The 144,179-nt window shown below is 35.4% G+C and overlaps 2 protein-coding genes, 1 long non-coding RNA gene and 1 pseudogene across 4 annotated transcripts; 1 reads left to right on the top strand and 3 right to left on the bottom strand.

Moving 5' to 3' along the window:
- Window positions 1–2,755, bottom strand: part of LOC125651227 (uncharacterized) — a 4,503-nt pseudogene extending 1,748 nt beyond the window's left edge.
- Window positions 2,756–24,881: 22,126 nt separating this feature from the next.
- Window positions 24,882–130,371, bottom strand: LOC130047887 (uncharacterized). Of its 2 annotated transcripts, none has more exons than XM_056143586.1 (6): window positions 130,237–130,357; window positions 59,057–59,382; window positions 50,238–50,402; window positions 34,540–34,638; window positions 31,563–31,661; window positions 24,882–25,133 (listed from the first exon to the last, which is right to left on the bottom strand). In XM_056143586.1, the coding sequence occupies exons 1-6, from the start codon at window positions 130,296–130,298 to the stop codon at window positions 24,919–24,921; spliced, it is 966 nt and encodes a 321-aa protein (XP_055999561.1). In that variant the 5' UTR covers window positions 130,299–130,357; the 3' UTR covers window positions 24,882–24,918. The 2 variants fall into 2 exon arrangements, with proteins under 2 accessions (XP_055999561.1, XP_055999562.1); XM_056143587.1 differs by lacking the exons at window positions 24,882–25,133; window positions 31,563–31,661; window positions 34,540–34,638; window positions 50,238–50,402; window positions 59,057–59,382 and adding exons at window positions 73,316–74,441; window positions 87,369–87,467; window positions 94,801–94,899; window positions 107,959–108,114; window positions 114,511–114,836 and having other exon boundaries at window positions 130,237–130,371.
- A 2,251-nt stretch (window positions 130,372–132,622) lies between these two features.
- On the bottom strand, window positions 132,623–134,338 carry LOC125657374 (uncharacterized). The gene is made up of 2 exons (XR_008796706.1): window positions 133,984–134,338; window positions 132,623–133,873 (listed from the first exon to the last, which is right to left on the bottom strand). It is a non-coding gene; the product is annotated as an uncharacterized LOC125657374 (long non-coding RNA).
- A 3,216-nt stretch (window positions 134,339–137,554) lies between these two features.
- LOC125653881 (uncharacterized) lies at window positions 137,555–141,547 on the top strand. The gene is made up of 3 exons (XM_048883563.2): window positions 137,555–137,823; window positions 140,373–140,556; window positions 140,901–141,547. Exons 1-3 carry the CDS (start codon window positions 137,708–137,710, stop codon window positions 141,423–141,425), a joined length of 825 nt encoding a protein of 274 aa, XP_048739520.2. The 5' UTR covers window positions 137,555–137,707; the 3' UTR covers window positions 141,426–141,547.
- The last annotated feature ends 2,632 nt before the right edge of the window (window positions 141,548–144,179 follow it).

Here is a 144,179-nt window from a genome sequence, read left to right as displayed (position 1 = left end):
GAATAGGTAGCTTTGGATCAATCCATAGAATATCTTTGTATTCTTTATCAATTGGAAGTATAAATCAAATGAGTAGAATATTTTACCTGCTTTCAACCACTTCTTCTTCTGCTCATTGCCTTCAAGGGTGCTGTGGGCACATGTTGGAAATAAAGTGTTGTGGCCGGTGTGGACATTGTGGATGTGGTTTTGGACTGACTCCCATTTGGCCCATATCACCTCTCCATTCCCATCTGGTGTGGAGGCCGCAACCCAGTACATGTGGTTGGTCAGACTCTTGCACCACTTGACCAGCTCTGCACAGTCCTTAAGCTTGGATGCTGTAACAATTTTCTTCTTAAGGCCTGAAATATTTTAATTAAAATGTGAAAAGATGTCTTGAATTTTTTATATAAATGAACAAACAATAAAGCAGAGAATTTTAATTCCATCTAAACCCCATTAAAAAAAAAAAACTTCAGTTGCTATTTCAAATGTAGTTTGTTATCATACTTATGTCCTTTCTGTGTAATTTATTATTCCTAAGGGTTGTTTAAAATTGTTTTATACATTATTAGGGCAATTATATCATTAATTATATCATTACAGTAGGCGATATATATTAATAATAATATGCATTTTAATTCTGACACTATGCATATTTTATTCACATGTATGTACACATCGTAAAGCACTTTAGAGAACTAAATAAATGATGATAGGGCGCTATACAAATCTTTTGATTACAATTACAATCTTTATCTCCAACACAGGACAATTGAACAATACAAGTAAAACTGAATAAGTGAAAAACAATGCCAAAATCAAATCAAATTCAATATGTTCCCAAACTTTGTTTGGGGAACATAATTATATCAAATTCATTATCATAATAAAAACTGTAGTATACCTTTAGCTACATGCCAGACATCATAATAATGCACAATGTCGGGCAAGTTCTCTCTGATCCATTTCTGGATTTGGAGATATCTGTCTGTGACGATGGTCCCAACTTGTAACTCATGGACTTGTAGCCATTGAATAGCCCGTTCCAGTCCCTTTTTTCCATGCCATTGCTGTTCTTCACTCCATTGCTCTGTAAATCAAGATCAACTTTATGAATCAAATAACTTTATGAATCAAATATCAATAAAAGAAGTGTGTTAAATTTGTAATAAGTACATTTTAACAAACTATTAAGAACTGAACTGCACAAAATATATGATACATAAACTTGAATTATAGGAATGTGATGCACTATTTCACTCTTACTTGAACTAGCTGTATGTCGATGACAATACCTTCCTCTAAGTCAATGGTGCTGTATGAGCCATCCTTGGCAGAGTGACCAGGAGAATCAGCTCTACCATTCCCACCAATGACAAGGGGCTGTCCCTTCTGCTGACATCGTTTAACATACTCCATCTGTTAGCTGTTCCATACACGGGCAATGGAAGGGAACAAAATGGAGGACTGATGGGTGGCGAAGGTTCTCCGTGAAATGGTGGCAACCCCCATACACTGCAGTACACGTAAAACCTTTGCTGCCAGGGCTCCAGAAAACAGGATGCTGGCAGACAGGGCAAGGTTCCCAGCTGGTATGGTTCCAATGGATGGCTGACTGCACCACTGCTAGGTGTATCCACAAAACATACACTCCGTAACAATCCGGACCATGGTCCCAACTACCTGCTGCACATCTGCTCTGGCAAACCGATGGTACATCTTGCAGCAGTTGAACAGATCAAGTAGCTGAGATTCGCTCACAATGAACTTCCTTTCTTCTAAAGGGTTGTGTGGTACTTCACCCCTAAGATAAATAAAACACACGAGATATTCAATAATTTCATAGATAGTCCATTCAAACCAATTTCTAGCTTCGTTTTCTAAAATTATATGCATATTATTTAACAAACTTAGAATATTTTAGAATATCAAATACTCTCATTGAAAATTTGAATTTGAAAGAATTAGACTAAACGTGTTCATGAGGAGAGGATATTGACCACAAAATTTAAAGCAAAAATTTAACTACCAAAATTTTGCCCTAAATGTAATGGTAATTACCCTGTCTCTATCAATAAATAACTAAACTCACTCCATATCAAGCCGTGATTCATCTGAACTGGAGCCTGATGGTTCATACATGGAGGCAGCTTCACTGTCACAAGGAGTAGCCATAGATTGGTCACTACTAGAGGAGTCATGTATCAAAGCAGGTTCTTGTGCTGATTGCGAGTCTGGGATATCATCTCTCCCATTAAACTGCACTCCGATACTCCTCATTCTTGGTTGTAGCTCTGCTTGAACACCTTGATAAAAGACAGAGAGAATGAGTTTACTGTCTGTGACCTACAAATTCTCTAACATTTTAATTGGTTTATAATCATAGATTTGCATGCATCTTTTAATTAAATAATCACCTTTTATTAATCATATTCATTTTTTTTTTAATGTACTGTATTATATTTGACAATATATTTATGAAAATTGCTGCTAAAAATTTAAACATAAAGATCCAGTTTAATAACTGGAAAACAAACGCTATCAAAACAGAAACATACCTTTCTCTTTCAAATTTGCAGATACTTGCACTCTGCCACTTCTTGTACGAGGGCCTGTTGTCTGGCATGATGTGGTGTTTTTTTTCTTCATGTTGATTCTGATAAAAGAAAATATATTTCATGAGACGAGTGATAAGGCAGATGAATGACAATGTCTAATTGTCAACGCACGCAAATAAACCTTAGTAAATACACTTCAACACAAACATCTTGCTTTGTCTGGGTTGTGTATTCATGGTGTCGAGATTGTAAGATCCCGAACCCGATCATAAATGTACATAATACCTAATCGAGTAATGGTACCAAATGTACATGAACTGATATGGGAAATATCAATTTAGTAAATAGTAGTGTTGTTCATTAAATCATATAGAGATCAACACATACTCATTTTAAAATACTGACTTTAACCCCTCTCCCCATCCCTTTAGTTATTACTTACACATGTAGCTGGATCTGGACCAGATGGACCCAGAGTGTCTGCGGCTACCATCATACATCCTGTATCCATGCCCTCATTTTCTCTTTCCTCAGTGGCTTGATCAGGACCAAGTAATTCAGCTAGAACCTAAAATATACAATACAAATGTTAGGAATCAATAGTAAATATACCATTAATTTGACAGGAATATTACATGTATATATACTGAACATTTGCCAGAATGTACTTCATATTCCTAATTTTCCCATGATGTGTTGCAAGTCTAACTCTAATTATGGTTTTCAATTGTAATCATAATATACTAGTATATACTGCTTTAATGCTATATAGCAAAAAGGATGCCCCTAGTTTCTATTGGTGTGTATTTCAAGATTAATCATGGTAAAGATTCTCTTGTAATGATATATTTGATAGTTTGAAAATTGTATCAGTAAAGACAAACCCTGTTTCTTTCCCGTTTGGCTACAACCGAGCGCTCTGGGGTTGGGGACGACAAGAATGCCTCGTTGAGGTTGTCCCGTTTTCTTTTGGGGTAGATGGACGGTACCGATCCTGCACACAAACGTCTCTTGACCGTCATACCAAACTCCCTCATCAAGGAATACTGGGGTTCAAAGCAATCGGGGTTGAAATGTGCGGAACAAATCACGGTGTAATTGGACGGATCACTCCATTCAGCACGTGTAAGTTTTACGAAACGAGTCCACGCAGCACGCTGTCGCTCTTCCTTCGGGAAAACGTGCACGGAAACACTGTCTGATGGTTTATTGATGCAGCCTGCAACAACACACATACGTCCAGATACTTTAGCAGTCATTCTTCCACGATTACCTCCACGATATAAACAAACTCAGAATTGCGCCAAACATGTGTTGTGACGTCACGTCCGGAATACCAGCAACAGCCTCGTTATAGATGTCGTAAAGGTGTGCATTCGAGCGAAGATCACTTTTTGACCTATATCTCGCTTACTAAACAGAAAATCAACGTAATTTTTCGACATATCGTTTTTATTTATTAAACTGCGTCAAAAAACATACACTTGTATTTTGACTTCATAGACACTTTAATAGCTATGCCGACTTGTTACCTCTAGGAACTTCCAGTCAGCAACCCCGTACATTACCAAACACGTGTTGATTCGCAATGAAAAAACAAATGTCCAAAATCTCAGCCAAATTCGCCCGAATGCGGAGAATCCTGGTCGAATCTCGTTTCTGACACCAGTTGTAGTACTTTTGGTAGCAGCACTACAACTATCGGCCAATATGACCGAAAAACAACAACTAGACGCGAGCTGGCTATCAAGAAGTGTATTCTATGAAACAGCCCACGAAAACTCTGCACGGGTTAACAAAAAAACAGGGTAAAAATAGAATATAAGCGTTAAGTAAAACTAGTCCAATGCATCACAGTATAATACCGGTAAAATTGATATACCAGAACACACTTTGAACGAAGGTGTAATACACAACAACGTCCACAGGCCTCATCACTGTTTTCATTTTTGGGAGTTGATTTTATCAACTCCTCTATGCAGTCACTCGGCTCAAAGTGGTGTGGACCTGAGCACTTCTTTACAAACAGATGCAATGTTAGCGCTAGCAATAAATAGTTCGTAAACCATTCACGTATAACATGTTTAAATGCATAATTTCTGTAAAATTGACTTTTCTTCCGTCGGTCAGTTGAGTATGTAAATTGAAAAACGACCAAAATATAGCTAGAAATACCATTTAATGACAACATCGATATTTCACACTATTCAAAAATTCCTACACGCAGACAAATATCACCGATCATAATATACAGTAGAGGTCAAAAACACGGGCCCCGCGGACTGAAAGTCCATGCTTTAGCGTGGGCCTAGGAAAAAAGTCCGTGTTTTTTAAATTGCGGTTTCGATGTATTTTATAACAATTGCGTGGACCTTTCAAAGTAAATTCAAAGATACACGTACACATGTGTCCACAATCGGGAAATCAAACGATCGACAATGATAGTAGCGTCAACTGATTTGTGTCAGCGTCAAATTGAAGCGAACCAAAATATCATGAATCGTCACATTCAATGTTAGAGTGGCTGCAATCATTGTCCACTTTCATGATAAAACTTCTGAGCTCGACAGTAAATTCATTTTAATAATTTTAGTATGGAAACAGCTAGTCATGCAGTTTAAACGTTTTCAAACTTAGTTGCATATTAAATCAAATATCGATGGCAAAAAAACCAAACAAATATTTTGTTGTTTTTAAGACAATTTGTCATAAGTTTGAAAATCAAACCACACGCCCTAGAATTTCAGGTTTTTTAATAAGCGTCAGCTGATTGACAGATGGGGTACGTGTATACCTCGTGTAAAATAATAGAAATTAGATCAAAGTACTGAAAGTACTGAGAAGCGCTAGACTTGTAATGATGATGTATGTATATACAAGTTACAATAGTACTATTAACATATCAGAACAAAATTGTCAATAATTTGCTGCAATTGCTAAGTATTAAAGGAAAGAATAAAATATTGGAAGTTCGCAACACTTTTCTAAGCAATTATAAATACATGTTATACTAGTATTTATAAATACATGTTATACTAGTATTTATAAATACATGTTATACTAGTATTTAAGACGGGGATTTCCTTATGAAATATTTTTCATGAAATGGAAGAATGAAAATATTTTATAGCAATTCACATCTTTGTTCAATCTAGTTCGATTCTTATTGTATGAATGATTAATAACGTAATGGGACTGTTAAATTAATGAAATCGCCACATTTTGTAGTGAATATACATATTATGCGCAAAAGTTTACTGGAATAAATTACAAACTCGTTTTGATATGTAGAAAATACACCTTTATATTAAATGACATCTAAAAAGAATAATATTTGGTTTTTCCTCAACACATTGTTACCACATTTGAATTTCCCGATCCGTTTTTCGTTGTATTCCGTTTTCCTTTCCGCGTTTCATTGTTGTTTATATATATATAATTGATCTTAAAACAAGTGAAAGTAAACATAGCAGAAAGATTTTGTCTTTATACATACATTGATACATTAATAAATATCAATGCACATTAATTCATATCAATGAAGATATGATACATTATTCAATCATTTTACACAATGTATTAAAATTTCCTGAGCTACAACACTAATAAATATAGAGTGCATACATTCAGCAATTGAGGCCAAAGCAAAAGATTTTTTTCTTCTCACGTAGAAGTTTATTAATAAATTATGCTTCATAGGAATGTAAAAACAGGTCATATATATGAAAAGCCTAATATGCATTTTCATAAAAACTTAAAGTACCTATGTTACTCTTTATACTAAATCAATTCATTAATTCATCAGCAAATGTGAATCATTACTACGGCTGTGCTCTGCAATGCATGCAAGCAGGTAGTTATAATTATACAGTATTAAAGTTGATTAAGAAGTACCATGTACAAGTTACTGCTCATAAATGGAAATTGAATGGTTGAAAGTTTCCCACATATATTGAAATATACATAGTTTTCTTATCTATATCTATACATTGATCTGAAATAGACAATGCTATACCACTGTCTCTGCATAATAGTTTCTTTTTTCTTATCCTGGAATATAAAAGAAAATAAACACACACACGCGCGCGCGCGCGCGCGCGCGCGCGCGCATTTTATTCCGTATCAGTATACATGCATCCATTTAAAAGTTGAACGAGTTCTTAAAAATTATTGGAAGTTATAGAGGATGTCTATATTGCGTGTTTTGATATTTGGTTTATCCAACGAGTTGATATGGTGTATTTATTCGCGAGGCTTGCCGAGCGAATAAATACACCATATCAACGAGTTGGATAAACCAAATATCAAAATACGCAATTATAGATGTTCTATTTATCTCATGCGTCTTCTTTTCACTTAATTTTGAGATGATCCCCAGTATGGTAGAAACAGCTGATTGGATTTGTTTTGAATCCGTGGCTCAGACGTCGTGCTTAATCTGTCTACCTTACGCGGGAAACATAGTGCGCTTATAAACCATTAATATACAGTACAAAAGGGCATTTTTATAAAAGAAACCATGGATGAAAATTGTTTTAGAAGGGATTATAGTTTATAATTAATAATGGTTTTGCCATTCCAACAAAGTAACAACTATTGACCGAGTATTTATTTTTTGACGTAGGCCTGACCTTCTGATAAAAGTTTGATGTCGTCGTCGTTTTGAAATAAACAATTGTAATAACGAATTAACGATCAATGAAAGTAATATTTTAATGCAGTGTTATTAGAATGTTCAACAGTTTACAATGAAAAGTAGCAGTGTTTGTGCATTTGGATTTTATTTACGTAGTTTCGAGCGAGAGGAAATCCTGAGGCACTTTAAATAGGCCTAGCCTAGTAAGTAAAGCTGTTGAGATTTGTTACATTTAATATGCTCCAGAAAAAAGAGACTGTGCCTGTGAATACTTGGTACCGCAGCATGTCGAGGTACTTTCGATTAGGCTGGTCCAGTAGGCGGTCGATTCCTTGTCGATGAAAATAGTGTGCACATATTTTTGTTTTCTGATCGTAATTTTTGAGTAGTTACAGACCGAGTTGGCATTTTGGTGGCCGGTAACTTGCATTATATATGTCAGTGGGGGCAACATTTTAATTTTGCTATAAAATAAATTCTAAATAAATACAGAATAATAAGTTTTACCCTTTATTTCATGCATGGATATGCATAAAAAGATTAAAAACAAAAATATGTCATCCAAGCGGGGACAGTGTCAAAAGTAGTTCGGACCGGAAGTGCTTTATCAAACGGGCGTGTGATAAAGCTAATGCTTTATCTCACTTTCAATATACACCACACGTATTAGATACATATTTATAACTTTAATCTGTGACATGCATTTTATAGTAGTACAGGCTTTGAAGGTAGATCCTTAATGTAAACTGATGAATTCATTTAGGATTGTGCGCTGCATGCATACCAGCTATTTCCCCAAAATGAATCTCGGAAAGAAAAAAATCACAATGATTATTATTCTAAGCTATCTAAATATAAAAACTGATTGATGGATTGTTTTTACGTCCCGTCGAGAACATTTCACTCATATTGAGACGTCACCAACTGTAGGTCAAGTACCACAAAATTAGACCTACATGTATGATTAGCGCTCAGGGCCGTAGCAGTGAGAGTTCTTTATCTTGCCAACATAAAAAACTTTACATGATATAATATAGGTACATTGTACCATTAACACAACATGATGATTTACAATTTCGGAAGAGGCTTTCTGCTCTACATCATTAATATATATTTAGGTTTTCTTACAGATGATAGGTTATAGAGAAGATATTTGAAAATTGGTCAATTTCTGGTCGTTTTAGCCCCGCTTCTATGGCACCAGGGGTGAAGGAATCCGAACTTATGTCCCCCTATCCCAATGATGTTTCATACCAAATTTTAAAAAATGGAATGATAATCATGAAAAATTAAAAATGTTCAATTCTTAATTAATGTATGTATAATCATTGACCATTTTGGCCCCATCCCGATACTAATACCACTGCACTTGGGCTAATGAAATTTACAATTTTGATAAAAGACTAAGTGTTCTTTCTAAATAATCTATTTTAGTTTTGATTTATTTTAGTTTTTATTTAGTATCAATAACACTAAAGATGGTGTTATTTAAATGTTTTACATATAAAGACTTTATACCAAGTTTAGCTCCGCCCCCAGGAGTCAAAACCACGATGAGCATGAAATTTACAATTTTGGTAGAGGCCGTCCTGCTATACATCACTATGCATTTAGTTTTTCTTACAGATGTTCGGTTATAGAAAAGATTTTTTTTTCAAAATTGATAAATTTTTACAGTATTTATCGGCTACTAAGGCCCCAGGGGTGCAGAAGTCCTGAATTTTACAATTCATGTCCCATTTGTCCAAAATATGTTTCATACCATATTTGAAAAGAATTGGAATGGCAGTTATGAAGAAGTTAAAAATGTTCAATTGTTAACACACGGCAGACGACGCACCACGGCGGACGCTGACCAATTGTAAAATTGCCCAACTTTTTATTTTGTATTGTTTATAGTAGTTATGAGATTGATCACTGTTCGTTATCTTCCCCCTTTCACACGGCTGTTCAGTAAAGAAGCACAAAATGAAACATATAGAATAATTAACAATTCGCACACAGCTTTTCAGAAAAGAGAGCTTAAAAGATTCTGTACTGTAGGTTGGAGAATACTCGGTGCATACAATGAGTCCTAACTTGGCAAAACGTGAATAAAATCCATGGATGATCATACAAAATAAATTCTCCTAATTTCTTGAATTGTTTCCGGCTCAATTTTAAGATGTAATCCTAATTGTGAATTTATTTGATTCAGATTTTAATTTTTGTACAGTCATTCTCTAATATACAGATATATGACTATTCAAATATGAAAAAGAAACTTAACTTGATATATTACATGTGTGTATCTGTAATTATAAGTTTGTAATTGGAGTAGTAAGCCTAACTTTTAAAAAAGATAGATTAGGTATTTCATTTATAAAAGTGGAACAATTCTAAGAAATGACTTAATGAAAATATTTACTACGTGATGTACCAGTATATGTCAGATTAATGTAATGTGTTAATGATTACTTGAAACGGGACCATACGTTTTCTAGTAATGTGACAGATTTTTGTTTGTTCTAGTCGGGTTCATACCCCTCTGAACATTTTTATGGTTCGTGCGTGTGTGGTTATAGTTGACTACTTGAAATGGGACCATACGGTTCAAGTACTGTTACATCATTTTCTTTCTTTAGGGCAGGTTCATATTTCTATGTTCAATACACATATTTTTGATTCAATATCATATGTTCCAGCACAGTAAACTTCTCACTAGGTTCACAATAGGACCTAGCCTCCCTGTAATATTATCTACTAAGATATACTTGTATAGATTATGCACTTGTCAATGATACCCATTTACAATGTATTTTAGGGGTATTCTGCCTTTTAAACTATGTTTTAAATATAGTGTTTTTTAGTTTGTGTATTATTTGTTAATCAAAGATCCTTGTTGTTCGGTTAGTACCTGTGGACAATTCCTCCAAAGAAGAGAGGTTCTGTACCTCGGGTCACCCACTCAAAACGGACTCGCAGATCCACACCTGTTACAAGCGCAAATGTAGCAGACCCAGCCCACCCCCCAACCTACGGAAATATATTACAACAATTAGCCAGGGCTCTACTAGAACAAGGGTCCCTGAACAGCATAATCATCTCTAGTCAGGAGCAGGCCAGCGTAGCTGATGTTGAACCACAAGTTCCACTGCAACAAGCTACTAGTACAACTACCGGGGACCTTTGTAATGTGATGGGGTACCTTTTCACAATGAAATATTCCCCTAGTACTATTGCATTACATATGTCTGTTATTAGTTTTCTGCATAAGGTCTTGAGCATCAGTGACCCAACACAAGATTTTGTTACAAAAAAGATTTTAAAGGGTTGCCATGTTATGGGTCCTTCAAAGGATGCAAGGCTTCCTATTACAGCCAATATTCTACATAAACTGTTATCAGCACTAAACCATACAGTGCCTCAATATATTCAAGTCGCATTTTGATAACGCCAATATCTCTGTTGGCATCCCATGCCTCTTTACGACTTGGAGAAATCCCTGTAAAATCACCTAAGACAAAATCCCAAATTCTGCAGCGTTCAGACATTTCTTTCGAATATGAAAATGCACAACTTTCTGTAGTACAAATAGTAATGAGGCATTTCAAGACAAACAAACAGCATGAGCCTTTAATCATTTGCCTTACAATATAAAACAAGTAAAACTAGGGATGTCTGTCCTGTATGGGCTATGTGGGAGTACTTGCAAGTTTCGAAACACACATCCGGTCCTCTTATCCAACTTCCGGATGGTTCTCCTGTTCCTTATTCTAAAATAGCGCTTTATTTAAAGCAAGCAATACAGTTCAGTGGTTTTGATCCAAACAGTTTTAAGGGACAGAGTTTAAGAATCGGTGCTGTAACACACGTGGCTTCCCTGGGCTATTCCGACAATTTAATACAAAAATTAGGCAGGTGGCATTCAGAGGCATTTCCCAGATATATTAGCAATGAGTCGTTTCGGATTTAAGACCCTTCCCTCATGGGTAGTCCAGATATGTCTGCTGCCCTTTATCCGTTAAGTTGAAATTCATGTGCAATAACCAAATTTTCTTTGACCCTGGTGCAATTTATTGATTTGTGGTATATTATTGTACATATCATTTTGGGGTTTTATGGTATTTCATATCACTTCCTTATGTATGCAATAATTCTAATCCACAGTGTATAAAAATCTATATAATATATGCATCAGTGTCAGTTCAGAGATGTCTGCTGTCACTTAGTCTGTGTATATGTTGGTGTTGCAGTTCAGATATGTCTGCTGTGTGAGACTGTGTTCATGTAAAACTTATACGGTACCAATTTTGATGCACAGCTGTGCATTTCGACAACTAATGTCTCTTCAGTGATGCTCAACCGCAATGTTTGACATCCGAAATAACAATGTAGGTTTAGAGCTATTATAGGGGAAAACAGTGTGCCAAAAAAGTGGAGTCAAATTCGTATAAGGATCAGTTCAGATATGTCTGCTGTCCAATTTTTCTGCATGTATACATTCTTTTTGTTGGGTGTAATTACATATGCCCAGAGGTTTCAATAGTTCTCGGTCACTTCCTTTTATATAGATAGTATTTGTAGAGTTCATTTCTGCTTTGCTGATAATTTTGTTCATCTGCCTTGCCAGTTGCCTTTGGGTGGGCGGATCCAATTTGCAATTGGATTATGGCCTGTTTTATTTGCAAAACCCACCTTATTTGATTGCAGGCGGCTCTATTTCAATATTTCATTATGTGTTGTATGGAGTCTGATTGCATAATCATACCTATGTGATACATATGTTCTTGTATTTTTGTTTTCGACTCATTCTGACCCCCACTAGCTTATTCTGTTATATAACTTCGTCATTTTCAAAATAAATGACATATTTGCAATTCTCATCACTGTCCTGTTTTCACTGCTTTTATCAAATAACAAGCAAAGGCTACTTGGCAAGTCATATTAACTAAGGAACATAAATATCATGAATGCATGTATGAATAAACATTAGTAATACATGTATGTGGTTACAGGAACTCGGAGCTATAGACTGTCAATCTGCAAATGAGTATGAGATCATCACTCGTGAATTTTAAATGTTTTCTACTATGATTTTCTATCAACACTGCAATTGTTTGCTACACATAAAGACAATCCATGGTCCCTGCATGATCTTATAGGATTCTTTTAATTAAAGCACCGTCCTGTGGTGTTTTATGCACATTTGTTACCAGATTTAATATACATGTTATATTTACAATTACAATCCTGCATAATGAATACAGGGAAAATCCTGTTCAATACAATATTAAGACATTCTTCAGCACCGTCCCCTGGTGTCCTTTGCAGCTTTGTGATTAACTTTTAAAATTATTACATACATGTATGTATACTATGCTATGATAATGGTATACATGTATTGTACTACATCTAGTCATGTTCTAATACCCTTTTATTGTTGCTTTCCCTCCACTTACAATCCATAATTGCTCAATTAATCATATCATCTACAGAAAAGTTTGAATTTTTCATTACCATTATCATACAAATACATGTCATGTATTTTTCATCCATAATGATTTTCGTAGGTGTGCTGTATGCATCATTGACATTTATTGTGAAAATCTTTATATTTCAACAAAATATGAATGGGTTGTATGTACCCCCATCCCAATAGATCCACTCAATAAAACTTATTTTCTTCAAAAACATAAATTCCCTTAATCCATACTGCTAAATCAGGAAAAAAGACTATAGATTATATTTTCACCAAAGAAATTTTAAATTTAGAAGTTTTAAGACACTAGCAAAGGTGTTTTGCTTACATGCAAACTCGCATACATTTATCTGTGAAACAAAGCACAATATTAAACAACGTGAAAATGGTAAATTGTATGCAATACTTCAGTATTTTATCAATTCAACACAATCCCCTATGCAAAATTAAAATTTGAATTTACGATAGTCGGAATTCGTTTAAATTTAAATCTAAGACGATAACTCTTTCTTACCATTTCCTATTTGAGCTTTATTTATAGATGCAAGGTAAAGAGAACGAACAGTGATCAATCTCATAACTCCTACAAGCAATACAAAATAGATAGTTAAGCAAACACGGACCCCTGGACACACCAGAGGTGGGATCAGGTGCCTAAGAGAAGTAAACATCCCCTGTTGACCGGTCACACCCGCCGTGAGCCCCATATCCTGATCAGGTAAACGGAGTTATCCGCAGTCAAATCAGTGTGCCAAGAACGGCTTAACAATCGGTATGAAACACGTCAGACAGCATTTGACCCAATGCGAGATTGTATTGACGAACTAGATCGTTATAACGACCATAGAATTTGCGAAATGCTGACTTCAATCGAGACTGTTGAAATCCCTGTACCATCAACTTGTTTGTCAGTAGCTTACCTCGATTTAAAAACTGACTATACCCAGAACAAGCTCTTGCATATCGAATCAGTTGAGATATATAAACACCATATGGAGGTGATAATGGAATATTGCTACATAAATGTGGGAAGTTGACGATGGAGAAGCTGAAATCATCCCGTTTGTCATACAGTTGAGTTGTCAGTTTGCCGTTAATGTCTACTTTCAATAAAATATCTAAGTATGAAGCAGAAGTGGACGACTCTGTGGTGTCCTTTATTTCGAGCTCACAGGGATATATCAAATCAACATATGAATGAAAGCTATCATTCTTAATAGACAAATTAGAAAAGCAATGCATTGATACGTAGATTTATATATTGCAAAAAGAAATAAAGCACAATATACCACAATTTCTGATCAATACTTACATTAACACTGGAATTCCTTAAAACACATCCTTTATTATTCCATATCTGGAAGAAATTTCACCAGGTCTCAGGTAACTCGCGTTGGAGTCTCGGGAACAGCGAGATTAAATTTCATCCGGTAGTCCCTGATTTTATTCTCTATTTACACCGATAAAGGTTATGTTCCGAACACGTTAGTAGGGATTGATAGAATACAAAATTGCTTGTCACATTTGAGTGGACACAGTCCAGATATGTATCAGATGGTTATCTGGGAAATTAAATTACATAGAGATAATAACTCTGAACCCACAGTATACCTGGACTTGTGAAATCACACATCCATCTTGGTCATCAGAGATGCACGTGACCAAACAGTTCCAGCTGGAATATTTCAAAGGTGAATAATTTCCCAGAAGAAACAGATTAAATTGGTTCAACCTCTCATAAAGCAATAGAAATAACAAATGTAATATTACCTGTCAGATTCTTGGTCACACCTAGTGCTTCCTACCTGTGTAAGATAAGAAATAAATGTGTTTTTCAGGTTAGGGTATATCCTTTATAATCCGTGTAGGCAATACGTTGTCGTCAATGAAAAACACAAATTTAAACCCCCAACTGTAATTGTACACACTTTTACGCTATTTTTTCTTCAAGGCACTTACCAGCCAGACGTGTATGCAGGTAGCCAACATAATTTTATTTTGCTTAAGTAACACGTGATATTGATTATATATTTCAAGGACACAGTTAGTCTGCACATATAACAAAGGAGAAATTTCAGACCCTCAGACTGTCGCATAGCTTTTATAAGTCATCAACAAAGGATACGATCGACTCAGACTCACAAATGTCATATATCAATCTATATACATATATCACATTTGACATTTAGATATACCCAAATATCATTCTATCATAAAACCACAATAAAATGCTCAGAAGGTCAGCATTAAACCTATCTACACGTAAGTTCATAATCGATACACATACAACAGATGTACATACCATATAGTCAGCTGTCGGATTGTATTAAGATAATCCCCCATAGGATACTGCCACCACGTAACACAGGTAATGTAGAATATCGAAGACCTCTCCCCTTTGTTGAAAAAATACCTTTCGTATAATGCAGATATGAATAATCTCCGACTTATATGATCTCATCAAGTTACTAATTCTGTACACTGATAAATTCCTACTCTCACAACCTCCCCCATAAGACCGGGGAACAAGAACAATGAGACTTTGTGAAATGTTTGTAGAAGAGCTATAGCGACCAGCAGAGGACATTCCCGCAGTTCATACATTCTTGATTAATACAGTGCAGGGACAAACGACACCATTAAAAAGGAGTCAACAACGACAGGTATCATCTCATTATCCTGTTGGTTTTTTTATTTTCCACACGTATGTTATGTGAATTAAAGGTTGCTGATATCTGATGACTTTTGCATGACTAATCAAGGAATATTATACATGATCACCTGTTTCCATTAGCCAATCCAGACATTCTGACGAGATATTTCACTAACTTACATATCAAGTGTACCAGAATGGAAGGTAAGTGAACCTGATATCGTGTGAAATAATTGCCTAGTACATGTGTATATCTTAGTAAACAGGTATGTCTAAAATTTGATTATTAGTATCGTGGATAATTTCTTACCAATTTTGCAGGTCAAAAGTATTTACTGCCAAAAATATTCCTAGAAATTTACTAATGATGTCAATTAGCTACGTATATAATAAATTTGTCATCTTTTGATGTAAAACTTATACGGTACCAATGTTGATGCACCAGATGCGCATTTCGACAAATAATGTGTGTTCAGTGGTGCTCAACCGAAATGTTTGACATCCGAAATAATATTGAAGTTTTAGAGTTATTATAGGGAAAAACAGTGTGCCAAAAAAGTGGAGTCAAATTCGTCTAAGGATATGAGCTATGTGTGAGGGAGCAAAATACAACTCCATGTACTACCCAATCCCTAAATTTCCCTACATCAAATTGATGCAAAAATACAGATTTATGGTTTGACGTCAACAAAGTTGTCCTCAGTCAGAAAGTTTTAGAATCTTAATTTCAAACATATTTAGCAGAAAGTCTATAATTAGAACAGCCTGTGATCAAAACATGAATGCAGGAATCAGAAGATAAAGGCAGGAATCAGAAGATGAAGGCAGGAATCAGATGTTCACAGCAAGCATTAGAATATCAAAGAAGGACCTCAAATTTAGTTTTAAAATACGTTCAAGACGTTTTCTTGAGTAAAGTCGCAATGTCTCCATGTTGTACTTTATTCCGATTCCAGTTTCACCTGACTGGGTAGAATTTTCATAACTCTTCTGACTGACTTTTATCGTTACAATTAAGCACGCCTTATTAGTGAGTAGGCTATGATAATTCAAAAATAACATTCTACTTTGATATTTTCCCTGATTTAAAACAGCTGATTGGCACAGGCTAAGTGTATCACAGTGTGTATAATGGTATGACTATGTGATTGCTACAAATGAAGTTTTATTATCATTTAGAATTGTATTTGATAATAAACGGAGTAAAGCGAATATTTTACGACGTATAGAGCACATCATATCTCCGTTACTGCAAGTCCAGATGAAAGGTGAAGATAAGAACACTGATCATTCTAATAACTTCAATAAGGAATGCAATATAAAGAGTTGGGCGAACCCAAGGCCTGGGCATACATGTACCAGAGGTGGGGTCAAGTGCCTAGGAGTAGTAAGCATTCCTGCCGAACGGTCACACATGCTGTATGCTTTATCTCTTGATCAGGTAAACAGCATTTGATCCAAAGATCTGTTGTATTGGCAAACTAGATCATTACAACAACCATATAATTTGCGAGATGTTGACGTTAAATGAAACTGATGAAACTCCAGTAGCATCAACTTGTTTGTCAGTAGCCTGCCTAAATTTAAAAACTAAACATAAGAAACACCATATTTAGGTAATGGTAGAATATTGCTACATACACATGGGAAGTTGACGATGGGGAAGCTTAACTCATCCCATTTGTCATAAAGATGAGTTCTTAGTTTGACCTTGTTATCCATTTTCAATAAAATATCTACGTACAAAGCAGATGTGGAGGACTCCGTGGTGTCTTTTATATTGAATTCACATTGATATATCGAATCGACATAGGAATGAAAATTAATATTGTTAATAGATTGAAGGCAACAGCTAGATGCAAAGTGAAGATAACGAACAGTGATCAATCTCAAAACTCCTACAATCAATACAAAATAGATAGTTGGGCAAACACGGACCCCTGGATACACCAGAGGTGGGATCAGGTGCCTAGGAGGAGCAAGCATCCCCTGTTCACCGGATATATTTTCTTCTCATGTAGAAACGTTTGAATAAATTCTGCATCATATAAATATAAAAACAGGTCAACTAACAAGGGGGCACAATCGTGCCCATAGGAACATATTGTCAGGGGAACTTATCACTAAAGACTACGAAGATATTAGCAATGAGGAACTCCAGTATATTTTTTCAATCAACCTCAGAGTACTTGTGCGAGGAATCCGAGCGGTGTTTAACAAAGTAAATTTTGGATGACTGATCACTAGATGCAAATATTTCTTTTCTTCATCTTTGTTAAAGAAGCAGCTGTCTATGATATCAAAATGTCTAGTCTTTAATTTATCGTGAGGAATTGTCGTGTAAAGTGTTGAAAAGTCATTCAATTTGATGTTGTTGATTTGAGAAAAGTTCTGGGATTTCAAATTTACTAAAAGTTCTTTAGAATCCACATTTACTTTACATCACTTGTTTCGTATGTTGTGGCACAGCACGCTTAAAGTGTCTCCTTCACAGCTGTTGATATTTTAATAAGGAACAATAACGGGGGTTTAATATAATTTTTACCCGATCCAGCAATGTATCTTTGTAAGGGTTTTATGGCATTTAGGAATCCAACAAAGGTACAGTAACTCATATTCATCTATCCCATTGACCGAGATATTAAATGTGTCTAAAACTGAAGCATGATTTTGAAGAAATTCATCTTTTGAAATGGCACTTGCAGTATAGTACGATTACCAAATGTGGATTTAATGGCAAGTTCGTTTAAAAATACTTGTACAGCAATAATGCGTCTTACAAAGAGGATGTTGTTATTACAAGCTTTTCTCAACTGAAACCAAAACATTCCCAAGGTAACGAATTCTTTAATCACGTCTGTTTTACTAAAACACAGAAGGATATATGGTATGTACTTTTGTTTTAATAAATCTAATGCGGGATTTTGATATTCCTCTTTTACTTTTAATCCATTCTGACAAAGTATCCAGTTCTTCCATTTCATAGTTAGCCCATCGTCTTACATAATCTTCGACATAATTCATAACAGAGATGAGGTTCTGTCGCCAATTGAAAGACCGGGGTTCTCTGAATTTAGGACCTTTTAAAAAGGTTATTCCAGATCCTAATTTTCAACTATGTCAACAGCACCAGTAATGACATATACAACTGAACTTTAGCTGAAAGAAGACGAAGAACAACAACACGTAGGTGGATTAAGTATGAGATGGTCTAGGCACTGCAAAGTTTGTTTCAGATTAAAAGGTTTGGATGCAAGGTGAAGATAACGAACAGTGATCAATCTCATAACTCCTAAAAGCAATACAAAATAGATAGTTGGGCAAACACGGACCCTGGACACACCAGAGGTGGGATCAGGTGCCTAGGAGGAGTAAGCATCCCCTGTTGACCGGTCACACCCGCCGTGAGCCCCATATCCTGATCAGGTAAACGGAGTTATCCGCAGTCAAAATCAGTGTGCCAAGAACGGCTTAACAATCGGTATGAAACACGTCAGACAGCATTTGACCCAATGCGAGATTGTATTGACGAACTAGATCGTTATAACGACCATAGAATTTGCGAAATGCTGACTTCAATCGAGACTGTTGAAATCCCTGTACCATCAACTTGTTTGTCAGTAGTTTACCTCGATTTAAAAACTGACTATACCCAGAACAAGCTCTTGCATATCGAATCAGTTGAGATATATAAACACCATATGGAGGTGATAATGGAATATTGCAACATAAATGTGGGAAGTTGACGATGGAGAAGCTGAAATCATCCCGTTTGTCATACAGTTGAGTTGTCAGTTTGTCGTTAATGTCTACTTTCAATAAAATATCTAAGTATGAAGCAGAAGTGGACGACTCTGTGCAATAGTAAAAACACCTCATTTCCATGCCATTTTCTATGTATTCATTGTTCTTTGTTTTAGTTAGTGTTTATTGTTTTACATGTAAATCGTTTAAGGGTAAGGCCATTTCTTTTTTTCTGTTTTGCGTCAGTTCAAAATTGTGAAACCTACCAGCCAGCCAGGGAAAAAAACAAACAAGCTTAAAAAAAAAAAAAAAAGAGCCTTTACACGTTGTATGCACATGAAACATAACAAATATTTGATTAATTTCGTTTATAAACAAAACAAATACTCAACAAAGTGTAAAAATAGGAAATAATGACTAGATTCAATGCGATCATTGCACGTCTAAGTCTGTCGTGAACGTCTTTACTCCCTTTGGATGACATAACAGTCTCATCGCCTGTAAGAAACTGGTATAATTCTGTCGTTATCTCCGGGGAACCTTTAGCAACAAAGGGAAAACGACTAACACAGTTTGTTCGCATATCTCTAGTGTGAAAAATAAGCAGGTCACTACTTAGATTCTATTCTATATAAATGCATATACATGTGTTGGTCTGATCTTGGTCTGTCCAAGAGATTTTCCAACAAAACCAAAGACTAAAATTTCTCGAACCTGGATGTGTGAAGGAACCAAATAAACGACAACCGTCTGCACATTTAATTCTAAATTAACTTTCACTGAATTTTGTCTGTCTGCCGATTGTGCAACGTAACATTTTATTAACGTTTTATCTGACATTGGTATCGGACACGTACCCACACAGTCATTCGAACCCTTTAAGTACAGCCCCGCAAGTATTTGAGAGCAAGTATCGACACTTTCCGCCGTAAATGCAAAGGGGAATAACAAGCTAATCAAATAATGAGACAGGGAAACACAAACCACATTCCATTTGGGAAGCTAAAAACTTACACACACACCCTTACTCACTCACGCCGCCAAATAATCGATTATGTTGTACAGACGCTGAAACATGATAATATAAACAGCAAACTATGTGTATTTCAAACCACAGGGGCTAAGCTAGTTTTGGGCCCCAACTGTGTGTTACCCAAAATATAAATACTGATACAATGTCAACAACGTACTTGCAGCTCTGAAACCGAACCTCTTACTCCGGGTACAGGCTTATCAGATGAATTGCGACTCGTTCATGAAAGTTTATCAGACATCATGAAGATATAAAAAGCGCAGTCACAACAATTCTGTCAGAAATAAAGGGGAAAATAAAGAATGAAATTATTACAGACGTTAAAGAGGCTTTGTGAAAAAAGAAATCGTAGAAAGTGTTAAAGCCCAGGTAAAAAAAACAAATTAGAAAACAAAATTGACCTAAAAGTTAAATTGTTTGCATTTGAAACTAAACAGATCGCAAATGGTGCAAACAAGGACTTAACAAACAATAGAAAAAAATTCCAAGAACACATGAAAGAATTAAGATCATTGTAAAACACAATGAAAAGATACCAAACATTGCCAGAATCTACATCATTCTTGGCGAATCATAATCAGCAATACTACAAGAAAAACATCAAATTTCTAGGGCGGAAGGAGAAGGCGCAGGAGAGACCTCGTGAAGATTTGTGCGCCATAATGAAAGACACGGTGGGCCTGACCATCGACCCTTCAGATGCACTAACCATCCATAGGATTTCCGGGGCAGATGGAAAAACCAGGCCAGTTATTGCCAAATTCAAACACTGAAACAAAAGTAAAGTTATCCGAAACTGGCCGAAGGAGGAAGTGATGTGTATGAAGTGATATATATGAATTGATACGCTTCATGATATTTGACCATCCAACGCAAATGAACTCACAACTTCTAAGAGACCTTAACAACGACTCAAGGATCCAGGGTGCCTGGCACTTCAACGGGAAAATATTTGTGTTAGATCAGAAAGGACTTCGTCACAAGTTTGACATCATGGATACAGACGACAAAAAGCTTGATAAAATTTAGATCATTGTGCGGAAGCAACAATTCAATCGGAATCGGAATACTATAAATTCTGACAATCTATAGGATCGAGGTCGCCATACTAAATGAACGAATATTTGCATATGTATTTGTTTTGTACGTGTGTGTGCTTGTTGAAATGATTGAATAGTGGTTACGTGCTAAAATTGTGTGCATGTTTTGTTTTCTTACAAATTGTCAATTTCAAGGGGTAAATAAGGAATTGGAATATCATCCATTTATTTACAATTTTAAGGGATTAAACATTTTTATGTTTTAAGCATCGGGATCGGGAGGCCCTAGTTGCATATTCGTTTCAGATTCCTCCTCATCGTCATATTCGATTCATGTTCAGAAACATCTCTATTACAAAACTTACTTCTTCGTCAATATTTTCCATGACTTCCTATAATCTAATTTCATATTCGTTTCAGATTCATGTTCATCTTCAGAAACATCTGTATTAGAAAAATTATTTCTTCGTCAATAATGTCCATGCACTAGATGCGCATTTCGACAAATAATGTCTCTTCAGTGATGCTCAAACGAAATGTTTGAAATTCGAAATAACTATGAAGTTTTAGAGCTAAATATAGCCAAAAACAGCGTGCCAAAAAAGTGGAGCCAAATTCGTCCAAGGATAATAGCTATGCATGAGGGAGATAATCCTTAATTTTGAAATGAATTTCTAAATTTTATAACAGCAATTAAATATACATCCGTATTTTCAAGTTAGTAACGAAGTACTTAGCTACTGGGCTGTAGAGACCCTCGGGGACTAACAGTCCACCAGCAGAGGCCTAGACCCAGGGGTCATAATGTAAAACTTATACGGTACCAATTTTGATGCACCAGATGCGCATTTCGACAAATAATGTCTCTTCAGTGATGTTCAACCGAAATGTTTGAAATTCGAAATAACTATGAAGTTTTAGAGCTAAATATAGCCAAAAACAGCGTGCCAAAAAAGTGGAGCCAAATTCGTCCATGGATAAGAGCTATGCATGAGGGAGAATGTGAAAGTAAATGTGAATTAGCAAAATATGATCTTTTAAGTAGAACGACAATCGTTTGAACGTTACACAAATATTTAAAAAACAAACAGGCTATGATTTTACGAATGGGTTGATTTAGATTATCCCACCGCTGCCACCAAAAATTTTGTAACGTGTAATGTGGGTTAAAACCACGGATAATAAATTTTTTTAAACGTTTCCTACGTTTCTAAATGATTGCATTAAACTATAGTTCTAAACAATGATAAATCAATTTGAATCAAACTCTGTGATTATTTCCTTATTGATTTATTATATGATTTTCCTCTAACTATTCCTTGCTAGTCTAATCACTCGTGTTTCAGCCTCTAGCAGATGTTCTTGAAAGTTTTGCTAAAGAGTATTTTATTGATGCTCTCACAAGCGCAGATATTTTAGATTAGCTTTAATGTGTGATTTTTTTTACATACTTAGTGCTCTTACATTACAGCTCTTACAGTGCTGTTACAATTTTTTTTAACAAAAAACCCAACAAAACAAAAACAAACAAAAAAAAAAAAACAGACTGTAGTTTGTTATTATACTTGTGTCCTTTCTATGCATTTAATTATTCCTAAGGGCTGTTTTAAATTATTTGATGTGTGTAACAGATATTTTCTACACAAGTACGTTGGTAATTAGCGAAACTGGAATTACTCACGTAATTACTCTGTTAATTTGCGAGAGTAACCCGTAAATATCACCTACTTAATTAATACAAGAATTACCTGTGTTTGGACTCGTAAAAATAAATTACGGTGAAATTCAAAAATAAATCTTATTCAAAGTTAAATAAATTTATTCAACAATTAAATTTAACAAGGTATGCTACTAGCGTAGATTTACAGAATAATTTCACTGGAATTCAGGAATCACCCAAAATCACAGCGGAAAATAACACAATCTTCGTGTTGCAATAATTACGATAAAAGGGGAGGGGGTTGCACTAAACAAGAATGACCCGATTAGTGAATATTAAATAAAATCTAGAAATACCTTAGAATGCCCAAAGTATTTTTTACTTAAAATCTATACAATCTAGTATCTATAGAATTGTTTAAGTAATAGATTTAGCTCTCTATGTTAAGATATCTGAATATTCCTACTGTAGAACAATTATCGATTTAGATTGATTAAATTTCAAAAGAACTATCAACGATTAGAAATTATTTACACGGAAACACTTCAAGAATAACTTGAACCGTAACAGAATCATTTAAACGTTATAAACGTTCTACGCTATAATAATAATAATTCTTTCATTTAGACAGGATAGCACAATTAGTACAAATGACTAGTTTACATTGTGGTCCTGTATAAAACATATTCACAGACAGATAAATGAGAGAATAGAAAAATAGATAACATAATATAAAATATATACATAAAATACACACACGATATCACTGGGGGGAAAATAAACACACACACACACACACACACACACACACATATATATATATATATATATATATATATATATATATATATATATATATATATATATATATACATACATACTCATACACACACATCATATCTATACATCACTTATTTGAGAAATAATGCTGCAAATATCCTGATTTAAAAGATGTAATAGAACCACTGCTTCTGACAGACTTGGACAACTGATTCCATAAAATTGTGGGGGATACCTTAAAAGACCGTTTATAATATTCAGTTCGAACTTCTGGTAAATATAAAATGCCGCTAAATGCTATTCTATAATGAACTTACTCGTGATACGAGATTAACCCGTATAAATCACGATTAAAAAATGGATTACATCAACTTTTTTGTCATTAGCTGCCTTTATTCATATCAAAAACTTATAATAAGTTCTTAATATTAGGTAATGAAAACATATACAATTTCAATACTGCAATATTGAGATAAGAAATTAGTAATAGCACATTGTGAAATAAACAAGAAGTCCACGGACCACATCGCTCATCTAGTCCACGGACCACATCGCTCATCTTTAAAGATTGTCCCTACATATTCGCATGTAAAAATTTGATCCCTATTGTGACCTCAGCCTACACCGGGGAATATGTTTTTTACAAACTTGAATCAGTACTATGTAAGAAAAATTTCAAGAAAGTATAAACTCTTCTGACGCAATGGTTCTTGAGAAGAAGAGTTTAAAGATTTTCCCAATATATTTCTATGTAAAACTTTGATACCTTATTGTGGCCCCACCCACCCCCGGGCCCATGATGTTTACAAACCTGAATCTGTACTATGTCAGGAAGTTTTCATGTACATAATAAGTAAATGTAAACTTTCCTGGCTCAGGGGTTCTTGAGAAGAAGATTTTGTAAAGATTTTCCCTATATATTTGCATGTAAATCTTGTATCTCCTATTGTGGTCCCATCCTACCACTGGGGGTCATGATTTTATACTGCACTATACCAGGAAGTTTGTATATGAATTTCAGCTCTTCTAATCCAGTGGTTCTAGAGAAAAAGGTTTTTAAATTACCCTCCCTATTTTTGCATTTTTGTGACCATCTTCCATTTAAAGGGGGATGACCCTCCGTCTGAACGAAATTGAATTCCCTTTACCCAAGGATGTTTTGTACCAAGTTTGGTTGATTAAGGCCCAGTGGTCCTGGAGAAGAAGGTGAAAATGTGTTTACGACGACGACAACGACGGACAATGAACAAATTTCGATTAGAAAAGTTCCCTTACTAACTACGATGTCATCAATAGTCGAATAGAGAGGTAGGTTGTTAGGAAATCACAAGTCAGATCATTGCACTTTTATTGCTGCTGTTTTGCAAGCTAAGTGTTATCTGTTCGCTGTCGTTTGTTATTCTGCTTTTCTGTGAAATGATTTGAACGCTTTTCGCTCACAGGAGTGGGAAATGATATGATATCATAATCTTTCGCAATTAGGCCATTAACCAAACCAAATTGCAACAGATATGTTGCAGCGTCAATCGCCTTTTCAGTGAGATGTCCAGTTCTGTGGGTTTCCAATCCCAGAAAGCACAAGTCTACAAAATACAAACTCCATTATTATTCAAATCAATTACAGAAATCATTGAAAGATTATTATGTGCTGGCACGAGCTGATCCATTATATGAAATAAGATTTGAGCTGTCGCATGTGTTTCTGCTGGACAGATGTATGTTACTGCTGAGTATTTTAGTAAAGTATAAGGTCTTTTATCTATTTATTTTATTGACAAAAGTTTATATAATTATATTTTTATGTAAAATTTTAAATGTCAAAAAATCGATAAGAAACTTTCGCATAACGATGCATTCTATAAATAGAAGACAAGGAAATAAATAAACTGTTTGACAAGCGAAGGTCGCGCCATACAGCACGGTAACCACGTGAACTGGATATAAGTAAAACTTATACAGTACCAATTTTGATGCACCATATGCGCATTTCGAAAAATAATGTCTCTTCAGTGATGCTCAAGCCGAAATATTGGAAATCCGAAACACAGTCAACTTGTAACATGTCAAACGTCATAGGCAGTAAATAAATGTTTTATTATACCAAAGTAGATTTTACATGTGTCAGACAAGTGAAGTTTGCCTGTCTCCATTGTCGTTTGGTAAACTAATTAGAGTTATCGGACTTTGACGTCACAGATTTGATAACACTAGAGTTATTCCGGGAAAAAAATAACGCGGGGAAAATATAGTATCCGGTAAATAGCTTCGAGACTATTTCCCTAGCGCATATACATGTAGTTCAGAAACTATTTCACGGCTAGCGTTATCCAAAAGAAATGACAAAATTCACCTACCATCAATATATCAAAAACATTCTGAGGTAATATGTTTTACGGCGTGACCGTGTTTATGGGCGACACAAAAAATATTGGCATTAGTATCTAGATCCATAACAGGACAAAAATATCTCGAAATATTAGCACCTATCGTGTGAGGACAGAGCTCAATCAAAGTATTCTAACTTTAGACATTTTTGATCCGCCTATTAAACGCTATGCAACTGATGTACACAGTGCATTGTGACGTCATATTCAGCGTCGCAGTTTAGCAAATTCACAAACATAAGAGACATTGCATTGTACAATCGCGTTTTAAATCGAGGAGTGATTTTATATATGATTCAGAAAATAAGATTTACATGCTTTACGGATTTCATGTAACAACTCAGAACAACGTTAACTTGGATACATGAGATTCAAAATGGGGAAATACATGTCCACGCGCTAATATTCGAATCGACGTCATTGGAACCAAAATTTTCAAGTTCCATAGGTATGGTTTAATTTTTCATTGGTTTTCTATATTTTCCTTTTAAACATGTATATACGTGTTACATGTAGCTTTAGGGAGAGTTCGGGCCGTGAGAGGGCTTCACCCTCTATAATTACAAGCTAGCTGATCGTGTATAAGTTAGAAAATATATGGCTCCCATCAATCAGGTACCTCAACAATCGCTTGATTTTACACTAATTAAGTTTCGGCGGTATGATATACGATGTGTACCAGTATGACTGCTAAATATGATGGCCTTTGTTTACGTCAAGCGCTGAATACTTTGCGGCATCATATAGAATTAATGTCTTATCAATTTACATCAGTACAGTATGTTCCTTTTCATATTCATTAATTTCGTTTTCAATTTCATAATTATGTTTTTTATATAATAATTTCGTTTTTTATTTAGTTTTGGTTTTTATTTAGCTATTTCGTTTTTTTATTGAACAATTTGATGGTTTCTTTATTTAGTAATTCTGTTTTTTATTTAGTTTTGGATTTTTATATAATATTTTCATTTAATATTTTCGTTTTTTATTTAATAATTTCGAATTTTATACCATAATTTTGTTTTTTATTTAGTGTTGATTTGCACTAATGGGCTTCCGTACAAAATGGCATCAAACCGCAATCAATCAATATTTACAGACTTTGTTGCATCATGACCCAACATTGCCTGCTAAAATATCATACGATGGACAAATGAATAAAATCAGTGACTAAAATTATTTTTCAGTCAAATTATTTTCCATTCATTACAGGAAAATCCCTTAACTGATACTTTTAAAATTACAATCAGAATATTGACGCTATGAATTGGGGACCGCAATCCGAACATCACTAGGTCTTTTACGTGTGGAATAAACGGAAAAAGCCGAATGATGTTCCGATTATTGAGGACCTAAATGTGTTTACGCCATCCCACCCTCTGTATTCAGGGGAAATAACTCGCAATGCATTGTGAAAAATATATCCCATTTACAGGTCTCTAAATTCAAATATAAGAATTTCTACCATGCGACTTTATGGAAATTGCCAAGAACAGAAATGTTCATGTGCAACGTCACAGAAACGAAATTTAATTACTTGAGGCGAAGTATATCGATTGATCTGACAAACGTGTATTTGCGTGAATCGTATAGATATATATGTTGACTTTGGTATTGCGAATTCAGGTTAAAATCTTGTACAAGAATAGCTGCATTATTAATATGATCCCGTGGGGATCTGGGTTGGAATAGGTCCTCAGTACTCCTTGCTTGTCGTAGAAGGCGATTAAATGGGGCGGTCCTTCGGATGAGACCGCAAAAACCGAGGTCCCGTGTCACAGCAGGTGTGACGATAAAGATCCCTCCGTGATCAAAAGGAATAAGCGCCGAGCATAGGCCTAAATTTTGCATCCCTTCACCGGCAGTGGTGACTTCTCCATATGAGTGAAATATTCTCGAGAGGAACGTTAAACAATATTCAATCAACCAATCAATCACTAATAGTTCGCCATTGCTAACATCTCCGGATGTCATCAAAATTTCTCTAATTTTTTATCAGCCTCCCCGTTGTAATTTTCGCGCGCTTTTAAACAAAAGAATTCTTCGGAACATTTTTACTTAAAATATGTATTTCTTATATTTCCCAAAATCTTTCCGGCCCATAAATTTGGTACTTGTACCAATGTTTCTTGTTGTTTGTTTAATGAATGTATGCAGTATAAACTTCATGTGCAGTGTAATAATGTTTTCGAACAACTTCATCATTACGACCAAATAAAAACCCCATACAAACATAAATTAGCAAACACTCAGTGTAAATATTTACCAATATTTCTGGAAGGTACACCTGTTGTGTAGTACATGTTTATTGACAAATAAAACCTCATTTGAACTTATGATTAGGTCACCCGAGTAACTTGCATGTAGGTGAGCTATTGAGTCCGTTGTGCCTACAGCATAAACTTTTCACATTTTCAACTTTTTTAGTACAACTGGGCCAATTTCAACAACTTATCTTTGAGTGAAGAGGATTCAAGTTTGCTCCAGTGAAGCACAATGCCCTCTTCCAAGGGGAGGTAATCAAAGAAAGACAAAACCATGGTTGGAAAATTTTAAAAAAATCTCTCTCGGGCACCACTGAGCCACAAAAATTGAAATTTATACGAAAGTATCCTGATTTAATGTAGTTTCAAGTTAATACACGTGCAAATCATGGCAGCTGGGGGAAGGATAGGGCCGCAATATGGGATTAAATTTTCATAGAGCGGAAAAATTTGAAAATTCTCTAAAGAACAGCAACTGACAGTGAGAATTCAAGATTATTCAAATTAAGTCCACCGGGGGTAGGGTGGTGCAACACTAGGGGATCAAAGTTTTTTTATGAGGATACATGTATATGGAAATAGTCTTTATAAATCTTCGAACTTTGCAGTTTCGAAGAACACTGTTCTAGTTCTTCGCATCTAGAACAGAGCAATGCTGGGTCTTATTAATATGCAAGCATTTCCAGGAAAGTGTAACTTCAAGTATGTTGAAATTGTGAATCCTTGGGGTTATATGGTTACATTTAAAAAAAAAAAGTCTTTTAAAATCTTCTTAAGAACTGAAGGGTCTTGAATGCTCAAGTATCCACAGACCTGTAGTACATATTAACATTTGCTCAAATCATAACTACCAGGGGTAGGGTAGGGTAGGGCCACAATAGGAGATAGAAATTTTACATGGTGAAAGAGAAAATTTTCAAAACTCTTCTTCAGAACAGCAGGACATTATTTACTTATATTAGTACAAGCATCCATAAACAGTCGCTTCTTCAATCATAATGTAAAAAGATCTGTCATTCGGAGATTTACTTCGTTAAACAGTCTTCATAGTCAATATATTCGCAGTCTTTGGTGATCATGTCTTCTAACAATCTGTTGGAATTCCCATGGACACGAGCTGTGCTCCTTTATAAGGTGACCTCATTTTATATTACATTATAGATAAGAGCTAGAATTTATTTAAAACCTTGAAAATGACAAAAGAAAATTTCTTGCTATGACCTTCAACTCGATATTTAGATATATCAACGAATTTTTATCTATCAACAAACATCATTTTCCTTCATTTTTCGATTTAAAATATCCCATTGAAATTGAAATAAAAGACATTACAAAGTGTTCCATATCTTCTACGTACTTATATATTTTATTGAATAACTAAAAAAACTCAAGTTTATGACAAATTTGATCACTTCAGCTTCTCTATCGTGACCTTTCCATATTTATGTACAGTAAAATGACAATCGAGAAGATGAAGTCATCCCATTTGTCATAAAGTTGGGTTCTATATTCTAAGTACGAAGCAGATGTGAAGGCATTTCACAAATTCTATGATCGTAATAACGAATTAAATTGCGAATACAACCTGACATTCGGTCAAATGAAAGGTGAAGATAACGAACAGTGATCAATCTCATAACTCTTATAAGCAATACAAGTATGTTGGACAAACACCGACACCTGGACACACCAGAGGTGGGATCAGGTGCCTAGGAGGAGTAAACATCCCCTATCGACCGGTCACACCGGCTATGAGCCCTATATCCTTATCAGGTAAACGGAGTTATCTGTAGTCAAATCCAGTGTGCAAAGAACGGCCTAACAATCGGTATGAAAAACGTCAGACAGCATTTGACCCAATGATAAGTTGTATTGACGAACTAGATCGTTATAACGACCATAGAATTTACGAAGTTCTGACTTCAATTGAGACTGTTAAAACTCCTGTACCATCAACTTGTTTGTCTGTAGCTTGCCTTGATTTAAAAACTGATCATACGCAGAACAAGCTCTTGCGTATCGAATCAGTTGAGAGGCATAAACACCATATGCAGGTGATAATGGAATATTGCTACATAAATATGGTAAGTTGATGATGGAGAAGCTGAAATCATCCCGTTTGTCATACACTTGAGTTGTCAGTTTGCCGTTAATGTCTACTTTCAATAAAATATCTAAGCATGAAGCAGAAGTGGACGACTCTGTGGTGTCTTTTATTTCGAGCTCACAGGGATATATCGAATCGACCTATGAATGAAAGTTATTATTGTTATTGTTATATTGTTAATATACAAAACGTCGTCGATATATCTAGATGTCGAATTGAAGGCCACAGCAAGAGATTTTTTTTCTTCTCACGTAGAAGTTATGGTATCTGATATGTTTCACACTAATTGTTAGACCGCTCTTTACACACTGATTTCAACTACAGGATAATCCGTTTACCAGATCATCATATAGGGGTCATGGCGGGTGTGACTTATCAGCAGGGAATATGCTATGCCTCCTAGGCACCTGCTCCCAATTCTGTTATGTGCAGGGATCCATGTTTGCTCTACTGTTGAATCTTTATTTTCATAGGAATTATGAAATGTTTGTAATCTTCACCTCGTTCAGTAAAAAGTCAAGTTATAAAGAAAGGAAACTTTGTCACAAGCTACTTATTCTTGTCTAATTCCTTCATTCTTCATTATTTCTTATCCCGTGAGGATCTAGATTAGAATAGGTCCTCAGTTCCCCTTGCTTGTTGTAAGAGGCGACTAAATGGGGCTGTGTTTCGGATGAGACCAAAAAATCCGAGGCCCTGTGTCACAGCAGGTGTTGCACGATAAAGAATCCTCCCTGCTCAATGGCCGTAAACGTTGATCATAGGCCTAAATTTTGCAGCCCTTGACCGGCACTGGTGACGTCTCCATATGAGTGAAAAATTCTCGAGAGGGACGTTAAACAGTACAAAACTAAACCTTTATACTTTCTGACTTAACATAGAAGTATAGATGGTTCGCAATTCAATCTGTTTAATACTATAATTTAGGTTTGACGAGGCAGTTTTTATCCATTGTAAGATGGTTTCAAAGTCTTTCTCCCCATATACAGCTCATCGTCTGACATAGTATACAAAAATGTGTGATAGAGTAAAACTTCTGTCGTCATTTGAAAGATCAAGTCTTCCTGAATTCAAAATGAATGATTTGAAGTTGTAATTTTTAAAGTGTATATGCACACCAGATAATATCTCGTCGAGAGAAGAATACAACAATATGCGGGATTATATATCGAGGTACTGTAAAATGTGTTTAGTACTGCATATATTTTGCTTACTCTGTGTGTATGTGTTAAACAATGCAGAAAATGTGGTGCTTACTTAGTCCATTTTCAGATTCTCGGACTTTCTCCCATCCCCGACCTTTAATGATACTGCCATTTTCACTGATAAAGAAATTCTGCTCTGTGTCCTGATTTCCTGAAAAGTAAATTGTTTAGCAATTAATAAAGAGCTTAAAATACACTGGCCATTCCATTCTGAGGATATTTCATTATCATCTTCCTATGGTGTTTATATCTCTCAACTGATTCGATGCGCAAGCGTTTGTTCTGCATATGATCAGGGTTCTTTTTTTAATTTGATGGTGCATGGGTTTCAACAGTCTTATTTAAATTCAGCATTTTGCAGATGATATGGTCGTTATAACGATCTAGTTCGCCAAAACGACATATCATTGGGTCGAATGCTATTAAACTTGTTTCATACAGATTGTCAGCCCGTTATTGGCACACTGATTTTCTGTACAGATAACTACGTTTACCTGATCAAGATATGGGGCTCACAGCGGGTGTGACCGGTCGACAGGGATGCTTACTCCACCTAGACATCTGATTCCACCTCTTGTATATCCAGGAGCCAGTATTTTCCCTACTCTCTATTTTGTATTGTTTATAGAAAGGTGAATATAACGAATAGTGATCAATCTCATAACTCCCATAAGCAATTCAAAATAAAGAATTGGGCAAACACGGATCCCTGTATATACCAGAGGTGGAATCAGGTGCCTATGAGGAGTAGGCATTCCTAAGAAAGGTGAAGATAACGAACAGTGATCAATCTCACAACTCCTATAAGGGTTTGTGCAAATGTGATGTGGACCTACTTATCTGTTGACATAAGGTAAAAGTGAATCAAACGTGACATCATTTATACTTAGTCTTTTATATGAACGATGTCCATGACTGCGTTTCCGTCATTGAGTATTTGCAAAGATCACATTCACGTTATTTCCTTGTGGATTAGTCGAATTCTCTACATCATATACATTTTCATTGCATCCATATTGAAATACAGTACCTAGAGTACTGATCCTGTGATCTTCTCTTTGTCTTCGAAAAGGGGTACTTAATGTTGGATTGTTTGTGATGGTCATTCTTATTCCAAACTCCTGACCTTCATGGACAAGATGGAGTGGTTCGGTTAATTGAAATGCTTGTAAAGAAGTTGGTTAAAACCATTATTTATTTATTTGAAATATGTACCGCGATATTGTTTTATTAAGTGAACCCTTAGTTTCTCCCACATACATTAAACCACATATGTTACATTCAATAGCGTAGACAATGTTAGAAGATGTAGTTTTGGTACAGCAACTACGTCCGATGACATGTAAGCAATATCAAAAATGATACGCAAATTCTTCCATATACAATTCAATAATAAGTAAGTATTGATTATACGCGTGGAAGCTGTGTTAGTGCTTTTCTTTCAAAATTGCATAATTTGGCAAAACATGTAAACATCCGAGACGTCGATTTGAAAAATTCCGTTCGATCAATCTCATAGATTCTATAAGGAATAGAAAATTAAGAGTCTTATCCTTAGATATATCAGAGGTGGGAGTAGGTGCCTAGGAGGAGTAAGCATCCCCTGTACACAGGTCACATCCACCGTATATCTTGATCAGATAAATGACGTAATCTGTTGTTAAAATCAGTGTGTAATGAAAGCCCGAACAACTAGTATGAAACGGGTCAGATTGCATTCCAGTCAATAACAGGCAAATTAGAACGTCACAACGACCCTATAATTTCCGAAATGCTGATTTTAAACTATATTGTTGAAACCCTTGTATTAATAACTTGTTTGTCAGTAGCTTGCCTCGATTTAAAAATTGATCATACAGAACAGGTTATTGCGTTTCATATCAGAAGAAAGAAATAAATGTCATATATATAACGTGAGATTCATTTTACTATATAGATATGGGAAGTTATCAAAGGAGAAGGCGAAGTCATGCCGTTTGCATAAAGTTGAGCTGCTAGTTTGCCGTTAACATGCTCAATAAAGTATCTAAGTAGGAAGCAGATGTAAAAGACTCTATGATGTCTTTTATTGCTAGTTTACTGGGATATATCAAATCGACATATTAATGAAAATGATTATTGTTTATAGAGTAAATGTCGTCGAAGAGACTAGGGACTTAGTAGAACATTTATTTGATCAAGCAATGTACCTCTGTAATGTTTTTGTGAAGTGGTGGGATAGCTTATATGTACAATTCATTCGTTCTATTGACTGGGATATTGAAAGGGAACTTTACATATAATTTATAGCTTGTCACATACAAATTGTTGATAGTTTTGCAACTTTGTACTTTATACTGCATGTACATGCAATTTCATTTATAGTACGTCTATATAAGGATTTAAAAGATTCCTTATATCAGTTTTTCTATTGCATAAGTATTTCTTTTTCAGAGTTTAAATGAAAGAAGAAAGACAAAACAATCTTGTAAAAACCAATGAATGACCATATTGAATACATATTTTCACGCAATTTTTTAGGTGAATTGATATTGAATAATCTTTTCGGAAGCATTTCATGTTAGACTTTTTACGTGAAATTCATGTGAATTTTACGTAAGGAACATTTGCCTGTGTACCAAATGTGCAATTAAAGCCATGTTCTTCTAAAATGCAGTTTTAATACACTGTACTGAGTCTTGGAAGCAAAAAACATTGTAACAAGTGTGTCAGCTGGTAACAAAACATATTCACCATATAACCTATTCAACGCAGAAGAAAATATTGTTCATATCTTTCTTTGACGTGTCTAATGCGGCATCTTAATATCCAAACTCTCTATATCTATATTGACTAAAATGTATCTATCCTTACAGAGTATAATTAACAACAAACTCCAGCACCATTTTAATATCACTGGTGCGCACAGAATCAAGCAATGTTTTGGATAACTGATCACAAAATATGAACATTTTGGATTTTCATTAATATTGAAAATATAGCTTTTAAGATGTCTCTGGTGTCAAAAATCGTATATTTCATAACTGTACCATATATGCACTTGTTTCCATTAAAGGTCGTCCACTCTTCCTCAGAAGAACTTAAATCTATCAAAGATTGATCCATCATACTGGTAGAAGGCAAAATTGCTACAATGGAATATGTATATGTTTATCATGAAATAAAACAAATAAAACATCTTGCACCGTACGGATAGATTAAGAAAAGATAATTTATGCAACATTCATATATTATATAAAGATATTGGGAAGACGTTTATGCCTAACATGAACATATGATCGTTTCTCAAGACAAAACACCTTACTACTGATAAAGATTGTTACTAATTTGTCTCAGCATGTAGCATAGAATGCCTTGTCAAATATTCGTGATATTTTAAATTGAAGTGAAAAATTCCAAAAACTCCTATTTTCCTGTTTATTCTATATAAATAGCCCGTTACTATGGAAACGAATCACTTTTCAGAATAAGTGGAACAATATTTTTTAAACAGTTTATGTATTTCAATTGAAGGATGACATTTATAGCCGAATTTTTTTTCAGTACGTGCCGCAATACTTTGGTCGTTACAGAGAAATTGCTCTTAAACACAGAAGTAGCGTGAAACCGCATTTGTTCTGTTTTTGGAATTTGTGTTAGATTGATCACTGTTTGTTAAGTTCACGTTTTTTCATGATAACCTCTGCTTATGTTTGACGTAAATAAGGGATCTTATAGGACAATTGAAATCAACGTAAAGTTTCAAGAAACCACCTCAGTATTAGATAAAGTAGCACTAGCCCCACGAGCAATGCAATATAGAAAAAAAATCAGTTCTGAATATCCTATCAAAATTCTAATATTCAGCAGTAATATCAAAACAAAATGTATTCTTACAAAGTAAATGTACCCAAAAGTGATGTTACTGATGACAAAGTTTACAAAATTCATGTTGCATTAACCCTTTCTCTATTCTCAATTTGACCGGTGGCGCGTAAAAACAGGACAGCGCAAAAGGAGTGCCTCTAAATCTTTGAAACTAGGGTCATAAGATATATGATATATATATTTTTATTTTTTTTTTTTTTGGAAATTTTCTTTATTTTTTAACTATGTAAAGATCAGTTAAGTAAATAAGGCCATTAAATTAATAAAAGCATTTAAAGTTAAAGATGGTTTCTCCTAAATATGACGCAACGCTTTGTCGCAAAACCATTTTCCCCCTCGATACGATTTTTTTAACTTCCCGTGTGATTGTACTATTTGTTTTATATTTTTGAAAAACATATATAACATATAAAAAATATTTCTAATTTTTTGCACATGTACGCTTTCTTACGATTTTATTTCTCAATGTTTAAACAGATCGGCGTTTTATTAATATTCATATATGGAAATAGGTAAACGTAAATACAGCCTGTAAAAGTAGAGGACATTTTCTTTTTGATGGGCCCTTATTCATGTTATAATTCTTGGTAGTTTTTATATTACGATAAAATGAAATTGGGATATGCTGCGCGGTTTTCTTTAAAATTAGCGACAAAAAGTCGTCGCTGAAAGCGATCAACGCGCGTCGCACAATAAAGTAGTGAAAAGTATTTGTATTGTCCTCTATTGGTAAATTAATACTTTTTGATACACTAAAACAATATATACATATGTATGAAATATTCAGCTTTTTAAACAAAGTATAAAACCATTATTGGTAAATAACAGTTACACCACCTACTTCTAACTTCATAAAACACCTAATGAGAATGTTACATCGGTAGAATGAATTTTTAAAAAAGTGAAATACTTCAAATTCAGATATAAACGTTATGTAATATTTGTTCGGAATAGAAATATTTTTTTCTGCCAAACAAAGAAAACAAAAAGAGCAGTCTTTTTTCCGTGATCCGGATCGCGGCCGCGGGATTTTCTGAAAATGTGCACGGCAACACACGTGTTTCCGTTTCAACGAAAACAACACAGTAAACGCTTGTAATGTATTTTACATCCTGAAAACGACCTGATGTCAGATGAAGAAGATGCCCTGGATCTCCTGTTGCAGGATGGCCCAAACGATCATGCATTCAGTAAAAACATGCAAGTTGATGTAGCCACATAGAACGACTATTAATATACAAATGTATTAACCGCGATTTAATGCCATAATTTGTCGCTTCATGAAAGAAAATATTTATATTTTATGATATCTAAACCAAGTGTAAAACACCCAATTGTTATTAAGAGCTGAACATATCTGACATCAATTAATAATCTTTCCTGGCCCGGTATTAATCAGTCCGATTACCCCCCCCCCCCTTTGGTATCTCCTCACCTAACGCGCGAGTGTAAGAAGAGGGTGGATTTAGTGCACGATGAGAAAGGTTTGGTGGTTTTAATCAGACTGGGCATTCATGACCATTGGTGCAGAGGCTATTTTTCAAGATTTCTCTATGTTTTATATTTAAAAAAAACTATCTTTCTATGAAAAGAAAACACAATCTTTTAGTAAAGCATATATTACATTATTATTATCGTAATAATAGAAATTATTACCGTAATTGGAGTTTTTTCTTCATATTGTAACAGAAATAAAAACGAAATGTGTGTTTGGGACAAAAGGTGTGTGTAGGGGGGGGGGGGGGTAACATCAATCAAAGTCTGGTTATGACAGGCTATTGAAAAATCATATTATTTTCTCTTTTATCTTATATACACTTAGTAGCTTATGAATATAATTTACATATAATCCATACATGCTGATAGGCATGTGTCCACTCTTTGCCTAGATTTTTTTTAATTTCGACTAAATCCACACCCCATCAGAGTACCATGCCAGGGAATTTAGACACTGTGTACAATGAAGAACCAATTTAATTCTACTTTAAATCTGGAGCCATTCAATTTCCCTCAGAGTCACAATATTTTCGCTCGACACTGTATGTTTTAACCCGAATTTCTTCAGTATTTGCCCCCATGTGTATGTTAGGTGTAATGCTAACACCTCCATGATGCATATCTTTTTTTTTCAATACTCACTCTGCTACACTCGCAATGTATAATGAAATATTCCATTCATTTGAATTCTAACACATGTATGTAATCCCTTACCAAATGGCACTTCAAATATAGGACATCTCTATCTTTAAATAAATATGACCAGTACTTTCGTGCGAAACTGTCCCTTACTATCCGGAAGGTTATATTTTGCTTTAAAACATACACCAATAGTTCTTAATTGTATTTTCCATCTTTAAAAAGGTTATTGACATCCCAATCTTTAGTGGGAAGCTTCCAGGTATCTTCCGCTAGTGAGTCTACTGGCAAATCCAGACATGCATTGGGAGGATGTTGATGTGGTGGACACAGGGACACCTGATCCAAGAACCGTGGCATTTCATTCTGGGCGACAACCTGGCATTCAGTTTGTATTACTCTTTGAGGTTGAATATAGGGTTAAAACAGTATACATTTGGTTAACATTGAAATGAATCCAAATAATACATTCACAAATGGAATCAATGCTTTATGGTACACTGATATGTGTGTACCATTTTACTGTTTGTCGTTGCATTACTAGATATAACATGCATACAAAAAGAGACAAAACACGGAAAATCTGTTTCTAATTATAAGGTATGATAAGTGTTTTAAATGCTGACAAATAAGATACGATGACCAATACTGATTTTTTTGCAATTTTCTTTCAGATATGGGACCTGAGTATTGAGAGAATTGCAGATTTTATGAAGCTGTTTTTGACAAAAGATTTGGTTTTCTCCATCTGTGTTGCCACCAACCATTATACTGAGATACAAATCTAGGGGAAGGATTGTCATATGCTTCCCAAGGAAGTTCGCAGCCTCTCACTGAAGAGGAACTGTACAGGTATTACTAGTTTTAAAGGACCGATAATGTAACAGTGATTTCCAGTTTAAAACGAATAATAGAATGCATTTTAATAAGTTTACCTTTACAAAAATTAATCTGGCTGTGCATCTAACACATTTATTAAATGTGTATTACAATTAGCCCTGATAAAATTTTACAAGTAATTAAACGCATAATTTTCAGAGGGCCTTGATTATAGAAAACATTTACAGAGCCACTTGAGTATTCAAAAGTTCTGAGAATACATCAGTATTTGGGACTAAGTATAAACAAATCTTTTTTTCTTCTTCAGATTTTTGGGCATTATCTTATACATGTCTGCTGAGAAGTTCCAGTCGATAGACAGATATTGGTCAACGCATGCCACGTACGGAACAACTCAGTATCAAGAATTATGTCTAGAAATAGGTTTTAAGAGGTTAAATATAAGAAGAAAATTTCTGTTAAATATAATGCAAGTACATTTAAATTTAGTGATTGAAAGTTAGTACTTGAACATTCGTATACAATGAACTTGGGGAGGAAAAACGGGCATTACTTTCTCATAACATTTGATATCATAATGGTGTTGTTGCTTAACAACCAAATATATTTGAATACAAAAAATATATTATTTTAGATTTCAACAGTAAAGATCTTTGTTTTAATGTTCCAAAATTTATACTATTTAGTGGAACATAATGGCAAAATGTCATATTATTAGAAAATGATGAATATGTATATAAAGTACGAAATTTCCATTTTATGACCTTTGACCTTAATTCTCTTCATTATATGTTTTGTTAAAAGAAAAATAAAATGATTAAGATCTAGTCAAAGATTATATTTTTAAAATAATGTGACATTTACTAATCATCATGCAATGTTATTATGTTTAAATTGTGTCGAATGGATGCAGAAAGGCAAATTATGGTCAAAATTATACCATGAGTGTTGTTACTTTGCAACCAAAAAATTTTGTTTGTCAATAAAATTCATTAATTTGACTGTGATGTTTTGTAGTATTTTAAAAGACACATCAGCACATACATTTAGAATTTTCTATTTTTGACTCGAATCAAGTGAGAGGGGTCATAATATATATATTCCAGAGAAAAAAGATTGCAAAAATGTGCACTTAAATGCCCTTTGACCCCGTAGAACTCTTTGGGGTCATGGGATAACATGACAAACTTTATAAAAAAAAATGTTCCCTGTCCAATTCGTAACAAAATTATATGTCCTACCTAAAATCGTGATACATGCAGATGTAACTCGATTTAAAAAATATCGTCATTTAGTCTTTAAAATCTTCTAAAATGTGCCGGTAGAGAAAGGGTTAATATATTACTATTTTGGACCCTCCCTAGAGACAAAATCTAGGTGGTTCCTTCACAATTTTGGTACATCCTTTCCTCATATTTTTAAATAAATTATCCATTTAATCTTTATACAGTATCGACAAAATTACATCTTCGATAGTCCAGGGTCGAAGCTCTGCGATGTTTCTCTTTTGAAAAGAAAACCACCATGAAGTATCTAAAATGTCAAAGACATTAATTGCTATAATAATTATGGCTCCACCCTAGATCCAGAACCCCTCAGGGATCATGAAATTTACCATTTTTGGTGGAGGCCTTCCGGCTCTACCTGACCTTCCATGTGGTTTTTCAGATTAGCAATTTTAGAGAGGACGATATTGAATATTCATAAATTTTAGCAGCTTTTGTCCTGCCCCTAACGCTCCGGGATCCGGAGTCTTTGATGCACAGGTAAAATTGCAACATATTAGCAATGCCAATTTCAATTCATATGTCGATTCGATATATCGCTGTGAGCTCGAAATAAAACACACCACTGAGTCGCCCACTTTTGCTTTATTCTTAGATATTTTATTGAAAGTAGATATTAACGCCAAATTAGTATCTCCACTTTATGATAAACATGATGATTTCAGCTTCTCCATTGCAAACTTATCATATTTATGTAGTAATATTCCATTATCACATGCATATGGTATATATATATTTCAACTGACTCAATACGCAAGAGCTTCTTCTGCGATGATCGGTTTTTAAATCGAGGCAGGCTACTGACAAACAAGTTGATAGTGCAAGGGCTTCAACAGTCTCGTTTAAGTCAGCATTTCGCAAATTTTATGGTCGTTATAACAAACTAGTTTGCCAATAGAGTCGGAAAGTCTCGTTTACTTCCACTTTCAATTTACTACCTACCTCCGGACAGCAGTTGAAAAATGCCGCTTTGTTTTGCTTTGGTTTTGCTCAGATGACAACTTTAAATGAAAGTCGATGACGAACAGTGATCAATCTCATAACTCCTATAAGCAATACAAAACGGAGGGTTAGGCAAACATTAATTTCTGTGGAAACGAGGGGGTTATTTATATTCGGTCTTTCAAAATCATTCATGAATTGATTTATGTAAGTTTTCGAACGATTCAGAGCAAATGAAGCTGAAATAAATTCAAACTGAAGCGCGACTGATTTCCCACATACTTTATGAAGGCTTGGACAGAAACGAGGGGGATAGGAAAGACCGAATATAAATAACCCCCTCGTTTCCACAGAAACTAGGCAAACGTGGACCCCTGGATACACAATAGGTATTATCAGGTGCCTAGAAGGATTAAGCATCCCCTGTCGACCGGTCACATCCGCCGTGAGCCCTTTATCTTGATCAGATAAACAGAGTTATCCGTGGTCAAAATCAGTGTGTCAAGAACGGCCTAAGAATCGGCGTGAAACACGTCACACAGCATTTGAAACAATGACAGGTTGTACTGGCAAACTAGATCGTTATCACGACCATAGAATTTGTGAAATGCTGACTTTAAACAAGACTGTTGTAACCCCATCACCATCAACTTGTTAGGCAGTAGCCTGCTTCGATTTAAAAACTGACCATACGCAGAACAAGCTCTTGCGTATCGAATCAGTTGAGAGATGTAAACCCCATATGCAGGTGATAATGGAATGTTGCTGCATAAAATTGATCACTGTTCTTTATCTTCACTTTCATAAATATGGGAAGTTGAACTCATACCGTTTGTCATACAGTTGAGTTGTTATTTTGCCATTAATATCTACTTTCAATAAAATATCTAAGTATGAACCAACAGCCTATATAGATTCCGTACTTATGCAGAAATAGGGAGAAGTGGATCTATAAACAAGTTATAATACTTATATTTTTATAGTTAAATCGCCGATTGAGAACTGAGAAGCAGTGAGCTCTACCCATTACCGTGTTATGCATCTAAAACATATTTTACTGAATGTTTCCGATAATATACAGATGTCAAGTTGCATGGTTTAGTTTTCTATGAGTTAGAACTAACAATACATTACTCAGTTATGCAGTATGTTACTTTTGATAAAGAAGATAGCCTGAATGCAAGGGGGGGGGGGGTCAGGAATGAATAAAATAATATGGGTGAATATATGCAAGTATCTATTTGTGTCATGATTGGTCAATCTCCATGATTAATAGTTGATCATATACACTGGTAATTACACGTTTTATGGAATACTGATAGCTAGGTTAAGAGATGCCACGCATTGACAAGGCAATGTAATTTCACATTTTCATTATGTTTTGATAATGATATTGCTTATGTTAAAGTGACCCTCATAGAAAATGCTACCAATTTGGAAACAAAAATTTTAAAAAAAATCTGCAAAGACACTTGTCGTACGAGGCGACTGAATGGGACGGTCTTTCGGGTGAGATCGCAAAAACTGAGGTCCCATGTCACAGCAGTTGTGGCACGATAAAGATCTCTTCCTGCTCGATGGCCATAAGCGACGAGCATAGGCCTAAATTTTGCAACCTTTCACCGGCAATTTTGACGTCTCCATATGTGTGAAAGATTCTCGAGAGAGAGAGAGAGAGAGAGAGACGTTACACAATGTACAATTAATCAATTGTGCTGTTTGAATTATTTCTAATTTTGATACAGGATGTTTATTTACTGCTATAATGCAGCAATGGGTCAAGATGGGGGACATCCCCCTTTTGGTTGTACATTTATAACAAATATGTTGATTTGGGTTGCAATTTTAATGGTTTTACACACACACAACTCTTTAAGGTGGATAGTATACATTACACTTTCTATAAACAATACAATATAGATAGTTGGGCAAACACGGACCCTTGGACATACCAGAGGTGGGATCAGGTGCCTAGGAGGAGTAAGCATCCCCTGTCGACCGGTCAAACCCGCCGTAAGCCCTATATCCTGATCAGGTATATGATTCTTGCTGATAAACGATGTAATATATTTGATAAACTTTACTCAGGAGGGACAATGAATATACCACCTTTTCTTTCATCAAAATCTCAGATCAGTAAGGATGAAGCACAGCTTTGTTACAAGACCAGGAAAAATCAAATTCATATGGAGTGTGTAATTGAAAGAATTAAAAACATCCATATTCTAAATAATGCACCTTCACAATACAGACATATATATCTGTCCGTTAAGATTTTTCAACCCTGCATGGCTCTTATACATTAGCAATTCTCTACTGAAGGAAATAGCCGATATAATATCCACAATTTATTAAAGTTAACCTTAAGAGGATTTAGCTACTAAAAATGTGCAACTTCTAACTCGCATTATTCTGCAATAGATGTATTCATTTATTAATTCCACTTTCGGTAATCGTACCTATACTCCAACTGCCCTTTCAAAAGATGAAATTCTTCAAAATCATGCTTCAGTTTTAGACACATTTAACATCCCAGTCTATGGGTCCAATGGATATGAGTTACCGTACTTATACTAGATTCCTAAACTACATAAAAACCCTTACAAAGATACATTGCTAGATCCAGTAAGTGCTCTACCAAGCCCCTATCTTTGGTTCCTCATGAAAATATTAACAGTTGTAAAGGATAAACTTCAAACTTGCTGTGCGACTACATATGCCATAAGAAATGTTAATCAATATGGATTCTAAAAAATTCTAAAGAACTTTTAGTAAACTTGAAATCGCAAAACTTTTCCCAAATCAATAACATCAAAACCTATGACTTTTCAACACTTTACACGACCATTCCTCACGATGAATTAAAGACTAGACTTTTTGACATCATAGACAGTTGCTTCTTCAACAAAAATGAAAAACGGAAACATTAATCTCTAGTGATCAGTCATCCAAAAAACTACTTTGTTAAACACCACTCTGATTCCACGCACAAGTACGCTCGAGCTGAAGTTGAAATTAAAAAAAAAACATGTTAGAGTTCTTCATTGACAATATATTCGTGGTCGTTGGTGATCAAGTTTTCCAAAAGTCTGTTGGAATTCCCATGGGCACGAATTGTGTTCCTTTGTTAACTGACCTGTTTCTATTTTTATATAAAGCAAAATTTATTTTAAACCTTCTATGTGCGAAGAAAAAATATCTTGCTGTGGCCTTCAATTCGACATTTAGATACATCGACGACGTTTGTCTATTAACAATAATAACTTTCATTCATATGTCGATTCGATATATCCCTGTGATCTCGAAATAAAAGACAACACAAAATCGTTCACGTCTGCTTCATACTTAGATATTTTATTGAAAGTAGACATTAAAGGCAAACTAACAACTCAACTGTATGACAAACGGGATGATTTCAGCTTCTCCATTGTCAACTTCCCATACTTCTGTGCAGTACCCGCAACGTTATTCTTGACATGATAAACGATAGAACACCATACACGCACGATAGGATACACGCACGATACGATAAGACACGATACAATAGGATACACGGGGAAACCTGATAAACGATCTTCACGATAGACCTGATAAACGCAAAACATGATAATCGATCTTCACGATAAACGGAAAACCTGAAAGAAATGTTGTAAATTTAGAAACAATTTAGGCAGAACAAAATTTTGATACCTACAACATAATTACATTATGTTGATAATGATATTGAAGGATTTCAATTTTCATTATATACCTAAAACGTATAATTTCTTTAATACACGGTCGTACTGGGTTTTTTTTTTTTAATATGTTTGATTCTATTGATTTATCTTTTACGCCATCAAGCTAAAATCAGAAAACTAAACTATATACGGTTTTTAATTCATTATTTGATATCTATGTGAATTGTCTCAGTCAATGATCCTAAAACTTATATTGTTAATATATAAATTATACAGGGAATTAACTAAGTGTAATATAATGTAGTGATATCATGTTTCAGTTGCTCCCTTATTCTAATGCCTATTATCTTGAATGTAAAATAAAATCAAGTAATATTTTGTGTGTAGCGAGGAGGGGGGTATTTTGCATCAAGCTATAAGTTCACCGCTCAATCAACAATTACAATTATTTTCATATTAACCGCTTTAAAAAAAAAACTCCATTGCATTACACCGTATCTTCATACGTTAGATATTTCTACACTATGAGTGATAATTCATAGTCATAAGTAATTGGAACATATTTATCTGAATTGATATCTTAATAACAAAAAATAAACTATCTAAAAAACGGGTGTTTTTAATTCGCAATTTTGAAACGCTTTAAAGTGTTTGTGTTCAGTATGTACAAAATTCAAATAATCATCAAAACCGACATAAATTTTCAGTATCTACCCGTACGACTATTGGTACATGATACTAGTGTGCATGTACAAGAACAATAAAAACGATGACAGCCGAGTCGTGCTCACTTGAGCAAATTTTTGGGAGATGTAACACCCTTCCACTCTTTTAAAACTTAATCTTCTAAATGTGTGAAATACAATGATGTCCCTGATAATATTTGCTGTCAAAACACGGGTGATACACAAAATTAGATATAAGGACGCACACACGTTCAGTAGTTGTTATATAAGTAGAATACAGGTGGGAAAATATCGGAAGAAAAAGAGCCTTTATCCAATTATATGTAATAAACAATGTAATTTACTGATTTTTCCTTTCAAATCGGAACATCCTATTTATCTGTTAATGGTAATTACAAATAATCATTTCTAGACAATCAAATGTTTTTGAACTTTAGTAGTAGCTTTCAAATTCACTGTCCTCGGTTTGCTCGGCAAGCCACTACCTACTTTTCAGAGTAATTAGAATGAAATTATGATTTTTCACCCTCTCTTGACAGACAAATAGTTCTTCTGCTGCCTTAAAATCGACAACTTTATGTTCTCCTTCAAATAACTGTCTTTCCTCGATTTCTAAAAATAGCTTCTATAACAAAACTTTAAAAAAAGCTTTCGGAAAGGATCGTACTTTTTTATTAGATTTTATATACGATGCCGATAGTTTCCGAAGCTACGCGATAAACGATTTTCACCTGCAATGAAAACCTGATACACGCAAAACATGATACACGATGGACCTGATAAACGCAAAACACCTTAGAAAACGGAAAACCTGATAAACGCAAAACACGATACGATAGAATACACGCAAGATACGATAGGATACACGCACGATAGAACACGATAGGAATGTCAAGAATAACGTTGCGGGTACTGTGGCAATATTCCATTATCACCTATAGTGGTTATATCTCTTAACTGATTCGATATGCAAGAGCTTGTTCTGCGTATAGTCAGTTTTTAAATCGAGACAAGCTACTGACAAACAGGTTGATGATACAGGGGTTTCAACAGTCTCAATTGAAGTCAGCATTTCGCAAATTCTATGGTCGTTATAACGATCTAGTTCGTCAATACAGTACAACCTATCATTGGGTCAAATACTGTCTGACATGTTTCATACCGATTATTAGGCCGTTATTGGCACACTGACTTTGACTACGGATAACTTCGTTTACCTGATCAGGATATAGGGCTTACGGCGGGTGTGACCGGTCGACAGGGGATGCTTACTAGTCCTAGGCACCTGATCCCCCCTCTGGTGTGTCCGGGGGTCCGTGTTTGCCAACTATCTATTTTGTATTGCTTATGGGAGTTATGAGATTGATCATTGTTCGTTATCTTCACCTTTCATGTAGAAAAAAAATTCCTGTTCAGAATATCTAAGCTAAATTCTAATATTCAGCATTAGTATAAAACAAGATGTGTTCTTAAAATATTCAATGCCCTAAAGCATGTATACATCGATGAAAGCCTTTACATAATATAATATATCCATTAACATTAAGCGCTATATCTATCTTGGAAGTATATCCTGTCAAAACGCTGGGATTGTTGAATTCACAATTTTTGTACATCCTTTTCTGCTATTCCTAAATGTGCATCTAGATTTTATACGGTACCAGCAAATTAAAAAGATGTCCTTCAAATCATTATAATTATTTGACACCACCCTGAAACCAAATCCTTACCCCTAGGACCATGAAATTTACAATTTTGGTAAAGGACTACCTGCTCTGTCTAAATATCTACTTAGTTTCAATTTAGTATCAATAGCACTAAAGATGTTATTTAAGTGTTTTACACATAAACACTATATACCAAATTTGGCCCCACTCTAGGGTCAGAACCCCTACCCCGGGGATCATGTCATTTACAATTGTTGTAAAGGCCTTTCTGCTCTACATCACTATGCATTTAGTTTCTCTTACACATTTTGGATTGTAGAGAATGTTTTTGAAAAATTGTCATTTTGACAGTTTTTGTCCCACCCATAAGGCCCCAGAGATGCAAGAGTCCTGAAATTTACAATTGATGCCCTCTTGTCCTATTGATTCATGCTTCATACCAAATTTGAAAAGGATTGAAATATCAGTTTTCAACAAGAAGTTAAAATGTTCATTTGTTAACGCACGTTGCAAAACGCATGACGACGGACGCCAACCAATTGCAATAGGTCACCTGAGTTTATTCAGGTGACTTAATAAAAGTTAAGATCACACGCCAATTTTATCATATGTAATTTAAATGTCGCATAAAGCATTGTTCATCGCGAAAACGTAGCCTACATGTAATTCATTAATCCGAGGATTCTATATAATATATAGAAAACGATGATTTTGGAAAATTAAATAATATCCAATGCAATAAAATTTGTCCAGAAAGTATAGACAATATTTGAAGGAAATCCCTCAATAATTAAGATAAAACAATAAAATTGCTTGGAAACCATGCTATTGTTGAGCATTTACTGACAAAAGTAGCTAAAGAGTCAGTAATTTGAGTTACCTCCCTTGGCGTAAGAAATATAAAATTACCCAAAACTTACATAAATTGCAATTTTTATTTAGAACGTATTTCACTTATCTCGGTTTGTTTTTATCAAGTGTAAACGTGGACTTTTTTTAATTTGATGGTGAAAAATAGATATTGAGCCCGGACCTTATCAAAGTTTCGTGAGTAAACAGATATGGCTGACAAGTGGTGGAAACGTGAATGTTTTCTATGATTGGTCTTTGTTTTAGGGACTTGTCAACGCTTAATAATTGTTCAAAAGACATAAGTGGATATTTAAGATATCTTAAAGTTGGAACTGTGTGCAATATTCAACCGAGATTGACCTCCTGCTGTACAAATCGGGGTACTTTGACGTAGAACTATCGCGCAGATGAATGTTACTACTTAGCCTACTAGTATGCCGAGGTAATCGCGATTGCTTGGGGATTTACTGGAGACAATCCACCACCAAATGTTATCTACTACGCAAAGGAAAGTGTAAAGCAGAGGGAGCAGTAAGCTTAAACGTTTCAAGGGATATATTTTTCCCTATTTCTAGTTTATGTCAGTGGTTGTTCCCGTTGGAAGTGGTAAGTATCATTGTCGAATTTTTTCAGTGATTTTTCTTTGAAAACTCTGTTTTAATTGCTAGACAATTTTGATGTAAGTTCTCATGATGTGTCAATGCCAACAATTCATATAATAAGATTAATCCTTTTAAAATAACAATGATTAAAGGGGCATGGACACGGTTGAGCTGAACATTTTATGTTTCCATTGTTATTGTTTACAATGCTTAACTAAAGTATTTCTTATGGTCAACCAAAATTTGAATATCAGTTTTTGAGTTACAAGTGAGATACAGCACTCACAATTCTTTCTTATGTAAACAAGGCTCGTGCCATGTTTTTGTTTACATATAGGTTGCATAATAGAAAATAACATGTTTAAATCAAAATGATTTGTGCTAAACACAAGAAAATATTTCATTGGGTTCAGAATTAACTTGTAAATTGAAAAATCTGCTTTAAACGAACTTTTGCGTGTATACTAGCGGGAAAAAGAAACGGCATTATTTAATATATGAAAAAAAAATAACAATGAACAAATTTTATTTTTTGTAATATTGTTAACAAATGTATTCGTTACAACATTCCATCATCCATTAATGTTAACCTCGAATAATGTCAATTTCAGCACACTCTAAAGATACTGGTATTCGAACTTGAAGTAACAAAGTTAATAACGCGTGTGACCACCATTTGCATTCACACATGCTTGACAACGGCGCCTCATTGATGCCACTAAAGTGTTAAGAAATGCTTGAGGAATGTTGTTCCAGATGTTGGTTAAAGCCTGGCCTAAATCAGCCAATGTCACTGGCTGATTTGGTAAACGGCGTAGACGTCGTTCCATTTCATCCCAGACGTGCTAGATCGGCGATAAATCGGGGGAAACAGCTGGCCAAGGCAAGACATCGACATTCTGTTGAACAAAAAAGTCCCTGACTACACGTGCAACATGTGGTCTTGTGTTGTTTTGCTGCAGAGTGATGTGATTTTGCTGTCTCTGTATGAAGGGTATCACATGGCACTGAATAATTTCGTCTCGATAGCGTACGCCGGTGATATTTCCATTTACAATTTGTAGAGGGGTCCTTCCATGTGCTGTTATTCCACCCCACACCATAACGCTACCTCCACCGAATTGTCGACGTTGCACAACACAAGCGTCCCGGCACCGCTCCCCAACGCGACGATACACTCTACAACGGCCGTCACTGCTATCCAAATGAAATCTGGATTCATCAGTGAACAGAATATTGGCCCAGTCCTGTATTCTGAATCGCAGATGTCGTCTGCACCACGCTAGTCTAGCGATACGATGACGTTGAAGCAGTATTGGGCGCACCGCTGGACGTCTTGGTCTGATGTTGTGCTCGCGTTACTATCCGATATTGTTAAAAAAACATCACCTTTATCGATTGTTTAGATTTTATAAATATAAACAATAAATATAGAAGCATTGTACTAAATTTTATAATGCACAGTATTTTTCCGCTAGTATATATTTAACCTGTGCAAACAAAAACATGATACGAGCCTTGTTTACATTACGAAGAATGGTGAGCTTTATATCCCCCATATACCTCGACAACAGACATTCAGATATTCGCTAATCTGCTGTTGCTGGGTTTTTTTTAGGGATTTGTAAAACCAGTAGAACACAAATCATTGAATTAAGAAACAATGGAATCACACAAGAACGAGATGAAGGAGGTAAAAAACAATAAAGGGTCATGCCCTCTTCAATGGGAGATAATCATGAAAAGGCAAATATAGGGTGGTTCATGTAAAAATATTCTTCTCTAGAACCACTGAGCCAGAAAAATTGAAATTTACATGAATTTAAGCTTATTGATAATGTGTATATTAAAATTTGTTCAAATTATTGTACCGGGGGTAGGGTGCGACCACAATTTAAGTTCCTATTCTTATGTTATGTTCCCAATATGGTAAAGACGGATGAAACTTAGTTAATTTATTTCATTTTTTATAGACATGATATAAATAATGCTTTAATAAATCAAAATCTAATGAAGCAGAGCTAACACATTCACGGAAGTAAACATTGTAAAAATATATCGCACATGTACTCTAGTTAATGCGAGCATTTTTTTTTCCAAAACGTAAGAAAAATATGTCTGTTACCTTATGTTTAATAACGATAAAATCAGATTAAATGTATGCCTTACGTTCCGGTATGGGGGCACCGAACATGACTCCATCTTCCAAAATTCTCCTTGAATTCGAGTAATTAAACTTTATAAGGCTGTATATAGGCGGATGACGAACCAGGATTTTGGGTATTTTGGATATTTCGTATTCTGCGTTCCAGTATGGCATAAATATTGGTATACCTGTAAAATAGTTCATTCAAGAAAAATGACATCTGATAAAATCTTTTGCTGTGGCCCTCAATTCGACAGAAAGATATATCCGCGATGTTTCATTTATTAACAATGCTCATTTTCATTTCCAGTCAACTCTCAATGACACAAAAACAGAGTTTCCCGTATCTGCTTCATATTGGATAATTATTGAACACTGATGTCAAGGGGGAAACTACAAACACAGCTTCATGACAAACAATATTACTTCAGTTTCCCCATCATCAGATACCCATATTTGTGTAGCAATATTCCATTTCACCTAGACATATTGCTTATGTCTCTCGCCTGATTCGATATGATAGTGATAAGATCTTCCAATAGTCTGTTGGAATTCCCATGGCCGCGAATTATGCTCATTTGCTAGCTAACCTACCTCTATATTCTTATGAGACAGAATTTATTCAAAAGCTTCAACATGAGAAGAAAAAGTATCTTCCCGTGTCCTTCAACTCGCCATTAAACTATATCGAAATTCTATCTATTAATAATGATCATTTTATACATAAACCTGTATGTCGATTCGATATATCCAAGTGAACTCGAAATAAAAGATACCACAGAGCCTTCGACATCTGCTTCGTACTTAAGTATTTTGTTGAAAATAGATGTTAACGGCAAACAAACAGCTCAATTCTATGACAATCGGGATAACTTCAGCTTTTCCATCGTCAACTTTCCATATTTATGAAGCAATATTCTTTTATCATCTGCAATTGGTGTTTATATCTCTCGACTGATTTGATATGCAAGAGTTAATTCTGCGTAGGACCAGTGTTTAAATCGAGGCAAGCTATTGACAAACAAGCTGATGTTACAAGGACTTCAACAGTCTTGAATAAAATCAGTATTTCGCAAATTCTATGGTCGTTATAACGATATAGTTGGGCAATATAACCTGTCATTGGGTCAAAAGCTGTCTGACATGTTTCGCGCCGATTGTTAGGCCCTTCTTTACACACTGATTTTGATTACAGATTACTCCGTTTTCCTCATCAATATAGAGGGCTCATGGTCTACAGGGGATGCTTAGTCCTCCAAGGCACCCGTCCCCACCTCTGGTATATCCAGGGGTCCGGTGTTTGTCCAACTCTTAATTTTGTATTCTTTATAGGAGTTTTGAGAATGATTACTCTTCGTTATTTTTCACATTTTAATATGGAAAAGCATAGTCTGTGTATGGTTTTAACTGGAGGCAGACAACTGCCAAATAATTTGTTGATAGAAGATTTCAATTGTCTCGTTTAAGTAAAGGCATTTGCAATTGTGAGGTCGTTATGATGGTCTTATTAGTAAATACAAGCTAACATTTGGTAGAATGTTGTCTGATGTTTCAAATGGCATATTAGGTCTTTCTATTACGACCAAATAATGTACATCATGCCAAACAATGCGAACAAATTGTCCTTGCAATTAAAAGAAGAAAGATTAAAATTGCGGACTTGGAGTCCGCTGTAATACAGAAAACACTTCATTGGCCTACCACAAATCTGACCGAATAGAGCGAATTATTAGCTGCCCAAACGACGTTCAACAGCTTGCAAGCAATTATAGAAACAAATACTTAGACATATCATTGTGAGCACTGTAGGGAAAGTTTTTATTCGAGTGGTGTTATGCATGATGGCATCAAACAGGCAACAGGGAGGTCATTAGAAATGTCTGACCTATGAATTCTAGGTCAAGGGAAATCAACGAAAAGGATAAATAAACCAAATAAGCCGAACAGTATCTTGATATGTACTTAAGAGCGACCATCATCTGACCAGACGCATTGGTTGTCGTAGAAGACCCAGTGGTAATGGAAGGATTATACACTAATCCCACTTTCGAAGAAGTTTGCGGAGCCATTAATGTTATCAATCTCATAACTCCTACAAGCAATACAAAATAGATAGTTGGGCAAACACGGACCCCTGGACACACCAGAGGTGGGATCAGGTGCCTAGGAGGAGTAAGCATCCCCTGTTGACCGGTCACACCCGTCGTGAGCCCTATATCCTGATCAGGTAAACGGAGTTATCCGGAGTCAAAATCAATGCACTTGCAAGTAGGTAAAGTCATCTGGATTGAAAGGCCAGCTCTTCTGATACCATTTCATGAACTATCTTGTCTTTGTTGGAATGGTAGGGATATCATATGATATTACAAGTACATTGTATAATAGTGTTGTACAAGAATTTAGACGATCGCAGCAATTATAGAAAAAAATACTTAGACATATCATTGTGAGCACTGTAGGGAAAGTTTTTATTCGAGTGGTGTTAGTAGATTTTTGCCAACTGTACCTACACAGAAACCTTGTGTTATTTCATATCAAAGATGAAAAGTAAAATAAACAACAATCTCGTAACCCTCACACTGATTTTGACTGCAAATTATTCCGTTTACTTGATCAAGATATAGGGTTCATGGCGGGTGTGACCATTGAGAGGAGATGATTATTCCTTCTAGGCACAAGATCCCACCTCTGGTGTGTCCAGAGGTCCGTGTTTGCTTATATCAGTCATGAGATTGATCACTGCTCGTTATCTTCACCTTTCATTGTTATACATTTATATAGCGCTTTATGTAATTAAGGCAATTATCCTAAAGTGCTTTACGTGTAACACAATTAAAACAACCTAAAACAAAGAATAATAAATACATAGAAAAAGGCATAAAATAATACTAAAACTGGGATTTTTTAAATAACCGTATCCATCAATACTCAATTACAGATTAAAGGAAATAAAATTTATCACTGATATAAGTGTAAGCTTACAATGCAAGTTTAAAAAACAATGCTTTAAGTTTGTTTTTAAATACAGCTAATGACCCTTGACACGAAGATCCAAGAGGCAGTTTCACAAAGTTGATGAAGAAACATCAAACCCTCTTTCCCTATATAGTTTAGTACGAGCACGTGGCTTTAGAAGGTATAACAAATCCGCAGACCGACGTGATCGCTGTGGATGGTCAATCTGAACTAGTTCCTAGATGTATGCTGGAGCTAATCCATGTAGAGCCTTTAACATATACAGTGTTCTTGGTGTTTCATATCGATTGTTAGCCTGTTCTTGGCACACTGATTTTGACTAAGGATAAATCCATGTACCTGATCAGGATATAGGGCTCACGGCGGGTGTGACCAGTCGACAGGGGATGCTTACTCCTCCTAGGCACTTTATCCCACATCTGGTGTGTTCAGGGGTCCGTGTTAGCCCAACTTTCTATTTTGTATTGCTTATAGGAGTTATGAAATTGATCACTGTTCATTATCTTCACCTTTCATAATAGGATTTTATATTTCGTTCGATGTGTCACAGGTAACCAGTGAAGTGATATAAGAATTAGTGTAATATGCTCATGTTTCCATGAACGTGTCACTAGCTTGGCAGCAGTGTTTTGAACTTTCTGTTAATTCAGCAAGGATGATGAATTAACATTATAAAGAAGTGCATTTCCATAATCAAGACGGGATGTAATCAGTGATCTAACAAGTGTTCTGCACGCGTCCTCCGTTATAAGAGGTCTAATTCTACCGATATCACGAAGTTGGAAATAACATGATTTAGTCAATGCACTTATTTGACCCTCCATGTTAATTGTACTGTCGAAAAACATCCTAAGCGTTTTGACACATGAAGTACTTATGGCGACAGTTCCAACGAAAATCAGTTGATATCCTGAGAATTTACTAGATTTACGTTTTTATGTAAAGATAACAAGTTTTTCCCTGCTTTGGCTTGAGTATGTTGTTTTGCATCATTTGTCAATAACAGAAAGCCACCGTTGAAGTCTTTCTGCAATGCTGTCCCAACTGTCGTTTGGATTTATAATCAAGTACACCTGAGTGTCATCCACGTAGCAATCATAACACATTTTATGCCTCTGGAAAATTTCTCCGATTGGTTTGGAGAGCATGCAATATAGACGATGTCCTAATATAGAACCCTGTGGAACACCAATGTGGAGTGGGAACTCTTTGGATACTGTAGATCCAACAGCAATTTGTTGACTTTGACCAGAGAGGGAAGACTTGATCCATGACAGAGCCGATCCCGTAATACCAAAAGCATTTTCAAATGCCTGATCAGAATATAATGCTTTAAGACGTTGAATGCGACTGAAAGATCAGGCAGCACGAGTTAAAAACATTAATTCCCGTCCAATGCAGAGGTAACATCATGTTGAACCCGTAATAGAGCCGTTTCTGTGGAGTGACAATTGCGGTAGGCAGATTGCACCAGGTCGTGAACCTCGTGAGCGTTCAGATGTTTTTCAAGTCGAACTGCCACTGCTTTTTCCAATATTTTAGATAAAAAAAAGGTAAGTTTGATGCAGGTCTGTAATTTTTTAATTCATCCTTGTCAAGTCCTTGGCGCTTAATTAATGGTCGTGCTATAGCTTTTTTGAAATCCGATGGCACGTTCAAGAAAGATTGGTTAACAATTTCGGTAATGATTGGTAAAACACACTCCAATCACTGTTTCAAATGTTTCGTGAATATTTTAATTCGCATGACTTGTTGGCGCACCACTAATAATATCACGCACCTCTGAAAGCGTCAATGGCTCAAACAATGTCAAAAGAATACCATCAAACTTAATATCTGCGCAAAGAACTACTTCCATAGAAGGGTTTGATTGATTGATTGATGTTTTCCGCCACACTCAACATTTTTTTTCAGTTATCTTGTGGCGCCCAGTTTTTGTTGGTGGAAGAGAGAACCCAGATACAATATACCTGGGAAGAGACCACTGACCTTCCGAAAGTAAGTTACATGTAACTGAAACTTTCTCACTTACCGGCGCAAGCAGGATACGAACCCACGCCGACAGAGGTGAGAGGCCGTGTGATTTTGAGCGCGAAGCTCTAACCACTCGGCCATGGAGGCCCAACAGTAGACCAATTACAGTGCTTATTTTCAGTAAACTGCATCGGACTGCAATACTTTTTTTAGAAGGGGACGTGGTGGAAGAACATAGACTGTCTCTAATTTTCTGAATTTTATCATCAATAAAGTATTCATCAAATTTGGATGCAAGACCAAGTCCGTTATCATGAACAGGTAAAACTGACACATTTGTATTTCCCATGAGATTGTTTGTAAGTTTGTATAATTGTTTCGAGTCGCTGCCTGATTCATGAATTTCGTTATTGTAGTACTGTGTTGTACAGTGTAGCAAGAGTTTATTAACCTGTATACATTTCTCCTTGAATGCTTCCTTGTGGACACACAATTTTGTTCGTCTCATCATCCGTATATATGTTAGAGACAGGACCACAATGTAAACTAGTTTATATAACTAATTGAGCAATCCTGTATAAATAGAGAATATTAATTTTTTTTTATTATCCATTCAGCCCTCTTATGGTCTCTCTTTGCAGAATGAAGATCGTCTGTAAACCATGAGGTGTTTGGACGTAAAGTAATCTTTGATTTTTTTAAGTGCATGAATATCGACGTTGGCTTGGAAGACTGCATAGTAAGCTCTTCGGCGGATGTATCTTCCTTTATGAAACTTGAAAAGTTCAGATAGTTTTTTAATGTGTTGATGTCAATGTCTCGTAGTTTCCGAAAAATTACGGTTTTCCTCTCCCTTGGAGGTTTGGTGAAACGCAGCAAAGAGCGAATTGCAAGATGGTCCCCAGTATGTTGCCATTGTTGTCACATATAACAAGATATGCCACCAACGGCACTCCATGCAAAGTTGGGCTACCATCTCTGGTTATTAACACATCTAAAGTATGTCCATATAGATGTGATGCATTGGAAACATGCTGTAATAACCCCCATTCCTTTAAAAGCTCTGAAACTATTCTAGCATCTATGTCACTAGGATCATCAAGATGGAAATTGAGATCACCTGTGATTAAGTAACTCATCAGAATTCACACTAGGCTGTCTAGATATTTGGTCCATTCTTCAAAGAAAACTGAATTCCGAAGATTGTTCGATCTCGATGGCGGTGGGTGATATATGATACAATGACGAACAAAGTTGTTTTTCACACCAACAGAACACTCTAGATGTGCAAAATGTGTGAACATTTGTTCAAAGGACTCCCACTAATATGTTTTGTGTGGACAATTGCCAGACCCCCGCCTCTACGTTCTAGTCTTGGTTTGTGAATGACATCTGGTGTAAAAAAAAAAAAAAAAAAAATAAACGAAACTATCTGTATCAGATCCTAACCATGTTTCCGTTAGCACCATGCGATCGGTGTTATTTGACTGTATATAATGGTTGATGGACAATGATTTATTCCTCGTGGAACTACAATTTAAAGTACACATTGAGACAGATCCAGACTTGTTAACGTTTGGAATGTCAACTGTGGGAATTTTATGTAAATTGGTTCGTCGATTTTCTTTGCTCAGTGTTGTATCAATGCTGGAATTGGAATAACATCATATGGCTCATCAATACATGTTACAGCAGATATGAAGGAGTTGAGTGTGCAACACGAAATACAAACCAAGTTATCAAAATTGACCCCAAGTTGATGATGTTCAACATATGTAAAACTTATACGGTACCAATGTTGATGCACCAGATGCGCATTTCGAAAAATCATGTCTCTTCAGTGATGCTCAAGCCGAAATATTGGAAATCCGAAATAACAATAAACTTGTAAGAACTAAAAGGAAAAAGAGACTGCCAACGACTGGCGTCAAATTCTTCTATGGATCAGAGCTATGCATGAGGGAGATAATCCTTAATTTTGAAATGAATTTCTAAATTTTATCACAGCAATTAAATATATATTCCTATTTCCAAGCTAGTAATGAAGTACTTAGCTACTGGGCTGTAGAGACCCTCGGGAACTAACAGTCCACCAGCAGAGGCATCGACCCAGGGGTCGTAATGTATAACTTATACGGTACCAATGTTGATGCACCAGATGCGCTTTGACAAATAATGTCTCTTCAGTGATGCTCAAGCCGAAATTTTGGAAATCCGAAATAACAGTAAACTTGTAAGAACTAAAAGCAAAAACAGAGTGCCAAAGACTGGAGTCAAATTCGTCTAATGATCAGAGTTATGTATGAGGGAGATAATCCTTAATTTTGAAATGAATTTCTAAATTTTATCACAGAAATTAAATACATCCGTATTTTCAAGCTAGTAACGAAGTACTTAGCTACTGTGCTGTAGAGACCCTTAGCAAATAATAGTCCACCAGCAAAGGCCTCGACCATATGTAAATTGTCCAACACACACTGTTTGGATATGTCTTATGAACCTGCTTCCAGCTTTTCTGTCTCTTCGCACACGAAAATGTTTCGTAAGACCTGCTAGATGTAGGTTAATTGGTGTTACAAAACACATCGTACAGCTAAATATGTCATGTACGAAAATGCATGGAACGAGTCTGTAGTGAAGACAAAAGAAAGACAATTTGTACAAGTAAGAGTTTTGGGTACGAAAAATCATTGAACGAATCGTCAATAAAAGTCGACACAGAAGAAAGCCAATTTCTACAAATAAAAGTCACGGATCAGTGAACGCAATGAATAAAACAACTAACTAAAATATTTTAAATAAAAATTTTAAAAGAATAAAAATACCTCAGGTATATTTAGTAAGTTGTAATACAAGAGCTCAACAAACCTTAAAACTAGAACTTGAGTTATTAAAGAGAAACTGGGTTAAATAGTCAGAGGTGGAGCTGCCATTACATAGCGCTACATGTAACACACTCACAACACCATAAACCATAAAGGGAGTAATCCGTAATCAGCTCAGTGTGCCATGAAATTCCTAATAATCGCTATCATAAAATATTTTCCGGAGATATGGTCATCCTGGTATGCCAGTTTCAAAAGAAATTTCAAAGCAACACCTTTTTAAACTGGCTTTATAGATCATTATATCCTTCCACAACATGAAAGGCACAATAAATTTTCAAGGGAAATCGTCCGATTCATTCAGTGCAATGGAGCAGGGATACATATTTGCTCCAATATCTCTAGTCCCATTGTTTGATAACTTTACCCACTGTCTATGTCACATATTAGACATCACATGGCTACAAAAAATACCTTTCAAGAACTGGAATATCAAGTCACTCAGACATTTGAAAACAATTAAATTTCCGTATTGAGTATGTCTGGATATATCATATAATAATTTCTTAATGCAAAAGTAAAAATATTGTAGTGGTAAATATTAAACTCCTTTAAAAAAAAAAACAGAACAAAAATATGGCAAAAACGATAGAAAACGCACCATAAACATTTCACCTAACGAAAGTCTGTACATGTATTTGCAAATAAGATCGTTATAACGGCAAGTTTGACTGATTAACAAACAGTATTGTTTGGAAAGTATGCCACTTTTTTTTATAGAGATTGGTTATATATTGTTTAACGTCCCACTCAAGAATTTTTCACTTACTAGTATATGGAGTCGTAACCATTGCCGGTGAAAGACTGCAAACATTTAGGTTTATGCTAGGAGCTTACAGCCTTTGAGCAGGTATGGGCCCTTATCTTGCCCACCTGCTGTGACACGGGACATGGCGTTTGTGGCCTCATCCGAAGGACCGTCCTATTTAGTCGCCTCTTACAATAGCAAGTGGCACTGAGGACATTTTAAATCGGATCCCAAGGGAATATTTATAGAGAATTATTACCTTTGACTGACAAATACATGTCATTCACTTTCTCATCGATGAGTTCTAATGCTTTTACGTTTTTTTCGGAACTGGTGAAGAAGTCCTTTAGTGTTTCATAGTTGCCCGGAGACAGCAACCCCTTTGCTTCCAACTGTTCAAAATCTTCAAACACTTCTTTTTGTCTTAATGAAGTAAATTCACGTTTGATCTTTCCTCTACAATACCACTTCCACTTCTTCAATATATTTTCATTCCAATCAATGTACCCCACGATATCCTGGCGTAGATTGTCATGTTGTTCCTTTAATCGTGTTTTTACACGTTCCTCACCACGTCTATAACACCTAAATCAAATAGAATTTTATAAAATTATAGAAGGCATAGTTCAATTATTACATTATGATTTCGTAAATCTTCTCATTTAATACTATGATTATACTATTTTGTAGGAAAAAGACAGAAAGAGTATTACCCCAAGGTCTTTTAAAGAGTCGTGAGAATATAGTTTATGCTGAATGAAACCACTAGTTTCCGCAAAACTTAAAGCATATGGAAACCCTGTGGACACCTATCGTTGATGTATTTGTTTCCACAGTGTGTTAACCATTATCCAGTTTCCTAATTTTCAATCAAATGTTCGTCTGCAGAAATTACAGGTTGTGACCCCTAATGCTCGTTACGATACTGAAACTAAGTTGAAACAATTCAAACTTTGGTGTTTTCATAATTATATGAATATTCTAAAAGATTGCTTCGCATAGCCATATGTCCCTCGCCGCAAAAAAAGTTGAAACACAAAATTCCCTTAACTCCTGTAAAATTTGTAAAATTTAAATTGTGGTGGAATATTATCAACTACATACTGTGACTAACAATCTTGCAAAATTTGAATAAAATCCATATAGCGGTCTCTGAGGAGGTACATCTACAAAGTGTTCCTATAGTGAAACATGTACAAATTTAACAATGTTTCATAACTCCTGTAAAAATTGTCGAATCAAAATGCCTGCACAATATGATCAACTACATATGGTGACTAACAATCCCACAAAATATGAACAAAATACATTGAGCGGTTTCTAAGGAGTTGCGCCACAAAGTGTTCCTATAGTGTAGCATGTACAAATTCAACAAAGTCCCATCACTCCTGTAGAAATTGTCGAATCAAATTGGCGGCGTAATACATGTATGACCAACTACACATGGTGACTAACATTCCTACAAAATATGAACAAAATCCGTTGAGCGGTTTCTGAGGAATTGCGTCCACTAAGTGAACAGGGACAGACGGACGGAAGTCGGTATTTCTATGTCCCCTTCCGCGTTGCGGCGGGGGACAAAACTGGATAATCTTTTGCTCTGAAGTTGAGCTCGATTTTTGGAAGTATCGGCAGCGTTTTGTATGTTTCCATTGCACTGAACATAAAACATACCGCAGAGTCTTCCATATCTTATTGAACGTGAATGTTTACAGCGGACCAGCAGCTCAGTTTCGTGACAGTCGGGATTACTTCAATTTCTCCAACTTCACATATCTATATAGCAATATTCCATAATCAATCGCATGAAAGGTGAAGATAACCAACAGTGATCAATCTCATAACTCCTATACACAATACAAAATAGAGAGTCGGGCATACACGGATCCCTGGATATACCAGAGGTGGGATCATAAGCCTAGGAGGAGTAAGCATACCCTGTCGACAGGTCACACCTAGACACTCCTAGACACCTGATTCCCCCCTCTGGTGTATCCAGGGGTCCGTGTTTGCCCAACTTCCTGTTTTGTATTGCTTATAGGAGTTACGAAATTGATCACTGTTCGTTATCTTTGTCTTTCATTAAGTACAACTTTTGTAAACAACGAGAAGATCACTGGATCATGACTCTAGATACAGAATTCACATATGGATGCAATGATAATGTATATGATGAGGAAATTTGACTAGTCCACAAGGAAATAACGTGAATAAGATGGAACTCTTTTCAAATACTCAAAGACGGAAACGCAATCATGGACATCGTTCATATAAAAGACTAAGCATAAATGATGTCACTTTTGATTCACTTTTACCTTACGTCAATAGACAGTTGGGTCCACATCATATTTGCACAAGACTTTACTCTGTTCCTTTGAGATTTGTACCTGTTATTTGAAAAAGCCACAGCTAGTCTATACTTCGATTTTTCAACACCTGAATATAGACTGAACTCTATGATTATTTCTTTAACCCACCACGGGTCATGGATGATATTCCTTCCGAATCATACCGCCAGTTCCTTAAGCTCAAATTTACAAAAAAAGGAACAAATGTCATAAATATGCAACATTCTTCGTCATAAAAGAGTCCAGTCGTGTATTCCAACCTATTTCAAGTTTACATCCTGTATTTCCTACAAATATACTTCTACTATTGCATCCAATCATTTCAATTATAAGGAAACTTTGCAGTGCCTAGATATAAACCATATTATACTTAATCCACGAACATATTCTTGTTCTTGGTCTATTTTGTATTGCTTATGTGAGTTATGAGATTGGTCACTGTTCGTTATCTTCACATTTCATTGATACGCTTTTGCTAGTTACACATATATTACGGAGATTATATTTCAAGGCAAACTCTTGCGTGTGAGTATTACGGTCTTATTACAGCATCTAGTATTTATTTAGTTCAGTTTATGATCTTTTAAACTTAATATCTTAAAAAGCAACACATGTTATTTTATTATCCGACAACTCTTGTAACGTACGTATGTCACTAAATTGTTTTCATTTTTAGGAAACTTAATTCCTAAAATTACTTTAAATGTGCTTTAAATGAAATATTTTTGTGTCGTTTTCGAATTTGAAAACGACGAAATTCAAATATTTACTTTCGATGTTTTAGACCACCTCATATGCGAGCTCGATCGCGATTTTAAACCAGGTATTTCGTAGGTGTAAAGCTATATAACTAGTGTTGAACTGTGATGAAAAAAGAAGTAATATGAAAAGATTAAATAGAATAACAAATCATTACAATCTAGTATTGAAGTATATTTCTGGAGATTTAGCTTGTCTACCTGAACGAGAAGGACATGAAACAACAGCAGGGCTATTAACAGAAAGGTGACCTGTAATAATTAATAAATGTCTTTTCAAAGTAGATGTGTCATGACAAACACTAGGTTCAGAAGTAAATCTGGAATCTGATTAAACATCCTGAAAAGAAACTGGATTATGAATTGTACTGGTATATCTATACTGCATAGTGTCAGGTCCAACCCTTTGGGGATTCACGAAAATCTTAACACAATCACTCAAATAATGTACAAACATCTGATGAAAATTTGTGAGGAAATTTAATTCGAAGTGCAATGTTCCGAAAAGGGTTTTACACTTGAGTTGTGTAAAGGTTGACTGGGGAAATTGACGATGTAGAAGCTGAAAAAAAAAACACCCTGGGGTCAGAATCCCTACTTTGCGGATCATCAAATTTACAATTTTGTTACAATAACCATGAAGAAGATGCTGTTTAAGTCTTTTACACATAAACACCATAACCAATTTTGGTCCCACCCTTGGGTCAGAACCCCTACCCCTGAGTTTACTCAGGTGACTTAAAAAGCACGTGCTGTGAAAATACATGTACAGTATACGTCTAAGTCTTTAAGTTTTGGTTAATTATAATACAGGTACAATAATTAACCAAAAGATCTACATATGTTATGTAAAATCTTAATAAAGAAAGTAAAACCAACTAGTGCATTCCACTTTGCATATAATTTATACAATGGAAATATATAATTATTTGTCTCGAAAATTAGATTCAGAAATGTCAACTTATTTCTGATCATGATAACTACACGTGTATATAATTATATACAATTTATCAAAATTTGGTGTATTGGTACATAAATTACATATATACCGTATGCATCGAATACACAAATGGCTTTGAAGGCATGAAACTTGGGTAATGCATCTGTATCGTCTTTCGTATAGATCGAGCTATTCTAGGTAGGTCATTGAGTTCATACAAGTTTCTGTAAAGGAGTTCTAGTAATTTTTGCTCATCTTTTTTTAATATCATAGATATCGCAATACGAAATCAAAACATTTTTAACAATATACAAGCACGGCCTCAATCATTTAACGGTACCTATTATCCGCACATATATTTCCAGTTCTGTAAAGTAGAGGCAGGGGGAGGTGGTGGGGACAAAAGTGTATGAGAATTTCTATATATTTTTATTCCTAACAGAGAAAATAAGAAAGGATAATTCATAATTGTAATTACACCCCATTTCTTTTTCTCATTTAACACAATTTTTTTTTCTTCTATTTTTATTTTCATACAACTCTCACGCAATCACCTATATTACAAATATTATCTTTTATACTTATATGTATGTGTATGCTGATCTATAGCTCTGATTATGTGTATGTTGTTCACCTTATATTTCATTATGTATAAAATTGTATATCTGATGTGCCAGATGGCACAAAGAAATAAACTGAACTGAACTGAGAATTTCAGCTAATGAAGAAACCCCAAGCTTAGTTTCAAGAGCTTGTGGCGAATGCATGCTCCGGGTAGCATTTAAATCAGAAATATAAAAATGTTAATGAGTTGAATTCAGTAAATTTTAACAGGAAACACGAAACATTATTTATTTTTTTTATTTAATTAGGCCAAATAAAATAATACGTGTAGTTCCGGTTACACTCCCTTGAAAAATAGGGTAGGTACATGTATGTAGGTAGGGATTTTATTTTATTTTCATAATCTTTTTAACGATAGATTTTAAATGGAAACGCAATTTTCTTTTACTTTCTCTTCTTTGCATGTATCATTTATATATATGGTATGATATACACCTATCAAAATGGTAAATAAATAAGTATAGAAAAAAAATCAGTGCATTTACCAAAATCATGTTTTTGAACATGAAAGTAGGAAATGATATTTCAACCAGAGTACCAAGCCCTTCCAAGTTTTTAAATCTATCCATTTTTTTTTTAAATAAGGAGGGTGATTGCTCATTATTTTCAAACAACCTGAAAAATGGGTCATAAACCTATATGTATAGTGGTATACATTATGCATCCCTTCTCGTGAAAGAAAATCTTGAAACAAGAGGCCCAAGGGCCACATCGCTCACCTGAGTTACCTTGGCCCATATCTGAAGACTTTCCATATATATCTCCATGTAAAACCTTAGTCCGTATTGTGGCCCCAACCCAGCCCTGGAGGCCATGATTTTCATAAACTTGAATCTGCACTATGTCAGGAACCTTTCATGTAAATCTCGGCTCTTCTGGCTCATTGGCTCTTGAGAAGAAGATTTTTAAAGAGTTTCCTTATATATTTCTATGTAAAACTTTGATCCCCTATTGTGGCGCCAACCTACCCCCCGGGGCCATGGTTTGAACAAACTTGAATCTGCACTATGTCAGGAATCTTTCATATACATTTCAGTTCTTCTGGCTCATTGGTACAGAAGATTATTAAAGCTTTTCCCTATATATTACTGTGTAAAATTTGGTCCCCTATTGTAGGTCCAATCTACCCCCGTGATCCATGATTTGAACAAACCTGAATTTGCACTATGTCAGGAAGCTTTCATGAAAATTTCAGCTCCTCTGGTCCAGTGGTTCTTGAGAAGAAGATTTTTAAATGACCCCACCCAATTTTTGCATTTTTGTGATGGGTGATAATAGGTCCTCAGTACCCCTTGCTTGTCGTAAGAGGCGATTAAATGGGGCGGTCATTCGGATGAGACCGCAAAAACCGAGGCCACGTCCCAGTAGGTGTAGCACTATAAAGATCCCTCCCTGCTCAAAGGCCATAAGCGCCGAGCATTGGCCTAAATTTTGCAGCCCTTCACCGTTAATGGTTTTTAAGGTCATCTCCGAGGACCCGTGACATTCACACCTGATGCCGAGCCTTTGGCGATGGAACTGTCACTACCTGTTTTAACGACTTAGGTGTATCTCTATAAGTGAAATATTCTTGAGAGGGACGTTAAACAATATTCAATCAATCAATCTCCCCTTTGAAGGAGGCATGGCCCTTTATTTGAACAAACTTGAAAGCCCTTTATCCAAGGATGCTTTTGACCAAGTTTGGTTATAATTGGTCCAGTGGTTCTTGAGAAGAAGATGAAAATGTGAAAAGTTTACTACGACGACAACAGACAACGGACAATTTTGATCATAAAAAAGTGTGCATTATATTCGGCAAAATATGGTAACTGATCTTGGAAATAGTCAAACAAAATGTTTAGGGTCGGGTGTAAAAACTGGGGACGGTCGAGTAACCGAAACCCCACATTTTTTATTTGGCCTTATAAATATAATGGGGACCGTTAGCATATAGCCATTTCACTTCATCCTTTTCTGCCATGACGGCTTAAGTCTTCCATATATCTTTCGTACTTAGATATTGTATTGAACATAGATGCTAAGGGCTTTATAACAAACAGGATTGCTTCAGCTTCCCCATCGTAAACTTCCCATATGTATGTAGCAATATTTCATTATCACTTGTATATGGTGTTAAATGTCTTTCGACTAATTCAATACTCAAGAGCTTGTTCTGCGTATGATCGGGTTTTTAATCGAGGCAGCCTACTGACAAACAAGTCAATATTATTTTAGAGGTATCCGTTGTCGTGTTTAAAGTAAGCATTTCGCAAATTCTATGGTCGTTATAACGGTCTAGTTTGCCAATAGAGCCTATATTATATATGTGTGTGTGTGTGTGTGTGTGTGTGTGTGTGTGTGTGTGTGTGTGTGTGTGTGTGTGTGTGTGTGTGTGTGTGTGTGTGTGTGTGTGTGTGTGTGTGTGTGTGTGTGTGCGTGCGGGCGGGCGGGCGGGCGGGCGGGCGGGCGGGTGTGTGTGTGTGTGTGTGTGTGTGTGTGTGTGTGTGTGTGTGTGTGTGTGTGTGTGTGTGTGTGTGTGTGTGTGTGTGTGTGTGTGTGTGTGTCTGTGTGTGTGTGTGTCTGTCTGTGTGTCTGTCAGTGTGTGTGTCTGTGTGAGTACGTGCGTGTGTGCATGCATGCATGTGTACGTGTCTATGTGTTTGTCTGTGTGACTGACTATGTGTTTGTGTGTGTGTGTGTCTGTCTATGTGTTTGTGTGTGTGTGTCTGTCTATGTGTGTGTCTGTCTGTGTGGGTGGGTTTGTCCGTGTGTGTGTTTGTCTGTGTGTGTGTTTGTCTGTCTGTATATGTATGTGTGTGTGTGTGTCTGTCTATCTATGTTTGTCTGTGTGTACCCGTTCTATGTGTGTTTATCAGTGTGTGTCTGTCTGTCTGTGTTTGTCTATGTATGTGTTGTGTGTATCTGTCTGTGTGTCTGTCAGGTAGTCATAGAGAAACAGATGAAGCTTCAGAATATGAATTTCAATTTTATTGAATTCACTGTATATTGCATAAGGATCACTAACATAGGTGTGATACACTGTACATCTAGTGGAGTACACCGACTTTCCAGAAACTTTTTGATATGTCATCCATACGCATCCTGGCATGAAACCGCATCTGTTTGTCTATTTGAATTACAACAGTGGATCTACATAGGCTAGCTTAACTATGACATCATAATATAACACGTAATGTGATGTCATAATAGAGTAATGACATCAGCTTTTTTTTTTCTTTTTTTTTTTTTTTTGGCTAGAGTTATCTTCCTTGACAAATATTCTTCTTCATACAAAGGTCTCTTATTTTGACTTACGTTTATTAGATAAAAGCATTATATCAGGGTCATTTATTAAAGATGTGACGGTTTAGACGAACCAATTTTTAGGGCAAATTTCTCATTGAAATAAGTTTTTTTTGAACTTGAAAAAACAAAAAACAGACTCTCCAGGATTGCTCAAGTTAACATCCTTACTGGCCATTTCTGGGGTTTTTTTTCTACAATTCCTTTTATTTCACATTAAATTTCCTTAAAATACAATTCTAGTCTTTATTTGGAATCAAAATCACATGTATTTCACTCAGTTCTGGGTCTTTTATTCTATTTTCAACTTTACCAAGGGGAAGAACTCTGCTGGAAACAGTGATGTGAAAAGGGCAGTTTTTGTTCACTCATTTCAAGATATAATTAACAATAACTCCCCATGTATGATACATCATTTTATTCGGAAAATCTTAAATTTTTAAACAGTATAGGTATTTCATGATGTCGTAGAATTTCCGCAGTCTTTAATACCGATCATTTAAATAAATAAAATATAATCCTAAAGATAAAATAGATAAATAAATTAAAAAAAAAAATAAAAACTTCAAAATACAATTTAACATTATTTCTTGGATCAAGCATGCTTATATATCAACTACAACTAAATAAAACTATTTATATCAGTAGGACATGCCAATTTGTAATCTAGTTCGTCGGATTCGCCGCTTCTATTTGTAACAAATCCAAATTATAATATTATCAAAAAATAATATCCGCCCGCGTGTTCAAAAATATCCGTAAATATTTTTTTTTAGTTTTTACAACAAGCGCACAAATAACTTTGATGTATATGCTGACAAATGACAGAAGCGCGGGCTCTCGAGAAATTTCCTAACAGTGTAATACGGTTAAGTTATTCATGATGTCTATCTTAATATGTACGATACTTCATAACACTGGATTGGAAGTTGTTCGTTATGCTGGAATCGAACTGGAAGCCGATGAAACTTTTGAAGCGCTATTCGATGTCACTATTTAGAGAACATTGATAGCATATGATTGATTGTTTGATTAGCCTATATATTGACTGAAGTCTCTCTTGAGAATATTTCACTCACATGAAGACGTTACCATTGCCGGTGAAGGGCTGCAAAATTTAGGCCTATGCTCAGCGCTTATGGCACTGAGGGATCTTTATCGTGCCAAACCTGCTGTGACAAGGATCTCAATTTTTTGCAGTCCTATCTGAAGGACCGCCCCATTTATTCGCCTCTTACAACAAGCAAGGGGTACTGATCGATGACTATTTTAAACCGGACCGACAGTTAACGACAAATTCACAAAAGGTTTGGTGATGTCATATCAAAATTCAAGAAAATGCTCAAAGCGATGCAATGAATATTGCATTTGCAATGAATGTCAAAACTGGATGTGTCCCTAGCAATATGCATATCTCTAAATCGAAAGTTTGTAGAAATGAAACTTAAATAAAATGCTTCAAAAAGACCTTATCAGTTAATGTTGCAAAGTACATGTATTAGGTATAAAGAAAATAAGTCTTTGAAACCTGAAATACTTCTTATTTATTGTAAACTATATCAACAAAGTTGAAAAATATTAAGTTTATGTGGTAAACAAATGATATCTGATGATTTTAGATCTTTATTTTTAGGCGCCCGCTTTTTAAAATCACACTTAATTCAATTAAAAATATTTATATTTCTTGTATTCGCTCGCCTCATAATTTTTATCTCCAAAATTAAAAATAATATTTGTAAAATAATTTCGCCCTCTCGCCTCACTTTTTTTGTTTGAAAATCCGAAGAACTATTTTACAAATTGGTGTGGCCTTAATCAGTAATAAAAAAAAAAATGAACATGTATTCGTGCACAGTCCGAATTTCCTCGACATTGTTTACATACATACAGTACACGACACGAGTTTTATACACCCCACCGTGGAAAGACCACGGTGGAAAATCCACGAAGATACACCGTGTCCTCCGTGTTCCACGATGTGTGTTATTTGCGAATACACACAGCTGCTAAGAGCTTTGTTCTGGCCACGGGCGCCTTGCGGGAGATGGGAAAATGTGCCGCAGGCCAAATATTCATGATAAGGGTGAAATTTTAAGAAAAGGAAAAATGTCAATATTTTCCCTCCTGATACTTATATTGTTTTTCAGCGTTCTGAGCCAATTCCAACGATACCAAACACTATATATTATGTTTTTGAGAAAACCTGGTTTTGAAATTTTTTCTTTTAGTCTTTTGTTCCTCATTAAAATATTCTTAAATTCTATGTTTAAATAATGCGTACTTGCAGGCAATTCCTGTTTTGAATGCGAATTAGTATATTCAGTAAATGAAAAGCATACATGTACAACATGTAATAGGGATATTTAAAGGACACAACGCATGTTTCTAAACTTTTTCATTTTTTCACCAAAATTAACTCTTTTTATGCCTAAAACTACTTTAAATGTGTTTTAAATGAAATATTTTGCGTAGTTTTCGAGTTTGAGAGCGATGAAATTCAAATCTTGCGATATGCATATTTTCTTTCGCTAGTTTACGCGCCATTTTGTGTGACGTCATATGCGCCCTCGGGTTTGAAAACATCTATTAGCCATTTCATAAACAAATTAGATTTAATCGACAAGAAACCAATTGTCACATTAACGGCTTGTAAATAATAATGCATTAAGATGTTTTGTGCCGTGCTCGCGTGTACTAGTTGTCGGTAGAAAGGATTTAGACTGAGTATTTTTAAAAATTCTCGAAGGAAGGTACGAGAAAAAAGACGTGAATAATTTTTTTGTTGGAGCAAGAACTTTACCTTAAAAAACACACCCAGTCACCTTTTCAAACATCACTTGGACAGAGACCCTGATAAACTGCGAGAAAATGGATATATCGAAGCTATAAGCACTGGTAGGCCTATAGCATACATTCTGTTTTGCTCTTCAAATTCAATACACACTCGGATCAACTGACCTTCACCTTGTAACAACATATATCGACGATACAATGTAACTTCTACCAACTGGTAGATTTACAACAACAAAAAATAAAGATACAAAATAATTGAACTTTTAATTATACAAATAATAGAATATTGTATTTCCTAACTTTAAATTGAATTATAAAATTATTTCTTTATTAAACTCGTAGCATCTTGAGTGCGTCAGTAGGCTATAACGCCATGCTCCCACTTCGTACTTCCTAAAGACGTGCAGGTCACAATTCAAAAATAGTAATAAGATTGCTTTATTGAAATAAAATAATGTGATTACCACTTTAAATTTGAATATTTTTATTGATTTGTGTGTGTGTGTTGTCTTTTTCTTTCTTTCCGAAATGCACGCGTGACAATAGCTTGGCATAGGGCCTAGTTGTCAACAATTTAACGTATCATAATTTGTCTAATCCAAAAATAAATATGATTGCACTGTTTATTTTAGAAAAACAGCGCCAATTACAGATGTATAAAGGAATAACATCCCCAAACAGTTTGTAGACAGCGACCCATATAAACATTATTTACTCACAATTTTGCTGATTTCATACACGCTTTACTCGCTATATTTGGGTATTTACATCGTTATATGTGTGCACTGGTGGCGAACACATATAAAACTCGGACAATTTATCAACATCGATTTAAATGTTCCCCATGGTAAATTAATTAGGCCCCTAAAAGTTGAGTTTTTAATAATATCTCGTAGTACTTCACAATCCGAAGGGCGCATGTGACGTCACTGTACCACGTGACTACCTACCTAATTAACTAGACTTTTTGAAATCGGGGCTTAGATTTAAGTCTGTATTGTGGTTAATTATCGCAAAATTTCGGCGAACGAACTATTAGAATTAATTACTATAAGCATAAAGAAGACAAAATGCATGCAATATTGTATACTTTGAAAACATGAGATATGTCCTTTAATAATTACCGATCTGCTCTCTCTCTCTCTCTCTCTCTCTCTCTCTCTCTCTCTCTCTCTCTCTCTGACAAGTGCGCTGTTTAATATGATTACTTTCATCATATTGTGTTAATATGCATCTTGACAAATATAACTTGATCTAATATAGAAATTAGAGCATTGTCGATGATTAACAAATTGGAATTAATTTATTACTTAATTAATAGAAGCAAAAATACAAACCATCAAATTATTTATTTTTAAAATCCCGAGTTAATTACATTTGACGGAGACTTATGTTTAATGTATTTTCAAATTGATAGAGGTTTTCATAAAAAAAATAAATTCATCGGGAGTGTCTGGATAATGTAATGATTTTTGTATAATAAGTTTATACCATGCAAATTCCTAGGGTCTTTGCCACAGTATAACTAAATTACGGTTAGCTAGTTTGGGTTTTGACTTCTTATGAAAAGTGTGAAATATATTGGATCGGCGAGATATCAGATCTAGTCTAAGATCACGGGTATCTTGCGCCGACCCAATATATTTCACACTTTCCGCAAGAAGCCAAGCACTTCTGTTGATTTCAAATAAACGGATTAGCTGACCCCCAATTGTTCTACTAAGGCGAAAACCCCTTCGAATTTACATGGAATGTACAAGTTATACACAGGTCATTGTTATAGTCATACATCATAGTACCGCTAAACCGACAAACATTTTTTTTTCAATTTTAGATAAGTTATCGAATGACGAAGTATGACCAAACTGCAGATTGAACTTTATAGAGCCCAGTGCTAACATTATTTATATTTTTCAATGTACTAGAAGGGGTATGTTGCCGGTTAAGTTGTGTAAAATTCTTGACAGGCAATAAGATAACAACAACAAATGGTCCTTAAATTGTCCGATTATGAAAACCTTAGGGGGAGGGGGGGGGTAGTAGTCTGAAACTGTCTCAATTCCCCCTTCCGACTTCAATTTCTTAAATCGTGCAGTGGGTAGATCGCTACGAATGTAGCACGGAAAGTCACAGAACAAAAAGTTACAAGGCTAAATCCTTAACTTTCAAGTTTTTAAATTACACCCTCTCCGATTCTACGTGTTTGTAATCCTCGGTGTCAAATGCAACTAGTTCATGAAAAAAAGACTAATATTAATATAAACAGAAATGACTTAACGATTATTTGCTTTTATTCATATACGCTATCGATTATTAAAATCTTTAATTGATATATGAAATCATTTTAAAATTTAGATGCATTAGATAATGAAAGCAGCACACGCACACACAGAGAGAGAGAGAGAGAGAGAGAGAGAGAGAGAGAGAGAGAGAGAGAGAGCATTGGTAATCATTGATTATAATATTCATGAATGTATGCAGATACGGGAAGTTTAATACGTTCAGTATAAATCTTGAAAGTACAATTTCTTTCTGATTAATTATCCATCCACTTACATTCTGATATTTTTTTTTATTTCTTTACATGTTAAATTTTTCGGCTGGTTCGGGTTAGGACTAATGAATGAGTCCCCCCCCCCTTCTAAAACGATGTGACATGCTTAGCTGTCTATCTCCCTCTCAGTCAAAAATAAAATAGATACATGCTATATATATACTACAACATCATTGGATTTACTATATAATTCTTCGATTTCACCTTCATAATACATGTTAATGCAAGCGGACTATCTAGGCATTTTTTTTCCATCTTCGCTAGCCAAGATTATTCGTCCACGAAGGCACAGATGACCCAAAACCCATTACTAGCGGAGATGAGATGAATGTCACCCCCGTATGATGTTATAAACTGACCAAAACCTTGTACTTTTGTTTTACAACTTTCATTCAGAAGACGCGCAAGTTTGTGAGTCACTGAATAAACGAGAAAACATCTGCATACTCAGGTGTTTATATTTATATTAAATTTTTAAAGTCTCAGTGTATTATCGCCGAGCAGGGTAGAAAATGTATGTACCATATTCTTCGAATTTGTGATAATCTGTCACTGAATATTGTAACAAAACTTCATGTATTTGATACTTATGTTTCAAGTGTTTTGAATTATGGTAGTGAAATTTGGGGTTTTAACCCAGGTAATGATGTTGAAAAGGTACATGTGGACTTTTGTAAGCGAATTTTACATGTAAAGAAGTGCACTCCAAATTATATGGTTTACGGGGAACTTGGTCGTGTGCCAATGTATAATTTACGTATGATAAAAATTATCAAATATTGGTTGAAAGTTATCAAAACCGACAATTGTATCCTTCAATCTATATATGATGACATGTTGATTTGCAATCACAAGAACTGTAATTGGCGCTGCCAAGTTAAGCATTTATTATTATCGAAAGGATTTGGTGATGTATGGTTTAACCACTATGTTAATAATGAAGTTTTATTTCTAGAATGTCTCAAACAGCGTTTAACTGACAACTTCATGCAGTCACGAGATGAATTTTTTGATAATTCACCCAAATGTATTCTGTATAGACACCTTATTGATAATGTTACCATTCAATTTTACTTGACAAAATCTATTCCGGAAAATCTTATTAATCTTTTAGCAAAATTTAGATTGTCTGCTCACCAGCTTAGAATTGAACAAGGTAGATATAATGGCACAGCAAGACAAGATCGATTGTGTGAATTTTGTAATTTGAACGAAGTTGAGGACGAATATCATTTTATTTCAATATGTCCTTTGTACAAAAACCTCAGATCTGCATATATAAAAAAATATTATTGGTCGCATGCTTCTATGTTTAAACTGGTACAATTGATGTCAATTCATAATAGAAAACAACTCTGTAATCTGGGTAAATTTTTAAAAGGTGCTTTACTCTTACGATCTAGCCAAACTATCGTCTAATGTATATGCTGGTTTTTGTTGGTTTCTTTTTTATGTAAACTTGTCTTATAACTCTCTTCATGTATGTCCATCCTCTAATATCCACTCCACTTTTCATACTGTATACATCTTTTTTTGTTTATACTTTGTAATTGAATATGTATTATGCTGATGAGCCGTAAGGCTTAAAGCCAATAAACAATACAATACAATACAATATACAGGATGTCGAGAATTTGGGTGTTTCATAAAAAGGTGTGAACGTCTGCAGGGAAGTCTACATACGGATATGTACCCAAAATACCAACGTATCATTAAACAACAATTAAAAGAATTGAATGATTTATAGCTAATTTCTAAATAATGAATGGAGTAGGGGGGCATGCATGCTGGCCAAGAGAATAGGTTTTTTGGGTGAATCATTTCGGAAATTATTTCTTGTTTTATCACACGGAGGTACACGGTGGCATCGACAGAGGTACAGGTGACATCCACGGAGATGGGCGGTGGCATACACGGAGATCCTCCGTTGACTTCAATGTCTAGCTCGCGCGGAAGAAATAGGACTTCAAAGGTGCCGACAATTTTAAAGGTCCACCGTGTTTGGGGCAAATTTGTTCCACCGCGTTGCGTAGAACACGCATAAACTGTACTTATACTCTACCACTTGTAAGTTGTAAGGAATTCACAAGTCAGATCATTGCACTTTCATTGCTGCTGCTTTACAAGCTATTTGTTATATATTCGCTGTCGTTTGCTATTCTGCTTTTCTGTGAAATGATTTGAACGCTTTTCGCTCACAGGAGTGGGAAATGATATGATATCATAATCTTTCGCAATTAGGCCATTAGCCAAACCAAATTGCAGCAGATATGTTGCAGCATCCAGCGCCTTTTGAGTGAGATGTCCAGTTTTGTAGGTTTCCAATCCCAGAAAGCAAAAGTCTACAAAATACAAACTCCATTATTATTTAAATCAATTACAGAAATCATTGAAAGATTATTATGGGCCGGCACGAACTGGTCCATTATATGAAATAAGATTTGAGCAGTCGCATGTGTTTCTGCCGGACAGATGCATGTTACTGCTGAAGTGTTTTAGTAAAATATAAGGTATTTTATCTACTTATTTTGTTTTTGACAAAGGTTTATATATTATTATGACCCTGGTATGATATGTAAAATTTTAAATGTCAAAAAATCGATAAGAAACTTTCGCATAACGATGCATTCTATAAATAGAAGACAAGAAAATCAATAAACTGTTTGACAAGCGAAGGTCACGCCATACAGCACGGGAACCACGTGAACTGGATGTATGTAAAACTTATACGGTACCAATTTTGATGCACCAGATGCGCATTTCGACAAATAATGTCTCTTCAGTGATGCTCAACCGAAATGTTTGGAAATCCGAAATCACAATCAATTTGTAACATGTAACATGTCAAACGTCATAGGTAGTAAATAAGTGTTTTATTATACCAAAGTAGATTTTACATGTGTCAGACAAGTGAAGTTTACCTGTCTCCATTGTCGTTTGGTAAACTAATTAGAGTTATCGGACTTTGACGTCACAGATTTGATAACACTAGACAGAGTTATTTCGAAAAAAATAACGCGGGGAAAATATAGCATCCGGTAAATAGTTTCGAGACTATTTCCCTAGCGCATATAGTTAAGAAACTATTTCACGGCTAGCGTTATCCAGAAGAAATGGCAAATTTATTCACCTAACATCTATATAGCAAAAACATTCAGAGGTAATATGTTTTACGGCGTGACCGTGTTCGAGGGCGAAACAAAAAATATTGGCATTAGTATCTAGATCGATAACAGGACAAAAATATCTCGAAATTTTAGCACCTGTCGTGTGAGGACAGAGCTCAATCAAAGTATTTTAACTTTAGACATTTTTATCCGCCTATTTCTTGAACGCGGGAAACGCTATGCAACTGATGTAAACAGTGCATTGTGAGTCATATTCAACGTCGCTGTTTAACAAATTCACAAACATAGGAGACATTACATTGTACAATCGCGTTTTAAATCGAGGAGTGATTTTATATATGATTCAGAAAATAAGATTTACATGCTTTTACGTATTTCATGTAACATCTCAGAACGACGTTAAAGCTGACATGAATTAATAAATATAGTATAATTCTATATGTCCGCCATATTTCTCTGCTAATCCGCCATATTAGTTGGAATTTCTATTGTTATATGTATCGGGGTTCCCATGGTATATAAGGGGACGAGCTTTGTTACGCTTCACTTCACATCAGTGTCTTCGATTTACCTGTGCGGGTAGCTTCGACAGGTAACACGTACATCTCCGATACTAATTTATAAGACATCAAGAAGAAATGAAATCACGTTTTGAAACACCACGCAGTGCTCAAAATTATAATAAACATATCGTACAGTAGTAAATCATTCTAAATATATATATTTGGATAAATATATATAGAATGCCTTTTCTTTACGTGAACGTGCGTGCATTTGCAGTAAATATGTCAAAACTATACAAAAGTGCGGAGAAATATTTCATCTTTTATCTATTGATAAAATGGAATAAGCAAAGAGTATACAATCTATACCATTCACAATTACTTCAAGTAAAAGGCAAAGACATAAATACTACTGTACTTATAAAAATGGCATGTATGCTCGCCATGAAAACGCATAGAATGCGGACGACTATTTACCTGGGCCTACTCGTAATATCTGTAAAGAACCGCAGATGTACGTGTACACTTGTCGAAAATACTCTAAGTAGTAGTAAAAATCCCTTTATTTGCATAATCCATGAAACAAAACGATAAACTTCATTTGCATTCCAACAGTAAACAACATTGTCCATTGTACAGACTGCGACACACTTAGCCCGTGCCGATCAGCTATCTTCAATCAGGGGAAGTATCAGAGTATAATATTTACCCTGTATCGTGCATGAATCCTTATACCATATGATTTACTGGTCAGAGTATTGCAGATTTATAAATCAGGAAAACATTTAGGTACATAAATTTGCATATACAATACTGTACGAGTGTATGGGATGTGAGAGAGAGAGAGAGAGACAGACAGAGAGAGAGAGAGAGAGAGAGAGAGAGAGAGAGAGAGAGAGAGAGAGAGAGAGAGAGAGAGAGAGAACAACGAGAGAGAGAGAACAACGAGAGAGATAACGACGAGAGAGAGAGAGAGAGAACTGATGATCTTGTAATAATCGTGCTCTTATTAAGACAAATGATATCGTTAATTCGATAAAAAGAGAACAGTACCGGTACTAGTAACTCAATATTGCTCTCATTAATTGATAATACAGATTTATTTGATTCATTTAAAGCACGCATTAATTAAAAATTAAACATATTTTTAAATAATGTTATTTTCAATTACTTCATTTTATGCTAATTTGGCGCTCAATAGATCTGATATATCTATGCCATTTTGCGTTATTACATTCTGCGTCTAACTCGACGCAAATTGTACTAATGCAAAATGTAATAATCGAGTTTATCATATTATACGTCGTTATCAAACATCAAGGGGAGAGGACAATAGTGTCTGTCACCCACCTTTAATAACAATATCCATTTTTTTGTTAGTTTGAAAGTTCTGATATAATAGTAGAAGACACACACCACCACCAATTAAGAAAATGAAGATATGAGGCACTCATAGTAGAGGACTCTAACCACCCCATCCGACCCCCAAAGATTGAAGAAAATGAAGTGTAGAGGGAAAATATTGAGGTAGTCAAAGTGAAAGACTCTTTAACCCTTCACCCCACATTAGGACTTTGAACATCAGACAAAACATCTTGGTTTGTTTGGGTGTTTTGTTTTATTTTATTGCTGTTTTCGTTCATCTTTTTTAATTATTATTTTGAATGGCAAGAAATTTTGAAGAATCCAATTTTCCATTTTTTCCCCTGTTGTACCCCCCCCCCCCCCCCCCCCCATGAAAAATGACGATACATGTCTGGTTATTACATGTACATTTTGTTTTGCAACACATGCATGTATACTAATTGTATGGTGCATGTAGAATTGCACGCTTTACCAAGTTTTCCTTCATTTACACAGTATAAGGAATGGTAAACCAAAATCAGAAAACAAAATGCATAAAGACCAAGGTATTTTCAAGCCTAGGAACTTCATTCATGAATACATAAATACACTGTACATGTATTCAGAAAAATCGCATGCATGCATTGCAGGACTATAGCATTTGTGTGTTTTAACGTTTCTGTAACATGCCATAATGATTACTTTGAGGCTTGAGTGTAATTTATTCATGAATATTTTCATTTCGTAGATCTGGCGCAATGGCCATACCGCTGTACGTAGAAATTTCAAATTCAAATGTATTCGATAAGATGTTAGTATGCATAAATCAGTAAAATTCGTGTTGAGCTTTTATTTGATATGATACAATGTCAATATACTGTAATGCATTAGTAGGATATGCAGAAGGCAAGAGTATAAACATTTTCTTTTTTCATTATCAGTATCAATATCTATATGATCACGAAAAAACATTATATAATTTATATCCGGATTCATTTATACCGATTTAGATATCAATAAAAAACAAAGCTGCATAGTTTGGGAGAGGGGTTTCTAATGAGTCTGATGAAATTAAAAGAAGGAACCCAACATTTGCATTCAAACTAGATATACTTCAACATGAATTTTTAAGAAGAATAAGATATTTTATGTCAAACGATGCGATGCTGAAGATTTTTAATACATGTACTATGATTTTTTCCACATTTTACATATTGTTGTACTATATGGAGCAATCCAAGAAATGCTGAAAATGTGAATAAGCTTTTTATATTGCAAAAACGAGCTGCAAGAGTAATTCTTAACATCAGAAATTTTGAAACACCATCTAATGTCATCTTTACAGAACTTAACTGGTTGCCTCTATCAGATTACTTTGTCTATAGAAAAGTCATTTTAGTGTATAAAGTTGTACATGGTTTAATGCCAGGTTATTTAAATGTTTTTAAATATGTATCAGAAGTCAGTCAGAGGCAAACTAGAAATTTTTATTCAAATATATTGTATATACCCAGGGCAAAAACAGAATATTATAGAAGATCTTTCAGCATTTCAGGGAGCACAGTGTGGAATGCCTTGAGTCAAAATATAAGAAACTCAACGAGTGTTGCGTGTTTAAGAGAAATTATCTTAGAGATTATCACCATACTTTTTAAGCTTCATTTTGTTTCTATTTATCTTACATTCATAATTATTTCTTAAGTTTATATGTATTCTACTTCTTTTAATCTGTGTTTATTTTACTAATATCTGTCTGTATGTATGTTATATGCAGGACCATATTGAAAACTAGCGTTATCGCTAAATATGTAATCCTGGATAAATAAAGGCTTTATTATTATTATTATTATTACATGTAATTCATTTCTGCTCTGACTGAAAGCATGATTCTAAATTCGGGAACGAATCTTGCATACAAAATAATTAATAGGGGAACACATAAATTCGAACTCCTTTGGAATTTAATGAAATGTAGATATGCACCTTTCTTTCAACACGAATTGATATGTTGTTTCAGGCACGAAAACAGGGGGTTGGGGTGGGCAGGAAGGCTGGTCTGCTTTCCCCACTTTTTTTGACAATTTACTTTTTTCCCGTTATTCTATCTAACATACAAGTCAGTATTTTCTACATGCACAGTTCAAACTAATATTTTTTTTTTTTTTAATTTGTAATGAATTCAATTATAAGCATCAACTCCTGTAAGTTTCCAATATATTGTCAATCACAAATCTTTAAATAGCTGGAAATTTTTAATGTTTGAAAGCTTACATTTATATAAGTGATCAATTTTCTTTCCTTCTGTGAAATGATATATTATAAATCGAAGTAGGACGGTCGCTCTCTCTCTTTCTCTCTCTCTCTCAATGAATATGGACATACACAGACCGTAAATAATTATGTGGTTCCAAAAGAGACAACAAAACTATATTTTCGTTTATAAATTTCCTTTCATATGTGTCTTTGTGTAATCAACTCTTTATTATGGATTGCAAATGTAATACACGCATTTGCACACAGATGTATATTTTCGATCATTATTCCCTTATTTGTATATCCAAGTTTGTATATGATCATCGAGAAATTTTGAATTGTGCACGCAATATATCCAACCAGATATTAGATTCCCCATTTCTATAAACTGCAAAACCTCGACCAGACAAGCAGGAAAATTTTTCGACTCTGACATATCCCCTGATTGAAGACACACTGTTTGGCACGGGTGAAGTGTGTCGCAGTCTGTATAATGGAATGAGAATGTGTTGTAAAGTTCTAACGAGATACAAATGGAGTTTATCATTTCGTTTCGTGGATTTATCAGAATAAAGAGAATCTAATATTTTCGGTAAGTGCACATCTCCGATACCTGTTGAATAGACGCCCGTATTTGATACTTTTTTGGCGATTATACCTTGTGCATTGCATATTATGCATATGGCATGCACCTTTATTTTGCAAGAATTGATATAAATAATATATTTTATGCTCTTTGTCTATTCCATTCTATCAGTATGCAATTGGCAAATGATTTATCCGCATTTATTTTATTAGAAAATGCAAATACTTGCATGCACTTACAAGTATGCAAGAAAAGTTGTTGTTTTTTTTTTCATTTTTGTCTAACTTATCTAAACTTCCAGAACGTTACATTAGTATACAATCAATATTTTGTAATTTTGAGCAAAGCATAATGTTTTAAAATGTTATTTTATTTGTTTCTCATTCCCTATATATTACTATCGGAGATGTGCACTGGTCGAGTCAACCTAGAAAAATCACTCAGGTGTGACAATCACATTTGGGGTATATACGGGTAGAGTAAATTAGGCTACCTGAAAGAAATATGGCGGATAAGATGAGAAAGGTGTACGTATTTATTAATTCATGTCAGCTTTAACTTGGATACATGAGATTCAATATGGAGAAATACATGTCCACGCGCTAATATTCGAATCTACGCCATTGAAACCAAACTTTTCAAGTTCCATAGGTATGGTTTAATTTTTCATTAGTTTTCTATATTTTCCTTTTAAAGATGTATATATGTGTTAACTATAGGGAGAGTTCCGTTCCCTTCGGGCCGTGAGAGGGCTTCGCCCTCTATAATTACAGGCTAGCTGATCGTGTATAAGTTAGAAAATATATGGCTCCCATCAGTCAGGTACCTCAACAATCGCTTGACTTTACACTAATCAAGTTTCGGCGGTGTGATATACGATGTATGACTGCTAAATATGGTGGTTTTTGTTTATACCAAGCGCTAATTGCTTTGCGGTATCATATAGAATTAATGTCTTATCCGTTTACATCAGTACAGTATGTTCCTTTTCATATTCATTAATTTCGTTTTTTATTTCATAATTTCGTTTTTTATTTAGTTTTGGGTTTATTTAGCTATTTCATTTTTTTATTGAACAATTTGGTGGGTTTTTTTATTTAGTAATTTTGTTTTTTATTTAGTTTTAGATTTTTAAATAATATTTTCATTTAATATTTTCGTTTTTTATTTAATAATTTCGTACTTTATACCAAACTTTTGTTTTTTATTTAGTGTTGATTTGCACTAATGGGCTTCCGTACAAAATGGTATCAAACCGCAATCAATCAATATTTACAGACTTTGTTGCATCATGACCCAACATTGCCTGCAAAAATATCACGCAATGGACAAATGAATAAAATCAGTGACTAAAATTATTTTTCAGTCACATTATTTTTCATTCATTACAGGTTAATCCCTTAACTCATACTCAATTACAATCAGAATATTGACGCTATGAATTGGAGACCGCAATCGGAACATCACTCGGTCTTTTACGTGTGGAATAAACGGAAAAGGCCGAATGATGTTCCGATTATTGAGGACCTCAATGTGTATACGCCATCCCACCCTCTGTATTCAGGGGAAATAACTCGCAATGCATTGTGAAAAATGTATCCCATTTACAGGTCTTTAAATTCAAATATAAGAATTTCCACCATGCGACTTTATGGAAATTGCCAAGAACAGAAATGTTCATGTGCAACGTCACAGAAACGAAATGTAATTACTCGAAGCGAAGTATTTCGATTGATCGGACAAACGTGTATCTGTGTGAACCGTATAGATATATACGTTGACTTTGGTATTGTGAATTCAGGTTAAAATCTTACACAAAACTAGCTGCATTATTGAGCTAGCGATATATTGTTACATCATATATAATTAACTATTTTCTTCATTAATAATTCGATCCCGTGGGGGTTCGGGTTAGAATAGGTCCTCAGTACCCCTTGCTTGTCGTAGAAGGCGATTAAATGGGGCGGTCCTCCGGATGAGACCGCAAAAACCGAGGTTCCGTGTCACAGCAGGTGTGGCACGATAAAGATCCCTCACTGCTCAAAGGCCATAAGTGCCGAGCATAGGCCGAAATTTTGCAGCCCTTCACTGCCAGTGGTGACGTCTCCATATGAGTGAAATATTCTCGAGAGGGACGTTAAACAATATAAAATCAACCAATCAATCACTAATAGTTCGCCATTGCTAACATCTCCGGATGTCATCAAAATTTCTCTATTTTTTTATCAGCCTCCCCGTTGTAATTTTCGCGAGCTTTTGAACAAAAGAATTCTTCGGAACATCTTTCCTTAAAATATTTATTTCTTACATTTCCCAAAATCTCTCCGGCCCATAAATTTGGTACTTGCACCAATGTTTCTTGTTGTTTGTTTAATGAATGTATGCAGTATTAACTTGATGTGCAGTGTAATAATGTTTTCGAACAACTTGATCATTACGACCAAACAGAAACCCCATACAAACATAAATTAGCAAACACTCAGTGTAAATATTTACCAATATTTCTGGAAGGTACACCTGTTGTGTAGTACATGTTTATTGACAAATAAAACCTCATTTAAACTTATGAGTAGGTCACCCAAGTAACTTACATGTAGGCGAGCTATTGAGTCACTTGTGCCTACAGCATAAACTTTTCACATTTTCAACTTTTTTAGTACAACTGGGCCAATTTGAACAAAACTTGTCACAACTTATCTTTGAGTGAAGAGGATTCAAGTTTCCTCCAGTGAAGCACAATGCCCTCTTCCAAGGGGAGATAATCAAAGAAAGACAAAACCATGCTTGGAGAATTTTAAAAAATCTCTCTCGGGCACCACTGAGCCACAAAAATTGAAATTTATACGAAAGTATCCTGATTTAATGTAGTTTCAAGTTTATACACGTGCAAACCATTGCAGCTTTTGGAAGGATAGGGACGCAATATGGGATTCAATTTTCATAGAGAAGAAACATTGAAAATTCTCTAAAGAACAGCAACTGATAGTGCGAATTCAAGATTGTTCAAATTAAGTCCACCGGGGGTAGGGTGGTGCAACACTAGGGGATCAAAGTTTTTCATGAGGATATATGGAAATAGTCTTTATAAATCTTCGCATCTAGAACAGAGCAATGCTGGGTCTTATTGATATGCAAGCATCTCCAGGAAAGTGGAATTTCAAGTATGTTGAAATTGTGAATCCCTGGGGTAAAATGGTTACATTTGAAAAAAAGAAAAGTCTTTTAAAATCTTCTGAGGAACTGGAGGACCTTGAATGCTCAAGCATCCACAGACCTGTAGTACATATTGACATTTGCTCAAATCATAACTACCAGGGGTAGGGTGGGGCCACAATAGGAGATAGAAATTTTACATGATGAAAGAGAAAATTTTCAAAACTCTTCTTAAGAACAGCAGGACCTTAATTACTTATATTAGTACAAGCAGCTCCAAATAGTACATATTGACGTTTGTTCTTATCATAAAGGTAGGATACGACTATAATATGAATAAATGTTTTGCATGGGATATATACAATATGTAGGGAGATTCTTAAAACTTGAAAATGAGTCATATCAAGATGCAAACTTCTCAAGGTAGTGCAGCTTTAGGTTTGTTCAGTTGGTGATGGTAGGGTTACCATAGAGGATCAAAGTCTTCCATGTTTGTGTTGTGTGTATGTTTCTCAAGGTCGTAAGTTCAACCCTGGTTGAGCCGGAATTGGGTATCCATAAACAGTTGCTTCTTCAATCATAATGTAAAAAGATCTGTCATTCAGAGATTTACTTCGTTAAACAGTTTTCATAGTCAATATATTCGCAGTCTTTGGTGATCGGGTCTTTTAACAATCTGTTGGAATTCCCATGTACACGAGATGTGCTCCTTTATAAGGTGACCTGATTTTATATTACATTATATATAAGAGCTAGAATTTATTTAAAAGCTTCTACAAGACAAAAGAAAATTTCTTGCTATGACCTTCAACTCGATATTTAGATATATCGACGAATTTTTATCTATCAACAAACATCATTTTCCTCCAGTTTTCGATTTAAAATATCCCATTGAAATCAAATAAAAGACATTACATAGTGTTCCATATCTTCTACGTACTTATATATTTTACTGAATATATGTTAACTGCAAACTAAAACAAGAGGCCCATGGGCAACATCGCTCACCTGAGTCACCTTGGCCCATAACTAAAGATTTTCCATATACATTGGCATGTAAAACCTTAGTCCTTATTATGGCCCCAACCTACCACTGGAGGCCATGATTTTTGCAAACTTGAACCTACACTATGTCAAAAAGCTTTCATGTAAATGTCAACTTCTTTGGCCCAATGGTTCTTGAGAAGAAGATTTTTAAAGATTTTCCCTATATTTGTATGTAAAACTTTGATACCCCCTTGTGGCCCAATCCTACCCCCGGGAGCCATGATTTGAACAAACTTGAATCTGCACAATGTCAGAAAGATTTCATGTAAATATCACCTTTTCTGTCTCAGTGGTTATTGAGAAGATTTCCCCTATATATTTGTATGTCAAATTTTGATCCTCCCTTGTGGCCCCATCCTACCCCCGGGGGCCATGATTTGAACAAACTTGAATCTACACTATGTCAGAAAGCTTTCGTCTAAATATCAGCTTTTCTGGCTCAGTGGTTCTTGAGAGGATTTTTAAAGATTTTTCCTATATATTTGTATGTAAAACTTTGATCCCCTATTGTGGCCCCATCCTAACCCCCCCCCCCCCCCCCTTGAATCTGCACTATGTCAAAAAGCTTTCATGTAAATATCAGCTTTTCTGGTTCAGAGGTTCTTGAGAAGAAGATTTTTAAAGATTTTTCCTATATATTTGTATGTAAAACTTTGATCCCCCCTTGTGGCCCCATCCTACTCCCGGGGGTCATGATATGAACAACCTTGAATTTGCACAATGTTAGGAAACTTTCATGTAAATATCAGCTTTTCTGGCTCAGTGGTTCTTGAGAAGATTTTTAAAGATTTTTCCTAAATATTTGTATGTAAAATTTTGATCCCCTATTGTGGCCCCATCCAACCCACGGGGGCCCTGGGTTGAACAATTTAGAATTTGCACTGTCAGGAAGCCTTTATGTAAATTTCAGCTCTTCTGGTCCAGTGGTTCTTCAGAAGAAGATTTTAAATGACCCTACTCTATTTTTACCTTTTCTTGATTATCTCCCCTTGGAAGGTGGTCTGGCCCTTTATTTTCACAATTAAGAATTCCCTTTACCTAAGGATGGTTTGTGCCAACTTTGGTTGAAATTGGCCCAGTGATTTTTGAGAAGAAGTCAAAAATGTTAAAAGTTCACAGTCGGACGGACGGATGGACGGACGGACGCCGGACTACAGGTGATCAGAAAAGCTCACTTTAGCTTTACCTCAGGTGAGCTAAAAACTCAAGTTTATGACAAATTTGATCACTTCAGCTTCTTTATCGTGACCTTTCCATATTTATGTACAGTAGCATGACAATGGAGAAGATGAAGTCATCCCATTTGTCATCAAGTTGGGTTTTATGTTCCAAGTACGAAGCATATGTGAAGTCATTTCACAAATTTTATGATTGTTATAACGAATTAAATTGCGAATACAACCTGACATTCGGTCAAATGAAAGGTGAAGTTTTAAGAACACATCTTGTTTTATACTGTTGCTGAATATTAGAATTTAGCTTAGATATTCAGAACAGGAATTTTTTTCTACCTGAAAGGTGGAGATAACGAACAGTGGTCAATCTCATAACTCCTATAAGCAATACAAAATAGATAGTTGGGCAAACACGGACACCTGGACACACCAGAGGTGGGATCAGGTGCCTAGGAGGAGTAAGCATCCCCTATGGACCGGTCACACCAGCTGTGAGCCCTATATCCTATATCCTGGTAAACGGAGTTATCTGTAGTCAAATCCAGTGTGCCAAGAAGGGCCAAACAATCGGTATGAAACACGTCAGACAGCATTTGACCCAATGATAGGTTGTATTGACGAACTATATCATTATAATGACCATAGAATTTACGAAATGATGACTTCAATCGAGACTGTTAAAACCCCTGTACCATCAACTTGTTTGTCAGTAGCTTGCCTTGATTTAAAAACTGACCATACGCAGAAAAAGCTCTTGCGTATCGAATCAGTTGAGAGATATAAACACCATATGCAGGTGATAATGGAACATTGCTACATAAATATGGGAAGTTGACGATGGAGAAGCTGAAATCATCCCGTTTGTCATACAGTTGAGTTGTCAGTTTGCCGTTAATGTCTACTTTCAATAAAATATCTAAATATGAAGCAGAAGTGGACGACTCTGTGGTGTCTTTTATTTTGAGCTCACAGGGATATATCGAATCGACCTATGAATGAACGTTATTATTGTTAATATACAAAATACAAAACGTCGTCGATATATCTAAATGTCGAATTGAAGGCCACAGCAATTGCAAGATATTTTTTCTTCTCTGGTATCTGACATGTTTCATACTAATTGTTAGACAGTTCTTTACACACTGATTTCAACTACAGGATAATCCGTTTACCAGATTATCATATAGGGGTCATGGCGGGTGTGACTTATCAGCAGGGAATATGTTATGCCTCCTACGCACCTGTTATGTGCAGGGATCCATGTTTGCTCTACTGTTGAATCTTTATTTTCATAGGAATTATGAAATGTTCGTAATCTTCACCTCGTTTAGTAAAAAGTCAAGTTATAAAGAAAGGAAACTTTGTCACAAGCTACTTATTCTTGTCTAATTCCTTCATTCTTCATTATTTCTTATCCCGTGAGGATCTAGATTAGAATAGGTCCTCAGTTCCCCTTGCTTGTTGTAAGAGGCGACTAAATGGGGCTGTGTTTCGGATGAGACCACAAAATCCGAGGCCCTGTGTCACAGCAGGTGTTGCACGATAAAGAATCCTCCCTGCTCAATGGCCGTAAACGTTGATCATAGGCCTAAATTTTGCAGCCCTTGACCGGCGCTGGTGATGTCTCCATATGAGTGAAAAATTCTCGAGAGGGACGTTAAACGGTACAAAACTAAACCTTCATCATATCTGACTAAACATAGAAGTATAGAAGGTTCGCAATTCAATATGTCTAATACTATAATTTAGGATTGACGAGGTAGTTTTTATCCATTGTAAGATGGTTTCAAAGTCTTTCTCCCCATATATAGCTCATCGTCTGACACAGTATACAAAAAATGTGTAATAGAGTCAAACTTCTGTCGTCATTTGAAAGATCAAGTCTTCCTGAATTCAAAATGAATGATTTGAAGTTGTAATTTTTAAAGTGTATATGCACACCAGATAATATCTCGTCGAGAGAAGAATACAACAATATGCGGGATTATATATCGAGGTACTGTAAAATGTGTTTAGTACTGCATATATTTTGCTTACTCTGTGTGTATGTGTTAAACAATGCAGAAAATGTGGTGCTTACTTAGTCCATTTTCAGATTCTCGGACTTTCTCCCATCCCCGACCTTTAATGATACTGCCATTTTCACTGATAAAGAAATTCTGCTTGGTGTCGTGATTTCCTGAAAAGTAAATTGTTTAGCAATTAATAAAGAGCTTAAAATACACTGGCCATTCCATTCTGAGGATATTTCATTATCATCTTCCTATGGTGTTTATATATCTCAACTGATTCGATGCGCAAGCGTTTGTTCTGTATATGATCAGGGTTGGGTTTTTTTAATTTGATGGTGCATGGATTTCAACAGTCTTATTTAAATTCAGCATTTTGCAGATGATATGGTCGTTATAACGATCTAGTTCGCCAAAACGACATATTATTGGGTCGAATGCTATTAAACTTGTTTCATACAGATTGTCAGCCCGTTATTGGCACACTGATTTTCTGTACAGATAACTACGTTTACATGATCAAGATATGGGGCTCACAGCGGATGTGACCGGTCGACAGGGATGCTTACTCCACCTAGACATCTGATTCCACCTCTTGTATATCCAGGGGCCAGTATTTGCCCTACTCTCTATTTTGTATTGTTTATAGAAAGGTGAATATAACGAATAGTGATCAATCTCATAACTCCCATAAGCAATTCAAAATAAAGAGTTGGGCAAACACGGATCCCTGTATATACCAGAGGTGGAATCAGGTGCCTATGAGGAGTAGGCATTCCTAAGAAAGGTGAAGATAACGAATAGTGATCAATCTCATAACTCCTATAAGGGTTTATGCAAATGTGATGTGGACCTACTTATCCGTTGACATGAGGTAAAAGTGAATCAAACGTGACATCATTCATAAGTCTTTTATATGAACGATGTCCATGACTGCGTTTCCGTCATTGAGTATTTGCAAAGATCACATTCACGTTATTTCCTTGTGGATTAGTCGAATTCCCTACATCATATACATTATCATTGCATCCATATTGAAATGCAGCGCCTAGAGTACTGATCCTGTCATCTTCTCTTTGTCTTCGAAAAGAGGTACTTAAAGCTGACATGAATTAATAAATATAGTATAATTCTATATGTCCGCCATATTTCTTTGCTAATCCGCCATATTAGTTGGATATTCTATTGTTATATGTATCAGGGTTCGCATGGTATATAAGGGGACGAGTTGTGCTACGCTTCACTTCACATCAGTGTCTTCGATTTACCTGTGCGGGTAGCTTCGACAGGTAACACGTACATCTCCGATACTACTTTATAGGACACCAAGAAGAAATGAAATCACGTTTTGAAACACCATGCAGTGCTCAAAATTACAATAAACAAATCGTACAGTTGTAAATCATTCTAAAAGCTTTGGATAAATAAATATAGAATGCCTTTTCTTTACTTGAATGTGCGTACATTTGCAATAAATACGTCAAAACTATACAAAAACGCGGAGAAATATTTCATCTATTATCTAGATCTATTGATGAAATGGAATAAGCAAAGGGTATAAAATCTATACCATTCACACTTACTTCAAGCAAAATGCAAATACATAAATGCTACTATACGTATAAAGAAGACATGGTCATGTATGCTCGCCATGAAAAAGCATCGAATGCGGATGACTATTAACCTGGGTCTACTCGTAATATCTGTAAAGGACCGAAGATGTACGTGTACACTTGTCGAAAATACTCAAAGTAGTAGTAAAACTCCCTTTATTAGCATAATCCATGAAACAAAACGGTACACTCCATTTGTATTCCAACAGTAAACAACATTGTCCATTGTACAGACTGCGACACACTTAGCCCGTGCCGATCAGCTATCTTCAATCAGGGGAAGTATCAGAGTAGAATATTTACCCTGTATTGTGCATAAATCCTTATACCGTATACTTTGCTTGTCAGAGTATTGCAGATTTATAAATCAGGAAATCTTTTAGGTACATAAATTGTTTGTGCATAGATAATTTGCATATACAACACTGCACGAGTGTATGGGATGAGAGAGAGAGAGAGAGAGAGAGAGAGAGAGAGAGAGAGAGAGAGAGAGAGAGAGAGAGAGAGAGAGAGATTGAGATTCAAACGATGATCTTGTAATAATCGCGCTCTTATTAAGACAAATGATATCGTTAATTCAATACATGTGTAAGAGAACAGTAACTCAATATTGCTCTCATTAATTGATATTACAGATTTATTTGATTCATTTAAAGCACGCAATAATTAAAAATTAAACATATCTTTAAATAATGTTATTTTCAATTACTTCATTTTATGCTAATTCGGCGTTTAATATATCTTATATATCTATGCCATTTTGCTTTATTACATTCTGCGTCGGATGCAAATTGTAGTAATGCAAAATGTAATAATTGAGTTTATCATATACGTAGTTATCAAGCACATAGAATTTTTTTTTTTATTTAAACATATTTTATTGAGAAACTCAACAGGATTGAGCAACAGGCATAGCCTATATATGTAGGCCCTCTCCCAAAAACAAAGGTCAAGTACAAAGGTACTTAGAATCAAGGGGAGGGGCCAAGAGTGTCTGTCCCCCACCTTTGATAACAATATCCACTTTTTTGTTATTTTGTTTGTTTGTTGTTGTTTTTTTATGTTTTCCGCCACACTCAACAATTTTTCATCTATCTGGTGGCGCCCAATTTTTGTTGGTGGAAGAGAGAAACCAGATACAATGTACCCGGGAAGAGACCACCGACCTTCCGAAAGTAAACTGGGAAACTTTCTCACTTACCGACACGAGCGGGTTTCGAACCCGCGCCGACAGAAGTGAGAGGCCGTTATTTTGTAATGCAAATAAAAATTATAAAATAAAAATATTATGTACAGCTTGAAAGTTCTGATATAATAGTAGAAGACACACACCACCACAATTAAGAAAATGAAGATATTATGAGGCACTCATAGTAGAGGACTCTAACCACCCCATCCCACCCCCAACGATGGAAGAAAATAAAGTGTAGGGGGAAATTATTGAGACAGTCAAAATAAAAGACTCTTGTAACCCTTCGCCCCCACATTAGGACTTTGAACATCGGATAAAACATCTTGGTTTGTTTGGGTTTTATGTTTTATTTTATTGATGTTTTCGTTCATCTTTTTAATTATTATTTTGAATGGCAAGAAATTTTAAAGAATCCAATTTTCCATTTTTTTCTTCCTGTTGTACCCCCCACCCCATGAAAAATGACGATACATGTCTGGTTATTACATGTACATTTTGCTTTTCAACACATGCATGCATACTAATTGTATGGTGTAGAATTGCACCCTTTGCCAAGTTTTACTTCATTTACACAGTGTAAGGAATGGTAAACCAAAATCACAAAACAAAATGCATAAAGGCCAAGATAGTTTTAAGCGTAGGAACTTCATTCACGAATACATAAATACATGTATTCAGAAAAATCGCATGCATGCATTGCAGGACTATAGCATATGTGTGTTTTAACGTTTCTGTAACATGCCATAATGATTATTTTCATTTCGGAGATCTGGCGCAATGGATATATTCTGAAAATAGACATACCGCTGTACGTCGAAATTTCAAATTCAAATGTATTTGATAAGATGTTAGTATTCATAAATCAGTAAAATTCGTGTTGAGGTTTTTTTTTAATATGATACAGTGTCAATCCACTGTAATGCATTAGTAGGATATGCAAAAGGCAAGAGTATCAACATTTTCTAGTATCGATATCTATATGATCACGAAAAAACATTATAATTTATATCCAGATTCATATGCCGATTTAGATATCAATAAGAACAAAGCTGGGTAGTTTGGGGGAGGGGGTTCAAATGAGTCTGATGAAATTAAAAGAAGGAACCCCACATTTGCATTCAAACTAGATGTACTTCAAAATGATTTTATTTCTGCTCTGACTGAAAGCATGATTCTAAATTCGGTAATGAATCTTGCATACAAAATAATCAATAGGGGAACACATAAATCCGAGCTCCTTTGGAATTTAATGAAATGCAGATATCCACCTTTCTTTCAACACGAATTGATGTTGTTTCAGGCACGTATACAGGGGGTTGGGGTGGGCAGGGAGGCTGGGCTGGTCTGCTCTCCCCACTTTTTTGGCAATTTACTTTTTTCCGTTATTCTAACATACAAAGTCAGTATTTTCTACATGCACAGTTCAAACTGATATTTTTTTTTTAATTTGTAATGAATTCAATTATAAGCATCAACTCCTGTAAGTTTTTAATATATTGTCAATAACAAATTTTTAAATAGCTGAAATTTTTTAATGCTTGTAAGCTTACCATTATATCAGTGATCAATTTTCTTTCCTTCTCTCTCTCTCTCTCTCTCTCTCTCTCTCTCTCTCTCTCTCTCTCTCTCTCGTCCAATCAATGAATATGGACATACGAAGACCGTAAATAATTATGTGGTTCCCAAAGAAACAATAAAACTATATTTTCGTTTATACATTTCCTTTTATATGTGTCTTTGTGTAATCAACTGTTTATTATGGATTGCAAATGTAATACACGCATTTTTAAACAGACGTATATTTTCGATCATTATTCCCTTATTTGTATATCCAAGTTTGTTTTTGACCATCGATAAATTTTGAATTGAGCACGCAATATATCCAACCAGATGATCGGTGTATATGATTAGATTCCCGATTTTTATAAACTGCAAAACCTCGACCAGACAAGCATTCAATACAGGAAAAAATTTCGACTCTGACATCTCCCCCGATTGAATACACCCTATTTGGCACGGGTGAAGTGTGTCGCAGTCTGTATAATGGAATGACAACTTGTTGTAAAGTTCTAACGAGATACAATTGGAGTTTATCATTTTGTTTCGTGGATTTATCAGAATAAAGAGAATCTAATATTTTCGGTAAGTGCACATCTCCGATACCTGTTGAATAGACGTCCGTATTTGATACGAGTTTTTTTTTTTTGGGCGAATATGCCATGTGCATTACATATTATGCATATGGCATGGACCTGTATTTTGCAAGAATTGATATAAATAATCTATTTTATGCTCTTTGCTTATTCCATTCTATCAGTTTGTAATTGGCAAATGATTTCTCCGCATTTATTTCATAAGAAACTGCAAATACTTGCATGCACTTGCAAGTATGCAAGAAAAACTTTTTTTTTTTTTCTTTTTTTTTGCATCTTTTCTAAATTATCTAAACTTTCGGAATGTTGCATTGGTATACAATAAATATTTTGTAATTTTGAGCAAAGTATAATGTTTTAAAATGTTATTTTATTTGTTTCGCATTCCCTATATATTACTATCGGAGATGTGCACTGGTCGAGTCCATCTAGAAAAATCACTCAGGTGTGACAATCACATTTGGGGTATATACGGGTAGAATAAATTAAGCTACCTGAGAGAAATATGGCGGATAAGATGAAAAAGGTGTACGTATTTATTAATTCATGTCAGCTTTAATGTTGGATTGTTTGTGATGGTCATTCTTATTCCAAAATCCTGACCTTCATGGACAAGATGGAGTGGTTCGGTTAATTGAAATGCTTGTGAAGAAGTTGGTTGAAACCTTTATTTATTTATTTGAAATATGTACCGCGATATTGTTTTATTAAGTGAACCCTTAGTTTCTCACACATATATTAAGCCACATATGTTACACTCAATAGCGTAGACAATGTTAGAAGATGTAGTTTTGGTACAGCAACTACGTCCGATGACATGTAAGCAATATGAAAAATGATACGCAAATTCTTCCATATACAATTCAATAATAAGTAAGTGTTGATTTTATGCGTGGCAACTGTGTTAGTGCTTTTCTTTCAAAATTGCATGATTTGGCAAAACATGTAAACATCCGAGACGTCGATTTGAAAATTTCCGTTCGATCAATCTCATAAATTCTATAAGGAATAGAAAATTAAGAGTCTTATCCTTAGATATACCAGAGGTGGGATCAGGTGCCTAGGAGGAGTAAGCATCCCCTGTACACCGGTCACATCCACCGTGAGCCCTATATCTTGATCGCATAAATGACGTAATCTGTTGTTAAAATCAGTGTGTAATGAATGCCCGAACAACTAGTATGACTGCATTCGAGTCAATGACAGGCAAATTAGAACGTCACAAAGACCATATAATTTCCGAAGTGCTGATTTTAAACTATATTGTTGAAACCCTTGTATCATCAACTTGTTTGTCAGTAGCTTGCCTCAATTTAAAAACTGATCATACAGAACAGGTTATTGCGTTTCAAATCAGTTGAAAGAAATAAACATTATATATATATAACGTGAGATTCATTTTACTATATAGATATGGGCAGTTATCGAAGGAGAAGGAAAAGTCATTCCGTTTGCGTAAAATTGAGCTGCTAGTTTGCCGTTAACGTGCTAAATAAAGTATCTAAGTACGAAACAGAGGTAAAAGACTCTATGATGTCTTTTATTTCGAGTTTACTTGGATATATCAAATCGACATATCAATGAAAATGATTATTGTTTATAGAGTAAATGTCGTCGAAGTGACTAGGGACTTAGTCGAACATTTATTTGATCAAGCAATGTACCTCTGTAATGTTTTTGTGAAGTTGTGGGATAGCTTATAGGTACAATAGTTCACATTCATTCGTCCCATTGACTGAGATATTGAAAGGGAAATTTACATATAATTTGTAGCTTGTCACATACGAATTGTTGATAGTTTTGCAACATTGTACTTTAAACTACATGTATATGCAAGGTGAAGACAACGAACAGTGATTAATATCTAAGTATGAAGCAGAAGTGGACGACTCTGTGGTGTCCTTTATTTCGAGCTCACAGGGATATGCAATTTCATTCATAGTACGTGTATATAAGGATTGAGACGACTCCTTTGATATATCAGTATTTCTATTGCATAAGTATTTCTTTTTTCAGAGTTTAAAAGAAAGAAGAAAGACAATAAAAACAATCTTGTAAAAATCAATAAATTACCATATTGAATACATATTTTCATGCAAATTTTTATGTGAATTGATATTGGATACTCTTTTCGGGAGCATTTCATGTGTACCAAATGTGCAATTAAAGCTTGTTCTTCTAAAATCCAATTTTAATACACTGTACTGAGTGTTGGAAGCAAAAAAGATTGTTGCAAGTGTGTCAGCTGGTAACACCACCTATTCAACGCAGAAGAAAATATTGTTCATATCTTTATTTGACATGTCTAATGCGACATCTTAACATCCAAACTCTCTATATCTATATTGACTAAAATGTATCTATCCTTAAAGAGTACAATTAATAAGAAATCCGCCCACATTTTAATATCACTGGTGCACACAGAATCAAGCATTGTTTTGGATGACTGATCACAAAATATGAACATTTGGATTTTCATTAATATTGAAAATATAGCTGTTTATGATGTCTATGGTGTCAAAAATCGTATATTTCATAACTGTACCATATATGCACTTGCTTCCATTAAAGGTTGTCCACTCTTCCTCAGAAGAACTTGAATCTATCGAAGATTGATCCATCATACTGGTAGAAGGCAAAGTTGCTACAATGGAATATGTACATGTTTATCATGAAATAAACCATCTTGCACCGTTCGGAGAGATTTAGAAAAAATAATTCATGCAACATTCATATATTAAAACAAAGATATTGGGAAGACGTTTATGCCTAACATGAACATATGATCGTTTCTCAAGACAAAACACCTCACTACTGATAAAGATTGTTACTAATTTGTCTCAGCATGTAGCGTAAAATGCCTTGTCAAATATTTGTGATATTTTAAATTGAAGTGAAAAATTCCCAAAATTCCAATTTTCCTGTTTATTCTATATAAATAGCCCGTTACTATGGAAACGAGTCACTTTTAAGAATAAGTGGAACAATATTTTTAAAACAAAATATATATTTCAATTGAAAGATGACATTTATAGCCGAAATATTTTTCAGTACGTGCCGCAATATTTTGGTCGTTACAGAGAATTGCTCTTAAACAGAAGTAACGTGAAACTGCATTTGTTCTGTTTTGGACTTTGTGTTTTTATAGGATTATGAGATCGATCACTATTTGTTATGTTCACATTTTTACATGATAGCCTCTGCTTAAGTTTGACCTAAATAAGGGATCTTATAAAATTGAAATCAACGTAAAGTTTCAAGAAACCACCTGAGTATTCGATAAAGTAGCACTAGTCCCACGAGCAATGCAATATAGAAAAAAATTCTGTTCTGAATATCCTAACAAAATTCTAATATTCAACAGTAATATCAAAACAAAATGTATTCTTACAAAGTAAATGTACCCAAAAGTGATGTTACTGATGACAGAGTTTACATAATCATGTTTCATTAACCCCTTCTCTACCGTACCGGTCAAATTGACCGATGGCGCGTAAAAACAGGACAGCACAAAAGGAGTGCCTCTAAATCTTTGAAACTACGATCGTAAGATATATGATCTATATATCATATTTTTGGAATTTTCTCTATTTTTAACTATGTAAAAATGAGTTAAGTAAATAAAGGCATTGAATTAATAAAAGCATGGCTTCCCCTAAATATGACGCAACGCTTTGTCGCAAGGCCATTTTCCCCCTCGATACGATTTTTTTTTTTTTAATTTCCGGTATGAATGCAATATTTTTATTTTTTTTTGAAAAGCATATATAACATATAAAAATTATTTTTAATGCCTGGCAAAGTTATAAGAAAATAGCAATTTTTTGCATATGTACGCTTTCTTACGATTTTATTTTTCAATGTTAAAAAACAGATCGGCGTTTTACCAATATTCATATATGGAAAAGTAAATACAGCCTGTAAAAGTAGAGGAAATTTTCTTTTTGATGGGCCCTTATTCATATTATAATTCTTGGTAGTTTTTATATTACGATAAAATGAAATTGGGACCTGCTGCGCGGTTTTCTTTAAAATTAGCGACAAAACGTTGCCGCTGAAAGCGATCGACGTGCGTCGCACAATAAAGTAGTGAAAATTATTTGTATTGTCCTCTATTGGTAATAGAATACTTTTTGATACACTAAAACAATATACACATATGTATGAAATAATCAGCCAGGTATTCTCTGCATTTTTAAAAAATAATTATAAAACCATTATTGGTAAATAACAATTACACCACCTACCTCTAACTTCATAAAACACCTAATGAGAATGTTACATCGGTAGAGTGAATTTAAAAAAAAAATGAAATACTTCAAATTCAGATATAAACATTATGTAATATTTGTTCGGAATAGAAATATCTTTTTTCTGCCAAACAAAGAAAACAAAAAGACCAGTCTGCATATTGTATATACTTTTTTTTTCCGTGATCCGGATCGCGGCCGCGGGGTTTTCCGAAAGTGTGCACGGGTAACACACGTGTTTCCGTTTCAACGAAAACAACACAGCAAACGCTTGTAACGTATTTTACATCTTAAAAAACGATCTGATGTCAGATGAAGATGCCCTGGACCTCATGTTGCAGGATGACCCAAACGATCATCCATTCAGTATAAACATGCAAGTTGATGTAGCCACATAGGCCGACTAGGAAAAAAGAACGTTCGCGGTTATGTCATGTTATGAAAAATTCACGATTAAAATATTAACCGCGATTTGATGCCATAATTTGTCGTTTCATGAAAGAAAATATTTATATTTTATGATATATAAGCCAAGTGTAAAACACCCAATTGTTTATTAAGAGCTGAACATATCTGACATCAATTAATCAGTCCGATTACCCCCCTCCCACCCCCCACCCCTTTCGGTATCTCCTAACCTAACGCGCGAGTGTAAGAAGAGGGTGGATTTACTGCACGATGAGAATGGGCTGGGTTTTTTTAATCAGACTGGGCATTCATGACCATTGGTGCGGAGGCTGTTTTCCAAGATTTTTCTATGTTTTATATTTAAAAAACTATCTTTCTATGAAAAGAAAACACAATCTGTTAGGAAAGCATATATTACATTATTGTATTATCGTAATAATATAATTTATTACCGTAATTTGATTTTTTCTTCTTCTTCATATTGTAACAGAAATAAAAACGAAATGTGTGTTTGGGACAAAGGGGGGGGGGAAATCAGTTTTAAAGGACCGATATTGTAACAGTGATTTCCAGTTTAAAACGAATAATAAAATGCATTTTAATAAGTTTACCTTTACCAAAATTAATCTGGCTGTGGATCTAACACATTTATTAAATGTGTATTACAATTACTCTGATAAAATTTTAAAAGTAATTAAACGCATAATTTTCAGAGGGCCTTGATTATAGAAAACATTTACAGAGCTACTTGAGTATTCAAAAGCTCTGAGAATACATCAGTATTTGGGACTAAGTATAAAGAAATTGATAATGGAATGTTGCTACATAAGATTGATCACTGTTCTTTATCTTCACTTTCATAAATATGGGAAGTTGACGATCGAGAAGTTGAAATCATACCGTTTGTCATACAGTTGAGTTGTTATTTTGCCGTCAATATCTACTTTCAATAAAATATCTAAGTATGAACCAACAGCCTATATAGATTCCGTACTTATGCAGAAATAGGGAGAAGTGGATCTATAAACAAGTCATAATACTTATATTTTTATAGTTAAATTGCCGATTGAGAACTGAGAAGCAGTGAGCTCTACCCATGACCGCATTATGCATCTAAATCATATTTTACTGAATGTTTCCGATAATATACAGATGTCAAGTTGCATAGATTAGTTTTCTGTGAGTTAGAACTAACAATACATTACTCAATTATGCAGTATGTTACTTTTGATAAAGAAGATAGTCTGAATGCAGGGGGAGTCAGGAATAAAATAATAAGCTGGGTGAATATATGCAAGTATCTATTTGTGCCATGATTTGTCAATCTCCATGATTTATAGTTGATCATATACACTAGTAATTACACGTTTTATGGAATGCTGATAGCTAGGATGGAAGATGCCATGCATTGACAAGGCAATGTAATTTCACATTTTCATTATGTTTTGATAATGATATTGCTTATGTTTTTGTGACCCTCATAGAAAATGCTACCGATTTGGAAACAAAAAATAAAAACAATCTGCAAAGACACTTGTCGTACGGGGCGACTGAATGGAGCGGTCCTTCGGATGAGTTCGCAAAAACTGAGGCCCCATGTCACAGCAGTTGTGGCACGATAAAGTTCCCTTCCTGTTCAATGGCCATAAGCGACGGGCATAGGCCTAAATTTTGCAGCCCTTCACCGGAAATTTTGACGTCTCCATATATATATATAAGTGAAAGATTCTCGAGAGGGACGTTACACAATATACAATTAATCAATCAATAGATCGTGCTGTTTGAATTCTTCCTAAAATAAAATATTTCATACAGGATGTTAATTTACTGTTATAATGCATCACAGGGTCAAGATGGGGGACATCCCCCTTTGGTTGTACATCTATAACAAATATGTAGATTTGGGTTGCAATTTTAATGGTTTCACACACACACACACACACACACACACACACACACACACACACACACCTCTTTTAGGGGATAGTATACATTACACTTGCCCCCACCCCCGTCCTTTACAAAGTTTCTTGATCCGCCCCTGCAATACTTTTAATGATATTCATTTGATGTCTATTATTGTTACATATGTTGTTATATACATCATTTCCTTCAGAAGTATCCAAGGTGGCTGTTATAAAGAGAATGGGCCCATTTAACAACTTTTAGGATGGGCGGTACAAGGGTTCATACAAGTGATCAATTTCTCATGACTCTTATAAAGTTCCACCTAAATCTAAGGGATCTTGTTTTAACAGAAAGGTCAATTCCGAATTTGCTCTGAAAGAATCACAATCGATACAAAAAATATAACACTGGATTTAACTTTAAAAATGAATAACTAGTCGTTATCCTACGGCTATTACATTGTCCAAAATTAGTCACACAGCAAAGGCTACCACTTGTGTAGAACAAAATGTACTCTGGGGTCTGAATCATATCCTGGATCCACCTCCGGTGGTGACATTGTTGATCACTGAGGTGTATTCGAGATGTTGAATTCAGATGATATATGAAAGGTGAAGATAACGAACAGTGATCAATCTCATAACTCCTATACACAATACAATAATGATAGTTGTGCAAGCACGGACCCCTGGACACACCAGAGGTGGGATCAGGTGCCTAGGAGGAGTAAGCATCCCCTGTCGACCGGTCACACCCGCCTTGAGCCCTATATCCTGATCAGGTATATGATTCTTGCTGATAAAGAATGTAATATATTTGATAAATTTTAGTCAGGAGTGAAAATGATCAAAATTTCATTTCAGTAAGGATGAAGCACATCTTTGTTACAAGACCAGGAAAAGTCAAATTCATATGAAGTGTGGAATTGAAAGAATTAAAAACATCCATATTCTAAATCATGCACCTTCACAATACAGACATATATATCTGTCCACTAAAATTTTTCAACCCTGCATGGCTCTTATACATTAGCAAATTCTCTACTGAAGGAAATAGCCGATATAATATCCACAATTTATTAAAGTTAGAGGCCGAGGTTTTCAACCGGTCGGTTTTCCTCAGGTAAGTTAAGTAAGGGGCGGAGCTAATTTAAGGCAGGTGTGAAGCTCCGAGCCCGAGGAAACCCATGATTGTATATACCGTCCCAAATACACAGGATGTTATCTGTGTTACCTGCATTACCTGTACGTTTTTCTAAGATTGAAAAATTCATGGTAGTCATTTTTCTTGTGCAAGTCAATCGAAACGTTGATAATTAAATCTAATGAATCAAACATGTAAATTAAAGATCGATAAATTTATCTTATATAAATGAGAACGTTTAGACAGAATATTCTTTATTCTAAGTTTTCTCGTATCCATTTAACTGCCTCCGACGATGGACTGCCAAACATATAGTTTCCGACGGGAGTTCCTGCGTACTGTGGTATATTTTCTGGCTATGTACCGATCATCGTCCCACGCCCCGTGATGACTACATGTATATATTCCAAAACTGCTCAGAAAGTTTTATTCAGTTTGAATTATTTTTTTCTGGAAGGCACACCAGAGTTGTCTGTGTGACTCGTCCATAACACATGGCCTACAAAACAGGACATTCGGATTTTCCGACAGTTCCTTCGATAAATGGTCCAGACGAAGAATTTGTTCTTCCGCTGGATCCCAATTCCAACCATTATATGCAAGAAAGAGCCCTTATAGCGGCTAACTTCTCTTCCGATAGGTTGACAGTTACATCAATCTAATTAAAATTAGATGTTAGATCCGCTCGCGTACTCTCATACATATGTATGCGAATACACGAAAGAATTTAACGTCTAATTTTAATAAGATTGCAGTTAGATACACGTTTGTTGCCATGTTTCGAGGGAAAATTACGCTTATAGATTTTCAAATGAGTGTAAACAAAATTTCATTTACGTACAATGTATTTACTCATAGTTTAATCTGTTTAGCATAAAATCGATGTCCGTGTAAATTATATTCTAAGAATCCATAATAATTATTATCAATCGTACCCATTCCTAAGCATACCCTACTATATTTTATTATAATTGATGTAATTGTATGCAAAATTTACTACTATTATTGTATGACTATCTCTACATGAAAATTCCCTCTCCAGTTGGATTGCACGGTAAGCATCAAAGGATTGCACGGGCGTCTCGATCGCCTGATAAGATAGATAAGGTATACACAAAGACTAGTAACTAAATGTCCATCAATTTCTAGCATCCAATGTGAAGCTCAATTTCTCCTCATTGACAAGGGGTCACAGGCCAGGTAAATTTGTAGGCGGTGCTTATTTTCTCGGTCTTTAAGAGGATTTAGCTACTAAAAATGTACAACTTCTACCTCGCATTATGCTGCAATAAATGTATTCATTTATTAATTCCATTTTCGGTAATCGTACCTATACTCCAACTGCCCTTTCAAAAGATGAAATTCTTCAAAATCATGCTTCAGTTTTAGACACATTTAACATCCCAGTCTATGGGTCCAATGGATATGAGTTACCGTACTTACACTGGATTCCTAAACTACATAAAAACCTTACAAAGATACATTGCTAGATCCAGTAAGTGCTCTACCAAGCCCCTATCTTTGGTTCCGCATGAAAATATTAACAGCTGTGAAAGATAAACTTCAAACTTGCTGTGCGACTACATATGCCATAAGTGGTGTTAATCAATATGGATTCTAAAACATTCTAAAGAACTTATAGTAAACTTGAAAACGCAAAACTTTTCCCAAATCAATAACATCAAAACCTATGACTTTTCAACACTTTACACGACCATTCCTCACGATGAATTAAAGACTAGACTTTTTGACATCATAGACAGTTGCTTCTTCACCAAAAATGAAAAACGGAAACATTAATCTCTAGTGATCAGTCAATAACTTTCATTCATACGTCGATTCGATATATCCCTGTGATCTCGAAATAAAAGACACCATAAAATCGTTCACGTCTGCTTCATACTTAGATATTTTATTGAAAGTAGACATTAAAGGCAAACTAACAACTCAACTGTATGACAAACGGGATGATTTCAGCTTCTCCAGTGTCAGCTTCCCATACTTCTGTGCAGTACCTGCAACGTTATTCTTGACATGACAAACGATAGAACACCATACACGCACGATAGGATACACCCACGATACGATAAGATACACGCACGATACAATAGGATACACGGGGAAACCTGATAAACGCAAAACCTGATAAACGATCTTCACGATAGACCTGATAAACGCAAAACATGATAATCGATCTTCACGATAAACGGAAAACCTGAAAGAAATGTTGTAAATTTAGAAGTAATTTAGGCAGAACAAAATTTTGATACCTACAACATAAATACATTATGTTGATAATGATATTGAAGGATTTCAATTTTCATTATATACCTAAAACGTATAATTTCTTTAATACACGGTCGTACTGGGTTTTTTTTTTTTTAAATATGTTTGATTCTATTGATTTATCTTTTACGCCATCAAGCTAAAATCAGAAAACTAAACTATATATGGTTTTTAATTCATTATTTGATATCTATGTGAATTTTCTCAGTCAATGATCCTAAAACTTATATTGTTAATATATAAATTATACAGGGAATTAACTAAATGTAATATAATGTAGTGATATCATGCTTCAGTTGCTCCCTTATTCTAATGCCTATTATCTTGAATGTAAAATAAAATCAAGTAATATTTTGTGTGTAGCGAGGAGGGGTTATTTTGCATCAAGCTATAAGTTCACCGCTCATTCAACAATTACAATTATTTTCATATTAACCGCTTTTAAAAAAAAAATCCATTGTATTACACCATATCTTCATACGTTAGATATTTCTACACTATGAGTGATAATTCATAGTCATAAGTAATTGGAACATATTTATCTGAATTGATATCTTAATAACAAAAAAACAAACTATCTAAAAAACGAGTGTTTTTAATTCGCAATTTTGAAACGCTTTAAAATGTTTGTGTTCAGTATGTACAAAATTCAAATAATAATCAAAACGGACATAAATTTTCAGTATCTACCCGTACGACTATTGGTACATGGTACTAGTGTGCATGTACAAGAACAATAAAAACGATGACAGCTGAGTCGTGCTCACTTAAGCAGATTTTTGGGAGATGCAATACCCTTCCACCCTTTTAAAACTTAATCTTCTAACTATTTGTCTGTCAAGAGAGGGTGAAAAATCATAATTTCATTCTAATTACTCTGAAAAGTAGGTAGTGGCTTGCCGAGCAAACCGAGGACAGTTAATCTGAAAGCTACTACTAAAGTTCATAAACATTTGATTGTCTAAAAATAATTATTTGTAATTAACATTAACAGATAAATAGGATGTTCCGATTTGTAAGGAAAAATCAGTAAATTACATTGTTTATTACATATAATTGGATAAAGGCTCTTTTTCTTCCGATATTATTCCACCTGTATTCTATTTATATAACAACTACTGAACTTGTGTGCTTCCTTATATCTAATTTTGTGTATCAACCGTGTTTTGACAGCAAATATTATCAAGGACATCATTGTATTTCAAAATGTGTGAAAACGGAAAACCTGATAAACGCAAAACACGATACGATAGAATACACGCAAGATACGATAGGATACACGCACGATAGAACACGATAGGAATGTCAAGAATAACGTTGCGGGTACTGTGACAATATTCCATTATCACCTATAGTGGTTATATCTCTTAACTGATTCGATATGCAAGAGCTTCTTCTGCGTATGGTCAGTTTTTAAATTGAGACAAGCTACTGACAAACAGGTTGATGATACAGGGGTTTCAACAGTCTCAATTGAAGTCAGCATTTCGCAAATTCTATGGTCGTTATAACGATCTAGTTCGTCAATACAGTACAACCTATCATTGCGTCAAATACTGTCTGGCATGTTTCATACCGATTATTAGGCCGTTATTGGCACACTGACTTTGACTACGGATAACTTCGTTTACCTGATCAGGATATAGGGCTTACGGCGGGTGTGACCGGTCGACAGGGGATGCTTACTAGTCCTAGGCACCTGATCCCCCCTCTGGTGTGTCCGGGGGTCCGTGTTTGCCAACTATCTATTTTGTATTACGTATGGGAGTTATGAGATTGATCATTGTTCGTTATCTTCACCTTTCATGTAGAAAACAAATTCCTGTTCTGAATATCTAAGCTAAATTCTAATATTCAGCATTAGTATAAAACAAGATGTGTTCTTAAAATTTCCAATCCCCTAAAACATGTATACATCGATGAAAGCCTTTACATAATATAATATATTCATTAACATTAAGCGCTATATCTATCTTGGAAGTATATCCTGTGAAAACGCTGGGATTGTTGAATTCACAATTTTTGCACATCCTTTTCTGCTATTCCCAAATGTGCATCTAGATTTTATACGGTACCAGCAAATTAAAAGATGTCCTTCAAATCATTATAATTATTTGACACCACCCTGAAACCAAACCCTTACCCCTAGGATCATGAAATTTACAATTTTGGTAAAAGACTACCTGCTCTGTCTAAATATCTACTTAGTTTCAATTTAGTATCAATAGCACTAAAGATGGTATTTAAGAGTTTTACACATAAACACTATATACCAAATTTGGCCTCACCCTAGGGTCAGAACCCCTACCCCGGGGATCATGTCATTTACAATTGTTGTAAAGACCTTTCTGCTCTACATCACTATGCATTTAGTTTCTCTTACACATTTTGGATTGTAGAGAATGTTTTTAAAAAAATTGTCATTTTGACAGTTTTTGTCCCACCCATAAGGCCCCAGGGATGCAAGAGTCCTGAAATTTACAATTGATGCCCTCTTGTCCTATTGATTCATGCTTCATACCAAATTTGAAAAGGATTGAAATATCAGTTTTCAACAAGAAGTTAAAATGTTCATTTGTTAACGCACGTTGCAAAACGCATGACGACGGACGGCAACCAATTACAATAGGTCACCTGTGTTTATTCGGGTGACTTAATAAAAGTTAAGATCACACGCCAATTTTATCATATGTAATTTAAATGTCGCAAAAAACATTGTTCATTGCGAAAACGTAGCCTACATGTCATTCATTAATCCGAGGATTCTATATAATATATAGAAAACGATGATTTTGGAAAATTAAATAATATCCAATGCAATAAAATTTGTCCAGAAAGTATAGACAATATTTGAAGGAAATCCCTCAATAATTAAGATAAACAATAAAATTGCTTGGAAACCATGCTATTGTTGAGCATTTACTGACAAAAGTAGCTAAAGAGTCAGTAATTTGAGTTACCTCCCTTGGCGTAAGAAATATAAAATTACACAAAACTTACATAAATTGCAATTTTTATTTAGAACGTATTTCACTTATCTCGGTTTGTTTTTATCAAGTGTAAACGTGGACTTTTTTTAATTTGATGGTGAAAAATAGATATTGAGCCCGGACCTTATCAAAGTTTCATGAGTAAACAGATATGGCTGACAAGTGGTGGAAACGTGAATATTTTCTATGATCGGTCCTTGTTTTAGGGACTTGTCAACGCTTAATAATTGTTCAAAAGACATACGTGGATATTTAAGATATCTTAAAGTTGGAACTGTGTGCAATATTCAACCGAGATTGACCTCCTCTGTACAAATCGGGGTACTTTGACGTAGAACTATCGTGCAGATGACTGTTACTACTTAGCCTACTAGTATGCCGAGGTAATCGCGATTGCTTGGGGATTTACTAGAGACAATCCATCTACTACGCAAAGGAAAGTGTAAAGCAGAGGGAGCAGTAAGTTTAAACGTTTCAAGGGGTATATTTTCCCTATATCTAGTTTATGTCAATGGTTGTTCCCGTTGGAAGTGGTAAGTATCATTGTCGAATTTTTTCAGTGATTTTTCTTTGAAAACTCTGTTTTAATTGCTAGACAATTTTGATGTAAGTTCTCATGATGTGTCAGTGCCAACAATTCATTTGATAAGATTAATCCTTTTAAAATAACAATGATTAAAGGGGCATGGACACGGTTGAGCTTAAAATATTATGTTTCCATTGTTATTGTTTACAATGCTTAACTAAAGTATTTCTTATGGTCAACCAAAATTTGAATATCAGTTTTTGAGTTACAAGTGAGATACATCACTCACAATTCTTTCTTATGTAAACAAGGCCCGTGCCATGTTTTTGTTTACATATAGGTTGCATAATAGAAAATAACATGTTTAAATCAAAATGATTTGTACTAAACACAAGAAACTATTTCATTGGGTTCAGAATTAAATTGTAAATTGAAAAATCTGCTTTAAACGAACTTTTGCTTGTATACTAGCGGGAAAAAGAAACGGCATTATTTAATATATGAAGAAGAAGAAATAACAATGAACAAATTTTATTTTTGTAATATTGTTAATAAATGCATTCGTTACAACATTCCATCATCCATTAATGTTAACCTCGAATAATGTCAATTTCAGCACACTCTAAAGACACCGGTATTCAAACTTGAAGTAACAAAGTTAATAACGCGTGTGACCACCATTTGCATTCACACATGCTTGACAACGGCGCCTCATTGATGCCACTAAAGTGTTCAGAAATGCTTGATGAATGTTGTTCCAGATGTTGGTTAAAGCCTGGCCTAAATCAGCCAATGTCACTGGCTGATTTGGTAAACGGCGTAGACGTCGTTCCATTTCATCCCAGACGTGCTAGATCGGCGATAAATCGGGGGAAACAGCTGGCCAAGGCAAGACATCGACATTCTGTTGAACAAAAAAGTCCCTGACTACACATGCAACATGTGGTCTTGTGTTGTCTTGCTGCAGAGTGATGTGATTTTGCTGTCTCTGTATGAAGGGTATCACATGGCGTTGAATAATTTCGTCTCGATAGCGTACGCCGGTGAGATTTCCATTGACAATTTGTAGAGGGGTCCTTCCATGTGCTGTTATTCCACCCCATACCATAACGCTACCTCCACCGAATTGTCGACGTTGCACAACACAAGCGTCCCGGTACGGCTCCCCAACGCGACGATACACTCTACAACGGCCGTCACTGCTATCCAAATGAAATCTGGATTCATCAATGAACAGAATATTGGCCCAGTCCTGTATTCTGAATCGCAAATGTCGATTGCACCACGCTAGTCTAGTGATACGATGACGTTGAAGCAGTATTGGGCGCACCGCTGGACGTCTTGGTCTGATGTTGTGCTCGCGTTACTATCCGATATTGTTCAAAAACATCACCTTTATCGATTGTTTAGATTTTATAAATATAAACAATAAATATAGAAGCATTATACTAAATTTTATAACGCACAGTATTTTCCGCTAGTATATATTTAACCTGTGCAAACAAAAACATGATACGAGCCTTGTTTACATTACGAAGAATGGTGAGCTCTATATCTCCCATATACCTCGATAACAGACATTCAGATATTCGCTAATCTGCTGTTGCTGGGGTGTTTTTTTTTTAGGGATTTGTAAAACCAGTAGAACACAATGTTCACCCACAAATCATTGAATTAAGAAACAATGGAATCACACAAGAACGAGATGAAGGAGGTAAAAAACAATAAAGGGTCATGCCCTCTTCAATGGGAGATAATCATGAAAAGGCAAATATAGGGTGGTTCATGTAAAAATATTCTTCTCTAGAACCACTGAGCCAGAAAAATTGAAATTTACATGAATTTAAGCTTATTGATAATGTGTATATTAAAATTTGTTCAAATTATTGTACCGGGGGTAGGGTGCGACCACAATTTAAGTTCCTATTCTTATGTTATGTTCCCAATATGGTAAAGACGGATGAAACTTAGTTAATTTATTTCATTTTTTATAGACATGATATAAATAATGCTTTAATAAATCAAAATGTAATGAAGCAGAGCTAACACATTCACGGAGGTAAACATTGTAAAAATATATCGCACATGTACTCTAGTTAATGCGAGCATTTTTTTTTTTCCAAAACGTAAGAAAAATATGTCTGTTACCTTATGTTTAATAACGATAAAATCAGATTAAATGTATGCCTTACGTTCCGGTATGGGGGCACCGAACATGACTCCATCTTCCAAAATTCTCCTTGAATTCGAGTAATGAAACTTTATGAGGTTGAATATATACCGAATATCTTCAACGGTGTTGTATATTTCGTATTCTACGTTCCAGTATGGCATAAATATTGGTATACCTGTAAAATAGTTCATTCAAGAAAAATGACATCTGATAAAATCTTTTGCTGTGGCCCTCAATTCGACAGAAAGATATATCCGCGATGTTTCATTTATTAACAATGCTCATTTTCATTTCCAGTCAACTCTCAATGACACAAAAACAGAGTTTCCCGTATCTGCTTCATATTGGATAATTATTGAACACTGATGTCAAGGGGGAAACTACAAACACAGCTTCATGACAAACAATATTACTTCAGTTTCCCCATCATCAGATACCCATATTTGTGTAGCAATATTCCATTTCACCTAGACATATTGCTTATGTCTCTCACCTGATTCGATATGATAGTGATAAGATCTTCCAATAGTCTGTTGGAATTCCCATGGCCGCGAATTATGCTCATTTGCTAGCTAACCTACCTCTATATTCTTATGAGACAGAATTTATTCAAAAGCTTCAACATGAGAAGAAAAAGTATCTTTCCGTGTCCTTCAACTCGCCATTAAACTATATCGAAATTCTATCTATTAACAATGATCATTTTATACATACACCTGTATGTCGATTCGATATATCCAAATAAAAGATACCACAGAGCCTTCGACATCTGCTTCGTACTTAAGTATTTTGTTGAAAATAGATGTTAACGGCAAACAAACAGCTCAATTCTATGACAATCGGGATAACTTCAGCTTTTCCATCGTCAACTTTCCATATTTATGAAGCAATATTCTTTTATCATCTGCAATTGGTGTTTATATCTCTCGACTGATTTGATATGCAAGAGTTAATTCTGCGTAGGACCAGTGTTTAAATCGAGGCAAGCTATTGACAAACAAGCTGATGTTACAAGGACTTCAACAGTCTTGAATAAAATCAGTATTTCGCAAATTCTATGGTCGTTATAACGATATAGTTTGGCAATATAACCTGTCATAGGGTCAAAAGCTGTCTGACATGTTTCGCGCCGATTGTTAGGCCCTTCTTTACACACTGATTTTGATTACAGATTACTCCGTTTTCCTAATCAAGATAGAGGGCTCATGGTCTACAGGGGATGCTTAGTCCTCCAAGGCACCCGTTCCCACCTCTGGTATATCCAGGGGTCCGGTGTTTGTCCAACTCTTAATTCTTTATAGGAGTTTTGAGATTGATTACTCTTCGATATTTTCACGTTTTAATATGGAAAAGCATAGTCTGCGTATGGTTTTAACTGGAGGCAGACAACTGCCAAATAATTTGTTGATAGAGGGTTTCAATTGTCTCGTTTAAGTAAAGGCATTTGCAATTGTAAGGTCGTTATGATGGTCTTATTAGTAAATACAAGTTAACATTTGGTAGAATGTTGTCTGATGTTTCAAATGGCATATTAGGCCTTTCTATTACGACCAAATAATGCACATCATGCCAAACAATGCGAACAAATTGTCCTTGCCATTAAAAGAAGAAAGGTTAAAATTGCAGAGTTGGAGTCCGCTGTAATACAGAAAACACTTCATTGGCCTACCACAAATCTGACCGAATAGAGCGAACTATTAGCTGCCCAAACGACGTTCAACAGTTTGCAAGCAACAGCCGGCCAGTCTTGGTTATGCATGATGGCATCAAACAGGCAAAAGGGAGGTCATTAGAAATGTCTGACCTGTGAATTCTAGGTCAAGGGAAATCAAAGAAAAGGACAAACAACAAACCAAATAAGCCGAACATTATCTTGATATGTACTTCAGAGCGACCATCATCTGACCAGACGCACTGCTTGTCGTAGAAGACCCAGTGGTAATGGAAGGATTATACACTAATCCCACTTTCGAAGAAGTTAGCGGAGCCATTAATATTATCAATGCACTTGCAAACAGGTAAAGTCATCTGGATTGAAAGGCCAGCTCTTCTGATACCATTTCATGAACTATCTTGTCTTTGTTGGAATGGCAGGGGTATCATATGATATTGCAAGTACATTGTATAATAGTGTTGTACAAGAATTTAGACGATCGCAGCAATTATAGAAAAAATACTTAGACATATCATTGTGAGCACTGTAGGGAAAGTTTTTATTCGAGTGGTGTTAGTAGATTTTTGCCAACTGTACCTACACAGAAACCTTGTGTTACTTCATATCAAAGATGAAAAGTAAGATAATCAACAATCTCGTAACCCTCACACTGATTTTGACTGCAAATTACTCCGTTTACTTGATCAAGATATAGGTTTCATGGCAGGTGTGACCGTTGAGAGGAGATGATTATTCCTTCTAGGCACAAGATCCCACCTCTGGTGTGTCCAGGGGTCCGTGTTTCCTTATATGAGTCATGAGATTGGTCACTGCTCGTTATCTTCACCTTTCATTGTTGTACATTTATATAGCGCTTTATCTAATTAAGACAATTATCCTAAAGCGCTTTACGTGTAACACAATAAAAACAACCTAAAATAAAGAATAATAAATACATAGAAAAAAGCATAAAATAATACTAAAACTGGTTTTTTTTTAATTAACAGTATCCATAAATACTCAATTACAGATTAAAGGAAATAAAATTGATCACTGATATAAGTGTAAGCTTACAATGCACGTTTAAAAAACAATGTTTTAAGTTTGTTTTTAAAAACAGCTAATGACCCTTGACACGAAGATCCAAGAGGTAGTTTCACAAAGTTGATGAAGAAACATCAAACCCTCTTTCCCTATATAGTTTAGTACGAGCACGTGGCTTTAGAAGGAATAACAAATCCGCAGATCGAAGTGATCGCTGGGGATGGTAGATTTGAACTAGTTCCTGGATGTATGCTGTAGCTAATCCATGTAGAGCCATTAAAATATACAGTGTTCTTGGTGTTTCATATCGATTGTTAGGCTGTTCTTGGCACACTGATTTTGACTACGGATAACTCCGTTTACCTGCTCAGGATATAGGGCTCACGGCGGGTGTGACCAGTCGACAGGGGATGCTTACTCCTCCTAGGCACTTTATCCCACATCTGGTGTGTTCAGGGGTCCGTGTTTGCCCAACTTTCTATTTTGTATTGCTTATAGGAGTTATGAAATTGATCACTGTTCATTATCTTCACCTTTCATAATAGGATTTTATATTTCGTTCGATGTGTCACAGGTAACCAATGAAGTGATATAAGAATTAGTGTAATATGCTCATGTTTCCATGAACGTGTCACTAGCTTGGCAGCAGTGTTTTGAACTTTCTGTTAATTCAGCAAAGTTGGGCTACCATCTCTGGTTATTAACACATCTAAAGTATGTCCATATAGATGTGATGCATTGGAAACATGCTGTAATAACCCCCATTCCTTTAAAAATATTCTAGCATCTATGTCACTAGGATAATCAAGATGGAAATTGAGATCACCTGTGATTAGTAACTCATCAGGAATTCACACTAGGCTGTCTAGATATTTGGTCCATTCTTCAAAGAAAACTGAATTCCGAAGATTGTTCGATCTCGATGGCGGTGGGTGATATATGATACAATGACGAACAAAGTTGTTTTCCACACCAACAGAACACTCTAGATGTGCAAAATGTGTGAACATTTGTTCAAAGGACTCCCACTAATATGTTTTGTGTGGACAATTGCCAGACCCCCGCCCCTACGTTCTAGTCTTGGTTTGTGAATGACATCTGGTGTAAAAAAAAAAAAACCCACGAAACTATCTGTATCAGATCCTAACCATGTTTCCGTTAGCACCATGCGATCGGTGTTATTTGACTGTATATAATCGTTGATGGACAATGATTTATTCCTCGTGTAACTACAATTTAAAGTACACATTGAGACGGATCCAGACTTGTTAACGTTTGGAATGTCAACTGTGGGAATTTTATGTAAATTGGTTCGTCGATTTTCTTTGCTCAGTGTTGTAACAATGCTGGAATTGGAATAACATCATATGGCTCATCAATACATGTTACAGCAGATATGAAGGAGTTGAGTGTGCAACACGAAATACAAACCAAGTTATCAAAATTGACCCCAAGTTGATGATGTTCAACATATGTAAAACTTATACGGTACCAATGTTGATGCACCAGATGCGCATTTCGAAAAATCATGTCTCTTCAGTGATGCTCAAGCCGAAATATTGGAAATCCGAAATAACAATAAACTTGTAAGAACTAAAAGGAAAAAGAGAGTGCCAACGACTGGCGTCAAATTCGTCTATGGATCAGAGCTATGCATGAGGAAGATAATCCTTAATTTTGAAATGAATTTCTAAATTTTATCACAGCAATTAAATATATATTCCTATTTTCAAGCTAGTAATGAAGTACTTAGCTACTGGGCTGTAGAGACCCTCGGGAACTAACAGTCCACCAGAAGAGGCATCGACCCAGGGGTCGTAATGTAAAACTTATACGGTACCAATGTTGATGCACCAGATGCGCTTTGACAAATAATGTCTCTTCAGTGATGCTCAAGCCGAAATTTTGGAAATCCGAAATAACAGTAAACTTGTAAGAACTAAAAGCAAAAACAGAGTGCCAAAGACTGGAGTCAAATTCGTCTAAGGATCAGAGTTATGTATGAGGGAGATAATCCTTAATTTTGAAATGAATTTCTAAATTTTATCACAGAAATTAAATACATCCGTATTTTCAAGCTAGTAACGAAGTACTTAGCTACTGTGCTGTAGAGACCCTTAGCAAATAATAGTCCACCAGCAAAGGCCTCGACCATATGTAAATTGTCCAACACACACTGTGTGGATATGTCTTATGAACCTGCTTCCAGCTTTTCTGTCTCTTCGCACACGAAAATGTTTCGTAAGACCTGTTAGATGTAGGTTAATTGGTGTTACAAAACACATCGTACAGCTAAATATGTCATGTACGAAAATGCATGGAACGAGTCTGTAGTGAAGACAAAAGAAAGACAATTTGTACAAGTAAGAGTTTTGCGTACGAAAAGTCATTGAACGAATCGTCAATAAAAGTCGACACAGAAGAAAGCCAATTTCTACAAATAAAAGTCACGGATCAGTGAACGCAATGAATAAAACAACTAACTAAAATCTTTTAAATAAAAATTTTAAAAGAATAAAAATACCTCAGGTATATTTAATAAGTTGTAATACAAGAGCTCAACAAACCTTAAAACTAGAACTTGAGTTATTAAAGAGAAACTGGGTTAAATAGTCAGAGGTGGAGCTGCCATTACATAGCGCTACATGTAACACACTCACAACACCATAAACCATAAAGGGAGTAATCCGTAATCAGCTCAGTGTGCCATGAAATTCCTAATAATCGCTATCATAAAATATTTTCCGGAGATATGGTCATCCTGGTATGCCAGTTTCAAAAGAAATTTCCAAAGCAACACCTTTTTAAACTGGCTTTATAGATCACTATATGTAAAACTTACACGGTACCAATTTTGATTCACCAGATGCGCATTTCGACAAATAATGTCTCTTCAGTGATGCTCAACCGAAATGTTTGAAATCCGAAATAACAATGAAGTTTTAGAGCTATTCTAGGGGAAAACAGCGTGCCAAAAAGTGGAGTCAAATTCGTTTAAGGATAAGAGCTATGCGTGAGGAAGATAATCCTTAATTTTGAAATGAATTTCTAAATTTTATAACAGCAATTAAATATACATCCGTATTTCAAGCTAGTAACGAAGTACTTAGCTATTGGACTATATCCTTCCTCAACATGAAAGGCACAATAAGTTTTCAAGGGGAATCGTCCGAATCATTCAGTGCAATGGAGCAGGAATACATATTTGCACCATTGTTTGATAACTTTACCCACTGTCTACATGTATGTCACATATTAGGCATCAGATGGCAACAAAGATTGCGATTCAAGAACTGGAATCTCAAGTCACTCAGACATTTGAAAACAATTAAATTTCCGTCTTGAGTATGTCTGGATATATCATATAATAATTTCTTAATGAAAAGGTAAAAATATTATAGTGGTAAATATTAAACTCCTTTTTAAAAAAAACAGAACAAAACTATGACAAAAACTGTATAAAACACACCATGAGCATTTCACCTATGAAAGTTCGTACATGTATTTGCAAATAAGATCGTAATAACGGCAAGTTTGACTGATTAACAAACAGCATTGTTTTGAAAGTATACCACTTGTTTATAGAGATTGGTTATATATTGTTTAACGTCCCACTCAAGAATTTTTCACTTACGACTATATGGAGACGTCACCATTGCCGGTGAAAGACTGCAAACATTTAGGTATATGCTAGGAGCTTACAGCCTTTTAGCAGGGATGGGTCCTTGTCGTGCCACACCTGCTGTGACACGGGACCCTGGTTTTTGCGGCCTCATCCGAAGGACCGCCCCATTTAGTCAACTCTTACAATAGCAAGTGGCACTGAGGGCATTTTAAATTGGATCCCAAAGGAATATTTAAGAGAAGTATTACCTTTGACTGACAAATACATGTCATTCACTTTCTCATCGATGAGTTCTAATGCTTTTACGTTTTTTTCGGAATTGGTGAAGAAGTCCTTTAGTGTTTCATAGTTGCCCGGAGACAGCAACCCCTCTGCTTCCAATCGTTCAAAATCTTCAAACACTTTTTTTTCTTTTAATACAGAAAATTCACTTTTGATAATTCTTCTACAATACCACTTCCAACTGTTGAATATATTGTCACTCCAATCAATGTACCCCACGATAATCTGCAGTAGATTGTCATGTTGTTCCTTTAATCGTGTTTTTACACGTTCCTCGCCATCTCTATAACACCTAAATCAAATAGAATTTTCAAAAAATTTAGAAGGCATAGTTCAATTATTACTTTTTGATTTCGTAAATCTTCTCATTTAATACTATGATTATACTAGTTTGTGGGGAAAACACAGAAAAAGTACTACGCCAAGGTCTTTTATAGAGTCATGAAAATATAGTTTGTACTGAATGAAACCACTAGTTTCCGCAAAACTTAAAGCATATGGAAATCCTGTGGACACCTATCGTTGATGTATTCGTTTATGGTTTCCACAGTGTGTTAACCATTATACAGTTTCCTAATTTTCAATCAAATGTTCTTCTGCAGAAATTACAGGTTGTGACCCCTAATACTCGTTGCAATACTGAAACTAAGTTGAAACTGAATTCAAACTTTAGTTTTTACATAATTATACGAATATTTTAAAAGATTGCTACGCGTAGCCGTATGTCCCTCGCCGCAAAAAAAGTTGAAGCACAAAATTCCCTTAATTCCTGTAAAATTTGTAAAATCTAAATTATGGTGGAATATTATCAACTACATATTGTGACTAACAATCTTGCAAAATTTGAATAAAATTCATAGAGCAGTCTGTGAGGAGGTACATCGACAAAGTGAAACATGTACAAATTCAACAATATCTCATAACTCCAGTAAAAATTGTCGAATCAAAATTTCGGAACAATATAATCAACTACATATGGTGACTAACAATCCTACAAAATATGAACAAACTCCATTGAACGGTTTCTGAGGAGTTGCGTCCACAAAGTGTTCCTATAGTGTAGCATGTGCAAATTCAACAAAGCCCCATAACTCCTGTAACAAGAGTACCGCAAACGGTACATAATACGCACGTGAAATGCTTACATAGGGTGTTTTTCTTGTGCTGTAATTTGTATAACTTTGCTTCAGGTAGTACAAGCCATTATGAGGCTGTGACAAACCTTCATATGAACAAAGGGTCTTAGCTTAAAAATCGAGATTTCCTCAAAATGGGCAAAGTTCAACAACCTGTAATTTTTTCAAAAATGGAAGAAAATCAAAATCCTTCCCCAGATGCACATCTTCAATACCCATACAAACATTCCACAAAATAAGAAGATTCTCACTTGAAAACTGGGAGGAGTAGGGTAGACAAATTATGTACCCTCCATAGAATATTAATTTCAACAACCTGAAATTTTCTCAAAAATTGTAGAAAATCAAAATCCATCCCACATGCACATCTTCAATACCCATACAAACACTCCACAAAATAAGAAGGCTCTCACTTGAAAACTGGGAGGAGTAGGGCGGAAAAATTATGTACCCTCCATATAATAATTATTTCCAAATAAAGGGGCAAAACTCCTGGAAAAAAGGTCGAAATGGATCAAAATTGCAGTATGATCTAGAGTGACCCACAAAGAAGCTACACAGCAAGTTTCAACATGATAGGTAAAGGGAAATGAAATTATAAAGAGAAAACCCCGAACGAACGGACGGACGGACGTACAGACATCGCTGTACCATAATACGCCCCGTCTAAGGACGGGCGTATAAAAATTGTCGAATCAAATTGGCGGCGTAATACATGTATGATCAACTACACATGGTGACTAACAATCCTACAAAATATGAATAAAATCCATTGAGTGCTTTCTGAGGAGTTGCGTCCACAAGGTGAAGGGACGGACGGACGGAAGTCGGTATTTCTATGTCCCCCTTCCGCGTTGCTGCAGGGGGACAAAAATGGATAATCTTTTGCTCTGAACCTGACCTCGACTTTTGGAAGCATCGGAAGCGTTTTGTATGTTTCCATTGCACTGAACATAAAACATACCGCAGGGTCTTCCATATCGTATTGAACGTGAATGTTTACAGCGGACCAGCAGCTCAGTTTCGTGACAGTCGGGAGACTTCAATTTCTCCAACTTCACATATCTATGTAGCAACATTCCATAACCAAACGTATGAAAGGTGAAGATAACCATCAGTGATCAATCTAATAACTCCTATACACATTACAAAATAGACAGTTGGGCATACATGAATCCCTGGATATACAAGAGGTGGGATCAGGTGCCTAGGAGTAGATATCCTCTGTCGACAGGTCACACCCGCCGTGAGCCCTATATCTTGATCATTTAAACGGAGTTATTCGTAGTCAAAATCAGTGTGCCAAGAACGGCATAACAATCGGTATGAAACTCGTAAGCCAGCATTTGACCCAATGATGGGTTGTATTGGCAAACTATATTATTATAACGACCACATAATCTACGAAATGTTGACTTTAAACGAGAGTTTTGAAACCTCTGTAACATCAATTTGTTTGTCAGTAGCCTGAAAATGACCATACGCAGAACAAGCTCTTGCGTATCGAATCAGCTCACTTCAGGGATATAAACACCATATCAGGGCTTGAAACTAACTTTTATGTCGCCAGTCCAGCTGCACTGATAGTGTATAAGTCCACCAGAGTTTTTCAGATATGATTAAACATATTTCGATAATTTTATTAAAATAAGGAAATTTAACTTCATACGCCTCAGAAAATATTGTAACGTTTGTGTGAGATTTATATTTACTAATCTGGTTCATCTAATATCTACAGGTGCATTCTCCACTAAAATGTAAAATCCCATTTTGAAAATAATGAAAAATAAAGTTTTGGTTACAGCGTTCTTTCATAATTTTTTCAAAAAATGAATATATTGAGATCATTTCGGTATGAATGGGAAATTTTTACTGCTACTCTTTGCCGAGATAAGTTATGTCAAATAACCAAGTCCAGACAATAAAAACAACAGAAACGTGATGGGGGTAGGGTTTTAATATGTCCAGACATTCAATATCTATTAAGGCCATAATAAAAGTTATTAATTTTTCAAGTATGTGCATAAACATAGATTTGCTTACATATGCATGTCAATACCTAAGCATTATATTTCACCTGAAAATACGAATTTCAAATACGAAGAGAAAATTGGAAAGCCATTTTTTCTTGATGCATCATATTCCAATTACGATAGTTCAAAATAATTGACCTCCAGAAACCTAAAATGTATTTCAAATCATGACGTAGATAGTACACTGTCAGTATAACATTTGAATGGGAAAGATATTTGGCCACTAACTTCTCAAATACCCATTATACATAAGTGTGTAACGGTAACGTATCTGTTTCAGAAGGATATATAATAAAAGGAAGGAGATCTGGTGTACTTTAAATTCAAACAATGCATTATTTCTTACAGAAATTGATGAGTAAAGTTTGTATTTGCTTTTTTTTCCACTCATTTATTTCGATATCAAATATAGTGTACACTGTATCTTGATTCTAAAAAGTAATCTACTTATTTGAACGATATCTCCCATCTAGGCACCTGATCCCACCCCTGGTGTGTCCAGGGGTCCGTGTTTCCCCAACTATCTATTTTGTATTGCTTGTAGGAGTTATGAGATTGATCACTGTTCGTTATCTTCACCTTGTATCTAACGTTAAATAAATGACAGAAGATGTACAACCATTGAAATGAGAGGTTATTTACATATTTTCAATCATGAATAATAACATGAACCTGAACACAAATAAAAATTAACGAACAAAGAGGAGAAAAGTCAGTATCGCATCAATTATGAATATTATGTTTTTCTGTCTGTATTTTTACAGTACATTTTGGGTTTATTTTCCCCGACGAGCTATCAGTTTCCGCTCCGTCAAAAGTTGAGCAGGAACCCTACTTTTCTTGCCCCTTTTCCTTTCATTCTCTAGAAATGATGGATCATAGTAAGCTTCTTTCTTTCCTGGTACGCCTTCTGGATTTCTGCCTGTGTTTTTCCCATTTCTTACTATTCTGAAAAGTTTGAGTGAATCATTCAATTTCAAGCGTATTTTTCTCTCTATGCGTTAGAAATGAATAGTAATTATTAAAAACAACAAATAATGTTGAGGAATTAACCAAGTGTTTGATAATAATAGCACTAAATCCAACGAGAAACTAAATTTAAATATCTAAACAGATACGTTACCACTACGAACAGATACGATACCATCAATAATAGATGCTTGCAATGTACCAAATGACAGTCTACCATCTTAATTCTTTATAACAATGTTCATAATAAAGATAAAAAGCAAACTTTGTCATATTCATTGCTTTTACAAAGATGAATTTTCAGAAAATTCATGAAAAAAATTCTATATTTACCATCTGCCCATCTGCTGAGTTACAAAGTTTTAAAATCATGTTTACATCATCATTTGTTGAACCGGATACAGCATATTGTAACTAAGTTGAAGTTCAGAATGAAAACGAACTCTAAATATCCGTATTACAGCCATGAAAAGAACGATGGTAACGTATCTGTTTGTAACGTATCTGTTGATTAATCATGTTTTCCTTTAAAAAATCATTCAGTATCCATCATATAGAATAGAGTCGGTGTAAAATACATATACCTGCATAATCAAACAACTTCATGTAATCAATTTTGTGGTACCCTTCTTCTGATGCTGGATAGGCGGTAACGTATCTGTTGCAAACCGCGCGTCCAAATGCTGATTTTTAGTCTTTAATCTGGATTATTTATCATATCCCTTTTTCATGATGCAAAAACTTTAAGCTTATTCTTATATCTAATAAATATGCTATTTACATTGATATGAAAAATTGAAAAGAATGCTATCATATTTTTTTTGTAGAGGTTTAAAAATCGGTAACGTATCTGTTCGCGATCCAACGGACACCAGTTTCAGAACATTTTTTTTCGTTAAAATATAATTTCTTTGAAAAATTCAAAGTTACTTGCTAGACATTAGTTTTGTTACCTTCAAATAACAACAAGAAAGGACCCGAAAGTATAAAAATTATCAAAATTACCCTAACTGTAATAATTATCAATGTGAAACGGACACGGTGATTTTGCTTATTTTTCACATCTTATGAGTGCAGTACTCGGAGCAATGTATACTTATGTTACTATAATCATATTAGGATTTTGATACATACTGAATACATGTGTAAAATATACGATTTTATTAGCTAAAGCATTAAATGCATTTTTGAGGGCCGAGGACACATAAAATATGCAATTTAACACTTTAATGGAGAATGGACCTCCAGAGGAATGCCAAATGTCTGTTTAAGATTCAATAAGTTCATTTTCCAAAATGACGTTTGAGAAAATTGCTTGTACATGTACCATCGGACTGACTAAAACAAATGTCAGTCAGTCCGCCAGACTTTTAACCAGTCAGACTGATGTGCATATGTCAATTTCCAGCCCTGCATATGTAGGTCATAATGGAATATTGCTACGTAAATATGGAAAGTTGACGATGGGTGATCTGAAATCATCCCCTTTGTCATGAAATTAAGTTGATAGTTTGCCGTTAATATTCATTTTCAATAAAATATCTCGGTACGAAGCAGATGTAGGAAACTCCGTGGTGTATCTTATTTCGAGTTCACAGGGATATATTGAATCGGCATATGAATGAAAATTAACCAACTTCTTTACAAGCATTTCAATTCACCGGACCATTCCATCATGTCCATGAAGGTGGGGATTTTGGAAAAAAAATTACCATCACACAAATATCCAACATCAACGGATAATTCCGTTTGTCTGATCAAAATATAGAGCTAGAGGCGGGTGTGACCGGTCGACAGGGGATTCTTACTCCTCCTAGGCACCTGATCCGACCTCTGGTGTATCCAGGGGTCCGTGTTTGCCCAACTTTCTGTTTTGTATTGCTTATAGGAGTTATGAGATTGATCACTGTTCGTTATCTTTGCCTTCCATTAAGTACCACTTTTGTAGACAACGAGAAAATCACTGGATCATGACTCTACATGCTGCATTCCCATATGGATGCAATGATAATGTATATGATGAGTAAATTTGACTAGTCCACAAGGAAATAACGTGAATAAGATGGAAATCTTTTCAAATACTCAAAGACGGAAACGCAATCATGGATATCGTTCATATAAAAGACCAAGTATAAATGACGTCACGTTTGATTCTCGTTTACCTTACGTCAATAGACAGTTAGGTCCACATCATATTTGCACAAGACTTTACTCTGTTCCATTGAGATTTTTACATATGTTATTTGAAAAAGCCACAGCTAGTCTATACTTGGAGTTTTCAACACCTGAATATAGAATGAACTTTATGATTATTTCTTTAAACCACCACGGGTCATGGATGATATTCCTTCCGAATCATGCCGCCAGTTCCTTAAAGACCCAATTTTAAGTTAACACCCCCAAATTGTAAGCTGCCTGTCAATCAAACATTTAACAATAGATCTGAGGTGGAGTGACATATGCAGACACTGTGGTCTGGAGCTACCCCAGAGAGGTGTTTTAATAACAATTACAGCCAGTATCTACAGGCATTCTTTAGATCTTGAGGAAGCCCAGTATACCCGCGTTTTGATAGCATTGATCTGTCCTCAACTGCTACTTTCTTGTAATTTAATTGTTTTTAAACAAAAAAACTGAACAATGCAATTTCAGTATAATTCTAATCCCTCCCTCTATATACATGTACATGTATTATAAAGTACTCAGAAATCAAACAATGATTTGCACAATAATATCTAAAAACTTGTAACTTATTGAAATAATTTATGTCATCAATTTATGATACATGTACCTCTATATTTATAACATAAATTATTCACTGAGGAGAGAGAGAGAGGGGGGGTGTAGAATGTGTGTCAACTACCCTTAGGAATACAACCATTATTCAAACACTGTGACCACAGAAACTCTGCAGAGGTCCCTGAGACAGATCCTGTGTATATCAAAACTATAAAAAAGCAGGGACAGGTAGATTTCTACCATGTTCTATCTCTGTGTATTTCTTTGAGTGCCATGGGATATAGCAATTAACATCTTGGTAGACCCTGGCCACTCCAGGTAAATAACATCTGTTTAAATTAGGCTCCGCCTACATTTTCACTGACCGTAAGGTCGTGAGATGGGTCGTTAAGCTCAAATTTACAAAAAAAGGAACAGATGTCGTCAAAATACGCAACATTCTTCGTCATAAAAGAGTCCAGTCGTATATTCCAACCTATTTCAAGTTTACACCCTGTATTTCCTACAAATATACTTCTACTATTGCATTCAAACATTTTAATTATAACCAAACTTTGCAGTGCCTAGATATAGATCATGTTATACTTAATCCACCTACATGTTCTTGTTGGTCTATTTTGTATTGTTTATGTGAGTTATGAGATTGATCACTGCTCGTTATCGTCACCTTTCATTGATACTTTTTTGCTAGTTACACAAATATATTTCAAGGCAAACTCTTGCGTGTGAGTATTACGGTCTTATGACAGCATCTAGTATTTACTTAGTTCAGTTTTGTGATCTTTTAAACTTAATATCTTAAAAACCAACACAATTCATGTTATTTCATTATCCGACAACTCTTGTAACGTATGTCACTAAATTGTTTTCATTTTTAGGAAACTTAATTCCTAAAATTAGTTTAAATGTGTTTTAAATGAAACATTTTTGTGTCGTTTTCGAGTTTGAAAGCGATGAAATTCAAATCTTTACTTTCGATGTTTTAGGCCACCTCATGTGCAATATCATATGCGAGCTCGGTCGAGATTTTAAACCAGGTATTTCGTATCTGAAGGTGTAAAGCTATATAACTATTGTTGAACTGTGATGAAAAAAATAATATGAAAAGATTAAATAGAATAACAAATCATTACAATCTAGTATTGAAGTATATTTCTGGAGGTTTAGCTTGTGTACCTGAACGAGGAGGACATGAAACAACAACAGGGCTATTAACAGAGGAGTGGCCTGTACTGTTCACTAATAACTTTCTTTTCAAAGTAGATGTGTCATGAGAAACACTAGGTTCAGAAGTAAATCTGGAACCTGATTAAACATCCTGAAAAGAAACTGGATTATGAATTGTACTGGTATATCTATACTGCATAGTACCAGGTCCAACCCTTCTTTGGGGAACCACGAAAATCTGAACACAATCACTCAGATAATGTACAAACATCTGATGAAAATTTGTAAGGAAATTTATTTCGAAGTGTAATGTTCCGGAAAGGGTTTTACACTTGAGTTGTGTAAAGGTTGACTGGGGAAATTGACGATGTAGAAGCCGGGAAAAAAACACCCTGGGGTCAGAATCCCTACTTTGCGGATCATCAAATTTACAATTTTGTTAAAATAACCCTGAAGAAGATGTTGTTTAAGTCTTTTACACATAAACACCATAACCAAGTTTGGCCCCACCCTTGGGTCAGAACCCCTACCCCTGAGTTTACTCAGGTGACTTAAAAAGCACGTGCTGTGAAAATACATGTACAGTATACGTCTAAGTCTTTAAGTTTTGGTTAATTATAATACAGGTACAATAATTAACCAAAAGATCTACATATGTTGTGTAAAATCTTAATAAAGAAAGTAAAACCAACTAGTGCATTCCACTTTGCATATAATTTATACAATGGAAATATATAATTATTTGTCTCGAATATTAGATTCAGAAATGTCAACTTATTTCTGATCATGATAACTACACGTGTATATAATTATATACAATTTATCAAAATTTGGTGTATTGGTACATAAATTACATATATACCATATGCATCGAATACACAAATGGCTTTGAAGGCATGAAACTTAGGCAATGCATTTGAATCACGTGATATCGTCTTTCGTATAGATCGAGCTATTCCAGGTAGGCCATTGAGTTCATACAAGTTTCCGTAAAGGAGTTTTAGTAATTTTTGCTCATCTTTTTTTAATATCATAGATATCGCAATACGAAATCAAAACATTTTTAACAATATACAAGCACGGCCTCAATCATTTAACGGTACCTATTATCCGCACATATATTTCCAGTTCTGTAAAGTAGAGGCAGGGGGAGGTGGTGGAGACAAAAACGTATGAGAATTTCTATATATTTTATTCCTAGCAGAGAAAATAAGAAAGGATAATTCATAACTGTAATTACATCTCATTTCTTTTTCTCATTTAACACAATTTTTTTCCTTCTATTTTTATTTTCATACAACTCTCACGCAATCACCTATATTACAAATATTATCTTTTATACTTATATGTATGTGTATGCTGATCTATAGCTCTGATTATGTGTATGTTGTTCACCTTATATTTCATTATGTATAAAATTGTATATCTGATGTGCCAGAGCGCACAAAGAAATAAACTGAACTGAACTGAGAATTTCAGCTAATGAAGAAACCCCAAGCTTAGACTCAAGAGTTTGTGGCGAATGCATGCTCCAGGTAGCATTTAAATCAGAAATATAAAAATGTTAATGAGTTGAATCCAGTAAATTTTAACAGGAAACACGAAACATTATTATTTTTTTTTTATTTAATTAGGCCAAATGAAATAATATGTGTGGTTCCCGTTACACTACCTTGAAAAATAGGGTAGGTACATGTAGGTAGGTAGGGATTTTATTTTATTTTCATAATCTTTTTAACGATAGATTTTAGATGGAAACGCAATTTTCTTTTACATTCACTTCTTTGCATGTATTATTTATATATATGGTATGATGTACACCTATCATTATGGTAAATGAATAAGTATAGAAAAAAATCAGTGCATTTACCAAAATCATGTTTTTGAACTTGAAAGTAGGAAATGATATTTCAACCAGAGTACCAAGCCCTTCCAAGTTTTTAAATCTATCCAATTTTATTTAAATAAGGAGGGTGATTGCTCATTATTTTCGAACAACCTGAAATTTGCACTATTGTTTATGTAAGCACTCTTTAGTTCTAAGTCACTTTCTGTCTACTGTTAGATGGCCTGTAGTAAGTGTTTACAGCTTAGCATTTTAACGGTATCTATATATTGGCTATGAATGAACTTACAGTCAAGCTTCACCTGAAGAAAAATGGGTTATGAACCTATATGTATAGTGGTATACATTATGCATCCCTTCTCGTGAAAGAAAATCTTGAAACAAGAGGCCCAAGGGCCACATCGCTCACCTGAGTTACCTTGGCCCATATCTGAAGACTTTCCATATATATCTCCATGTAAAACCTTAGTCCGTATTTGTGGCCCCAACCCAGCCCTGGAGGCCATGATTTTCATAAACTTGAATCTGCACTATGTCAGGAAGCTTTCATGTAAATCTCAGCTCTTCTGGCTCATTGGCTCTTGAGAAGAAGATTTTTAAAGATTTTCCTTATATATTTCTATGTAAAACTTAGATCCCCTATTGTGGTCCCAACCTACCCCCGGGGCCATGGTTTGAACAAACCTGAATTTGCACTATGTCAGGAAGCTTTCATATACATTTCAGCTCTTCTGGCTCATTGGTACAGAAGATTATCAAAGCTTTTCCCTATATATTACTATGTAAATTTTGGTCCCCTATTGTAGCTCCAATCTACCCCCGGGATCCATGATTTGAACAAACTTGAATTTGCACTATGTCAGGAAGCTGTCATGAAAATTTCAGCTCCTCTGGTCCAGTGGTTCTTAAGATTTTTAAATGACCCCACCCTATTTTTGCATTTTTGTGATGGGTTAGAACAGGTCCTCAGTACCCCTTGCTTGTCGTAAGAGGCGAGTAAATGGGGCGGTCATTCGGATGAGACCGCAAAAACCGAGGTCCCGTGTCACAGCAGGTGTAGCACTATAAAGATCCCTCCCTGCTCAAAGGCCATAAGCGCCGAGCATTGGCCTAAATTTTGCAGCCCTTCACCGGTAATGGTTTTTAAGGTCATCTCCGAGGACCCGTGACATTCACACCTGATGCCGAGCCTTTGGCGATGGAACTGTCACTACCTGTTTTAACGACTTAGGTGTGTCTCTATGAGTGAAATATTCTCGAGAGGGACGTTAAACAATATTCAATCAGTCAATCTCCCCTTTGAATGGGGCATGGCCTTTTATTTGAACAAACTTGAAAGCCCTTTTTCCAAGTTCGGTTATAATTGGCCCAGTGGTTCTTGAGAAGAAGATGAAAATGTGAAAAGTTTACGACGACGATGACAACAGACAACGAACAATTTTGATCATAACAAGAGGCCCATGGGCCACATCCCTCACCTGAGTCACCTTGGCCCATATCTGAAGACTTTCCGTATATATTTGCATGTAAAACCTTAGTCCATATTATGGACCAAACTACCCTTTGCAAACTTGAATCTACACTATGTCAGAAAGCTTTCATGTAAATGTCAACTTCTTTGGCCCAATGGTTCTTGAGAAGAAGATTTTTAAAGCTTTTTCCTATATTTGTATGTAAAACTTTGAACCCCCCCCCCCCACTTGTGGCTCCATCCTACCCCCAGGGGCCATGATTTGAACAAACTTGAATCTGCACTATGTCAGAAAGTTTTCTTGTAAATATCACCTTTTCTGACTTAGTGGTTATTGAGAAAAAGATTTTAACTATATATTTGTATGTAAAACTTTGATCCCCCTTGTGGCCCCATCCTACCCCCGGGGGCCATGATTTGAACAAACTTGAATCTGCACTATGTCAGAAAGTTTTCATGTAAAAATCAGCTTTTCTGGCTTAGTGGTTCTTGAGAAGATTTTTAAAGTTTTTCCCTATATATTTGTATGTAAAACTTTGATCCCCCCTTGTGTCCCCATCCTATCCCCGCGGGCCTGATTTGAACAAACTTGAATCTGCACTATGTCAGAAAGTTTTCATGTAAAAATCAGCTTTTCTGGTCAAATGGTTCTTGAGAAGAAGATTTTTAAAGATTTGTCATATATATTTGTATGTAAAACTTTGATCCCCTATTGTGGCCCCATCCGACCCCGGGGGCCCATGATTTGAACAAACTTGAATCTGCATTATGTCAGGAAGCTTTCTTGTAAATCTCAGCTTTTCTGGCTCAGTGGTTCTTGAGAAGATTTTTAAAGTTTTCCCCTATATATTTGTGTGCAAAACTTTGATTCCTGCTTGGGGCCCCATGTTATCCCCGGGGGCCATGATTTGAACAAACTGGAATCTGCACTATGTCAGAAAGTTTTCATGTAAAAATCAGCTTTTCTGTCCCAGTGGTTCTTGAGAAGAAGATTTTTAAAGATTTATCATATGTATTTGTATGTAAAACTTTGATCCCCTATTGTGGCCCCATCCAACACCCGGGGCCCATGAATTGAACAAACTTGAATCTGCACTATATCAGAAAGTTTTCATGTAAAAATCAGCTTTTCTGTCCCAGTGGTTCTTGAGAAGAAGATTTTTAAAGTTTTCCCCTATATATTTGTATGTAAAACTTTGATCCCCCCTTGTGGTCCCATCCTACCACCAGGGGCCATGACTTGAACAAACTTCAATCTGCAATATGTCAGGAAGCTTTCAGGTAAATTTCAGCTCTTCTGGCCCAGTGGTTCTTGAGAAGAAGATTTTTAAATGACCCCACCCTATTTTTGCATTTTTGTGATTATCTCCCCTTTGAAAGCGACATGGCCCTTCATTTGAACAAACTTGAAAGCCCTTCACCCAAGGATGCTTTTGGCTAAGTTTGGTTGAAATTGGCCTAGTGGTTCTGGAGAAGAAGTCAAAAATGTGAAAAGTTTACAGACAGACGGACAGACAGACAGATGGACGCCGAACAAAATGTGATCAGAATAGCTCACTTGAACCTACGGTTCAGGTGAGCTAAAAAAAAGTGTGCATTATAGTCGGCGAAATATGGTAACTGATCTTGGAAATAGTCAAAAAAAATGTTTAGGGTCGGGGGTAAAAACTAGAAACGGTTGAGTAACCGAAACCCCACATATTTTTTATTTGGCCTTATAAATATAATGGGGGGGGGGGGAGGGCGTTAGCATATATATAGCCATTTCACTTCATCCTTTTCTGCCATGGCGGCTTCAGTCTTCCAAATATCTTTCGTACTTAGATATTTTATTGAACATAGATGCTAAGGGCAAACTAACAACTCAATTTTATAACAAACAGGATTGCTTCAGCTTCCCCATCGTAAACTTCCCAAATGTATGTACGGTAGCAATATTTCATTATCACTTGTATATGATGTTAAATATCTCTCGACTAATTTAATACCCAAGTGCTCGTTCTGCGTATGATCGGGTTTTAAAATCGAGGCAGCCTACTGACAAACAAGTCAATATTATTATAGAAGTATCCGCTATCGTGTTTGAAGTAAGCATTTCGCAAATTCTATGGTCGTTATAACGGTCTAGTTTGCCAATAGAGCCTATATCAATAATATATATATATATCAATAATATATATATATATATATATACACACACATGTATATATATGTATGCAAGTCATACAGCATCATTACAAACCAAGCCTACCGCCGCGGTAGGTTAGAGCGTTCGCCACGCATGCGGAAGGCCGCGGTTGGATTCCCGGCCGCGACAGACCTAAGCCATTAAAATAGGTAGTGACAGTTCCATCGCCAAACGCTCGGCATCAGGTGTGAATGTCACGGGTCCTTGGAGATGACCTTAAAAAATGGATGTCCCGTGTCGGAGTAGGAGTGGCACGCTAAAGAACCCTCACTGCTCAATGGTCGTAAGCGCCGATCATAGGCCTAAATATTTGAAGCCCTTCATCGGTCTTGGTGACGTCTCCATATGAGTCAGGCGCGGATCTAGAATTTTTTCAAAGGGGGGTTTGAAGAGGAAATGCAGGGGCGGATCCAGGAATTGCGGTTACGGGGGGCGCCACTTTATGAGGCGGAGGGTTTGGGGACCACCTTGAGGCCCCCAGTGGGTCCAGGGGGCAAAGCCCCCGAAAGCTCCTGGATTTTACAGATTTTATAGGGCTTAAAATATGTCTCCTATTTAAGTCATTTTTACTATTTTCTATCATTCTTGATAAGGTGAAATTAGTCAAATGACGCAAATTTTAAGGGTTTTTGGAAAAAATTCAGTTCTTCCAATGAAGTAATTCAATAAATCAAAAAGATTTTCAATTTTTGTCATTCATTTCTCCGGGAGTGGAAGAAATTATTGCTCCTTTTATCGTTTACTACATTTGTCTAAACAATATACCATGATTTACCTTAAATTTGAAAATTTTAGGGGGGGGGGCGCCAGCTGCGCACCCTTAAATAAGGCACTGAAATGAGAGTTGTTATAACGTACGTTAACATAGTTAAATGACAACTTAACAGAAATGCTATCAATTTGTATTTGTAAATTCAAATTTGGATTAATGTTATTGTATAAATATCAGACGTAAATCTATCACTCTTGATTCTAAAACGAATCCTGTTTTAAAATGCATTCCGATTTACTCCCAGTAATTCATTTTTTAAAATATATAAAATGAAATATTACAGATACAAGCTATACAAGATTGCTACACATAGCCATGTCCCCCACTGCTGCAAAAAAGTTGAAGCACAAAAGTCCCATAACTCCTGTACAATTTGTCGAATCAAAATGACGGTGCAATATGATCAACTACATATGGTGACTAACAATCCTACAAAATTTGAATGAAATCCGGTGAGCGGTTTCGGAGGAGTTGCGTCCACAAAGTGTTTCTATAATGTAGCATATACAAATTCAACAAAGTCCCATAACTCCTGTAAAAATTGTCGAATCAAAAATTCCGGCATAATATGATCAACTACACATGGTGACTAACAATCCTACAAATTATGAACAAAATCCGTTATGCGGTTTCAGAGGAGTTGCGTCCACAAAGTGTTCCTATAGTGTAGCATGTACAAATTCAACAAACTGCCATAACTCCTGTCAAAATTGTCGAATCAAAATGGCAACGAAATATGATCAACTACACATTGTGACTAACAATCCTACAAAATATGAACAAAATATGTTAAGCGGTTTCTGAGGAGTTGCGTCCACAAAGTGAAGTGGGACGAACGGACACAAGGACGGACGCACGGACACCGGTATTTCTATGTCCCCTTCCGCGTTGCGGTGGGGAACAATAAAAGATAATTTGAATTATCATCACCTGATAGAAATGTTGACGCACACAATTGTATAAACAATTTCCATCGCCTAGGATTTTAATAACGCTATAGTCATTCACTCACTCTCTCTCTCTCTCTCTCTCTCTCTCTCTCTCTCTCTCTCTCTCTCTCTCTCTCTCTTTCTAGATCCGCCACTGCGAGTGAAAAATTATCGAGCGATTAGTAATTTTACTAAAATTGTTTAGCCGGAAGCTACTTTGATGACCCTCTACGTTACAGGGGTCATTAAGACCTTTTATGTCATCGTGTACACACAGGTCACGTGCTACCCACATCAAGTGTTAGCTTGATGACGCGACCTCTAATTATAGAATGCTTTTATGTGGTTAAAACGAAAGTGCTTTTTGTACAAAGTTGAAATAGAACAAATATTTCTTCGGCTTAGGTTTTAAAAAACTAGGAAATCGATAACATCACTTTACCTGCCAATCTGTCTCTCTTTATCTCCCAGCATGGCATATCTATCTAACTCTAAATATGACATATCGCCTGTACGGTTTCGTACATTGAATTGCGTAATTTGTGAAACTTTCCTCTAAAAATAGATTGAGTGGAATTCAACATTGAACCCGATCAAATAGTTGGCATAATCATGTTATTCGCTCCGCGTATCGAATTAATTTGACTGAAATAACTGTTGTAATACATTTAAAGTTAATTATAAATAAAAATATAGATATATGTAATGTAGTTTAAAATTGTATAAGTTATAAATATTCCTCAATGCAAAGTAGGGATGTACGTAATAAGTAGGTAATATGGGGATGGGGGTGCAGGAAAGAAACTTTAACAGCAAAAATACAATAAAGTATAAACGTTGCAATTAAAAATAAGTACCATAAATTGGACCCAACCTACCCCCGGGGGCCATGCACTCTGGCTCATTGGTTCTTGAGATTGATGATTTTTTAAATATTTTCTCTATTATTCTCAAGTAAAACTTTGATCCCCTATTGTGGCCTATTTTACAGCATGGGGATGCAGTTTTCTTATTGCAATTTTCACATCTGCCGTATGCCTATATCTTGATCAGGTAAACAGAATAATCATAAGTCAAAATTAAAGAACAGCCTAATTTCAATTGGTATGAAAGACATCAGACAACACTCGACCCAATGGCAGGTTGTTTTGCAAATTAATTGTTTTAATGACCATACAATTTGCGAAATACACACTTTGAACGAGACTGTTGGAGCACATATAACATGAACTTGTTTGTCTGTAGCCTGCCTCGATTTAAAAACTGATCACACGCAGAACAAGCTCTTGGGTATCGAATCAATTGTGAAACATTAACACCATATGCAGGTGATAATGGAATATTGCTACATAAATATGGGAAGGTGACGATGGAGAAGATAAAGTCATATGTTGAGAAAGTTATAACGACCATAGAATTTACAAAATGCTGACTTTGAATGAGACTGTCGAAACCCCTGTGTCATCAACATTTCTGTCAATAGCTTGCCTCGATTTTTAAAAACTGACCATACGCAGAACAAACTGTTGCAAAAATCTTAAGTAATGAAATGTTAAGATAACGAAGAGAGTGTTTGCCCAACTGTCTATTTTGTATTGCTTTTAGGAGTTATGCGATTTATCACTGTTCGTAATCATTACCATCACTATAGTTGAAAGAAAATGAAGAGGAAGAACAAGTAGGTGGATTAAGTATAAGATGGTCTATATCTATGCACTGCAAAGTGTGTTTATAATTAAAAAGTTTCGATGCAATAGTAGAAGTATATTTGTAGGAAATACTGGGTGTAGACTTAAACTTGAAATAAGTTGCAATACACGACTGGACTCTTATATGACGAAGAATGTTGCTTATGTTGACAGCAACTATTCATATAGAATATAAATTTGAGCAACTGGCGGTATGACTTGGAATTCATGACTCGTGGTGGTATAAAGAGCCTGTGATTGGCAAACTCCATAATCATAGAGTTCAGTCTATATTCAGGTGTTGAAAATCTAAGTATAGAATAGCTGTGGCTAATTGGAATAGCGTGGGTGAAACTCTCAATGGAACAGAGTAGTTGTGACCTCTCTAGAGACAAAAAATCTAGACAAACTAATTTCATAGGCCTCGATGTTCTTATGGTCACCAGTTCAGATCTAGGCTGTTCTCTGGTCTTACTCCTGATACACCTACCACACTGTTCTACCTTATCCCTGATATCAGAATCCATGCTTAACCAGTAAAATCACTGCATAACTAACCAACTGGTGTTTTCTCTGCCCTGATGCACTACACCATCTAGTAAACCTTTCATAAGCAAATACATCATACTCTCTAGTGCTGCTACGTGTTGTATCTCGGTACTATCCAACTTTGTATTTCTAAATAGTACACCTTTTCTAATCTCAAAATTCTTTTTCTCCCGCATATACTTTCTAACTTTGGCAGACTCTGTATCAGATTCATCTCTAGATAAAAGTAAAGACTTTGCCCAACTGAGAACAATGTCATCATCCTACTAGTTCCTCCATTTGACTGTTGACGATTTGGTTTCCGCTACATTGTGGTTCAGTCTCCCCGTGTCTATCATTAGCTATTTTCGGCCAATGGTTACACTGGGGGCTGCCAGTCGAACTACTCTGATCACACCTGGAAACATTTGGAGGTTGTAAGGTCTTCCTGGATAAAACATAGGCATCCTGATGTGATTTACCAGGCCTGTAATGTATCTAAAAATTGTAATTGATCAAAGCAGCCAGCCAGCGGTGACCTGTAGCATCAAGCTTGGTTGTTGGAGTGACGTAAGTCAGCGGAGTATTGTCTGTCTGTACTTCAAGACATAATTAACACACAGAATAATGTTTATCTATTATATATACAATAAAATATGATAAAACGATAAAAGATATAATTAACACACCGAAGAATGTTTATCTATTATATATACAATAAAACATGATAAAACAATAAAAGATATAATTAACACACAGAATAATGTTTATCTATTATATATACAATAAAACATGATAAAACAATAAAAAAAATATAATTAACAAACAGAATAAGTTTATCTATCATAAATACAATAAAACATGATAAATCAATAAAAGACATAATTAACACACAGAATAATGTTTATCTATTATATATACAATAAAACATGATAAAACAATAAAAGATATAATTAACAAACAAAATAATGTTCAATCAGACACAAACAAACAACCACAAATCTACTGTGTCAATACACAGTTTAGTTACACATCACAAACACTGCTGTAATTAACACATAGCTGTAATTAACACACTGCTATAATTAACACACTGCTGTAATTAACACACAGCTGTAATTAACATACTGCTGTAATTATTACACAGCTATAATTAACACACAGCTGTAATTATCACACAGCTATAATTAACACACTGTTATAATTAACACGCTGCTGTAATTAACACACTGCTGTATTTAACACACAGCTGTAATTAACACACTGCTGTAATTAACACTGTGTTTAGAGATGTAATTGACAGATTTTCAAGATGTACATCACTTATTAACACTAATCCACACAGAGCTGTAATAAACACTATGTTGGTAGATTTAATTAACAGAGTGTTGAGATGTGTAATTAACACTATGTTGAGATGTGTAATTAACACTATGTTGAGATGTGTAATTAACACTATGTTGAGATGTGTAATTAACACTGTGTTTGTAGATATTGGACTTTCTTCACTTTAGCAGTTCCTAATTCAGCCACAAAGAGGTTGTCGCTAATGTTCACACATAAACCCCATGGGCGTTCTAAATTCTGAATGTCCGTCCAGATCTAGGATGTGGATACGGTTATTGGTTGCACCACTCTATTAATTTTGCCTATATGTTCTTACCAAAATTACTCACCTTTGACCTGACCCTGCTGCCTTAAAGTAAACTTCTCAGAAGTTGTACTTTCACATCATGTAGTACAGTTCTTAATGAGCATTTTCATACCAAAAAATACATACCCATCCAGCAAGGCGTGAGAGTTTGTTTACATCGAAGTCAAGCACGTGCAAAATCAGCTGGTCAAAAGCCAAATCACCCACCTCTACAACAAAAATTCAAAAAAATATTTAAATCCTTCTTTCATGGTTTTTACTCACAAAATTTCAAACACAATACTTGAATTTACATCTCATAAAAAATTGGAGAGCCTACCTCATAAGGAAAGTCCCATAAAACATGCAAAGTTCCAGGAATTATTTTCTTTCGGCCATGATTCGACGTGAACCTCCACATAAATAGAGTGATGCAACCTGCAGTTGAGGTCTGCTGTCAGGATGTGACTCTGGCTGTCCTTAGTGATGCCGTGTGGATCAAATGATTGCTCGGTATTAGAGGGATGACCAGTGTATCTAAATCGGAGTTTTCCTGACTGATTGACCATCACTACTGCTCTAGCTGACCGGTCAGCCACACAGATATCCAGGTTCCTATTCTCACTGAGGTATTTAGTATAACCAAATGAATAGAGAGGACGACCCTGATCATCAAACTGAATGGTGTGTGTCTCTGTGGAGCCAGAGTAACGCACAACTTTGGATAGTTTTCTATCATCACTGAATCATGGTAACCAGAAAATCATCAGAGGTGGTACTGCAGACATGGAGAGGTCTCCACCCCTGTAGTGTTATCACGGTCTGTATCGGTTTATTCTTCACTAGGTTTACATTTTTATTATCAGTATAAACAAGATCTCCGTCCCGTGTCACTGCTATGTCCCGTGGTTCGTTCCCTGACTCGGTTTGTATTGATGTCAATAGTTTACCCTAGAGGTTGAGAAGCTTCATGATTTCGTTACTCCCGCAAGTCCTAACATTGTATAGTAATTCATACCCAGTGTCTATGGTGGCGGTGAGTCACGGTTCATCAAGCAGTGGTTTGACTGGAGGAGACGATACAGCTTCTGGTGACTTCATTGTGTAGCCTTGTTCACAGAACCAACCATTTTATTGAGCTGATCTTTATCTATTTTGGAAGGAGAGAAACTTGGTAATGTAACTCGGACTTAAGGAGGTAATTGTCGGAACTCACCATTCCTAGATTTGTAAGTAGACTTTAGAGAGACGTCCTTGGTGTTCATTATTTTCTTCAGGTCCTCAATGATCTTTCTAAGTTCCGTAATTCTCTGTGTAATTCCATCTGTGTTTTTATCTAAAGCAGCCATGTGTTTATTTTTCATCTCCTCGATGTCGGATTTTTGACAATGGCGGTGATCTCCCGGTGTAAGACTTCTCCTTGTTGATCGGCTGCTGTTGTCAATTTCCCGTAATTTGTTTGTAACTCGGATTTCTCAGTTTGGGCATCGGAAGCCATTTCTTTACATCGGGGATAAATTTTGATCTCTAGTTCCTCTAAATCTTTTTGTAAACTTTCCGTTTTAGAGCTGTTTTTGTCCAGAACATCACATAAATTATGTCCTCTATGTTTTTTAGACGCAGGTAGAACAGACAGGAACGTCATATTTCTCACAGTAAAGTTCGCTATGTTTATGACATTGTGGTTTTTCGATGAATCAGAAACGTGTTTCTTAACACAGGCCTTGCATGAATTTAGGTTACAAAATTCACTGTGACTCTGTAGGGGAACAGTTTCACAGAGGTCACACAGTAGGACGGTCTGGGCACTGCGCCGGGGATGCAGCATTTCTGGTGTCTGAGTCACATAAGTTCATTGTCAGTTATAAAAAGAGAAAACTCAAACATGTTTACAGATTAAATGATAATTATACAAGTTATGATTAGAACGTAATATTAAAACTAGTCATTATATTTAATTTTCTTGCATACAATGAAAATATGATCAGTAATAGATATACCAAAGACACAACCCCTCCTTCATCAAAACTGCATAAATTAGGATCAGTGAAACCAGATCTTTCACATTAATTATATTTTAATCATTTAAACAAGTATCTCCTCCATTTTTTTACGGCACTGACTGCAATATTTGTCACACCCGTAAATCTAATATGACCTCCCTGATATTTCGACCTTCTGTCTACAGGTTTAGTCCTGTGGTTTAATGGCCTCCCTGATATTTCGACCTTCTGTCTACAGGTTTAGTCCTGTGGTTTAATGGCCTCCCTGATATTTCGACCTTCTGTCTACAGGGTTAGTTCTGTGGTTTAATGACCTCCCTGATATTTCGACCTTCTGTCTACAGGTTTAGTCCTGTGGTTTAATGGCCTCCCTGATATTTCGACCTTCTGTCTACAGGTTTAGTCCTGTGGTTTAATGACCTCCCTGATATTTCGACCTTCTGTCTACAGGTTTAGTCCTGTGGTTTAATGGCCTCCCTGATATTTCGACCTTCTGTCTACAGGTTTAGTCCTGTGGTTTAATGGCCTCCCTGATATTTCGACCTTCTGTCTACAGGTTTAGTCCTGTGGTTTAATGGCCTCCCTGATATTTCGACCTTCTGTCTACAGGTTTAGTCCTGTGGTTTAATGGCCTCCCTGATATTTCGACCTTCTGTCTACAGGTTTAGTCCTGTGGTTTAATGGCCTCCCTGATATTTCGACCTTCTGTCTACAGGTTTAGTCCTGTGGTTTAATGGCCTCCCTGATATTTCGACCTTCTGTCTATAGGTTTAGTCCTGTGGTTTAATGGCCTCCCTGATATTTCGACCTTCTGTCTACAGGTTTAGTCCTGTGGTTTAATGGCCTCCCTGATATTTCGACCTTCTGTCTACAGGTTTAGTCCTGTGGTTTAATGGCCTCCCTGATATTTCGACCTTCTGTCGACAGGTTTAGTTCTGTGATTTAAATGTCCGGTGTCAGTTTGTAAGCTCTGTCTTAGTGTCTAGTTAACGTTCACCACATCTCCATGATAGCGGAACCGTGCGACTGTCGGACGAGCTTTCTCACTTTCAAAGCTTCCAATGCCGTGAACATTCCCTAACTCTACATTGTTCTCTATTCCTAATTCGTAATAATTAAAGTTCCGCAATTTCCCTTCTGAGTATGTGATTTCTTTCGTTTGAGGAACGAATTAGACAAATCAATTTCTACTTGGTAATTATAATGAATGGATTATTCCGGATATTTCAAGTTTTCAATTCGAGTTCCTGTATAGGTATGTTCAGTCATGTTCTGACAACACGTTTAAATCTTATACTAATACTAACTTGTATTTACATTTATGTAATTATAGTACGTTGTATTGTTACAACATTAAAGCTGTTGTGTGTCGTTGCTAGTCCATTTAGTGTGTTATGTTGTTTTTATTACTGATCTTATATCAGAAATGAATGGGTTTTAAAGGAGAACCTCATTGTTTGACTTCCCACCAAGTCCAATGAATACCAAGATATTTTTCATAGATCTGCATTTTAAATCCAACACTGACTCTTTTAAACTGGTAATGTCTCTGCTTATGTCACTATTCTCACTGTTTTCTTTCAACATGCTACTAAAAATCTTTACGGACAGCGGGTCGGTGTAATGTCTTCATAGGTGTAACGTCCTGATTGACCTGATGGGTAATAATTCTATCTACACTAAAGCATATTTTAAAAATATGATATTTTAAGATTTCTTCTGATTAAATTTATGTTTTTCTTTCTTCAAATAATTTTTAAAAATTTAAATTGTAAGTATTTGAATGCATGATAATTCACCATTTGCAAACCCGAGGGGTGTAATGTCCTGATGAGGCATTTCTACAAAAATTCACGATGTTTCATGTCACATTGGATGTGCCGCGGAAATTCAATTCTGCGTGATTCTTACGTGGAATAGCACTTACAATTATTTTTTTTTAAAAGTTCTTAAAGACGCGCATATGAACAATGACATGACGTCACAATTCGCAAAACAATTGGACGTCACAATTTGAACGTATCGTAGTTACCGTAGCTCGATATCGCATATAGCTACAAAATGCCGGGGGAGAGAGTGACTCCCTCCGAAGTGATCCGAGTCTTGAAATGTGGAATTTGCTGGGGATTTTTCAACAAGCCACACACTCTGAAATGTGGTCATAGCTTTTGTTTAAGGTATGCAATTTGTCATTGAATGTGTGTGCTAACGTATTTCGAATATTACCCTATATCCAAAATTCAAAGCCACCAACTCAGACCGTGTCACCAGAATTAGCAGTAATTCGTTAAATCCTGTTTACCTATTCTGCAAGTAAGTATACTAAGTATTTCAAAGAAATCGGTATATAAAAGAAAAAGTATCTACCCATGGGAAAGATCTACCCATGTACCCATCGATTCAAACACTAAGGGTCGGGTATGGTGGCTGATTTGTGCCACTTTACAATTTGTCGTCTTGTCGTCATTTCGAGGCGAAAAGACGACAAAACGATAATTAGCGACTTTTCGCCCCGAAATAACGAAAAGACGACAGAACAAAAATTCGAAAAGATAACAAACAAAACCCGCAAATTAGCGACCTACCTCGTAATTTGTCGTCTTTTCGCTTGGCGTTTTGTCGTCTTTTCGAGGCGAAAAAACGACAAAACGATCACTAGCGACTTTTCGCCTCGAAATAACGAAAATTCGAAAAGACGACAAAATACAGATAATAATAATTCAATTCCATCAAACATAAAGCCCCTGTTAACCTTTTAGTTATATCATATGTTATGAAATAAATCTGTTAATTCCTCTTACTAAGGTCATAAACTTCACCTTAGTTTTCATTGATAGATGTTTCAATTTTTTCCGCTGTATCTCTTCAGGTTCAACACAGGTACATGTACGAACTTTCACATTGTATTTGAATTGATTCCAAATGTGTCAAACCTTCCAGATTTACCGGACTCGTTCGCACGATACATAAATGTAAATTATACCAAGTGTAGAATCTTTGAAATATCTAGTTCGATTAAAAGCAAATTTGATTTAAAAAGGGAAAATTGTTGAAAAAAAATTATTTCTTCTTTTTCACTGTTGTTGTGGGGGAGGAGTGAAAATCTTCTATTCATTGGATAGAATCAATTTTTTTTTCTTTCTTGCTGCCACATCCGGAATAAAGTAATACAATTTGTAATGGGCTAAATTATAATTCAAGTCTTTTTAGTATATTTATTTATTCATTTTTTTTTTCTTTGAAACAACATACTGTCGCAATCGGGGGAGGGTGGGGGGTCAGAAAATGACAAAGCCGGGGAAAAGGATGTACCCACAGTCGACTGCTTAATATTTTTTATAGTAAGGTGCATTGTATAATGGTTTTAAAATACATATGCATTAGAATGAAGAATATGAAACGGTGGATTCTGAGGATAAGTTCCCGTTCTCTCTGTAATTTCTGTTTCCCTTGTTCATAATAAGCCTGTTCATTTTATAAAATACAGACTTCCTCAAAACATCACTGCATACAATATTTTCCTTTTTCTGTTCTGTTTTGTTCCGTTTTTCGTTCCGCGTTTTAGCAACACCCGTATAAAATACAGATAACCAGCTACAAGCTATTATATATAATTCTCTATCAGGTTTATTCAGATGGCGAAGAGTCATAGGCTTTGAAATTCCAACCTTCATTGTCAGTTTTCCCCAATTAATTTACCTTTGCAATGCAAAATACGAATACTTTCCAGCTGGGCGTTTCCTTTGAAAACCATACGGACTGAATTCAGACTTTCATATATTTGATATGCCATCCATTTTCAGATATCAAGGTTTTAAAAGGAAATCAGCTATTTATACATTTTGATTCGAGGTCCTATGGAATTTCAACATTTGCATGAATACCTTAAGAAACGAAGTCAGTGTTTGCATTAGATATCTGACTATACACGTGACGAGGAGTGGTGTATAGGATCTCCCATGATTTGTGGTTTGATGTGATTTATATTTAACTCGTGTGTTTTCTATCCCCGAGCCTTGGCGAGAAACCCGAGCTTTGGCGAGGGGATAGAAAACACAAAGAGTTGAATATAAATCAAATCAAACCACAAACCTTGGGAGATCCTACATGTATATACATTTCATATATACCCCTTTAACCAGTTGATATCACTCATACGATATCGTTTCCGTATTCCACACTTTGTATTTCTTCGCCGCGTAACGTAATGTACATGTATGTAACCCAAAATGTTCAAGAGCGAATTCTGACACCTCGGGTCAATGATCTTTAGCTATCTACAAATTATATTTAGCAAAGGCTCGGCGATAGAAAACACAACTCGTTGGATAATAATTATATCCAACCACAAACTATAAGAGAACTAAGGATATCCTATACATACGTATATACATGTATCCACTAATGATAATTGTTGCCTTAACAATGTGTTCGCAAATGAAAAACAAAATCAGTATCAGCTGATGCACTATCAGGTGGTTTTCAGCAAACCGGAAATTGAATCATGTGACCGATATTTTTTTTCTATAAAACTCAATTTCTAGATACATTTGTAAATCACCATTCTTGACCTTTTATGATTAATCGTTCAATAATGAAAAAATAAAAGTTTCCTTTAACAAACAATTTATCCTATTTAATGGTTAATTTATGATAATACATAATTAATGATATATAATATTGATAATAATAATATATGTCCATGCATTTCATTTTTCTTTTTCAGATGTCTTTACAGAGTCTGTAAAGTTGCTCGAAATAACCAAGCGAACATCCTGCTTTCTGCACTAAAGTTCCCGTGCCCCACGTGTAGATCACCCACACGTGTTCGATATGTCTTGCAGCGTAACGCATGCGTCAATTTCGCCATTCAGGAGTATGTCAATCACTGGAAGAAAGAACGAAGTCATGTAAATTAATCTTATTTGTTATATCAACAGTCTGATTACACCCCCCCCCCTAACACTACACTGACGAGTCATGTAAATTAATCTTATTTGTTATATCAACAGTCTGATTAAAACCACCCCCTCCTCCTTACACTACACTGACGAGTTATGTAAATTAATCTTCTTTGTTATATCAAGAACCGATGAATTCATGTAATTTTGGTTCTTTGATTGTAATTTCAAAATCATTTACTTTAAACATTATCATAAGAACCAATTTTGAAATTGGACAAATGTATCGTACATGTATATATACGTGTACGTGTATCCCTGAGAAATGTTAAGGATTGATTCTTCTTTTTAAGGTTCGAGAAATGTTTAAATTGAGAGTGAGGTCAGTTGGATGCCAGTACTCATTAAGTGAAGAACAAGACGCGCGGTTTAAATCGGATGACCCGCACTCCCCTTCAGCCACAGAATATAATCACGTGACCACGAGACTAGATGTATCCGCCTTTCTATCCGATGTGGGAACCAGTGTGTCTTCTGCTTCAGTCGCAGACATGTCGGAGGCGGACAGCGAAATGGCAGTGGATACCTCCACCGATGATTCCGACGACCTTGACATTCGTGTAGGAAACCGTGGAGGTCGAGGTCGTTCAAGAAGTCAAGGAATGGATGGCGCTTACCAGAACTTTGTTGGAGACATTGCTTACACGTTTAGGGATATGTTCCGCTCTCCGAACCGCTCCATCATGGCACTGATTTGGTGCGGCTACACGCTCTCTATGATGTTGATTGGCAGTGGGTTTTTCCCGTACATGGTTCTCTACAGTGTTTTGTTCTTACTGATATTGTACGCAGAGACTATCCAGCAAAGAGACAGATGATGAAAATTAAATCCAAAATATTTATTTTTCGGGGGGGGGGGGATTTTGTGAAAAGTTATGAATACATGTACAAGTGTGAGCCCTGTAAATCCTAGAGAAATAGATGTGCACTTTCAAAGATTTTTTTTTTTCTTTCTTTCTTTGGAAGAACTCCCTGAGCCATGTTTCCCAAACTTCCAGTTCTTTGACAGTTGGATACACAATACACACGTCAGATCCCACCAATTATATTTTGTCCTGGTGAAGTTTGATGATCGTACATTTTAACAACAGTTTCCAATCACGGATTTAATTTGATTGTAAAACAGAGTGGAGTTCCCACACTACAGATTCCCACAATTCCATTACAGTGATACGAGTTGTCTGCCCTTAATCCCCATCCCTTCCTCATCTTCCGATTAAACCACTCTGTGATTAAACCTATACCCAACCCTCATTTCTATATTACTTCCTACATGTATGTATAAGTATATTATGGGCCCTTTCTGATCGTCTCACTTCGAATTTCCTCTATAGCCTTTATTTACATCATACCCATGACTCGATCGACAAGGCAATGTATTCGCGCATATTTGCAGTGAGAAATTCCGATTGATAACGAATTGCAACTAAAGTGCACCCCCCCCCCACCCTTCTTTTAAAAATGCAGTACCATTTGTCATCGAACATTATTCGTATTTAATGAATTCAACTCTCAATGGTCTCAAACATTCATATATTTTCCAAAGAAATGGAAATTGCTACCAGAAGCACAAGTGAAGCAAGCTTTGGCCAATAAAAAATCTTTGATTACTATATGGCAACTGGCAGAAGTTTTAGCAAATATACATGATTACGAATTTAAATTCTTAATCTTTCCCATGATTACAAATACTGCCAATGGGGAATATGTATCGAAAGCCAAATCAAGATAAACTCAAATAATTGAAAATACAAATATCTGTAATTATTTTAAGATATCATCAATTCAATTATTGAGAAAATAATTGATATGATGTACACATTAATTCAATTGAAGAGAGCAATATTTGATTTGATGCGAGTAATAATTGATTTGATGAGTGCGTCAATGCGGTGGAATGATTGCTCGCAAAATTTGATTTAGAGCTCAGTATAAATGATTTGATGATATTTTTTTTTAATTTAATAAAAGAAATTCTCAATTACATGTATTTACAACAAAGTAATTAACTTGTTGACATGAAGATATCTCTAATTGGATATAGTTGCTCTCTCTAAAAGAGTTATTGCGAGCGTCAATTAAATTAATGATATGATTAATCCAATTGAAGAGATCAATAATTCAATTAATGTGTGTGTTAATTGAATTGATGCACGTATTAATGGAATTATCGCTCTCTTCGATTGAATTGTAGCGCGCATCAATTCAGTTGTTGATATCATCAATTCATTTCAAGAGAGGAACAATTCAATGATAGCGCGCATCAATGGAGCAGAGTAAGCAATGCTACCACCAATTTAATTAATGTGTGCAATTAATAATTCAAAATTAAAGATAAGTGATTATTTGCAGAGATCTGTAAATGAATTAAAGATATCATTAATTAAATTGAAGAGAGCAATAATTGAACTAATGCGCGCATTGTATCAATTATTGCTCTCTTCAATTGAAGTGTAGTGCGCATCAATTCAATTGTTGATATCATTAATTCATTTGAAGAAATCATTAATTCAGTTAAAGCGTGCGTCAATGTAGCTGAAGAATTAATGCTATCATCAATTCAATTAATGCGTGCAATAATTCAGAATTGAAGATATCATTAATAATTTGAAGAGATCTTTAATCAAATTGTTGCGCACATCAAATAAATTGATGATATCTTCAAATAATTGAAGATATCTTCAATATATTTGAGTTTATGTTAATTTGGCGCTCCATAAAAATGTAATAATGAATGAACTGATCAATTGAAGGATGAACGGAGCCCCCTCCCTCCAATTTAGGAATACGAAGTTTGGACAAAAGAGACATTTTAGGTTCCTTTTCTGCTTGTCAACAATTGTAGAAGACAATTTCTCCTCCGACTGTCCCTATACACTTTGAAAAACGTTGCTGTGTGTTTGCGTACTATTCTAAATCTTACCTGGAGGAAGGGCAGTCTCTGATACAAAGTTCAGAATGCAATGGGTCTTTTCCAAAGCCTATAGGTAATAAACCTACGTTGTTTATGTGTTGTTTCAATGTTGTTGTTTTGTTTTTAATTTCTTGATGAAAGCAATGGCCGTTAACAAAAAAAAAACAAAAACAAAAACAAAACAAAAATAAAAAAAAATTGTACATTTATATATTAATTCACTAAATCGGGGGTCTTACAGAATACAGCTATAACATTTAAGAGGTTCTGGGTCAACTCACGTATATTCTGTCTAATCACGAAGTCATTAGACAAAACATACAACCAATTAAACATTCTCGGGCCTATATACAATATAGCAGTTTTTCTGTTTGTCATTAATATAGTGCATTATGTTTTCAATTATTGTGTTTGACGAGAAGAAACTGGACAAAAAATACCATTATAAACACATTCGCACTACTGAGTTTCAAATTATGAACGACCGTTCCTTTTGCCTTTAGTCAAAGTCTATTCGGCATGATGGATTACAATTGCATTCGTAAAAATCAGTATGAAGAGAGAGCATTTATGTTACATAAGGAACATAGCTCCAAGTGACTTCCTAATAGTCAAGGTTTATTCACCGAGGCCTGTATGATATCAATAAATATGCATT

The sequence above is a fragment of the Ostrea edulis genome, chromosome 7, assembly GCF_947568905.1.
Source record: "Ostrea edulis chromosome 7, xbOstEdul1.1, whole genome shotgun sequence".
In the NCBI taxonomy this organism is placed as follows: domain Eukaryota; kingdom Metazoa; phylum Mollusca; class Bivalvia; order Ostreida; family Ostreidae; genus Ostrea; species Ostrea edulis.
The sequence above is the reverse complement of the archived record's forward strand: the minus strand, read 5'-3'. Positions and strand labels throughout refer to the sequence as shown.

What these genes read in the sequence shown, in the direction of transcription:
- LOC125653881 (XM_048883563.2), top strand. Translation starts at nt 137,708, where the DNA reads ATGCCGGGGGAGAGAGTGACTCCCTCCGAAGTGATCCGAGTCTTGAAA. An exon ending in GGTCATAGCTTTTGTTTAAG is followed by an intron (nt 137,824 to 140,372) that starts GTATGCAATTTG and finishes TTTCTTTTTCAG; the next exon opens with ATGTCTTTACAGAGTCTGTA. An exon ending in GGAAGAAAGAACGAAGTCAT is followed by an intron (nt 140,557 to 140,900) that starts GTAAATTAATCT and finishes CTTCTTTTTAAG; the next exon opens with GTTCGAGAAATGTTTAAATT.
- LOC130047887 (XM_056143586.1), bottom strand. Translation starts at nt 130,298, where the DNA reads ATGTCATATTTAGAGTTAGATAGATATGCCATGCTGGGAGATAAAGAG. An exon ending in AAAGAGAGACAGATTGGCAG is followed by an intron (nt 59,383 to 130,236) that starts GTAAAGTGATGT and finishes TATTTGATTTAG; the next exon opens with GTGTTATAGACGTGGTGAGG. An exon ending in CATGTATTTGTCAGTCAAAG is followed by an intron (nt 50,403 to 59,056) that starts GTAATAATTCTC and finishes ACTATTTTACAG; the next exon opens with GTATACCAATATTTATGCCA.